The sequence below is a fragment of the Humulus lupulus genome, chromosome 2 (genome assembly GCF_963169125.1).
Source record: "Humulus lupulus chromosome 2, drHumLupu1.1, whole genome shotgun sequence".
NCBI classification, from domain to species: Eukaryota; Viridiplantae; Streptophyta; class Magnoliopsida; order Rosales; family Cannabaceae; genus Humulus; species Humulus lupulus.
In genome coordinates, this window is record NC_084794.1 from 139585683 (window position 1) to 139729861 (window position 144179).

Here is a 144179-nt window from a genome sequence, read left to right on the forward strand (position 1 = left end):
TCCATTAATTTTCAAATTAATCTATCGTGGACTAGTATTTATTTTTTGTGTGTTATTTATGTGTTGCATTCATGCATCATATTTACTATTCCAAATATAAACTGATATTTATTATATGCATCAATTCATTATATTTTATTTATTTAATTTTCAGCAATATGTCCAATCCAAACTCTGTAACTACTTTACTTGCTAATGAAAAATTGACTAGTGATAACTACATGAAATGGAAATCAAACATGAATATTGTTTTGATATTTAAAACCACATGTTTGTCCTTAAAGAGGAATGTCCTGAGGTTCCTACTCTCATTGTTGCCAAAACTGCTTGAGAGAAGTATGACAATTAGATCTTATCTAACAATAAGGTCAAATGTTATATGCTTGATAATATGAGCGATGTGCTCAGTAAGAAGTTTGAAATTGTTGAAATAGCCTATGAGATTTGAGAATCTCTACAGGGCATGTTTGACCAGCAATTTGATAAGTGCAGACAAGATGCTACTAGAAGCTTCATGAATATGAAAATGAAGAAAAATGTTTCTGCCAGAGAACATGTCCTAGACATGGTCAACATATTGTACAATGCAGAAATCCATGATACAACCATTGATGAGAGAACTCAAGTAAGTGTGATACTTGAATCTTTCACACTAGCTTTTACGGCATTCACTACCAACTGTGTTATGAACAAGTTGGAGTACAACATGACCCAACTACTGAATGAGTTGCAAACCTTTGAATCTCTAAACAAAAGTTCCACTAAAGTTGAGGAGACAAATATTGTTGAATCCAAGTCTTCCTTTTCAAATGGTAACTCAAAGAAAAGGAAGGGTGGCCAAGGAAAGGACAAGAAAAAGGACAAACAACCAGAGAAGACCAACAAGTCTTCCAAGAAGAATAATTCTGCAAAGAACTCCAAAAAGAAGGCACCGAAAGGAGCATGCTTTCATTGTGGATGTAGCGTCCCAAATTTGCTAATAAGGCTTAGGGTCTTGATTAGCATGCTGGGAGGGCAATAATTGATTTAATTATGTTAATATGTGAATTTGGTGATTATATGATTAGAAATGCATGTTTATGTGAATTAAATATGCATGTGGGCCCCAATTGGTTATTAGGGGCATATTTGTAATTTTAGCCCGTTGTGGGCATAAATGTGATATATGTGTATATTGTGATTGATACCATGAGTGAGTGGTGATATATTTGTGATGCACAATCTGAGACGGTCCTAGGGAGCAGTTTAGCTAAATAGTCACAATGAGGTCGAATACCCGTCTCGAGAGGAGCCTAGGTGTATTTTGGGAACACAGTTGGTGTTCGGGATTTACCGTGTAATGGGTAGTAATTTAGCAATTATTTGGACATGTTGAGATTTAACGGGGATTTATAGGAATACTCAAGGACTTAGTGGGATGTGGCATATGACAAAACTGCCTTTGGTGGCACTTGAGGATTAAGATAGACTTAAGGGGGTATTTTGGACTTTTTGGCTAAGGGATAGGCTTAAGCTTAGGCTGTTGAGATTCTAGGAGGGGTTAGAAGGAATAGAAGGAAGACTCTCAGCTCTTTCTCTCTCTCATTCGACTCTCTCTCCCTCCCTTAGACTTTGGGAAGCTGTGAAATTGTGGAGAATTCAAGCCAAGGAATTTGAAGCTAGAGGTTTGCTGAGCTTGGGGAGAATTAAAGTTTGTGGCAACTGGAATTTAGCTCAGGCCAAAGCTAACACAGAGGTAAGGGATTAAAGCATGTTTTTTATTTAACTTTCTCTGTTTTGTTAGAGTTTTGGGAATTGGAACTTGGGTGATTGAATTTAGGTTATGATGAGGCTTTCTGTTAGTTTTCTGGATGTTAAAACTAGTTATGTTGTTTGGATATGAATCCTAGGCGAAATTCTAGGATCAAGGCTCAGAATTAGTAAGTTTCAAGGAGGTTAGCTCGTAAAGAGGCATGGGAATTCTAGGTTTAGAGGCTCGAGCAACGACCCTATTCATCAGACGCTGTGACCCACTTGAACATTTAGGATAGGGGGCCTCGGAAAATTATCCAGGCACCGCGGCGCAAGGTGTAGCGCGTTGCGGCTCGTGCCCCTCAGCAGAGAGGCATTTTGCCTTTGACTTGAGCGCACCGCAACCCTTAAAGGGCTGGGCCACGACTCAAATGTTAAATTTTGGCTGTTTGAGGGTTTTAAGCTCGGGAATTGAATGTTGAGGCTCGGGAAGGGTTCTGCTACCTGATTTGGTAGAATCTAAGGTCCTGGAGGCTAGATTAATATTCCGAAGTTATTTATCGGTTTGGAACTTGATGGATGGTTATTATGAATGTGTTGTGACTAGGATTACAACGAGGCTCGGGTTAGAGGACTGTGCTAGGGATCACGTTATTCGGATAGCTCGGGACACAGGTTAGAAAACTGTTGTACCCATAGAGTAGGGTGTGGCCCTATTGTTTGTATTGTAGGGCGTGACCCTAATGCTTATGCTTAATATGTGTTTAGCTATCTGTGAATATTATGCTATGTGATGCATGTTTGTGAGAGAACAGCGAAGGCCGAGAACGGCAAGAAGCCAGGTATGGCAAGGGGCCAGGATCGGCGTTGAGCACGCGGAGTGCAGGCCGTTAGGGAGGGACCCTTCTATGGTGTTGGAGCCACCCTCTTGGTGAAGACCACGAACCCAGGGCCTGGTAAAGCGCTTGGGACAACGTTGGTTGTTATGTGTTTAGCCCGTTGGTTGCTTTATTGTATATTGTGGATTGTTATGCATATGTTATATGTTTTGTGTTGAGTTTTCTTGCTGGGCTTCGGCTCACGGGTGCTCTATGGTGCAGGTAAGGGCAAAGGAAAGGTCGACCAGCTATGAGTATGGAGAGCATGGAGCGATGGGTACATGTTCGGCCTACCTGGCTGCCACGACCAGGGTTATTTTGGGGAAAAGCACTGTAATGATTGTTTTGTCGCCTAGGTCGACCTTAGTTGTAACTTTGAGTTGTAAGGAATTTTATAAATAGTATTTTTGGATCCCAAATGTATAACTCTTTATGATGTCAATGAATGACCACATTTTTACACTCATGTCTTAAAACGTCTTTTATTTTAGTTTAGTCACACTTTTTACCTAAAACCTCGATTAGCGAGCTAAGGGTACATTTTTTAACCCACATGGTAACGAATCTAAGGAAGTAAGGCATTACAGTGGAGTTGATCATTGGAAAATGAATTGTCCTAAGTACCTGGCTAAACTGAAAGGCAAAAAGAAGGGTAAATTCGATTTGCTTGTTTTAGAATCTTGTTTAGTGGAAGGTGATTTTTCATCTTGTATAGTTGATTCTGGAGCCACTAATCATGTTTGTTTTTCTTCATAGAGTCTTAGTACTTCGAGGAAGCTAGCTCATAGAGAGGTGGCCATGAGAGTTGGAAGTGGACTGGAGATCTCAGCAGCTAAAGTTGGAAAAGCTCGCCTAGTTTTTTATAATAATAAATTTATTGTGTTGGACAATTTTTATTTTATCCCTGGATTTACTAGAAATTTGATTTCCTTATCAAAATTGCATGAACAAGGTTTTAATATTTCTTTTAATAATAATTCGATTGTTATTTCGAAAAATGGTTTTGACATTTGTTCTGCAAAGTTTGAAGATGGACTTTACAAGTTAGAGTCCAATGTCGAGCATGTTTATAATTTTGAATTATATAAAACTGCAAATCCCAGATTTATTAAAAGACAAAAGATAGATTTCGATAGAGAAACATATCTGTGGCATTTGAGATTGGAACATATTGGTCTAGATAGAATTAATAGACTAACAAAGGATGGTCATTTAAGAGAACTATCTATTGGTTCTCTCCCAGTTTGTGAATCCTGCCTAGAAGGCAAAATGACAAAGAGACCTTTCTCTACTAAAGGTTCAAAAGCCACAGAACCACTTCAACTTGTATATATGGATGTTTGTGGTCCACTAAATGTCCAAGCTAGAAGAGGTTATGAATATTTAGTCACTTTCATTGACGATTATTCAAGATATGGCTACCTATACTTAATGTAAAGGAAATCCGCAACCTATGATAAGTTTACAGAATTCTGAGCAGAAGCTTAAAAGTAATTAGGTAAATCACTAAAAGTACTTCGATCAGATCGAGGTTGAGAGTACTTAGTTTATGAATTTGAGGACCATTTGCGTGAGCATGGAATTCAATCCCAACTCACTACACCTAGAACGCCACAACAAAATGGTGTTTCAGAAAGGCGGAACAGAACCTTATTGGATATGGTTAGATCGATGATTATTTTCTCATCATTGCCTTTGACATTCTGGGGTTATGCAATAAAATGTGCTCTATACATACTCAATGTTGTTCCATCTAAGTATATTCAGAAAACACCATTGGAATTATGGAATGGTACTAAGCCAAGTTTACGCCATTTCCGTATATGGGGTTGTCCTGCACACGTGCTTAAAGGAAATACTGGGAAGTTGGAATCACACACTGAAGTGTGCATGTTTGTAGGATATACCAAAGAAACAAAAGGTGGTATATATTATAGTCCTAAAGATAACAAAACGTTTGTATCTACCTTTGTCTGACACAAACAAAGATGATCCATTGACTTATAGAGATGCAATGGAAGATTCTGACAAAGAAAAATTGCTAAATGCCATGGACCTTGAAATAGAATCGATGTATTGCAATTCTGTCTAGACTCTTGAAGATCCACCTAAAAATATTAAACCTATTGGTTGCAAATGGATATTCAAGAAGAAAAGAGGAGCAGGTGTGAAAGTAGAGACTTTCAAAGCAAGGCTAGTAGCAAAGGGATACACACAGAAAGAAAGAGTTGATTATGAAGAAACTTTTTCACCTGTGGCCATGCTAAAATCTATCTACATATTCTTATCCATAGATGCATGAATGGATTATGAGATTTGGCAAATGAATGTTAAAACAACTTTTCTGAATGGCTATCTTGACAAAACCATTTACATGTCTCAACCAGAAGGGTTTGAAGTTAAAGGTCAGGAGCAAAAAGTTTACAAGCTTCTTAAGTCTATTTTATGGACTTAAACAAGCTTCGAGATCTTGGAATCTTAGATTTTATGAAACAATCAAAACGTTTGGTTTTGAACAAAACGTTGATAAACCTCGTGTTTACAAACAAATCAAAGATAAGATTGTGGTATTCCTCATTCTTTATGTTGATGATATTCTACTCATTAGGAATGACAAAGAAACATTATCAAAGTAAAGAAATGGTTAGCTGAGCAATTCCAAATGAAAGATTTGGGAGAAGCCAAATATGTTTTGGGAATTCAGATCTGTAGAGATCGAAAGAACAAAATTTTGGCACTGTCTCAAGCAACTTATATTGGTAAAGTGCTAGAACACTTTGGCATGCAAAAATCCAAGAAAGACACTATGCCTACCCAGTCAGGAGTTAAATTGTCTAAAGAACAATGTCCACAAACACCTTAGGAAGAGGAGGACATGAGACATTATCCCTATGCCTCTGCAGTAGGCAGTCTAATGTATGCAATGTTATGCACCAGACCTGACATTTGTTATGCAGTAGGGATATCCAATCGTTATCAATCCAATCCTGGATTAAGTCATTGGATAGCACTAAAGAATATTCTCAAGTATCTTACACATACTAGAGATTACATGCTTGTGTATTCAGGTGGAGACCTGAACCCCACTGGATATACTGATTCTGAATTTTCAATCAGACAAAGATAGTCGAAAGTCGACATCTGAATCAGTTTTCACACTTGGAGGAGGTGTTGTAGTTTGGAGAAGTACTAAACAATCTAATATTGCAGACTCCACCATGGAAGCCGAATACATAGCAGCTTATGAAGCAGCTAAAGAGGTTGTGTTGCTCAAGAAGTTCTATATTGATCGGTAGTTGTTCTAGGCATGGATCAGCCACTTGTTCTGTACTGTGATAACAGTGGGGCAGTAGCTAATTCAAAGGAACCCATAAGTCACAAGAACACATCAAGAGGAAATATCACTTAATCCGAAAGAGAGTAAACTGAGGAGATGTTGTTGTCTTGAAGATTGCCTCTGAAGATAATCTTGCAGATCCATTCACAAAGACTTAATGAATTAAATATATTTACAGGGTTATGCAAGAAGCATGGGGTTAAGGGAAATGCCTCATTTTCTTTAGGGCAAGTGGGAGATTGTTGGGAATTGTGCCCTTAAAACAATTGTTGTTGACAATAGTTTTAATGAAATAAATACATGAATTGAATTATTGTATATATGTAGCTTATGTACTATATTATTGTCAATAATATTAAGTAAATATCATACAATTCCTAAGTTCATCTATGTGGTCTCAATCTCATATTGGTATGAGAGGATCGAGATTGAGATAATGAACTTAAATAGTTCAAAGTAAAATAAAGTTATGGAATCTTTAGATTAATTAATGCTAGTACGACCCATTGGTATTATGAATACATGTGACCTAGATCCAGGTTACTAGTGTAGTAGGACATTTTAGTGGAGGTACTTTGCATGCTGAGAGTATGTAGAATTGGACCAGATGTGATTTAATAATACTTGTTTATATATCGTTTCGTAGTATTATAAAACACATCAACTGATGATCATATACAAACTGATCGTAATCCTGAAGTTACTATGAACTCTTATATATGTCATTTGATCCTTTGATTCATGCGTTAGGATTTCTCAGAATGATCAGGCTAAGAACTATTGTTTTGGGGACTCAATGATGTATATGGTTGAGGACATAGCTTATCAGATTTGGAATCTATACATTCTTATAGATTGAATGATGATTCCTTATTGGGTTGGCTTTTGGAACTGAAAAGATTATTGACGTCAAATTCATAATCAGATTATGAATTAACCTTCACTAGTAAAGTCGATGGTACACTAGGAATCAAAATAAAATTAAAATGGTAAAATTGTAATTTTATTCCCACTTAATTATGAATCATCAATAGAGAATTAATTTGTATGTAATGATTATATCAATGGATACTTTATGGTTACAATAAAGTACTCAGTAAATATGTCTTTAATTCTCAAGAGTCCAGTCTCATATTTATAGTAGAATAATCATGAGATTAATAAATATGATTATTGAATCAAAGAGTTTTGGTTAATAATCGTTTATTTATTGAAGCTTGAAATTATTGGTCCATACGTCCCTGGGGCGACTCTATCAACACTAATCAAGGTAAGAGTTTATACAAGGGTTAAAATGTGAATGGGCTATTTAAGAGAATATTTTTTCTTCGGGATAAATGTGCAATTATGTGATAATTGAAGTCGCACAATTTATTATTGCATTTGTGCAATTTTCGAAATTGTGAAGAAATAGAAGAAATTGATTTTAATCAATTATTTTATTTAAGTGTTAATAAATAAATATGGATAGTCAAAATTGGTTTTGATTATTATATTTATTTAATTAAAAATAAGACGATAATGGAAATTCAAATTTTGAATTTTGAAATTTAAGTTGTTATCTTTTCCTTAAAAAAATGATACCTTATTTGAATTTCTAATTAAAATAAAAACACATGAAATATCAAATCTCATTTTCAGGGATAGTGCCACACGCATAGAGCTTGGATTGCTCTATGCATGTAGCACTACTGATGTGATCAATTATCGATTTTTTATTTTATTTTTAATTAATTAATAAACATTTTAAAATAGAATGTAAGACTTTGTCTTTTGTCATTATTATTATTATTATTATTTTATTCAATAATTATTATGATGATATTAATGTCTATATATTCTATATGATAGAAAATATAAACAACAAGTTTTTACAGAGAAGAAAAACTATCATATTTTTCACAAAAGAAAATATTTCTCTCTAACCTATAATCAAGAGTCTCATGTGTTGAAAATACTTTTGATTCACAAAATTGATTCTTGTTCTCTATGTACCCACCCACATCTTGAGGTGTAGAGAACGTCTTGGAAGATCTAGGTGTGAGTACTCTAGAGAGGATAGGAAGATCGAAATATATACGAAAAGATTCAAAAATTCTTAATAGGCTATAAGAGGTAATCATTTCATATTATTTTTACATATACATATTATATACTGATTAACATATTTCATATTAAAGGATTCTTATATAAAATTGTTTATATAATTTTTTTTTGTTGTATACAATACTACCATTACCACAATTTCCGTTGTGCCCTAGGAATTATTCCTAACACGCAGTTCCAGGTGGATACGTCATTTCGGGTCCAGGCGCCATAGGGCCTCCAGGAGGTCGCACTATTGGGCCACCCTCAGGGGCCTGTTCTCCCGATCCTAGAACATATCCTCCTTGAGGAGGTCTAAATTGTCCGGGTGCTCCCCAGACAAAGGGTTGTCCGGGAGCTATAGGTTCTCCTGGAGTTGGCATCCTGATCCACTGATGGAGGTGCCCCAGCTTGATTAGATTCTTGATCTCGTCCTTCAGCTGATGACATTCCTCAGTTGTATGGCCTATGTCCTTGTGATAGGCACATGTTTTGCTTGTGTCCCTTGGGTTCTTTCCCCCTTTAAACATGGGGCTTGGTTTCTGGTAGTGGACCATGTTTCCTGTTGCGAGGTAGATATTCTCTCAGGTATCCACCAAGTTCGTGTATTTTGGGTATTGGGGCTCGTACCCCCTCTTTCCCTTCTTTGTGGGCTCGGTTGGCTCTGATTCTTGCTGGAATTTTTCCCCTGGAAATTACTTAAGCTCGCTAATGCTGCTTCCATCTGGGATGGTTGAACTGCTCCGAAAGTGACACTATATTCGGTTGGTGCCACTTCGTACCAAGAAAAAGAGGTTGAAGATGTTGGAGCATATCCAGATGAAGCGGGCGCATAGATGGTCAGGGTCATGAACTGCATCCCAGGAGTTCTAGCGAGTCCAGACATTTCTGGGGTGCCGGATAAGGATTCGCCAGGTATTGTGTCCCGTACACAAGAATGGTTTGTGTTGTTAATTGCAGTGCTGGAGGTCATCCAAAAGCCTGGATTCGAGCTTCTTCCCAGTTGATGAAGCCTTTAGCTCTTCTTATAAACTCTTCTAAAATGGCCACCTTATTGCGTTGCATGTCATCCTAGAGAGGGGATCTAGTTCTGATTCTAGATTGGATGGCTACTAAATGTTGCCCATCGTCCACCTTAGTCTTTGAAGCTTCCTCTGTGAAGCATTGGATGTAAGCCCTAAGGGTCCCAGTGGGATGTTGCTTAATGTTGGCCAGCACACTGACCTCCATCTCCATTTTCTTGGCAGCTATGAATTGCTTATGGAAGGCCGACTGCAGTCCAGACCAAGATTGGATTGATCCTATCTTGAGCCTTTTCAACCATTCTTCAATGGATCTGGCTAATATGATAAAAAAAACACAGGCATTTGTTGTTGTCGCAGACATCGGCTACATTCATATGGCGATTGTAGCGGGATAGATGGTCTCTAGGGTCGGTGGTTTCGATGTAGGTGGGGATATCCGACATCTTGAACCCCTTGGGTAATGTGGCGTCCAGGATGTGTTTTGCACATGGTTCCTTTTCTTCATCTTCGGAAATGGAACCTCCACCTTCTTGTTTTTGAACCAAGCGGTCCGAGACCTTTTGAAGATTAGTTAGCTGCTCCATGAACTATCTGGCCATTCTATCATCGACATGAACTTTCTTGTTTCTCCTATTGTTAAGGTTATTCCTCCCAGAGGGCAAATATTCTTTACAGGCCGGCTCCTTTTGAGCATTGAGGCCGTCTCACTAATCTACGCGGGATGTATCATCTCCCAGACTAATGGCATCCGACTCCTCCCTGTGTTTATGTTACCCGTGATCCTTGTTCACAGATGCACAGTGGTAAAAACATCTACCTTGGGCACCATGTCCCAGAGCATTCCGGGACTTGGTGCCCTATGGGCGCTTCCCTTGCGGATTGTTCGGGTGATTCCATCCTGGGACAAGAATCACCCATTCTTTCCTGGGGTCCACCCTAGTCATTGGAGCTGGAGGAGTCATCTTTTGGGGGTTTGTTTTTTCTATGGGATCAGTCGCTTTGGCCTTCCCTTTGTCTTGAATCGGGTTAGAGGGACCAGCTCCGAGATGATCAGATCGTCCTAGAGCAAAATAAGGGTCGCATTGTTGGGAGCACCAGTCCCTGTAAGTGGGACAACTGGCTGAGTTCTTGGGGGAGGAACTGCTGTGGGATCAACTATAAAGCCCTAAGCATCAAGAAATTCTTGAAGAGCTAGGAAGGATTCTTACATCTGGCGGGTGGTCTCCTGCTGTTCTGCCACCTTTACCTCTTGATCGAGGACCCGTCGTCTTAAGCAAACAACTTCTGGGTCCTTTGGTTTAGGTTCCACATAATCCTTGCCGGGGTCGATAGGATTTTTTGCCTCCTAGTCTTCATACCCATCGCCGTCTTCTTCGTAATATTTTTCGTTGCATTCACCCCCTTCTCCAAAGTGCTGGGAGTCATCAGGCAGGGGCCCGTTATAGGGTATATCCTCCGATTGGTCTTGAGGAAGCTACTAGTTTTGCAATGGTTCTCCATTTTCTTGTTGCTTCTATTGAGCGGGGTCAAAAACGGTATATTTGGTATTCACCATCTTCGTAGATGACAAAGATTGGTTCAAGCTTTCTTCTAGCTCTCAATGAAAGCACCAAAATGTTTACCGAGTTTTTTCGTAAACTGTATGTGAATGCTCAAAATTTCATGCTTGTGAAAGACCCAAAGTACATACTCAAGTCCCCTAAACGCCTAAATACAGGCTTTGCAATGAGTATCTCATGAGGGCCTCGCGCCCAGCCGCCATGCCTTGCTAAAGGCATCTTGCGAAGGCCGCGTGCCCAGGTACTCCGGCTCGCGAGGGGCGCCTTGCAAGGCACTCGCGCCCCCCTAGCCGCGCCTCGCTGGAGGCATCTCGTGAAAGGGCGTGCCACAACTCGGCGTGCCCAGCAGCCAGTAGCCTCGCAAGGGGTGTCTCGCGAGGGCCTCGTTCCCAGTCGCCCCACCTCGCTGGAGGCGTCTCGCGAAGGATGAGCGCCCAGATGCTTCGCCTCGCGAGGGCCTCGCTGGAAGCGTCTCGCGAGAGGGCGTGCCACATCTTGGCATGCCCAGCAGCCAACAGCCTCACGAGGGGCGTCTCACGAGGGCCTCATGCCCAGCCACCACGCCTCGCTGGAGGCGTCTCACGAAAGGGCATGCCATATCTCGGCGTGCCCAGCAGCCTCGTGAGGGCCTCACGCCCCCTAGTCGCGTCTCACTGGAAGCATCTCGCGAGAGGGCGTGCCACGTCTCGGCGTGCCCAGTAGCCAGCAGCCTCGCGAGGGGCATCTTGCGAGGGCCTCATGCCCAGCCACCACGCCTCGCTGGAGGCATCTCGCGAGAGGGCGTGCCACATCTCGGCGTGCCCAGCAGCCAGCAACCTCGCGAGGGGCGTCTCGGGAGGGCCTCATGCCCAGCCACCATGCCTCGCCTGAGGCATCTCGCGAGAGGGCATGCCATATCTCGGCGTGCCCCGATGCTCCGCCTCGCGCCCCTCTAGCCACGCCTTGATGGAGGCATCTCGCAGAGGCTTGCATCGTGCCTCCTCTTGGTGCACTCGACCCTACCAGGCCTCATCCGCACCACTAGGGGTCACCTCCCCAAAATTGGCCTCACAAGAGGGGTCTTATCTCGCCCCTTAAGATTAGCGCCACCTACTGGACACCACTCTTACCGTAAGTCCAGCAAGAGGTAAAATCATGGATCTCTCCAACACACCAATAAGGGTGCATTGGAGGTGCCTCATACCGATTCACACCAAGTTAGAAGAAGTACGGACACTAAGCCCATGTCAGATAAGTAGTGGGCGTACAAGTGAAGTACTTGTTACGGTCCACACCAGACAATCTCTGACACTCGTATTCAGTAAGTAGTGGAGACATCCCCACGGATTCTGACCATGTACTGGAGCTGACACCACTACCTCTGAGACCACTCTCTTGATAGTGTACTCATGTACCATCTGGTCCCCTGGACTACCATGTATCAGGGGCCATTAGAGCCCACTATAAAAGTAATCCAGTTCCACTTGGAAGGGGGTTGGAAAAACACTGTAGCATCATACCTTCTTTTTCACCATTTTCTTTCTGCAAGTATTATCTAAGTTTCTGTTTAGATTTTTGAAATTCTTCATTGGTAAGCTCTATACTTTGATTTTTCTAATTTAACTTCGTTGACGAGTTCTCACCGTCAACAGTTTGGCGCCGTCTGTGGGAAGGATAGATTGCAAGTCACTGTTCTTCCGTCGATTCCGATAAGAAAAAATGTCGCGACGTTCGAAATGGTTGAGAGAGTTGCGTGAGGTGGAAGTCCATCTTGACGGAGATCAGTTAAAAGCCTCCATGAGGGATCCTCCTCCACCTACAAACATGGAGGCCCCAAGGGAGCCTGAGGTTCCCAGAGATGAAAGGGAGGCCTCGTCCCTGGCGGTCCCACTTGAGGAGGATCGCCCAAGGTCGGCGGCTTCCCCAGCAAGGGGTGCCGATGAGCTCCTGCCTCCAAGGCTGCCGCAGGTGCCAAACCCCGGTCGGCAGGATCCAGGCCCGTCGAAGCGCCGAGCTGACAAGCACCCTCGGGTCCACTCTGTCAACTTGAGTTCGAAGTCTCAATTCTACGAAGACGAGATACGAGAACTTCACCGCAAGAATCAGAGGCTAGAAACCACCCTGGAAAACATGCAAGAGGTGCTAAATGGGCTGTTGCAAGGGAGATCAAACGTGACACTCCCTAAGTGGAAAGAGAGAGACCAGGGGGTAGAAACCACCATCCTAGTAGATGATAGAAGGACCCTACTCTCCACTAGTAACACCCCCTGGGCGAAGCAGCACGAATGTCCCATACCACCGAAGCAACCCCAGAAGCCAGAGCCGAAGACCAACGCTGCCCTTCGTAACGATGACAAGGTCACCTCAAGGAGAACACCCTCAGATTTACGAGAAGAACTCAACAAAAAGAGGGCGGGTAAAAGGACCACACCCCCTATGGCGCCCCGAGAAGGCAAAGGAAAGGGGGATCCTAACCCATCTGCTTTGAGAGACTCCCTAAGTAAGAGGAGGCAAGACCTGGACACAGAAATGAGGAGCCTACGAAGAAAAATCATCATCGCCTCCGGAGGTCAAGCCTTTGAGGAAGAGTTCGATCATGAGTCGCCCTTCATCAAGGAGATCCAAGCCATCCGACTCCCAGCCAACTTCAAGGAGCCCCATATGACACCCTATGAAGGAAGCACAGATCTGAAATACCATCTGGATGCATTTAACGACCTGATGAAGCTGAGGGGAATTAGTAGCGGGGCCAGATGTCATTGCTTCGCTGTCACATTGAAAGGACCTGCATACAAATGGTTCAAAAGACTTAGACCGGGGTCCATCAGATCTTGGCAACAGTTTTCTGATGAATTCCTCCAGCAGCACCACGCCGTGCGGGACTACACGATGCCAGGCACCAACGTCGCCAATGTGAAGCAAGGAGAAAATGAGAGTCAAATTGCTACATTCATAGGTTCAATATGGAGGCAGCTAAAGTAGGGAGCTTGACCCGCAGAGAGCTGAAAATGGCCATCACAGCTGGAGTGTGCCCAGGAAGCAAGTTATGGGATAACATGCTCAAGAGGGAGGTCACAGACTTGGATGATTTCTACGAGCGGGCGCAAAAGTATATTTTCGTGGAAGATGATCACGAGAGCCTCAAGGCCGGAAAAGACCAGAATTCACCGAAGCCCTCAATCCGAGAGAGCCAAAGCAATGCAAAGAAAAAGAGGGTCTATGAGGGGACAAGAGATGATTGACCTCGGAAGCATCAACACTCTGATGAGCGCAGACAAGGCCCCTACACCTTTTATACTGACTCACCCATGCGAGAGAGCATATTTTTGTTACAAACGAAAACCAGGTCCCTTTCAGAAGGCCCCCGCCAATGAAAAAAGACCGGTCTAAAAGAGACCCCAACAAGTATTGCTAGTATCACAAAGATATAGGCCACACAACTGCGGAATGCAACCATTTGAAGGTGGAAATTGAGGAGCTCATCCGTAGGGGGCATTTGGGCAGATATGTGCGCAAGGAGAACCATAGGCCAGAAGAAGGAGCATCCTTGCCGCGGGCGCGAGAGGTAGCCCCAGAAGTACAAGGAGAGGTCAGGACCATCTTTGGAGGACCAGGATTTGGGGGCGAATCAAGGAAGGGATGAGACAGATATGCCAGGGAGGCCAGACGAAGTCCTCTACCTGCGTCCTAATTCTGGAGCAACGCCCCTCGAAGAGTTTTAAAGGTGAAAATGACTCAATAACCTTCATCGAAGAAGATGCCCGGGGTGTACACTTCCCCCACAATGACCCCCTAGTGTTGACTGTCCAGCTTGCTAACATGAGGGTGCATCGGGTCTTGGTGGATAACGGAAGCTCTGTGGACATCTTGTATCGCCCAGCGTAGGAGAAGATGGGACTAAGCCTCCAACACCTAAAGCCTTGTAATACTTCTTTGTATGGATTTACGGGAGATTCGATACAGCCCCTGGGGGCAATCGAGTTAGTCCTTACTATGGGAGAGCATCCCAGAAAAACCACCATAATGGCAAAATTCGTTGTGGTAGATTGCGCCTCAGTCTTCAACGCGGTTTTATGGAGACCTTCCCTAAGAGAATTGAAGGCGATAACTTCTGTAGACCATTTAGCTATGAAATTCCTAACTCCCAGGGGAATAGCATGCATGAAAGGATAGCAGAAGGAAGCGAGGGAATGCTATAACACATCCCTCCGCATGGCCACAAAGCCGACAACACCTATGGCGATGGTCGTGCATGAAGGCACGAACCCAAGCGAGTTGGACCCACGAGTCACAGAAGAGCCCAGAGCTGAACCGGTAGAGGAATTAGAGGAAGTAACGGTCATGAATGAGCCGTTGAGGAAGTTAAAGGTAGGAAAAAACCTTGCTGGTGACATGAAGGAGAAACTAGAAGAGTTCTTAAAAGCCAATCTCGACGTATTCGCCTGGAGTCACGAGGATATGGTAGGGATAGACCCAGCGGTCATGTGCCACCATCTGAACATCGACCCGAAAGCAAGGCCGGTGAGGCAGAAAAGGAGAGCACTAGACCCAGAGAGATACGCGGCCCTAAAAGAGGAGGATGACAAGCTGAAGGCGAATGGGTTCATTCGAGAGGAATTTTACCCACTATGGGTGTCGAACCCAGTGCTGGTCCCGAAGCCCAGCGGAAAATGGAGGACTTGTGTGGATTTTACCAGCCTCAACAAGGCCTTGTAAGGACAACTTCCTGCTTCCTAGGATAGACCAGTTGGTAGACGCCACAACGGGACATGAGATACTAAGCTTCATGGAAGCATATTCAGGGTATAACCAAATACCCATGAACCCTACTGACGAGGAGCACACTTCGTTCATAACAGACAGGGGGCTGTACTGCTATAAAGTGATGCCCTTTGGTTTAAAAAATGTAGGTGCCACTTATCAGAGGTTGGTGAACAAAATGTTTGCAAATCAAATAGGAAGGAACATGGAAGTGTACGTGGACGATATGCTGGTGAAAACAAAGAAAGCAGAAGAGCTCACCAACGACCTCATGGAGATGTTCAACACCCTTCGAAGGTATAGAATGAAGCTGAATCCACTCAAATGCACCTTCGGAGTTTCGTCAGGAAAATTCCTGGGTTTCATGGTGAATTCCCAAGGTATCGAGGCTAATCCTGAAAAAATCAAGGCCTTGCTGGAAATGAGCCCACCGCGAAGCAAAAAAGAGGTGCAATGCTTGACGGGGAGAGTGGCAGCCCTCAATAGATTCATCTCCAGGTGGATTGACAAATGCCTCCCTTTCTTCAACATCCTAAAAGGGAACAAAAAGTTCGCTTGAGATGATGAATGCCAGGATGCCTTCACCAAGCTCAAGGAACACCTTGGAAGGCCACCCCTTTTGGCCAAGCCAGAAAAAGGGGAGAAGTTGTACTTGTATCCCAGCTGTATCAGAGCATGACATAAGCGCCGCCTTGGTCAAGGGGGAAAAGAAGCACCAGCAACCTGTCTACTATGTGAGTAAGCGGTTGGTAGACGCAGAAACCCGGTACCCGGAAATAGAAAAGTTAGCATGTGCCTTGATAGTGGCTTCTCGAAAATTGAGGCCATATTTTCATGCTCATGCGATTGAGGTGCTCACCAACACCCCCTGCCTCAAGTCTTGCATAAGCCGAAAACTTTAGGAAGATTGTTAAAATGGTCAATTGAATTGAGTCAGTTCTGTTAACCCAAGATATGCTTCCAAGAGGAGGGGTGAATTGGAAATTTAAACTAATTTCAGAAATTTAAAACTTAATATGCCAAATTATGCAATAAATCAAATTTATCAAGTAAAAGCAAATAATATGGCAATCAAATAGATATAGGAAATAATCAAACTTGTAATGTAAAGAGTTGAAGGTTAAGAAATCGCAAACTCTCGAATTTTACAAGGTTCGGTAGAACTAAGCCACCTACGTCCTTGGTCTTCAAAGCTATGGACCTAGCTTTGAGTTCAACTATCGAGCTAAGTTAGCGGGCTTGACTAACCCTTACAACCGTGAATTTTTCACCAAGGTATTTCCAAACCTCTTACAATAGTTTTCCACCACCAAGGACTATCAACCTCTTTTTCGGATTGTTGAAGTGCCAATCTCACTCTAACCGGGTTGTTTACAAAACTGGTGCCAACCTCACCTCAATCACAATATGGGAATGCGTTTGATATTACAGGCAAAAATCACTCTAGAAGAATGATGATACAATGAGAAACCTAGAGTGATTAGCAAGCACACTTAGAATAAATAAATACAAATTTTGGCTCAAGTGTGTGAAAATGTGTTTGGATGATTTAAACTTTGAGAGCTCTTTGAAATCAATGGATTAGGTTTGATATATGTAATAAATGCTAAGCCAACCACCAATTTTAAGTGAAAAACGAGTTTATATAGAGTTTGGGAAAAAACTAGCCGTTTATAGCCGTTGGGGGTTATTTATTGAAGCTGCCAGCCGCGAACCGGAAGTCCGGTCTGGGAGCAACCGGAATTCCGGATGGCAAACAGAGAGCAAAAGTTCGAAATAGCCTATTTTCCCGTTTTTCAATTCTTTATAACTTTTAGCTCGTTTATCCGATTTCAAAAATTCCAATTGCGTTACGACCGTATCGAGATGTATTTTCTTAAAAGTGAATTTAGGATGTTTAGTTCTCATTTTGAAAAATCACCATTTTCAGTACGTGAATGAGCCAAATTTTATACTTATGACTTAAAGTAAACTTGCAATCACTTTACAAGACTAAGAAATGAAATTAAACCTTTATCTTGAGTTTCTTGAGTCTTGAAATCCATTTCGGGTCATTTCTGGAAAATTTGGTAAAGTGACCATTTTGCCCTTGGTCATAAGTTTGACTTTGAAATGCTAATTCACTTTGGTTTTTGCTACAAAATCAACAAATCATTAGTAACAAATAATAATCAAATATTTGTTAATCATCAAAACAAGGAGACTTAAGAGTTTGGGTCAACAATCTCCCCCTTTTTGATGATATCAAATATTTGATTATTTAAAAGGGAAAGGAAATATTTTTAAATATTAATATTAGATTAGCTCCCCCCTTAATGTGTGCAAGGGTTTAAAATTTTTTTTGAAACTTTACCTTTGATTTTTACCTTGCATGATTTTGTAAACTCCCCCTCAATTTATTACTCATAGTGAAATAAAACGTTAGTCCAAAAATTGAGGTTTTTGCCAAAGTTAAAATAATCTCAATTAATTTCTCCCCCTTTTGATTCATCAAAAAGGGTGGCAAAGGAATTCACAAAATAAATCATAAGCAAACATAGATTAAATTGTTTAAACATTCATACATAAGGCATAAAGACATGCAAACACATAAGTACACAAGAGAAAATAAACATAAAAGGATGCAAAAAGAGAAAACATGCAAATGCCTAAGATGGTGGAGCCCCAAAACGTTTCATGTAGGCCTTCATCTCCTCCATCTCATCATGAACATTTCGGAAGCCTTGTTCCATGTCACTCCGCAAGTTTGTAAATTGAGTTGTCATGTCGGTGTGAGACGAGCAAAAGCCTCCTCGAGGTTGAATTGAGAAGCTTGAGGCATTGGAAGGCTTGAAGGTTGAGCTTCTTCTTCTTCATTTTCTTGCTCCTCTTCTTCACTTTCACTTGCGGGTAACCCAAAGCTCGCCTCTTCCTCTTCTTCTTCTCCTACTTCAAGGTCCTCTTGCGTTCTTTGGCCTCTTTTGGGAGTAAAAACCCACTTATTGTTGATGAGAGTATACCCCAAGCTTGTAAAAGTTTTGGTACCTAGCTTATCTCCTTCAGTAGGTTCAACCTTCTTTTCATCCGAGATAGGAATTCCTAAGCGAGGTAGGAGGTAGCTAAGGAGAAAGCCATATAGGAGTGACTTGACCATGTTTGGTTTATACACATCAATGATAAAGCGAAGAATGAGATGGCCTAGGTTGATGCGTGCCTTTTTGGTTAGGATAAGGTATAAAAGGAGTATATCTATGTTGTTTACCTCATCTCTATGGCCACTTCTAGGAGCAAGGTTATTGATGATAAATAGTTGGAGAATTTTAGCTTCCAAAGTGAGATTGTGAAACTTTGGTTTTATGAAAATAGGGCCTTCTCCACAAAGAACTCTAGAACACTCATTCATGGCAAAAATTTCATCATTCTTAAAAGTTGTCTTTGGCTCTAGCAAAAGTCCTTCATTTGGTGCTCCTAGCAAGTTGTTTAGAGTTTCTACATCAAGTTCAAAGGAGACATCTCTAAGGGTGCCTTTAACTCCTAGTGGTGCATGACTAGGTTTGATGCAAGCATAGAAAGCTCTAACTAACCTAGGGTATATGGGGGTCTTAATATTGATAAAGGACTTCCAACCTAACATTTCAAAATGGTAGCTAAATTTTACACATGCTAGGCTTGGAAGGGCACAAAATTTACCTTTGATGATAGGCCTAGAGGAGAAAGCATCATGGAAACGATTAAAATCCTCTTGGTTGTAGAAGATGGTAGGCTCATTCCTTCCTTTTGTCCTCTTCTCCCTGATTTGTTCAGTAGTGGAAACTCTCTTGCTCTTCCTTGGGTTGGATGATGAAGCCATTGAAGTGGAAGCAAAAAGAGAATGAGATTTTAGGAGAAAAATGGAGGATGAAGTTTGGGTTTGAGGGAGTGATTTTAGAGAGGGAAGAGAGTGGTGGCTTGTATGTTAGGTTGTAGAATCAGAATGGGGGAATGGAACTCGTGGGTAGGGTTTTTATGGGGAAAAAATTGCTTTTGAAAAGACCAAAAAACCCCTTAAGTGGCAGCTGCCTGTGCCAACCGGAATTCCGGTTGGTGCAGCAGCCCAGCCCCTGTTTCAAAAATGCGCCAAGCTTCTTTGTTTTTAACCCAATTGACCCCAAACTTTTTCTAACACCTAAAATATGACAAAATGAATATGCTCAAACAAGAAAATCTGAAAAATGTTGAAAACCGACGATTTACGGTAAGCTTTTCGAAAAAGTTCAAGAAAGCTAAAAGCTTACCAAAAATGAAATCTATTCAACCAAATTGAAAAATTCTTTTTCCAGCAGTTCAAGAATATTAAATATGAGGTGTGTGAAGTGACGGAATCGAAAAATATTGAAAATTGAGAATTTATGGTAGATTTTTCGAAAAATGCCTTAAAAGGCCTTGAAAAGTAGAAATCTGCCAAAAATGAGTTTTATGCAACCAAATCGAAAAATTCTTTTTGCAATAGTTCAAATATGTTAAATGTGAGGTGCTCAAACTGACGGATTTGAAAAATGTTGAAAATTGAGTAAGTTTGGCGAAAAACACTCATTTAGGCAAAAACTAACAAATTGTCAATACTTAGCATACCTAAAAATTGTTCAAAGAGTAATTCAAGCATAGCAACCCTATAGGCATACTAGATAAACTTATTTAGACATGTTCAAACACATAAACACATATACTAAACACATATGCAAAAATTCACATATTCACTCAATCAAAAATGAGTTCAAAGTTCACCAAAAATTCATACCATGACCTATAATTTGTTATTTTCAAAGACATATATCTAATAGGTCAAGTATTAAAAGACTTTGCTTACTTATGCATTAGAATCATATTATAGTGAAAGTATATATGCATAAGTAAGTAAAGAGAAATATGATATTCAAGTAGCTAGTAAACCTTAAATTTCATTTATGTTGGTCATTCCTACCTCTCTTCTAATAAAACTAAATCTCTCATCACTAAGAGGCTTGGTGAAAATATCCGCTAGTTGGAAATTGGTGCTCACAAAATCTAGCATAATGTCACCTCTTTGGATATGGTCTCTAAGGAAGTGGTGCCTTATATCAATATGCTTGGCTCTAGAATGCAAGATTGGATTCTTAGAGAGGTTAATGGCACTAGTATTGTCACACTTTATGGGTGTACATTCAAAATCAACATCAAAATCCTTAAGAGTTTGTTTCATCCAAAGTATTTGAGCACAACAACTACCGGCGGCAATGTATTCGGCTTCGGTTGTGGATAGGGCTACCGAGTTTTGTTTCTTGCTAAACCATGACACTAAAGAGTTTCCTAGAAAGTGACATGTTCCACTAGTACTTTTCCTATTCGACTTACAACCGGCAAAGTCGGCATCCGAGTAACTAATGATTTCAAAGTTTAAGTTCTTGGGATACCATAGCCCTAGATTCATTGTGCCTATCAAGTATCTAAAGATTCTCTTAACGACACTTAAGTGGGATTCCTTGGGACATGATTGGTACCTAGCACATAGACCAACACTAAACAAAATATCGGGTCTACTAGCGGTTAAATATAATAATGAACCAATCATACCTCGATACTTGGTGATGTCAACATCCTTACCACTTTCATCCTTGTCCATCTTTATGGAGGTGCTCATAGGAGTTTTTATGGACTTTGCATTGGCCAAGTCAAACTTTTGAAGTAGATCCTTGATGTACTTGGATTGACTTATGAATATTCCATCCTTTTGTTGCTTTATTTGAAGTCCAAGGAAAAAGTTGAGCTCTCCCATCATGCTCATCTCGAATTCACTATGCATACACTTTGAAAATTCTTCACAAAGAACATCATTAGTAGCACCAAAAATAATATCATCAACATAGATTTGTACTATAATAATGTCTTTTGATTTTCTTTTAATAAAAAGTGTATTATCCGCTTTTCCCATTGAAAAACCATTTGAGATAAGAAAAGTGCTTAAACGATCATACCAAGCTCTAGGAGCTTGCTTTAAACCATATAAAGCTTTCTTTAATTTATAAACATGGTTAGGGTATTTGTGATCTTGAAAACCGGGGGGTTGAGAGACATAAACCTCTTCCATAATGTATCCATTTAAGAAAGCGCTTTTAACATCCATTTGATACAAGAAAAAATTCTTGTGGCATGCAAAAGCTAATAACATTCTTATGGACTCAAGTCTTGCTACCGGGGCAAAGGTCTCCTCGTAATCAATTCCTTCTTCTTGATTGTAACCTTGGGCCACTAATCTAGCCTTGTTACGCACAATGACCCCATGCTCATCTACCTTATTTCTATAGACCCATTTTGTTCCAATCACCGATTGGTGTGACAGTCTTGGAACTAACTCCCAAACATCATTTCTAATAAATTGATTTATTTCTTCTTGCATGGCTAGAAGCCAAGATTCATCGAACTCGGCCTCTTTAAAATTCTTTGGTTCAATTTGAGAAATAAAAGCAATGAAATTACACAAGTTTCTAAGGGAGTTTGTAGTTGTGACTCCTTGTGAAGGATCACCTAGAATTTGGTCTATAGGATGAGCACTTTTGAACTTCCACTCATGTGGAAGGTTAGAATCCATACCTTTGCTTTCATTTACCTTTTCCACGGGTGGTTCCTCTTTGGGAGTTTGTGATGGAGCGTTAGATGATTCTCCAATGTCAAGATTTTGAACCTCTTCTCCTAAACCTACAACATCATCATCTACACTTTTGCTTGTAGGAGGGTTAGACTCATCAAATGCAACATGAATAGATTCTTCAACAACATTAGTTCTTTTGTTATAAATTCTATAAGCTTTACTATGTGTTGAATACCCTATAAAAATTCCAACATCGGATTTTGCATCAAATTTTCCAAGATTGTCCTTGGTGTTCAAAATATAGCATTTACATCCAAAAACTCTAAAATATCCAATGTTGGGTTTTCTCCCTTTCCAAAGCTCATAAGGGGTTTTATTCATGTTAGGCCTAATGAAAACACAGTTCAAAATATAACAAGAGGTATTGACGGCCTCGGCCCAAAAATATTTAGGTAATGAGATTTCATTGAGCATTGACCTAGCCATTTCTTGAATTGTTCTATTCTTCCTTTCGACAACTCCATTTTGTTGTGGAGTTCTTGGAGCCGAAAAGTTATGGTTAAAACCATGTTCATCACAAAACAATTCTAAGGCATCATTGTCAAACTCTCCACCATGATCACTCCTAATGGAGGTGATTGAATACCCTTTTTCATTTTGCACACTCTTACAAAATTTAACTAAATTTTCCAAAACATCATTTTTGAGTTTCAAAAATATAACCCATGTAAATCTAGAAAAATCATCAACAATCACAAATGCATAGTATTTACCACCTAGACTAGCAATTCTTGAAGGACCGAATAAATCAATATGAAGCAATTGCAAAGGTCTAGAGGTTGAAATCTCTTTCTTGGAATGAAAAGATGTTTTAATTTGTTTTCCAAATTGGCATGCATCACAAAGTTTATCTTTAACAAAAGGAATAGATGGCAAACCAACAACAAGATCTTTTCTAACCAACTTTGAAATAGAATCCATACTAGCATGTCCTAATCTTCTATGCCACAACCAAGAATTATCATTCATAACGGTTAAACATTTATTTTTGCTATCAAAGGAATCAACATCAATAACATAAACATTATCCTTCCTTTCTCCAACAAAAATAACTTCATTGGTTGAAGCATTTTCAATGGAGCATTTTGAGGATTCAAAAACAACATGAAAATCTTTATCACATAATTGACTAATACTAAGTAGATTATGTTTAAGGTTATCAACAAGAAGCACATTTTTAATACATGGTGAGTATATGTTACCGATATCACCAATGCCCAAGATTTTTCCTTTTGAATTGTCTCCAAAAGTGACAAAACCACTTTCCTTGCTCTTAAAACTTGAAAATCTTGATGGGTCACCGGTCATATGCTTTGAACAACCACTATCCAAGAACCACGAGCTTTTGCTATTCCTACAAAAATAAAATCATTTGTTGGCCTTTGGTACCCAAATAACTTTGGGTCCTTTCTTGTTAGTTTTGGAACCCTTTGGTACCCATTTGGTCTTGCCTAGATATGCATATCTCTTTACATGACAATATGAAATAGTATGACCATCTTGGTTACAATATGTGCATGTAAAGTGTGGTAGGCTAGTTGGTTTTACAAAGAAGTTTCTCAAAAAAATTTATTTCCTACTAGGATCATATCCAATACCACTTTTTCCAAAACCACAAGATTGACTCCCTAGCATAAGTTCATAGCCTTCTTTACCTTTTGTAAAAGTATATATGTCATTCTTAAGGCTTTTTACATTAGCATGCAACTCAACAATTTTCTTTCTTATATGAGGAACAAGTAGCACATTGAGATTTAGCCAAAAGTTTCTTTTCATTTAATTTTAAAATCTCAATTTCCTTTAATAGCATGTTGGTCTTTTCTCTAAGGGTTTGGTTTTTAGCAAGCAATTTTCCAAAATCATCAAATAGTTCCTTAAATGAATTTGACAACTCATCATATGACATTTCTAAGTTATCATCATCATTTTCACTATCACAATCACTTTGGTTAGAAATGCTTACCCCATCATCAAGTGCCATCATGCACATGTTTGCTACTTCATTCTTTTCCTCATTGTCGGAGTCCTCCTCATCACTATTGAGCCAATCCGCCAACATTGCCCTTCCTTTGTATTTATTCTTCTTCATCATTGGGCAATCCATTTTCATGTGATCGGGCTTCTTGCATTCAAAGCAAATTGGTGGATCATCTTTGCTTTTTCTTTCTTTTTCTTTTGAGTCACTTCCTCTTTGTGGCTTCTTCCCAAAGTTCTTCTTGAATTTCATGAACTTTTTGTATTTCTTTGAGAAGAGTGCCAAGTCCTCCATGTCACTACATAGGCTATCCTCATCATCTTCACTAATGGCACGGGAGGAGGAAGACTTGAATGCAATAGTCTTCTTTTTCTTCTCAACTTCCTCTTCATCTTGTGCACTCATGAAAATTTCATGGTTCATGAGTGAACCAATTAGTTCTTCCAAGGGAAGTTGAGAGATCCTTGGCTTCTTGAATTCAAACCATTAGTGATAGTAGTGAAATGAGTATACATGTTAGCAATAGTTTCATCCACTTTCATCTTAAAGTTCTCATATTGAGTGGAATAAATTTGAATTTTAGTTTCCTTCATAACATTTTTTCCTTGATGAGTGACTTCAAGCATTTTCCACATATCATAAGCGGTAGAAGCTTGTTCAATATTTTTGAACACATCTCTATCCAAACCACATATAAGTGCATATTTAGCTCTAGCATTTTTAGAAAGCATTTTCTTGTCATTTTTATCATATGCCTCATATGTCTTAATAACTTCTACACCATTAATGACATGTTTAGGAATGTAAGGACCATTAGACACTATATGCCACAAATCACAATCAATAGATTGAAGATAAGTTTCCATCATAATTCTCCAATAAGGAAAGTCTACTCCATTGAAGAATGGTGCTCTATTTGTGCTAAAACCTTCTAACATGTTATTTTGTGAATTACTTGGAAACGCCATGCTCTAGATTGTGAAATCTAATCAAATAAATGAGCCCTTGCTCTGATACCAATTGTTAACCCAAGATATGTTTCCAAGAGGGGGGTGAATTGGAAATTTAAACTAATTTCAGAAATTTAAAACTTAATATGCCAAATTATGCAATAAATCAAATTTATCAAGTAAAAGAAAATAATATGGCAATCAAATAGATATAGGAAATAATCAAACTTGTAATGTAAAGAGTTGAAGGTTAAGAAATCGCAAACTCTCGAATTTTACAAGGTTCGGTAGAACTAAGCCACCTACGTCCTTGGTCTTCAAAGCTATGGACCTAGCTTTGAGTTCAACTATCGAGCTAAGTTAGCGGGCTTGACTAACCCTTACAACCGTGAATTTTTCACCAAGGTATTTCCAAACCTCTTACAATAGTTTTCCACCACCAAGGACTATCAACCTCTTTTTCGGATTGTTGAAGTGCCAATCTCACTCTAACCGGGTTGTTTACAAAACCGGTGCCAACCTCACCTCAATCACAATATGGGAATGTGTTTGATATTACAGGCAAAAATCACTCTAGAAGAATGATGATACAATGAGAAACCTAGAGTGATTAGCAAGCATACTTAGAATAAATAAATACAAATTTTGGCTCAAGTGTGTGAAAATGTGTTTGGATGATTTAAACTTTGAGAGCTCTTTGAAATCAATGGATTAGGTTTGATATATGTAATAAATGCTAAGCCAACCACCAATTTTAAGTGAAAAACGAGTTTATATAGAGTTTGGGAAAAAACTAGCCGTTTATAGCCGTTGGGGGTTATTTATTGAAGCTGCCAGCCGCGAACCGGAAGTCCGGTCTGGGAGCAACCGGAATTCCGGATGGCAAACAGAGAGCAAAAGTTCGAAATAGCCTATTTTCCCGTTTTTCAATTCTTTATAACTTTTAGCTCGTTTATCCGATTTCAAAAATTCCAATTGCGTTACGACCGTATCGAGATGTATTTTCTTAAAAGTGAATTTAGGATGTTTAGTTCTCATTTTGAAAAATCACCATTTTTAGTACGTGAATGAGCCAAATTTTATACTTATGACTTAAAGTAAACTTGCAATCACTTTACAAGACTAAGAAATGAAATTAAACCTTTATCTTGAGTTTCTTGAGTCTTGAAATCCATTTCGCGTCATTTCCGGAAAATTTGGTAAAATGACCATTTTGCCCTTGGTCATAAGTTTGACTTTGAAATGCTAATTCACTTTGGTTTTTGCTACAAAATCAACAAATCATTAGTAACAAATAATAATCAAATATTTGTTAATCATCAAAACAAGGAGACTTAAGAGTTTGGGTCAACAAGTTCGACATCACTTACACCCCAAGGACCTCAATCAATGGGCAGGTACTTGCAGACTTTATAGTCGAGTTTGCCTACCGACCCCAAGAGGAGGGGGAAATAGAGGAGAATGAACCAGCGCATGAAGAGGAAAGGCACTTCGAAGAATGGAGCCTCCATGTAGATGAGGCGTCTAACGAAGGGGGAGCCGGTGTTGGCATAGTGATGCCGGGACCTGAAGGGCACAAGATGTATTGTGCCTTGAGATTTGGATTCGAGGCTTCCAATAATGAGGCAGAATATGAGGCGTTGTTGGCCGGCCTGCGGCTAGCTAAGGAGTTAAAGGTATCCCACTTGCATGTCTTTAGTGACTCACAGCTGGTAGTGTTTCAAGTGAAGGGCGAATACCAAGCTAGAGGTCCAAAAATGGCTGCATACCTCACCAAGGTGAAGGAGTATTTGGATCAGTTCAAAAAATACACGATAGAACAGATCCCTAGGGAGCAGAACGCGAACGTCGATGCACTCGCGAAACTCGCCTCCACACGAGACGAAGATACACTTGAGTCTATACCGGTCGAATATCTCCCCAAGCCAAGCATAGCCGAAGAGAGAATCAGCACGGTCAAGAGCTCCGAGGAGCCATGGTTTGCACCCATTATGAGGTACTTAAATGACGGAACCTTGCCCTTGGATAAGAAAGAGGCCCGCAGACTGGCTTACAGAGCCGCCCAGTACACCCTAGTAGATGGAATCTTATATAAGAGAGGCTTCTCTACCCCACTCCTGCGGTGCGTTGATAAGGGAGAGGCGTCAAAATTTTTACAAGAGATACACGAAGGGGAATGTGGAAACCATGCTGGGGGCAGTCCACGGAAAAAAAGGCCATCCGCCAGGGGTATTATTGGCCTACCATGGAGAAGGACGCGAGTGACTTCGCGAGAGGGTGTTACAAGTGCCAGAAACATAGGACTTACCCACGACAGTCACCAAATGAGCTGGTGAGCATGACCAGCCCGTGGCCCTTCGCTGTGTGGGGGATTGACTTGATAGAGGCACTGCCAACCGGAAGAGGATGAGCTAAGTATGCGGTGGTAGCAGTCGACTATTTCACTAAGTGGGTGGAAGCGGAGCCTTTAGTCAACATAACGGCTAAGAAGATCACCACCTTTGTCAACAAATATATTGTTTGCAGGTTCGGAGTACCTTACAAGATCATCTCCGACAATGGAACGCAATTTGAAGGAGGGGTGTTCGAGGACTACTGCAAGGCAAAAGGAATCAGGAGGAGTTTCTCCACAGTAGTACACCCCCAAGCCAATGGGCAAGTAGAGACCATCAACAAGATCCTGAAAAGGAACTTGAAAACTAAGTTGAAAAAGTTGAAAGGGGCCTGGGTCGAGGAACTCCCAAATTTGCTCTGGGCCTACAGGACCACCCCTCGTTCCACCACTGGGGAGACACCTTTCGCCTTGGCCTACGGCTACGAGGTTGTCCTTCTGGTAGAAATGAAGGTTAACTCCTTCTGCACGCAAGCATACGATGACCAGGCTAACATCACAGCGTTGGTCGGGAACTTGGACCTGCTGGAAGCCAAGAGAGAAAGGGCACAACTAAGGCTGACCACATATCAGCAACGGGCAGCGAGGTATTACAATTCAAGGGTACGAGAGAGAAAGTTCAGGGTAGGAGACTTAGTATTGAGGAAGGTACTCCCCAACATGCGAGACCTAGGGGCGGGGGTACTGGGGGTGAGCTGGGAAGGACCCTACCAGGTCACTCAGTGCATACCACCAAACACCTATAAGCTCGTGCGCATGGACGACACCGTCGTGCCTCAAGCATGGAATACGGAACACCTCAAGAAGTACTACCAGTGAGACTTCCACATCCAATGCAAGTAGTATCTGTGCTTAGTTTGTTGCGTGTTATGTTAGCTTAGTAGACAAGAATCAAAGAGGTTGCCTAGTAGATGTAAACGTTTTATATATATATATCATTGTAACCTGCCTACTACGAATGAAACTGTTCACAACTTTGCATGTTATTTTTCTTCTCTATGCGAGATCAACCAAAGTGCCTACCGAAATAAATTTCACCAGACACTTGGGGGGGTAGGACAGGAGGCAAAACATACAGCAAGCAGGAGGATCCTAAAAAGGACTCCTTGTATCAGGAGGATCCTAAAAAGGACCCTCTATCAGGAGGAACCCAAACGGACCCCTTATATCAGGGCCTTAAACGAGTTCCTTAAAAGGACTTCTCGTATCCTAAAAAGGGCTCCTAAAAAGGAGGATCCTAAAAAGGACTCCTCGTATCAGGAGGAACCTAAAAAGGACCCTCTATCAGGAGGAACCCAAAAGGACCCCTTATATCAGGGCCTTAAACGAGTTCCTTAAAAAAAAAATGCATGGTAAACCCTAACAAATAGGGAGGAGACCTTGCAAGGCATCTCCTGAAGTTCACAAGGATTAGCTACCCTTATGAACATCAAGGAGGCCAATAGGTCTTACAAAAAAAAACAACAACAAACTTCCAAATAAAGGAAGATACTCTCTCAAAGGGAGAAGCCCCAGAAAGAGCACCCGCCAATAAGCCTAGAGCGGCCACCAAGCCATCTAGCCAAAAAGGGTCCTAAAAGAGACCCTTGCAAAAATAGTACTATGAATAATGACGAGAAGGACGCTTCTCGCAAGAAATAATAAGCGCGCGCAAAAATATATAAAAGGATAGCTAGAACCCAAGGGGTCAATATATCCTTATAAGAACAATCAAGAGGCACCTAAAAAGGACCCATTGAACCCTTTAACATGGGCTCCAAAGGACCTCTAGCTTGATAAATAAAAAAGGGGAACCTACCAAACCCCATCATACGGGCTCAAAAGACCTCAAACACAGAGGAATAAGAGATGAATAACTGCATATGTATATATAAAAAAAAGAGTTTTGGTAACATGACAAGATTTAAAAAAAAAATTATTACAAGCACAATAAGGCTCGAACGAACATACATCCACAGCGGACTAACTGGCAAAAATTATAAAGTGACGATCTCAAGGCCTCTTGCTATGGGCGTTCCACCCAGCCGCCCGAGCAACGACGTGCTCGCCAAAGGAGGAGAAATCAAAGTTTGGATCCTGCCTCCATACATCGTAAAGGGCGCGCTTTATGGACCTATACTTAATAGCTGCCCTGTCCACCCTAAGGAAGCGACCCTCTCCTGCGACGCGACTGCAGCAGCCTTAGCACCCTTAAGTTCGCCCTCTAAGGAAACGACCCTCTCCTGCGACGCAGCTGCGGTAGCCTTGGCACCCTAAAGTTCCGCCTCTAGGCTGGTGACCCTTTCCTGCAACATCATGGCCTTGGCAATCGCTCTCTTCTTCTTTTTCGATGAGGCAGAAATTATCGCCAAGGCCTTTTCCAGCCTAGACCTAGTTTCAACAAGCTCCCCCTCGAGCTCCTGGACCCGAACCGCAAGACGGTCCCTCTCAGCATTCGACGTGGAAAGGTTGTGAGTCGAGTAAGCAAACCGCTAAGCCACGGTATAGGCCTGCACAAGAAAAATAACAACAACAGTGATAAGTAACAAAAAAAAGGGGGAATAAAAAGATATAAGGCCGACATAAGATGCCTAAACTCACCTAGGCAGTAGAGCGCGTAAGAGTCTCCCCAAGATCCGACATAGTGAAACTCCCAAGACCACTCCAATCAGCTTTGAGGAGGCCTAAGGTGATCTGGACATACCGCCGCCCGTAAGAGGCTGCCGTGTGTGATGAGGACACCAAGACTAAAAATCCAAGTCAAGTTCCAGTTGATCCAAGTCAAGAGGGGAGGAATGATGAGGACACCAGTTTAGGAGCTTGATCAATATTTAGCTTCCTGTAATGAGTCTTTTTATTTTTAATCACGTTTTTTATTTAGTCTTTGTTTTGTGATAAGTCAAACATTTGACTTGTGTGAGTCCAATAGTCCTTTTGTCTTTAATTTTCGGTTTTTATTAGGAAGACAAAGGGTTGTCTTTAAATTTTAGTTTTCATTAGGAAGACAAAGGGTTGTCTTTATTTTTCGGTTTCATTAGGAAGACAAAAGGCTTGTCTTTAATATTTCAGTTTTTAGGAAGACAAAGGGGCTTGTATTGATGTAATTTTCGGCTATATAAGGCCTTGAAAACATTTGGAAAAATCAGATTATGTTGAATGAAATTGTGAGTTTATTTCTTCTTGAGTTCTTGAAGAAACTTTTGAACTTATCAAGGAGATTCCTTGTGGCGTTCATCCTGACTTATCAAACGGATTCCATCCCCGTTTGTGGCGTCTTCCTCATACCAAGGTTCGTGCTTGGCTAAGCATTGGGTCGCGGTTCCATTCCAATCTCGTGTGTTCTTGGTGGCTGTTCCATATTTGGTGTCGGGTTTCGTCACACTTGTTGGCGTGGTTCGTATCAGTTGGTATCAGAGCTTAGGATCATCCGGTTTGGCCTATCCTTTTTCATTTTTTTTCTATTCAGTTCGTGTTATTATATTAGGATTTCTTGAAAAAAAAAAAAAAAATCTATCTATTCGTGTTCTTGATTTTCTTAGTCTTTGTTCCTGTTTTCCTTCTAAAAATCTGAAACCATTTAATCTCTTTATTCCAGATTGTTTCTTTGTTCAAATCGTGTTCTTATTTCCTAGTTCCCATTATTTCTTTGTGAAATCCCTTGAAATCTGAAACTAGTCTACACAAAGTTTCAATTCCTTTGTAATCCCCTATTTTGTTTTCTTTTCATTTCTGAAATCATGAATTAGGGTTCTTAACATGAATTAGGGCTTTGAGTTTTATCTTGTTCTACTTGTGGAATCTGACTTTGCATTAGTTTTCTCTAGTTCTTATTGTGAAATCCGAATTTTCATTGAGTTTCTCTTGCTTTGCTTTTGAAATCCGAATTTTACCTTGGGTTTCTCTTGTTCTTATTGTAAAATCTGAAATTGGGTTTGAGATTTCTCTTGTTCTTATTGTGAAATCTGAATTGGGATTGAGTTTTTTTTCTTGTTCTTATTGTGCAATCCAAATTGAGATTGAGTTCCCTTGTTCTTATTGTGAAATCTGAATTAGGATTGAGTTTTCTCTTGTTCTTGTAGTGAAATCTGAATTGAGATTGGGTTTTATCTTGTTCTTATGGTGAAATCTGAGTTGGGATTGAGTTTCACTTATTCTTATTGTTAAATCCGAAAGTGGGTTGGGTTGTCTCTTTTCTTTTTGTGAAATCCGAATCTGCATTATTTCTCTTTTCTTTTTGAGTCTCCATTGTTTCTCTTGTGAAAAACCGATTCATTTTGTTTTTGAATTGTTCCTTGTATCTGCATTTAAAAAAAAAAAAAAAAAGGAAGAAAGGAAAGGAAAAATCAAGAGGATCCGAACCTAAAAAAAAAAAAAAAAAAAGAGTCTGGAAACCTGTCTTAAAATTTTTTGTTCTAATCTTGTTCCTTATGGTCTAGAGGCCTTTTGACCAAAACCCCACACAAGTGTTCCAAAAATCATCATTTTTTGTCATTTTCACCAGTTTTCGTCGGTGTTCGTTTGGTTTGTTTGGTTGGATTTGCTGCTTGAACCTCCATATCACCGTTTCATTAGTTTTCAAAGAGCTTAAAGAAGAAAATAGAGTGGAAAAAGGCAGAGGTGTGAGCTTATTTGAGGGCAAAAGCCATCATTGAGTGCAAACACGAGTGTACTTGAGTGACCATTTTCTTTGAGTGAAACACGTGAGGGAGTGCAGTGAGGTCCTTTCTATAATTGTCTAACCTTATTGTTTTGCAGATTCTCCATCATGTCACAAAATCCAGAGAAAGATGCAAGCAATGATAATCCGCCACCTGAGGTTCCGAATCTACAAATACAAGCATTAATTGGGGAGATGCGAAGGATGATGAGGGCGGAGTGTGAGCAGATACATGAGAGGTTGGATAGGGTAGAAGAGGGGGCACAACGGAGACCAAGGAGGGGTAGGGTACACCAAAGGGAGGATGAGAATGAAGGGGATTTGGAAGGGGTAATTTCTGAGGATGAGTTTGATAGGATGTCGGCGAGTAACCATAGGAGGTATGGCGGGGATAGAGAAGCTAGGAACCAGGTAGATAATTATTTGGGAAATATCAAGATGAGAATTCCAGCATTTCAGGGGAAGAGCGATCCTGAAGCATACCTTGAGTGGGAGAAGAAGATGGAGCTAGTTTTTGATTGTCACAACTACTCCGACATGAATAAGGTAAAACTTGCTGCCATTGAGTTTATTGATTATGCTATTGTTTGGTGGGATCAGTTGTGCATCAACAGGAGGCGGAGTGGAGATCGTCCTATTGACACATGGGAGGCAATGAAGAGGGTGATGAGGCGACGGTTTGTACCACCTCATTATTATCGAGATCTGTACCTTAAGTTGCAGGGTCTTCGTCAGGGCTATAGAAGTGTTGACGAGTATTACAAGGAGATGGAGATGGCTATGATTAGAGCCAATGTTGAAGAGGATCGGGAGGCAACCATGGCAAGGTTTTTGAATGGGTTGAACCGAGAGATTGCTAATCCAATTGAGCTACACCATTATGTGGAATTGGAAGATTTGGTGCATATGGCAATCAAAGTTGAGAGGCAGCTCAAGAGGGGTAGTACAAGTTCAAAGCCAAGACCGAGCCCACACAATTCAAGTGCAACACCTTGGCAGTCGAACTATCCAAAGAAGGAAGAAGACCAACCTACTTCATCCTTTACACCAAAACCATCCACGACCCCTCAAGGTAACGCAGCCCCTCCTTTGACCCGTTCTAGTGAGATAAAGTGTTTCAAATGTCAGGGGCGAGGACACATAGCTAGCCAATGTCCAAACAAGAGAGTTATGGTGATTCGAGAAAGTGGCGAGCTCGATTCTGAAGATGAAGATCTTGCTGACATGCCACCATTGGAAGATGCTTCTATCGATGATGAAGAGTATGGGCCAGAATCTGGTGAAATGCTTGCACTAGTCACAAGACGAGCCTTAAACTTGCAAGCAAAAGAAGAGGAAGAAGAGGTGCAGCGAGAGAACATCTTTCACACTCGTTGTCATGTGAAAGACAAGGTATGCAGTGTTATTATTGATGGTGGTAATTGCACTAACGTTGCTAGTTCTTCCATGGTTGAAAAGCTGGGGCTCCCAACGCTTAAACATCCTTGTCCATACAAGTTGCAGTGGTTGAATGATAGTGGTGAAGTGAGGGTTACAAAACAGGTGCTGGTATCATTTCGAATTGGCAAGTATGAGGATGAGGTATTGTGCGATGTGGTTCCCATGCAAGCTGGACACCTCCTTCTAGGAAGGCCTTGGCTATTTGATCGGCGAGTCCAGCATGATGGCTTCACCAACAAGTACTCATTCATGTTCCATCGACGAACAATCACTCTAGCTCCATTGACGCCAAAGCAAGTATATGAAGACCAAGTGCGGTTGCAAAAATTGAGTGATCAAAAAAAATTGAGTGAGCAAAAGAAGGAGAGTGAAAAGATGAATGAGAGTGAGAAAAAAAAGAGACAAAGAGAGAAAAGGGTCGAATCAAGTGAGAGAGAAAAGAAAGAGAAGAGTTCGATCAATGAGGGAAAATTAGAGAGAAAACAAAATAATTTTTATGCAAAAAAAAGTGAGGTTAAGGAGGCTCTTTTAAACACTAACCAACTTGATGCTAACAAGCAGGTTTTTGATCCCGGTGATTGGGTATGGTTACACATGAGGAAAGAGCGATTCCCAGCACAAAGACGTTCCAAATTGCTACCTCGAGGAGATGGGCCGTTTCAAGTGCTAGAAAGGATCAATGACAATGCCTACAGACTCAATTTACCAGGTGAGTATACTGTTAGTGCTACTTTTAATGTTTCTGATTTGAGTCCTTTTGATGCAGGTGACGATTTGAGGTCAAATCTTTCTCAAGAGGGGGGGAATGATGAGGACACCAAGACTAAAAATCCAAGTCAAGTTCCAGTTGATCCAAGTCAAGAGGGGAGGAATGATGAGGACACCAGTTTAGGAGCTTGATCAATATTTAGCTTCCTGTAATGAGTCTTTTTATTTTTAATCACGTTTTTTATTTAGTCTTTGTTTTGTGATAAGTCAAACATTTGACTTGTGTGAGTCCAATAGTCCTTTTGTCTTTAATTTTCGGTTTTTATTAGGAAGACAAAGGGTTGTCTTTAAATTTTAGTTTTCATTAGGAAGACAAAGGGTTGTCTTTGTTTTTCGGTTTCATTAGGAAGACAAAAGGCTTGTCTTTAATATTTCGGTTTTTAGGAAGACAAAGGGGCTTGTATTGATGTAATTTTCGGCTATATAAGGCCTTGAAAACATTTGGAAAAATCAGATTATGTTGAATGAAATTGTGAGTTTATTTCTTCTTGAGTTCTTGAAGAAACTTTTGAACTTATCAAGGAGATTCCTTGTGGCGTTCATCCTGACTTATCAAACGGATTCCATCCCCGTTTGTGGCGTCTTCCTCATACCAAGGTTCGTGCTTGGCTAAGCATTGGGTCGCGGTTCCATTCCAATCTCGTGTGTTCTTGGTGGCTGTTTCATATTTGGTGTCGGGTTTCGTCACACTTGTTGGCGTGGTTCGTATCAGTGTGGCCCACACAGGGTGCCCCTTCCGAGCCAAGGGTACCCGGCTGGGTAAGGACAGACGACCCGCTCACCGAAACAGGAGGGGGCGCAGGAAGATCAAAAAAATGAGCCCCGGGTAGATCAAGAGGGGGTGCAGGAAGATCGAGAAAGTAAGCCCCCGATGGACCGAAGTCGAGGGGAGCCTGAGGAAAAGCGTCAAAGTCCGCAGGATCGGGGCAAACAAAATGCCTCGACATGGCTTGTTGACCCTGGGATTGGGAAGCCATGTCAGGGTTGAACGGGGCAAAGGGAGGGCATTCCCCGGGGGGTGAAGATAGCTGGTGAGGTTGCCCGTGTCCAAGGGAGACTCCCTCCGACACACAGTCGGCCTCAGCTTCACCCGGGTGAGGCTCAGCCGAGGCATCCTTCGTCTTCTTTGACCCAGGAAGAGTCCACAGCAACCCGGGATCTGAAACCGGGGACAGCTTGTGAAAGTTGAGTTTTTCCACGGTGAAGAGGTAGGTAGCCTTTCTCACGGCGGGGTCAGCACTGAGGAATGTGTTCACAGCATCCGCCTCCGACCCAACAACTGCAGGTATGGCAAAATTCTCTGCACGATTCACACCATTGTCGACACAAACATAAATTATAAACACAATAAGTTTCAAAAAGAAAAGAAAAAAAGGGTGGCTCGAAGTACTTACTGGGAGCAGAACGAAAGTGCTCACGAACAGAAAGGGGGCCCTGCACAAAGAAAAAGTCCTGCTTCTAGGACCCCGGGTTAGACACAGCGCCATCTATCAAGGGGACTGCAATATTAGCTTTTTGCAGGAAATAAAAGCCCTTGGATTTGGGAGAGGGCATGAGATTGTACAGGAAATGCACCTCTTGGGCCATAGGAGCACGACGAACAAGTTCCATAAACGCGATGAAGAGACAGCTCAAGGTCAGCCAACTGTTGGGTGCCAGCTGAAGTGGAGCGAGGTCAAAATAGTTGAGAACCGCAATGAAGAGCGAGTGTAATGGGATTGTACTACCCGCCTTCAGAATATGCTCGCTAATGGCCACGTAGCTAGTATTAGGGCAGTCAGCCCGACACTTGTCCGAAGGAATGTATAATGCGTACTCTGGAGGAACACGGTAGTGCTCTACTATTTCCATCAATTTATTTTCAGACACGTGGGACACTAGGGAGGATTCCAATAGGGGGGCATCGTTCCGGTCATCAGCAGACACCTGTCGTCATCCTCTCTTCGGCATATCTGCAAAACCAAAAGAAAAAGGTGAGGAGGAGACAAAACACTTTACCCTCCATTTTTTCTTCTTAGCAAGAGTCTTCCACCGGGGCACCGGCTACGGAAGTGCTAAACTAGGGAAGATCGAAAATAAGGGCTGAAGAGAAGACGGGACGGCCCCATGACAGTCATCAGGAAAGAACGGGCTAGGAGGCTCAGGCGGGAGATGTCCCTCCATAAACTCCAACTCCACCTGCAAATCTAAAAGGGTCGCCCTAAGGTTCGCTACATGGTCACTAAGGTTAGGAGGGAAAGATACTCTGTCTCCCCTCAACACTGAGTCAATTTCGCTCTCTACCACCCAAATTTTACGCCTAAGTTCAGCCATGTGCTCAAGATGACGAATACGGGCTTGCCTTAAGGTTTCATGGTCACGGTAAGGGTTTTCCTTAGGGGACTTTGAGTCTGAAGACAAGTCAACAAACTCGACCCCCGGAGGAATTTCGAACGGACCTTCACTTGCCATGAGACCTCGTCCTGAAAGCAAAAAAGGTTCACGTATAAATGGGAGGATTGCTACAAAACACAAAGGAATGGGCTCAAAACCTCTAGGCACAAACGCTCTAAATGACCCACTACATGGTATGAATAAATGGGCATGCATCAAGGCTAACTCACGACGAGCTCAGGCCAAAGTACCCCATCCCAAGTGGTGCTAATTTGGACCCAATAAACATAAGGGAGAAAGAAAGTATACCTCGAGCAAGTAAAATTGGGCCCTGACGTGGTCAAAAGGAGGTCGAGGGCCAAAAGCATCGTCACGGTCAAATAGAGGCAAGTGGTTGAAAGTAAGCGTCTGCAAAAACAAAGGAAAAATGTATTTTAGTCCTCAAATACCTGCATGGATATAGACATACAAGAAATGAACTCAACAAAAGAGAGAGAGAGAGAGAGGAAAAAATAGCAAAAGTGAGGTTGTGGGGGATTGAACCCCTTACCTCTTGAAAAGAGCAAGGGTCTAAATGCCACTAAGCTAAGGAGATGAAGTGTAAATAATAAGCCTGGCATGAAGGCCTATTTATAAGAATCAAAGAGAAGAGTCTACCAGAGCACCTAAAGGTCCTTTCCTAGATTGGGGGGGCAAGGGTGGATGCTCAAAATTTCATGCTTGTGGAAGACCCAAAGTACATACTCAAGTCCCCTAAACGCTTAAATACATGCCTCACAAGGAGCATCTCGCGAGGGCCTCGCGCCCAGCCGCCATGCCTCATTGGAGGCGTCTCGCGAAGGTCGCGTGCCCAGGTACTCCGCCTCGCGAGGGCCTCGCGCCCTCTAGCCGCGCCTCGCTGGAGGCGTCTCGCGAAAGGGCGTGCCACAACTCGGCATGCCTAGCAGCCAGCAGCCTCGCGAGGGCCTCGTGCCCAGTATCCCCGCCTCGCTGGAGGCGTCTCGTGAAGGCCGCGTGCCCAGATGCTTCGCCTTGCGAGGGCCTCGCCCCCCCTAGCCGCGCCTCGCTAGAAGCGTCTCGCGAGAGGGTGTGCCACATCTCAGCGTGCCCAGCAGCCAGCAGCCTCGTGAGGGGCGTCTTGTGAGGGCCTCATGCCCAGCAACCACGCCTCGCTAGAGGCGTCTCGCAAGAGGGCGTGCCACATCTCGGCGTGCCCAGCAGCCAGTAGCCTCGCGAGGGGCGTCTCGCCGAGGGGTCTCGCGAGGGCCTCATGCCCAGCCACCACGCCTTGCCGGAGGCATCTTGCAAGAAGGCGTGCCACATCTTGGTGTGCCCCGATGCTCCGCCTTGCGAGGGGCACCTCGTGAGGGCCTCGCGCCCCTCTAGCCACGCCTCGATGGAGGCGTCTCGTGGAGGCTTGCATCATGCCTCTTCTTTGTGCACTCGACCCTACCAGGCCTCATCCGCACCACTAGGGGTCACCTCCCCAAAATTGGCCTCACAAGAGGGGTCTTATCTCGCCCCTTAAGATTAGCGCCACCTACTGGACACCACTCTTACCGTAAGTCCAGCAAGAGGTAAAATCATGGATCTCTCCAACACACCAATAAGGGTGCATTGGAGGTGCCTCATACCGATTCACACCAAGTTAGAAGAAGTACGGACACTAAGCCCATGTTAGATAAGTAGTGGCCGTACAAGTGAAGTACTTGTTACGGTCCACACCAGACAACCTCTGACACTCGTATTTAGTAAGTAGTGGAGACATCCCCACGGATTTTGACCATGTACTGGAGCCGACACCACTACCTCTGAGACCACTCTCCTAATAATGTACTCATGTACCATCTGGTCCCCTGGACCACCATGTATCAGGGGCCATTAGAGCCCACTATAAAAGTAATCCCACTTCCACTTGGAAGGGGGTTGGAAAAACATTGTAGCATCATACCATAAGAAATACAAGTTCTTTTTCACCATTTTCTTTCTGCAAGTATTATCTAAGTTTCTGTTTAGATTTTTGAAATTCTTCATTGGTAAGCTCTATACTTTGATTTTTCTAATTTAACTTTGTTGACGAGTTCTCACCGTCAACACTATAATAATATAAAGAAATAAGAGCTAGTAAGAAAGTAAAAGATATAAACAAGACCAAAGTTTTACGTGGTTGGGGCGTTAATGAGCCTTAGTCCACGAGTCGGTTGCATTGAGCTTTAGAGAGTTTAGTAATGGAGGTTTTCTGCAAGTTTAGCAGTGTTTTTGCGTGCATGAAATGCTAAATGACCCCTATTTATAGGTGGTAATGTAGCTTGGGTCAGACTAATCCGGGCCCAATAAGGATATACGCATAATTGCTCTCTAATGGAGCTATAGTACAAGTGTATAACGTAATTACAAATTATTTAGTCTAGGCCCACTGGGCCGACTTAAGCGTGGTAGAGCATTACAGCTACCCTTTGTATGTTAATACAAACTGATGCACGTGGGTTATCAGGGGGATTCTGGGGACATGATCTGTCAGAGTAGTGACAATACCGATCCTTAGGAACATTGTACGTTCCGTGTGTATCCCTTTTGCAAGTTAGTTGAGGAAACCAACTGTCAGATTTCTCGAGGACACGTCAGCCAGGTGAAGAGTTGGTCTTGTTCTACTAGGACGTATGGTCTGGATTCATTTACCAAGGTCCGGGTTCATTTACCAAGACATAAATTAGTTATCGATGACAAGTCGAAGGATGTATATTGATAGTGGGTTGAAATGCGAGGATGGACCCGGAAGCGCTATCCGGATCCCACACAACGAGATCTGGCCCTTGGACTGGGACATCCACTGCAACAATCTACTTCCTAGAGGATGGAGGTTGCAGGCACTCATGAAGTTGGTCCGGACCTTCATCTCAGGTTTAGGTTCTCGTTACACTTGGATTATTCGCCAATCATTGGACCTAGGACGGGTCTGGGCCTTCAGGGCTCTGGTTGCTTAGTGTTCGCTGGGCCTTGGCCTCTCCTGAGAATTCATGAGGCCCACTTGACAATGCCATATGTTCTTGGTGGAAAATATGGACAATAGGACCTTTTGAGATTTTTGAGAAAATCAGGGAAATAGCGTATCAGCTAGCTCTTCTGCTAGCCCTATCTCAAGTGCACGATGTGTTTCACGTGTTGTTGTTGATAAATTATGTGAATGATCAGACACATGTCCTTAGCTACGAACGACTAAGCATGGACTCTCAACTAACTTATGAGGAGAAGCTGGCAGTGATTATGGACTGGAAAGACAAAGTGTTGAGGAATAAGACGGTGCCCCTGGTTAAAGTACAATGGTGTAACTACGACATTGAAAAAGCAACTTGGGAGACATAAGCCAAGATGAAGGAGTGGTACCCTCGTCTGTTTTGAGTTTCGGGGACGAAACTTCTGTAAATTGTAGGTATTGTGACGCCCCGTGTTTCGGGCACCTACTAGTAATCGGTTCGAGCCAGTGAAAACTTATATGAATGTTATTTTGATTAATAATATAGGCTTATGAAAGCCAAAATCATGTTGTTCATGATAGCCATTAAAGTGTGATGTGTGATTGTAGCCAAATTAGAAATTTCAATCTCAGACCGACACAAAAACCCCAACCGGGTAAAATCTCGGATAAAATTATGTTGAATAATTATGAAAAAAATAATATGGATATAAAATTTATTGGAAATATATATTAAAGTCAAAAAGTTTGATTTTGTAAGAAAAAAAATCTCTAAAAATGCATTTTTGTGAAAAATACACATTTTAGCCAAAAAATGGCATTTTGGTTAATTAAATTATTTTTGAGTAACAAATATTGGAGTGTGACCACTTAAATTAAATAGCAAGATCTATTTAATTGAATTACCCTAGGTTAAAATTTCAATTAGGATAAGTAAGAAAAAATGACCACAATAGTAACTTTTTGGGGAAAATTACCATTAGACTAAGATTAATTAGCTTAAGTTAGATTAATTAAGAAATTAATGAAATGGTAAGTGGGGTTAAAATGGGTGGCAAATAGGGGAGGGTTTTATGGTCATTTTACATGTTTTTAGAGTTGGTATAAATAGTAATAAGTCAACAAGTCTTCATTTTCACATAAGTTTCTCTCTCAAGAATTCATTTTGTCTCAAATCCTCTTCCTTCTCTCTAGCTTGGCCGAGTACCCCATGTGCCCCTCTTAGAATTTTTCATCAATTCCCACATAGATATTCATACCTCATCCTCTTTCTTCATAGGTCACTTGAGTTTTGGTTTGAAGTTAGAGAAAAAGCTAGACTATCAAAGGTAAAAGTCTTAACTCTACTTTGTCAAAGTTTGGGTTTTTGCTCTTAGATAAGTTTGCATGTTGGTGTAAACCGATTTGTTGTATTTTGGGGAGTATATAAATGTAGAGAAAAGGCTAAGAAAAGGTTTGAAGAGCTAGAAGTCTCCTAGATCACAACCAAAGTCATCAAGAGGTATATGGTCACCTCCCATGAGTTTTTATTAAAAAATTTTGTTAATTCTGCTGTGTTTAATTTATTTGATGTGCTTAAATTATATACTGGGCCTGTAATAATGTTTATTCACTAGCTGATCATGCATGCAATAGTGTTTGGATAATGGTTAGGGTTGGAATCCAACATTCCATAGACAAAACTATGTTTTTGCAAGAAAAATGTTTAAGCCTTGACTACCAAGGGGTCATGCAAATTATATATTAATCTAATTCTCGATTTTCTTGTTTGTATGATTAAGTTTTAGATGTATAGATGTTAATAACGTTGAGAAACATGCAAAAAAAAAAATTAAAATGACTAAGTTATGAATTTTGCAAAATTTATGTGTAATCTGGAAAATTGTTTATAAAAAATTGGAGAAACAGTTGATTTTGAGTTACATTTTTCATGAGTAAATAATTGATTTTTTAGCTGATTTTTGGAATGAACCTTATTTTGATATTGGTAAATCAACATGAAAATTTCAAAGAAAAATAATGGAAAGGCTGAGAGTTATGGAGTTTTAAAGCTAAATAAAAAAATTTGGTAGCTCAAACAGCTTATGGGCAGCCAAGTTTGGAAATCCGTTTTATTAAGTAAAATTGGTTCAAATAACCTAATTTTTTTTGTAGGTATAACGTTCACATATCTTGGTATAGGCCTAATAAATTTCAAACCTAAATAGCAAACCAAAAGAATTTATGAACTTCCAAAGTTCACTAAAAATGTTGGTTTTTCTCTAGGCAGTTTTGTTATAGGGATTTTGAAAATAGTTTCACAAAGTAAAAATGATTAATTTTAAATGAATTTTTGCAAGCAACTTCTTGGAATAGCCAAGTTTAGTTTTACAAAATTTGAAGATCATTAGAGCTGTAGTTATTAAAATATAAATTTCTAAACTAGATTACTTACAACTTAGTTTTGCAAAGTTTTTACTTGAGAAAAATAATGAAAAATATTCTTAGTAATTGACTAAAGGAATGTGTTTTAGTAATAGTAACTATTAGTGTAAGTTTAACCTACTAAATAAATTATATCATATTGAAAAATATTTTGATTGAAATTGAGTTCAGAGTATTATTTTGATACATTTTGCAAAATACATAATCTAAATTATCATTTAATAAAATATAAAAACCGATCGAGTATTATGATAAACACATGTGTGAAACTCGTATTTTCTCATTAAAAGAAAAGATAAAAAATGTAATGATGACAAATAATTGTGTTGTTTGGTAACACTTAAAAAATAATTTTTTATTTAATTAATTAAAAATTTGACAATTAAACATAAAATGTGTTTGGTAATTATTTTTATTTATTATTATTTTTTAAATTTTAATTAAAATTTTGAAAATAGAATTTTTTCATTCTCAAATTTTTTTTAAACAGTTTTTAATTTTTTTTCTTTTTCTTCTTCAAATTAACATATCATATTGTTAAACAAAAAATAAAAATAAAAGTTATCATACACGTTTATTATTATTTTTTTTAAAAACAAAAAATAAAAATAGTTATCAAACATATTTTGATTTTTTAAAAATAAAAAAATAAAAAAAAAATTTCTAATTTTGTGTTTAAAAAATTCAAAAACAAAAATTTTACTAGGTCGAATATTTTTGTAATATATAAAACCAAAACACTATTAATAAGTGAAAAAAGCTGTGTAAAATTTTCTATTTTGTAACTCTTGTACTTTATTTGTTTCTTTTTTTTAAATTATAAGTGACTATTTTTTGTGGCTCATTTTATTCTATTATTAGGTATAAAAAGTATTTTGTGAATTTGAAATAGAACACGCTGTTTCTTCCTTGGAAAATATCCTTTTCCTTTTAAAATTGCATTTGTCCTCCTCCACGCTCCAACCCTACGCATATATAAGAGACACCTTGGCCGCCTCTCAGAGCACAGCTCATATATTTTTCATTCCTTCTCTTCATCTTTCTCTATTGCTCTATCCTTCGCCGTAGATCGAGTCGAAACCCTAATTCTCGTCTCCCGTCATTACAATTACAGGTAACCCTAGCTCTCTTTTATTTTAAATTTCAACTTCTTATAGTTTTTAACACATCTGTAATCGTTTATAAGTATCGTTTTTTTTTTGCTTTCGCTCATCTATTTTCTTAGAATTTATTTTGTTTTGAACCTTACAATGTATTATTTTTGTTCCGATTTTGTTTATTAACTCAATTTATTTAATCGCCGATGTTAGGGTTTTTGTTATTTTTTTAAGAATAAAATGTTGTATTGCGTGTTCGTCAAATGCTTACCTGAACCAAATTTTAAATTTATCTTGATATTTCTCTCTGGTTTATTTTTCTGTGATGGCGTTTCACTTTGATTTTTGAAAATATAGATGGTATGAGAGCTAAAGGAAAAACAATAGGATACCTATATTTTATTGTATGGTACCATGGACAACAGTTTTCTTGGGTTTTGTTTTTCAAATTGATAATAGTGAAGGCAGTGATGCTTTTTTTTTTTTTAAATGACTAGAGATAAAAATTTGTTCATGTACATGCATATATGATCTTATTGAGTTTTAGTATTTTGTGTTTGGCAATGGAGACTGTATATGTTTAATTTGAGTGAACTTCAATGAATCAGCTATTATTTGTCAACTGTTCTACAGTTTTATTTTTACTTTTAGCTTTGGTTTATTGTCCCAAACAATGTTTTGCAGTAGGAAAAATAGCTATTGGGATTTTTATTACTCACCGTTTTCTGTTCTTATCAAGGGCATAATTTGTTGTCTTGCATTATTGTAATGCACAATGATGTGTTTAAATTAACAAGAAACTTTTACTTATATGGAATATGTGTGTTTGTTATTTGTAGTCGTGTTCTTTCCAGAATTTAATTTGTGTGCAGTAGCTTGTAGAGTTACATAGTTGTTTAGACTACCTAGTGGTTACTAATCACTATCTTATTTCGTTGTTTTGCTAGTCATCAATTGTGATCTTTGTGTTGTTCCTAATGTAGTGCACCGCGTCCAGTGTACACTTTAATTTATTTATAGTTTTTCAGTGGATTTTTTTAACCTTAATTATAATTATCAGAAGTATTTATATATTTGCAGTTCTAATTCCTAACAATTCTCGTGTCTAACATTGCAGGTTATCTGTTATCCGCTGCTTTTCAAGGTGAAGTTGTGAACATTGTAATTTCTTTTATGTCAGAACAGGCCATATTCTTTTTGGAAACAATTGGGTTGCTGGGTGAGTATTGTCCTTCATCAAGAAAAAAGAACAGGTCCTTATTAAAAGTTGTTGGCTGTATGCATCTCGGGCCATTTGAGGAATACTCTTGGTGTGGTTGCAAGTGTATGCAACCTTTTCTGGCTGCTGAAGATCAATCCATTATCCTAGAAGAAAAGACTTTGGCTGCTTATACTCTACATTCCAGCATTTCTCTGCTGTGACACTGACATCCACTTTTACTTAAATTACAACTCTATTGTTGAAGTGAAGATGGCTTTACAGAACATAGGTGCTGCAAATAGTGATGATGCCTTCTACCGGTATAAGATGCCAAAAATGATTACGAAAATTGAGGGCAGGGGAAATGGCATCAAGACAAATGTTGTCAACATGGTTGACATTGCAAAGGCTTTGGCAAGGCCAGCATCTTACGCTACAAAGTATTTTGGTTGTGAGCTTGGAGCCCAGTCTAAATTTGATGAGAAAACTGGAACTTCTCTTGTTAACGGGGCGCATGAAACTGCTAAGCTAGCTGGACTTCTTGAGAATTTTATAAAGAAATATGTCCAGTGCTATGGTTGTGGAAACCCAGAAACTGAGATAGTGATTACAAAAACTCAGATGCTCCAACTGAAATGTGCTGCATGTGGGTTCGTGTCTGATGTGGATATGAGGGACAAGCTTACCAGTTTCATTCTTAAGAACCCACCTGAACAGAAGAAGGGATCCAAAGACAAGAAGGCAATGAGAAGAGCTGAGAAAGAACGAATGAAGGAAGGAGAGGCTGCTGATGAGGAGCAAAAGAAAGTGAAGAAGGATGTGAAGAAGAAGGGCACATCATCAAAAGATAGCACTGCCAAAAATAGCTCTTCCAGAAAGAAAGCAAGTGGATCTGATGATGATCATTCATCACCTCCGCAAAGCCATGTTGATGAGAAGGAAGAAGTTGACGACGACGACGATGTTCAATGGCAAACTGATACATCGCTCGAGGCAGCTCGCCAGAGAATTCAAGAGCAGTTGAGTGCTGTAACAGCTGATATGGTTATGCTCTCTACAAATGAGCCAGACAAAAAAACCAAGGCAGCAACCATAACAAGTGATATGGTTATGCTCTCTACAAATGAGCCAGACAAAAAGACCAAGGCAGCAACCATAACAAGTGATAGTGCTCAGAATGGAAACTCAGTTGCTCCAGTGAAACTTCTTGATGAACTGAAAGCAAGCGTAATGAAAGGTGCCTCAGCCAATCAGCTGCAGTCCCTTCTAGCGTCTTCTCCGGAATCAGCTCAGGAGAAGATGACTCTTTTGTTTGAGGCACTCTTTGACGGTGTTGAAAAAGGGTTCACAAAGGTAGTGACCAAAAATAAAAATTACATTGCTGTTGCTTCTGCTCAGGAGGGATGTCAGCTGCTATTACTTAAAGCTATCGAGGCTTTTTTCAAAAGGTTGACATCTAGTTCTATGAAAGAAGTTGCACTGGTTCTAAAAGCATTGTACGATGTCGACATCCTGGAGGAAGAGTACATAATGCAGTGGTTTGGAGAAGGATCGAAAGGAGGCAGCAAAGAGTCCCAGATTTGGAAGAATGCACAACCCTTCATTGATTGGCTTCAGAGTGCTGAGTCAGAAACCGAGGATGAATAATTATGTGTTTAGTTTTCTTTTTACGAGTCTTGAATTATTTGGTGTATTGTGATGAAATCTTAAATACCTCTGCGTGTGGTACCATTGCTATTATTGTTTTAATGTCTGTTACCATTGCTAAGCTGTTGCTGGTTCTACTTTGTATGGGAGTTCTTGAGTGGTCTACGTATGGTTTGTATGGTTTACGTATGGTTGTAGTAGTATTCTACTTTGAAGTACTTTTTCATAAGGAAAATTTACATGTCATATTGTTTTTGGCATTTTAATTCCAAAAGTGGGGTATGGATTTATTTTCTTTTTCATAAATATGGATATTTTAATTTTTTTAGGGAAATTTTAGCTACAAGTTACGCAATGAATATTTAATTTAATGATTTGAATTTTGTATATGATTTTTATTCTTTGTTTGAAAATATGAACAAGAAAAAAAGAAATTCAGAAGGAAATAGGAAAGAGAACATGATTTAACTTTGATGTAGATTTTGATATTTTTTTTTGTATTAGTTTGGAGTTTTTTCATTTGGTTTTGAACTTTGAAGAACAACTAGTCTAGTCGATGATTTGTAAACGCTTGTTACAGCTGGTCAAGTGTTGAGTAGACCTCTTATTAGTTGAGTAGACCTCTTATTAGTTGCATTGTTATTTAGTTGCCACGTATCTTAGATCCTCAGTGCGTCATCATGCTAGTTTTCTGGTAAAACATTTGCCCCTAAGTTTATTATGATGCGACTAGTATCAAATAAATTTTTTTGAACAACCATTTTATACGACCAATCACTTTTAACTTGTCATTTCGAATGTATTTTTTTTCTTGAAAAAATAAAAAAATCGTGAAAACACACTTTCTAAGAAGAAAACTGATGACTACACGAATCCCCACACTCAAAAAGGTACCTGCTAACATTACCTTTTCACTTATCTATTCCAATATATAAGGCCTCGTCACTTCCTCTCTTTTACTTTCACTCCTATTGTCTCTCTCTTCAAAATCACCCAAGTTTTCAGAACATTTTTCTTGGACCATAATTTGTCTGAAGGCGTTTCAAGCAATCCTTCACCAATCTCTTCATCAATCTTCGTTCGAAGTAAGTTCTCATGTCTGAATCCTTCATTTTTCCAGCCATTTTTCTTCAAGAAATATACATATTTTGTTGCGATTTCAGTGGTGATATAACTGTCAAGAACCATTTGGTGCTCTTGAGTTTTTCTCCAATCTTCGACAAATCTGTTGGTAAATTTGAGATTAGGAGACTACCAAACTAGTTTTTAGTCTATGTAGAGATGATAAACATATTTCGTTGATGTAGAATCGTAGATTTGGGCACAAAATTGGGGTAAAAATTTGGTTTTTATCCTTTCGGAAAAACTGAGTTTTTCCCGCCTTTTATGAAGATGAAAAGTTTTCTTGAATTTTTTTTTATTTTCACTTTTTGATCTTAATTATTGCTAGTCGTAGATTCAATCTTGTTTGTCTTACAAAGTAGCTGGATGGATAAATCATTAGGTTTATCCTCGAGCAACCTTTCATCTTCCCTTCATCTTCTAATTCTATTGGTCACTAAATTCTCACTTCCCATTCTTCTTCTCAAATATTCATGCAAGACTACTGGGGAGGTGAAAGACTGATAGACGACGATCTGCTCGCTCAGCTTTATGAAGACATCGAGCAGTCCACTCTTCCTCCTCTTACTCAAATCCCAACTCTAGAAGCCACTACAAACTCCCCTCCTCTTAAATCTCTGACCGGGATGGCCAGGGTTAAACAAGTAGCTCGTAGAAAACAGAGAAATCCTTACATTGGTGATAGGGCGACCATTGGGGACGCTTCAAGAGCTGTAGAGGAAGATGCTCGTGAGGTTTTTCTTTCTCATGCTAATGTCAAGCTCTGTACCAAGAAGGAACATATCCCTTGGTATGTTGCCCCACCCAACCAACTATTAGACAGGGTGGTTGCTAATCTCCCCAAGAAGTATGGACTTCACGGGGTTACCTTATACAAGCCTCCAGTGCGCCAATGCCCCCGGGGGTGATTTCAGCGCCTTGTCAAGATATAACATCGAGGCTGGTGCCACCCTGCCTCTTCATGATTACTTTTGAAGGGTGGCTAACTATTTCAAAATTGCCCTATTCCAAATAACACCGAACGGGTATAGAATGCTATCTGCATTGTATATCCTTTACCATCCGAGAAAGTGTCCCATTCCAACCCCTCACGAGATCAACTATTTGTTTGATCTCAAGTCCAACCCGAAGCAGAATAATACAAGTCTCTTCCACTTCTATCATCAAGACAACCCGAGGAATTTCTTGACTGATGCCACCAACAAGTCCAACGTAGGGAAGTACCAGAGGGAATACTTACTAACAACGAACTGTTGGAGAAACTTATACATGATCTTGTTTATTTTCATGTAAATCTAATATTAAACAAATTAATATAAGAAAACCTAGAACATGTTTCTATAATTGAATTCAAGCATAAATAATGATAAGAACACTTACATTATATGCAGCGGAATGTCACTACAAGAATTTCATTATTTAATTACATTAGATCATAACACATTTTAAAAAACGTTACTAAATTACATTAAAAATAATAAACATTATATTAATTATTTAGTAATAAGCTTGATATTAAAAAAAAAGTAAAAAAGATACAGTGTGACTCTATCAATATTTCTCTCCCATTTCTCCTCATCCCCGATTTTCTCTTCCATTTCTCCAATCACCCTCATAGATTTCTAGCAATCATTCTCGCGACTTCTCTAAACCATCTGAAAAGCTTTCGTATCCTCAACAAATAGGTATGTTCTTACTACTTAAAAATTGTTTCAATCCAATTGAAATAAAGCACTGGTCGACACATATATGGATGGCCGAGAAAACCAATTTCCACTTACTAATATAAGTTTTTACAGCTTTATATGAAGCTACAATGACTTAATTGAGTAAGCTTTCACTCTCTCTCTCTCTTTGTTTTTTTGTATGTGTATGGAAATGAATTTATTTGTTTGTTCTGTAAGGATATTCGTTCTCTTCTTTCTTCTCTTTGTATGTATCTGTATCTTAATGGGAATGGATTTTTGCTTATTTCTTCTCTTATATTTTTCTATTTACGATGATATTACATTTTGTTCTTTTCAAAATTTGGTGTGCATATAAACTGTTTGATTAAATTCCTCAATAATCTGTAATTCTATTTTCTTGTGTATGTATAGATGTTAACTCAAGCTTCGATGCTTGCCTAAAGTACTGCTGTAACTCCTACTTCTTTCTACAAATGCATTATAACAATTATGAAAAATAAGAGAAGATGTTTTTATTCATACTTTTGAGTGCATTACAATGTTAATCGAATGCTAGAGCTATTAAGTAAAGTGGAAGAATAACTAATGAATACGCAACTATAATATTCATGGGCATTTCATTAGTATAATACCCATAGAATGATGCTAAATACAAGCAAACAATCACTAAAGTTATGAACAATAAAGAGAAATTCATGATTTGATGATGAGTTTTATCTAGAAGGTTAAGAGATGAAGAAGTTGTGCAAGTAAATGGTTGAAGGAACAAGTATTTATAGGACAAAAACTAGTCGTTATGACCGTTGGTGAATAGTGATCCGACCGTTGGAAACAATAACCTGACCGTTGGGGATATAGTTGTATTCTATTGTGAGATTTTAACAATTCTAGGTTGTTGAATTAACTAACACATGAGAATAATGAATTTATGGATGTTATAGAAACTTTTTCAGAAAAAATTGTGAGTAAAAAATGTTGGACTAAGTAATATAAGAAGATTGGGAAATTTTCATTTTTTACTATTCACCGGGTAGTATTCATAGTGGGTCCCACAGTAGGGTCCACATGGGTCCCACAGCGGGGTCCACCCCATGGTTCCCACATGATGATGCAGTAGTGATACAATGATGACTTTAGCAAACCACATGCTTAATATTGTGAATATTTTATTATTCCACTATGCTTGATATTTTAAATATTTTATTAGCATAGTATCCCAAGTTTTTCCTATAAATAGCTCTTCCAAAACTCATTTTGAATCACAAAACCTCATTTTCTTTCTCTCACTCTACCCAAAAATCTTCTTAACACCCTTATAAAGTTCTAAACCTCGAAGATCTAGGCGAAGTTCTGTCCGTAACGCTAGCCTACGAAAACCTTTTAGGTAAGCTCTTTCCCGAGCCTTTCATTTCAGTTATTTAGTTATTATATATATACAGATTATTTTACCATGCTGTTATAATGCCAAAATTTATATATAGATTATTTTACTATGCCGTTATGTGAATGTGGGAATTCTTCCCTGGTGAATGTCGTTCAGGCATACCTCTACGCTACGAGGTCCCTTAACTAAGAGACACATGTTAGAGGGACGAAGGGGCGGGAGCCCCGATTAGCCACTTTCTACACGCATAAAGGGACAAGGGCATCACATAGCATCAGAGAGGTTTGGCTAAGAGAGCCATCCTTGCAATGTGAGGGCCCTCGGCAGGTTACCCATGCACAAGCCCGCACCTCTATGCGAGGCACCCTCGCTATGCAAGGGTACAGCCTCGCGGTGCCTTCGTGTCTCGCGCCTCATACCCACGTAGTCAGCCTCGCTATGCGAGGGTGAGGCCTCTCGTATGTGCCTTGTCTCCGCGCATGGTCCTAAGGCAACCAGGCAATCTCACAGCAATTTCATGTCTCGCGCCTCGTCCCCACGCAGCCAGCCTCGCTATGCGAGGGTGAGGCCCCTCGCATGCGCCTTGTCTCCGCGCATGGTCCTAAGGCAACCGGGCAGCCTCTCTAAGAGAGGGCGACGTCTCCCGTATACGTCCGGTCTCGCCACTAACTCCTTGTGTCTCGTTGAAGAGGCCCTAGTTCTTTTCGAGGGGTAGGAGCCACCAGCGAGACACTCATGCGCCTTGGCTTCTCAGGACGTATAAAGCTGGGGGGCTCTTCGATATACGTATGAGGAATACTTGAAGATACCGAACGGGTGTGTTAAATAATCCTTAGGTGTCTAGCATGGATTGATGGGTATGAGTAGGTACAAGGCACGTGTACCGACACAGGATGTACGGTCGTGAGGAGGATAGAGGCGTGGCCCTGCCATCTGCGTCTGAGAAGTAGTGGTAGTACGAACTTGTACGGAGAGTAGAGGCACCACTTGAACACCCCCGACCATATACCAGAGCCGATAGTACGATGTCCTGAGCCACCACTCTGGCATTGTCAGGATAGACACCACTATGCCCTGAGCCACTACTCTATTAGTGTACCCGCTTGTATCAGGGGCCAATAGAGCCCACCTATAAATAGGCATCAACCCCTCAGGTTGGGGGGTTGGAAAACTGATTGTAGGAGAGACACTTAAGAGATATATGATTTTTATTCCATGAGAGTTCTGGTTTTTCTGTGGATTCAAGTTCTTTCCATCTGGTTCTAAGCTAACCTTAGTATAAAAATCTTAGTTTTCTAACCTTTAATCGTTGACGAGTTCTTACCGTCAACAGTTTGGTGCCGTCTGTGGGAAATTAAGTACCAAGCTACTGTTCTACCAAGCTACCGTCTATGATAGGGAGGCCTCATCACCGGCCATCCCGTCTGGTGAGAATCCTCCAAGGGCAACACCGCACCAGCAGGGGATGCCAACGAGTTCCCGCTCCCAAAACCACCACAGGTGCCGAACTCCGGCCGGCAGGATCCGGGCCCCTCGACGCGTAGACATGATAAGCATCCTCGGGTCCATTCCGTGAGCTCGAGTTCTAAATCTCGGTTCTATGAAGAGGAGATATGTGAGCTGCACTGTAAGAAACAAAGGTTTGAGACCACCCTGGAGAACATGCAAGAGGTGCTGAATGGCCTGTTACAAGGGAAGTCAAGCGTGACCCTCCCCAAGAGAAAAGAGAGAGGTCAGGAGGGGGCAGAGACTACCGTTTCGGTAGACGATGGGAGGACTCGACTCTCCACCAATAATACCCCCAGGGTGAAGCCGCATGAGCATCCTGGACCATCGAGGCCACCTCAGGGGCCAGGGCAAAGTAACAATGTTGGCTCTCGCAACGATGTCGAGGTCACCTCAAAGAGGACGCCCTCAGATCTATGAGAAGAGCTCAAAAAGAGGAGGGCGGATAAGAGGACTACCCCTCCTGCTGTCCCTCGGGACGGCAAAGGAAAGGGAGATGTTAATCCGTCCATGTTGAGAGACTCCCTGAAGAAGAGGAGGCAAGACCTCGATACAGAGATGAGGAGCCTGCGGAGCAAGATCATCACCACATCTGGAGGACGAGTTCGACCATGAATCACCCTTCACCAAAGAGATCCAAGCCATCCGACTCCCAGCTAACTTCAAGGAGCCTCATATGACCCCATATGAAGGAAGCACAAACCCCAAATACCATCTGGACGCATTCAACGACTTGATGAAGTTAAGGGGGATTAGTAGCGGGGCCAGATGCCACTGTTTCACGGTCACGTTGAAAGGACCCGCGTACAAATGGTTTAAAAGACTTCGGCTGAGATCCATTAGGTCTTGGCAACAGTTTTCAGATGAATTTCTCCAACAGCATCACGCCGTGCGTGATTATACAATGTCGGGCACCAGCCTCGCCAATGTAAAACAGGGAGAAAATGAGAGTCTAAAGAGCTACATCCACAGGTTTAACATGGAGGTAGCCAAAGTGGGGAGCTTGACCCGCAGGGAGTTAAAAATGGCCATCATAGTCGGGGTGCGTCCAGGAAGCAAATTGTCGGATAATATGCTCAAAAGGGAAGTCATTGACCTAGATGACTTCTACGAGAGAGCGCAAAAGTACATTCGCGTGGAGGATGGCCATGCGAACTTAAAGGCGGGAAAGTGTGAGTCCAGTGCAAAGCCCCCAGCTAATGAAGGGTCGAATGGAGCAAAGAAGAAGAGGGCGTATGAAGGGTCGAGGGATGATCAACAGAGAAAGCCCAAACGGGGAAGCGACCATAGGCAAATGGCTTACACTTTCTATAAAAACCTGATGGATACCAGGGAGCATATCTACCTCACCAACGAAAATCGGGTTCCCTTCAAGAAGCCCCCACCAATGAGAAAGGACCGGTCCAAGAGGGATCCCAGTAGATACTGTCAATACCACAAGGATATTGGTCACACCACAGCAGAGTGTATTCATTTGAAGGAAGAAATTGAGGAGCTCATCTGCAGGGAGCACCTAGGCCGATATGTCAGGAGAGAAAGGCCGAAGTCGGAGGACGAACTAGTGATATCTTAGGCACAAAGAGGAGCTCCAGAGATTCAGGGGGAAGTGAGAACTATTTTCGGAGGTCCGGGGTTTGGGGGAGATTCCCGGAGAGGACGAGATAGGTATGCTAGAGAAGCCAGGCGAAGTCCACCACCCTGTGTCATGAGTTTGGAACAACGACCCCCGAAAAGCTTTAAGGGAGAAAATGACTTGATCACTTTCATAGAGGAGGATGCACGGGGGTGCATTTTCCCCATAACGACCCTATGCTATTGATAGTTTAGTTGGCCAATATGCGGGTGCATCGGGTCCTGGTGGACAATGGAAGCTCAGTGAATATCCTGTATCGCCCCGCCTTGGAAAAGATGGGGCTGGGCATCCGTCACTTGAAGCCCTGGAAATCTTCCTTATATGGATTCATGGGGGACTCGATACAACCCCTAGGGATGATCGAATTGGCACTCACCATGGGGGAGTAACCCCGACAGACTACAGTCATGGCAAACTTTGTCGTTGTAGATTGTGTTTAAGCTTTCAATGCGGTATTGGGGAGGCCATCCCTAAGAGAATTGAAAGCGATAACTTCCATATATCACTTGGTCGTCAAGTTCCCAACTCCCAGAGGAGTAGCTAGTATGAAATGAGAACAGTGAGAAGCGAGGGAGTGGTACAACACCTCCATCCGCGCATCCGTGAAACCACAAGAACCGATGGCCATGGTTATACACGAGGCGCTACGTGCACCCACAGGAAGCCCGCAGGAACTAGACCCCAGAACCGTGGAGGAGTCAGGGGCAGGACTTGTGGAGGAAATAGAGGAGGTTGAAGTAATGGAGGAACCGTTGAGAAAATTGAAGGTAGGAAAAAGTCTTCAGAGCGACGTGAAGGAGAAGCTGAGAAGGTTTTTGAAGGATAATCTAGATGTATTCGCGTGGAGTCACGAAGATATGGTGGGAATAGATCCTAGTGTCATGTGCCACCATTTGAATATCTCCCTTGAGGCAAGGCCCGTTAGGCAAAAAAGACGAGCGCTGGACCTAGAGAGGTACGCGGCCTTGAAGGAGGAGGTTGACAAGCTGAAGGCCAATGGGTTCATCCGCGAGTCATTTTACCCTATATGGGTATCAAATCTGGTGCTAGTCCCAAAACCGAATGGAAAATGGAGGACTTGCGTTGACTTCTCAAACCTGAATAAGGCTTGTCCTAAGGATAGTTTCCTGCTCCCAAGAATAGATCAGCTGGTGGATGTGACGGCTGGGCATGAATTACTTAGCTTCATGGATGCCTACTCCAAGTACAACCAGATTCCTTTGAACCCAGTTGACGAATAGCATACGTCATTTATAACGGATAAAGGACTCTACTATTACAAGGTGATGCCCTTTGGGTTAAAGAACGCGGGTGCTACCTACCAAAGGTTGGTCAACAAGATGTTCGCTAACCAGATAGGGAGAAACATGGAGGTATATGTTGACAATATGCTGGTGAAGTCCAAGAATGTCGCAGAGCTCAACAAAGACCTAGATGAGATGTTTGACACACTCAGGAAATATCGAATGAAGCTGAATCCAATCAAGTGCACTTTCGGTGTATCCTCGGGGAAGTTCTTGGGTTTCATGGTCAACTCCAGAGGCATCAAGGCTAATCCTAATAAGATAAAGGCCCTGATAGAAATGAGCCCACCCAAGAATATGAAGGAGGTGCAATGCCTAACGGGAAGGGTAGCGGCCCTTAATAGATTTATTTCGAGGTCAACTGACAAGTGCCTCCCCTTCTTCAACATCCTAAAAGGGAGCAAAAAGTTCGCTTGGGATGAAGAGTGTGAAGAGGCATTTATCAAGCTGAAGGAGCACTTGGGGAAGCCACCCCTGTTGGCAAAACCTGAAAAAGGAGAAAAGCTATACTTATACCTGGCAGTGTCCGAACAAGCCATAAGCGCGGCCTTGGTTAAAGGAGAGAAGAAGTGTCAACAACCCATGTACTATATCAGCAAGCGGTTGGTGGATGCAGAGAATCGATACCCTGAGATTGAAAAGTTGGCATATGCATTAGTGGTGGCTTCAAGGAAGTTGAGACCCTACTTCCATGCCCATGCAATCGAAGTTCTCACTGATAGTCCTCTGAGACAGGTCTTGCATAAACCTGATACCTCAGGAAGACTGATGAAATGGTCGATCAAGGTTAGTCAATTCGATATTGTTTATACCCTGAGAGCTTCCATCATTGGACAAGTGCTTGCAGACTTCATAGTGGAGTTCACTAGTCAGCTGAATGAAGGAAGAAGTGAAGAAGAGGGACAATCGGTCGCAGAAGGGAAGCCAAGGAGTTTTGAGGAATGGAGCCTGCACGTGGATGGAGCATCCAACAAAGGAGGATCTGGAGCAGGCATCGTGATGACTGGACCCGAAGGACACAAGATGTACTGCGCGATACGGTTTGGGTTCGAAGCCTCGAACAATGAGGTGGAATACGAAGCGCTTCTAGCAGGACTGCGGTTGGCCCAGGGGTTGAAGGTAACGCATCTACACATCTTTAGTGACTCACAGTTGGTGGTATTCCAGGTGGAAGGGGAGTACCAAGCGAGGGGTCCCAAGATGGTTGCATACTTGGAAAGGGTAAGAGGCTATTTGGAGCAGTTGGTGGAATATAGCATAGAGCAAATCCTGAGAGAGAGGAATACCCATGCTGATGCCCTCGCGAAGCTGGCTTCCACTAAAGATGGGGATACCCTCGAATCAGTGCCTGTAGAATACTTACCAAGGCCAAGCATTGTCAATCCAGATGTTCACATGGTCAGCGTCCCAAAGGAGTCACGGGCCAGCCCAATTATAGACTACCTGAAGGATGGAGTGGTACCAACAGACAAGAGGGAGGCTCGGAGGCTAGTTTATAAGGCAGCCCGATACACCTTGGTAGATGGGATCTTATACAAGAGGGGGTTTTCTGTGCCACTCTTGCGATGTGTTGATGAGGAAGAAGCTGTGAAGGTACTATATGAAATACATGAGGGTGAATGTGGCAACCATGCGAGTGGACCATCCACGGCTCAAAAAGCCACGAGGCAAGGGTACTAATGGCCTTCCATAGAGAGAGATGCAAATGATTTCGCAAGGAAATGTGACAAATGCCAAAGGCATGCGAACTACTCCCGAAAACCCCCGAATGAATTGATCAGCATGACTAGCCCTTGGCCCTTTGCTGTCTGGGGAATAGACTTGATTGGCGCCCTTCCCCCAGGAAGAGGTGGTGCGAAGTACACGGTGGTAGCCGTAGATTACTTCACCAAGTGGGTCGAAGTAGAACCTCTAGTGAAGATAACGGCCAAGCATATCACCACCTTTGTGAATTAATTCATTGTCTGCAGATATGGAGTGCCCTACAAGATTATTTCTGACAACAACACTCAGTTTGAAGGGGAAATGTTCGAGGAGTACTGTAGGGAAATTGGCATAAGGAGAAGCTTCTCGGCTGTTGTGCATCCACAGGCCAATGGGCAGGTGGAGGCCATTAACAAAGTCCTAAAGAGGAACTTAAAAACAAAGCTAGAGAAGATGAAAGGTGCTTGGGTCAAGGAGTTACCTAACGCGCTTTGGGCCTACAGAACCACTCCACGCACTAACATTGGATAGACCCCTTTCTCATTAGCATATGGCTGTGAGGCTGTCCTCCCGATTGAGATGAAGGTTAACTCGTACAGGATACAGGCATATGAGGACCAGGTCAACCATGCAGCAATGGCCGAAAGCTTGGACATGCTAGAAGAAAGAATGGAAAAGGCGCAAATGAGGGTGGCAGCATACCAGCAGCGGGCAGCAAGATATTACAACTCGAGGGTGCGAGAGAGAACGTTCAGAATAGGCGACCTGGTATTAAGAAAAGTACTCCCCAACACGCGAGACCCGGGGGCGGGGGTGCTTGGGGCGAACTGGGAAGGGCCCTACCAAGTCGCTCAGTACATACCACCAAACACCTATAAGCTGGCGCACATGGACGATACCGTCATACCTCGAGCGTGGAATGCGGAACACCTCAGGAAGTACTACCAGTAAGACTTCCACATCCAATGCAAGCAGTAGCTATGTTTAGTTTGTTGCAGGTTATGTTATCTTAGTAGACGAGAATCAAAGAGGTTACCTAGATAACCTCCCAAGTAGATGTAAGCCTTATATATATATCGTTGTAATCTGACTACTATGAATGAAACTGTTCACCACTTCGTATGTTATTGACTTCTCTATGTGAGCATCAACCAAAGTCCCTACCAAGATAAATCTCACCAAGCACTTGGGGGGTAGGACATCACGAGTATATATAAAAAAAATCTCTTATATTAAAAAAGGATTATCTACCCTTATGAATGTCAAGGGAATAGTTTAAATGGATGATCTCCAACCAAAGGCCGACACCCCAGGGGGTGAGGCTGTAAGGAGGGAATCTCCCAATAAGTCTAGAACAGCCATTAAGTCAGCTAGCCAAAAAGGGTCCTACAAGAGACCCTTGAAGAAATAGTACTATATATAATGACGAGAAGGACACTTCTCGCAAAAAGTAACAAGCGCGCGCAAAGAATGTAAAAGTACCCCAAGAGCCCAATGGGTTAACGTGTCCTTACGAGTATAATCAAAGTGCACCAGAAAGATTATCACCATCAGATTAAGGAAAAGATATGTAATCCACAAATAATAATAATAATAAGAGGGCCTTACCAAAGTCCCTTAAGTTTGATGAACACAAAAGAAAAAAAGGAGAGAGAGGAGAAATAATGTGAGGGATTACATAGCAATAACATACATAGGCCGAATACAAAGGAACCTACAAATCTCCATCCTGACCCTTCCACTCAGAAATCTTCTCGATGGCATAGTCTCCAAAGGGAGACAGGTCAACGGTGGGGTTGGTCCTCCAGACAGCATGCAATGTGCGCTCAACTATGCGATTCTCAGCATTCACAAGCTCAGCCTCGAGCGCAGTGATCCTCTCGTTTAAAGTTTGGATGGTAGCCTCCAGCTGAGTGTTGGTGTGAGAGGTTGATGCAGCCCAGGCTAAGGTGGCATCCCTCTGGCAAACCGCCTCAGTCAGTTGACTTGACAAGGCATCCTTTGCCGCCTTGGCCACCGATAGGTTCCCCAGTGCCTCCTCAAGCTCGTGTTGCAACCGTTGGGTCGATGAAGAGTTGGAGGCGATTAGCCGATGACTCAAGATGGAAGCCTAGGTAAGGGCGAGGATATGAAATAAAGCCTCGAGGGTCAGGTGATATAAATATATATATATCTGTCATAAATGAATAAACCGAGTATCTCGACAAATACCTGTAAGGAGGTTCGCATATAGGCATCTTCAAGCTCAGCCTCGGGTGTCCAAGGTCCCCCACTCACCTTTGGGAAAGTTTCCCAGATGATGGCTCATGGCTTCCCCATACTGGCTCGCCAGAGGATGATCTTTGGAAGCAGAAACATAAGCTTGGCCGGGGGAGGCGCGTGTGCTTGCCGAGGCACGCTTTGTCAGGGATGGGGACCGAGAAGGTCCTGATTCATCTGCAGTTGTGTGGGGAGTGGAAGAGCGCAGAGTCATCTCCTTGGGTAAAGAGGCACCTGAAGGCGCCCGCCTAGAATGCCTCCTCGGGGGTAGAGGAGCCCCAGCAAAAGAAGGAATGACAAAATTCCTTTTAGGCAGGGAGGGTCGAGGGACAGAGGCATCAAAGGCAAACTCACTGCCAAGCATCGACGGTGACGTCCAAGAGCTAACACCGCCATTATGACCGTCATCGGCCACGCCCCCAGCCATGCAGGAAGCAGAGTACAAGCACGAGTAGTTCTCAGAAACCATTGTCTCCTCAACGTCCATATGACCGACCGAAGGGTAGACATAGTCCCTATCGGCTACCTCGTTATAATTACCTTCATCGTGACCGTATAGCCACGGACCCGCAGGTTCAGGTGAGGGGCGGCATGGATCTGCAGGTTCAGGGGGCGCAGGGCACGGATCCACATGTTCGAGTGACGCAGGGCGTGGACCCACTGATTTAGATGAGGCGGGGCGTTGTCTCGCAGGTTTGGAGGAAACAGATCATAAAGAGATAGTCTGATTCAGGGTGAGCAGCCTGTACAAGGGAAGGTTGCTCTCTGTAAAAAGGGCGCTGGCTTGTTTACAGTCACTCGACAAGGCCAGGTTTTCATCACTCAGTCACGAGCCTTCGGCTTCAAGTGAGTGCCAGTGACCCCTAAGAGACCTGCCATCAAAAGAAATGAAATAGTTACAGTTAGAAGTAACATAGAAGAAAAGCCGAGTAAAAAGAGGAACCTCTCATGTGTAAGATCAAAGTGAGAATAGTCTTACTTGGGGTGTTGATGCTAGTATGTCGGGTGGACCCACTAAAAGTGAAGAAATAGTCCATCTTCCACGAGCCTCTGTTTGAAATGGAGCCCTCCACGAGGGAATTCCCTTTATGGGCCACGACTTTCTGGAGCTGGTAGAACCCGGGGGCAGATGCATTCGCCCTAAGGGTATAGAAGTAATGAACCTCGCTCATAAAAGGTCCTCTGGAATGCACTTGATGGTATAACACATATAGGCTACTCAGTGTCACCTAGGAGTTGGGGGACAATTGTAGAGGCGCCAGTTCAAAGTAGTTAAGCACTTTGACAAAAAAAGGATGAAGCGGAAGAGCCCCACTGGATTGGATTATAGAATCGCTGAAGGCCATGAACCATTCTGGCGGCTCAGTTGCACGCTCATTACGTTCTGGGATGACAAAATTGAGGTTTAATGGTAACTTATGAGCCTTTAGCATGTTAGACAATTTATTCATGGTGATGCTGGACCTGCCCGTCTCTTCGCAAGAGTCAGAGGTTCTCTTCGGCATCTCAGGTACCTGGGCAGAGATAGGGAGTTTATGAGCCATAGACTTTCCAAGGGTCCTGGAGGACCCCCCACGTGTCCTATATCTACCAGCACTCTTCTTGACCATAGGGCGTAAGACCGGAGGCAAGGGAGGAAGGGTGGGTGGGATCATGGAAAGGAACTCCGGTTCAACCAATTCGCGTCTACCGCCTTCAAAGGAGGGATCCCTATGACCAAGAGACTCGTCACGATGAAAGAAAAAAGGCTCAGGGGGCAAGTTTTCTTCTAGGCAAGAAATTTCAGAAAGGCAATCCTGGAGGATTGATTGTAGCTGGGAAATGTATGTGGCATGCTGGGGAGAGAAACCTAAACCCGCGTCCCTGGTGTTGGATTCTAGCTCCCTCTCTAGGTCGCATGCTTTCTGTCTGAGGTAAGACAGTCTCCGGAGGAGCGTTCGCATACCCCCACGGTTAGAGGATCTATGTACGTCGGCCTCCGAGTCGGAGGATGACAACTCAATGAATTCTACATTGGACGGACCTTCGGGACATCGCCTAGACGCCATGGACCAGCTAAGACTCGAGGGCGTATATGCGTAACGGTAACCCTATATCTACAACATGAGTGTGAGGGGTATAAGAAAAGGGCCTATGCACATGTACTGGAAAGGCCAAACGAAAAGAATGACAAACTCTGAAGAATGAGCGCTGTGCAACCATTAATCCTACCCACACATAGTAAATATAAAAAAAAATAGAAAAAAGAGGAGGGAGGCATACCTGGGGGTATATGTATGAAGCCGAAGGTGTGCAGGGACAGACTTGCGGAGGCGTAGGGTCGATTGAGCGATGAGCAAGGGCAAGACCGTAGGAGCGAAAGAATGCCTAGCGTCACCACAATGCTAGTAAAAATAGAAAAAAGAGCAAAAGAATCAAGAATAATAATAATAATAATAATAATAATAATAATAATAATAATAATAATAAAAAGGATGAATAATTGAAATGGAAGGAAAATTACCTCAATAATGCTTTTGTGGAGGATGGAACCTTTGAACTCTTGAAAGTGGTTTGGAGGGAATACCACCAGGCTAGGCAAGTTTTGGTGTGGAGAAATGGCTCCAAGCCTTGGGGTATTTATAAGGAAAGTCAAGGCCCCCTAGCCATTGGATTCAAGTCCATATGAATGGTGGAGATCAAGAGTATGAGTAGCGTTGGGATCCACGATTGGGAATGATTGGTCCTTATGCAATCTTTGGGATATTCATGGATCCCCCAAAAGTTAGATGGTCTATGTGTTTCTTTTGGCACTATAAAGAAACACAACTACAAGACCCACTTTGTGTTTCTTCAAGTGACATTGGGTAGCACTCCGAGGTTGAGTCCACCGAAGTTGGCTGTACTCATCAAACAAGAGAGAAAGAAAGAGTCTACAAACACACTTAAAAGTGTACTTATAGACTCGGGGGCAAGTGTGAATGTGGGAATTCTTCCCTGGTGAATGTCGTTCAGGCATACCTCTACGCTACGAGGCCCCTTAACTAAGAGACACATGTTAGAGGGACGAAGGGGCGGGAGCCCCGCTGAGCCACTTTCTACATGCATAAAGGGACAAGGGCATCACAGAGCATCGGAGAGGTTGGGATAAGAGAGCAATCCTCTCCATGCGAGGGCCCTCGGCAGGTTACCCACGCACAAGCCCGCACCTCTATGCGAGGCACCCTCGCTATGCAAAGGTACAGCCTCGCGGTGCCTTCGTGTCTCGCGCCTCGTACCCATGTAGCCAGCCTCGCCATGCGAGGGTGAGGTCTCTCGTATGCGCCTTGTCTCCGTGCATGGTCCTAAGGCAACCAGGCAACCTAACGACAATTTCTTGTCTCGCGCCCGTCCCCATGCAGCCAGCCTCGCTATGCGAGGGTGAGGCCCCTCACATGCGCCTTGTCTCTACGCATGGTCCTAAGGCAACCAGGCAACCTCGCGGTGCCTTCGTGTCTCGCGCCTCATCCCCACGCAGCCAGCCTCGCTATGCGAGGGTAAGTCCCCTCGCATGCGCCTTGTCTCCGCGCATGGTCCTAAGGCAACCGGGTAGCCTCGCTAAGCGAGGGAAACGTCTCCTGTATAGGCCCGGTCTCACCACTAACTCCTTGTGTCTCGTTGAAGAGGCCCTAGCTCCTTTCGAGGGGTAGGTGCCACCAGCGAGACACTCATGCACCTTGGCTTCTCAGGACGTATAAAGCTGGGGGGCTCTTCGATATACGTACGAGGAATACTTGAAGATACCGAATGGGTGTGTTAAATAATCCTTAGGTGTCTAGCATGGATTGATGGGTATGAGTAGGTACAAGGCACGTGTACCGACACAGGATGTACGGTCGTGAGGAGGACAGAGGCGTGGCCCTACTATCTGCGTCTGAGAAGTAGTGGCAGTACGAACTTGTACGGAGAGTAGAGGCACCACTTGAACACACCCGACCATATACCAAAGCCGATAGTACGATGCCCTGAGCCACCACTCTGGCATTGTTAGGATAGACACCACTATGCCCTGAGCCACTACTATATCAGTGTACCCGCGTACGTCCTTGTCTCCTGGGACTTGTTTGTATCAGGGGCCAATAGAGCCCACCTATAAATAGGCATCAACCCCTCAGGTTGGGGGGTTGGAAAACTGATTGTAGGAGAGACAATTAAGAGATATATGATTTTTATTCCATGAGAGTTCTGGTTTTTCTATGGATTCAAGTTCTTTCCATCTGGTTCTAAGCTAACCTTAGTATAAAAATCTTAGTTTTCTAACCTTTAATCATTGACGAGTTCTTACCGTCAACACGTTATAATGCCAAAATTTATATATAGATTATTTTACTATGTCGTTATAATGCCAAAATTTATATATATAGATTATGTTACCATGCCATTAAAATGCCAAAATTTATATATAGATTATTTTACCACGACGTCATAACTTACAATGCCAAAATTGAAATATAAACTATTTTTTTTATGTATCTTTATAATACTAAACTTGTATAGGCTATGGTCACACTTTGGACTATTATGGACTTTTATTATATGACCTTATTCCCTATTATTATGGACTGATACTATGACCTGGACATTTCCGTATGACCATGACCATAACCACGACTTTTAGACCGGGATCTTGCCATGGACAATTATAGTATGACCATACGCCTGGACATAAAATAAACAATAAAATAAGAAAAATAGAATAACAACAATTATAAACTAAAATTACATCATGTAGATTTTATGTAAGTTAATAGTTTGTGTTTTTATCAGGAAGCTAACAATTTCGATTGTTTTATCAAGACGCAAGGTAAGTAGAATCTTCATCTACAATACAAGTCTTTTATGTGTCTTATGTGCATTTATATGCTTTATATGTTATCCTGCCATGTTGTTATGCATAAACTATTTTTAAGAATGTTATATTTCTTATGCATAAGCACGCTTAATGTTCACAAACAAGTTATTGAAAGCGTTAAAGTAGTGGTGCTGCTTGGGAGACCTACGTCCCAAAAATGTAAGGAGGGAGATGTACTTCCCTATATAATGAATGTTTATGAGGGAGAAATCCCCTATTATCATGTTTATGTTCAGGTGGGAATGTGATTCCCTATGTAATATCGGCAACAGCATCCTCTAGGGCCCAAAAGAAAGGAAAGTGAAAGAAAGAAAATACATAACATGTTGCACATTTATTTTAATGCATATGAGGTAGCTATTATGCTTACTGAGCCTTAGCTCATCAGATAATGTTTTGTATTGTAGGTAAGAGGCCCCAAATATAAATCGTTGATGAGTATACGTGGAGCCAACATGACTGTACATATGGGGTTGACCTGAAGGGAGTGGAGTTCTGCTATGCTATTTTATAAATAAACAAGAAAATTGATTTTATATTTATATTTCATAAAAAGTATTTTGTAAACTTTATATGTATTGTCGTATTCAGGTTAAACTTTGTTTTTACACTATATATGTATGATAAGAAAGGAGGTCGTTACAGAGTGGTATCAGAGCAGATCGATTTTGAAGACAATCCCATATGTACAAGCATGATGGTAAGCGTGGTACTCATCAAGTAAGTCCTTATAAATATATATATATATTGGCGTTAAACGTAATCCCTTAGCAAAGTTATATCTACCGCTACTTGATGTGTAAATAATTGATATGGTCATTTACTTTCAAGAAAGTTTTATTCATGGTAATCATCCCAACTCATGACCTTTTAGAATTGAAGAATGGAAGGGCATGCAGCTGGAGAGCCTACTGCAGAGCAAACTGCTCCAAATGTTGCTGAGCTAATGCGGAAATTTCAAGAAGAAAGGGAGAAAAACCGACAGTTAGAAGATTTACTAGCACAATTCCTAAGGCAACAAAGAAATGAAGGATGATCACAGGGTAATGAAGAATCACCACAAGATAGCGCAGACCACCCACCAACATATGGAGCACATCAACACGCACCACCTCTGACTCCTCCAATAGAAGTCAGAAATGCAACAACCAATTACTCTCCGGAGACCTTTATAAATTCCACTCCCCATAATTCTATGGAAGCATTGATTCGAAAGTAACAGAGAATTGGATTCGCACGATGGAAATACTTTTTGATCTAGCTCGAGTCCCACAAGTAGACAAAGTGTGGCTAGCAATATACTTGTTGAGGGAGGATGCTAGCTATTGGTGGGATACTATGACGGCCATCCATGGAGTAGACACAATGACTTGGGAACAATTTCGAAACTTATTGGAAGAAAGATACCTTACAACTGCCTTGAAAGATGAAAAAGCAAGAGAATTCACTTACCTAAGGCAGAAAAAGATGCTAATGGAGGAGTTTATTCAGAAATTTAATGAACTCTCAAGATATGCACCCCACATGGTCTGTACGGATGAATTAAAAATCAAGCATTTAAAAAATGCTATTCATCCTGACATTCGTAAAGACCTCGAAGTAGCAGACTTGGAGGGAGCTTTTTTTTCCAAAGTAGCTGACAAAGACTTGAAGATCGAAAGGGCGATATTGATGCAAGAACGGGAGAAAGAAGCTGAATTCAGAAGACAGTGCGCAAGGAACTTCCGAAATCGGCAAAATAACCATTTCATGAAAGGTGGTCCAAGTTAGAAAAATAGTGACAAGAAGCGACCTAACCAGTGGAGTCCCAAGAAAAGTCAGGATTTCCTCAATGCCCGAAATGTAACAGATATCATCCTGGTGAATGTCGGGTTGGGACTAACACTTGTTACATATGTGGGAAGCCGGGGCACTTTGCAAGGGAATGTTCCAACCGTAACGAACAGTATAAAGGAGGAGAAGAAAAGAAAACAAATGGTAGAGTCTTTGCCTTGACTCGGGAAGAAGCGGAAGCAAGTCCATCCATAGTAATCTCAGGTCAAATCCTTTTCAATAACATCCCTGCATCAGTATTAGTTGATTCTGGAGCTACACATTCATTCACATCAGTGCATTTTGTTGGTAGACTAAATGGATTACCTGTTAAGATGGATACAATTTTTAGTATAGCACTGCCCTCCGGGGAAGTGCTATACTCAACTCATTGGTATAAGACTATACCAATTACAATCAATGACAGGGAACTATATGTTAACCTGATCATTATCGACTTGAAGGACTATGACGTCATTTTAGGAATGGATTTCCTAACAACGTATAACGCTAGAATCGACTGTAGTAAGAAATAAGTCATTTTTGCACCGGTAGGAGAAGACGAAGTTCATTTTCAAGGGAAAGTGAAACGAACCCCTTCACCAATGATTTTTGCAGCAAAGGCAAGGAAATTATTAGCAAACGGATGCACCAGATATCTAGCAACGATTTGTGACGTCTCAAAAGAGAAGCTTGCGAGACCTGAAGATGTTCAAATTGTACGCGAATTTATGGAAGTATTTCTAGAAGATCTTCTTGGAATTCCTCCCGATCATGAAATTGAGTTTGAGATCGAGTTGTTACTTGGTATAAATCCGATTTCAAAGGCCCCTTACCGCATGGCACCTGCCGAACTGAAGGAACTAAAGACTCAACTGAAGGAACTTTTGAAAAAGAAGTTTATAAGACCCAGTCATTCACCGTGGGGAGCCCTAGTACTATTCGTGAAGAAGAAGGATGGCACAATGAGAATGTGCATTGATTATAGGGAGCTGAACAAAGTGACAATTAAAAATAAGTACCCGCTACCCAGGATTGATGATTTATTCGACCAACTACAAGGAGCGGTAGTATTTTCAAAGATAGACCTTCGTTCGGGATACCACCAGCTCAAGATGAAGGAACAAGATATTCCTAAAACGGTGTTTTGAACTTGTTATGGACATTACGAATTCCTGGTGATGCCATTTGGACTAACTAATGCTCCTGCAGTTTTCATGGACCTCATTAATAGAGTATTTAAGGATTTCTTGGATTAATTTGTTGTTGTTTTTATCGATGATATCCTTATATACTCAAAGTCAGAAAAAGAACATGAGGAACATCTAAGATGTACGCTGGAAACTCTCAAAAAGGAACAACTGTATGCCAAATTCAAGAAGTGTGAATTTTGGCTCGATAAAATTAACTTTTTGGGACATGTTTGTTAACCCAAGATATGTTTCCAAGAGGGGGGGTGAATTGGAAATTTAAACTAATTTCGGAAATTTAAAACTTAATATGCCAAATTATGCAATAAATCAAATTTATCAAGTATAAGCAAATAATATGGCAATCAAATAGATATAGCAAATAATTAAACTTGTAATGTAAAGAGTTGAAGGCTAAGAAATCGCAAACTCTCGAATTTTACAAGGTTCGGTAGAACTGAGCCACCTACGTCCTTGGTCTTCAAAGCTAAGGACCTAGCTTTGAGTTCAACTATCGAGCCAAGTTAGCAGGCTTGACTAACCCTTACAACCGGGAATTTTTCACCAAGGTATTTCCAAACCTCTTACAATAGTTTTCCACCACCAAGGACTATCAACCTCTTTTTCGGATTGTTGAAGTGCCAATCTCACTCTAACCGGGTTGTTTACAAAACCGGTGCCAACCTCACCTCAATCTCAATATGGGAATGTGTTTGATATTACAAGCAAAAATCACTCTAGAAGTATGATAATACAATGAGAAACCTAGAGTGATTAGCAAGCACACTTAGAAGAAATAAATACAAATTTTTGCTCAAGTGTGTGAATATGTGTTTGGATGAGTTAAACTTTGAAAGCTCTTTGAAATCAATGGATTTGGTTTGGTATATGTAATAAATGCTCAGCCAACCACCAATTTGAAGTAAAAAACGAGTTTATATAGAGTTTGGGAAAAAACTAGCCGTTTATAGCCGTTAGGGATCAATTTGCGAAGCTGTCTGCCGCGAACTGGAAGTCCGGATGAGGGAACCGGAATTCCGGTTGGAAGCAACCGGAATTCCGGATGGCAAACAGAGAGCAAAACTCAGATTATGCCGATTTTTCAGTTTTTCAATTCTTTATAACTTTTAGCTCGTTTATCCGATTTCAAAAATTCCAATTGCGTTACGACCGTATCGGGATGTATTTTCTTAAAAATGAATTTATGATATTTATTTCTCATTTTAAAAAATCACCATTTTTTAGTGCGTGAGTGAGCCAAATTCTATACTTATGACTTAAAGTATACTTGCAATCACTTTACAAGACTAAGAAATTAAGTTAAACCTTTATCTTGAGTTTCTTGAGTCTTGAAGTCCATTTTGGGTCATTTCTGGAAAACTTGGTAAAATGACCATTTTGCCCTTGGTCATAATTTTGACTTTGAAGTGCTAATTCACTTTAGTTTTTGCTACAAAATCAACAAATCATTAGTAACAAATAATAATCAAATATTTGTTAATCATCAAAACAAGGAGACTTAAGAGTTTGGGTCAACAATCTCCCCCTTTTTGATGATATCAAATATTTGATTATTTTATAAGGGAAAGAAGATATTTTTAAATATGAATATTAGATTAGCTCCCCCTTAATGTGTGCAAGGATAAAAGAAATTTACCTTTTAGTTTTACTTTGCATGATTTTGTAAACTCCCCCTCAATATATCACTTCAGTTCAAATAACATTGTTAGTCTTAGATATTGAGGTTTTGCCAAATATTAAAAAATAATCCTATCACTTCTCCCCCTTTTGATTCATCAAAAAGGATGGCAAAGGAATTCACAAAATAAATGGCAAAAATCAAAGAAAACATAACTAGCCATTAATTGAAATAACCATCAAAGCCAACCAAAAATATACAAGAATATGATGCACATGCTATGATGGTGGATGACCAAATCTATTTTACCAAATGATGAAAATAGAGAGAATAAGGGTGAGTTTTGAGAGATTTGGGTAGATAATGAGTGTAAAATCATGTGTGCGGTTTTTTATTGGGAAAAAAATGCATTTTAAAAAAGGCAAAAAAAAAAATTTATGGCTGCTGTCAGGCGCCAACCGGAATTCCGGTTGGTCTGTGCACAGCCAACCGGAATTCCGGTTGGTGCACCAGCCCAGCCCTCTTTTCAAAAACGTGCCCAAAAACTTCGTTTTTAACCCAATTGACCCCAAAATTTTTCTAACACCTAAAATATGAGAAAATGAACATGCTCAAACAAGAAAATCTGAAAAATGTTGAAAAATGACAATTTACGGTAAGTTTTAAAAAAAGAATTCAAGAAAGCCAAAAACCTACCAAAAACGAAATATGTTCAACCAAATTGAAAAATTCTTTTTCCAGCAGTTCAAGAATATCAAATATGAGGTGTGTGAAGTGACGGAATCGAAAAATATTAAAAATTGAGAATTTTGGGTAGATTTTTCGAAAAATACCTTAAAAGGCCTTGAAAAGTAGAAATCTACCAAAAATGAGTTTTATGCATCCAAATCGAAAAATTATTTTTGCAACACCTCAAGAATGTTAAATGTGAGATGTGGGAAGTTACGGTTTTGAAAAATGATGAAAATTGAGCATTTTGGGTAGATTTTTCGAAAAATGCCTTAAAAAGGCCTTGAAAAGTATAAATCTACCAAAAATGAGTTTTATGCTACCAAATCGAAAAATTCTTTTTGCAATAGTTCAAATGTTTTAAATGTGAGGTTCTCAAACTGACGGATTTGAAAAATGTTGAAAATTGAGTAAGTTTGGCGAAAAACACTCATTTAGGCAAAAACTAACAAATTTTCAATACTTAGCATACCTAAAAATTGTTCAAAGAGTAATTCAAGCATAGAAACCCTATAGGCATACTAGATAGACTTATTTAGACATGTTTAAACACATAAACACATATACTAGGCACATATGCAAAAATTCACATATTTACTCAATCAAAAATGAGTTCAAAGTTCACCAAAAATTCATACCATGACCTATAATTTGATTTTTCAAGGAGTACAAAGTCATATATCATTTAGTTAATTTATTTATGCATTTGAAACATCTAAATATCATATTGAGAGTACATATGCATAAATTTATAAGTAAAGAGAGATATGATACCAATGATTTAAAGTCGCTAGTGAACCTTATATTTCATTGAGGTTGGTCATTCCTAGCTCTCTTCTAATGAAACTAAATCTCTCATCACTAAGAGGCTTGGTGAATATGTCCGCTAATTGAAATTCGGTGCTTACAAAGTCTAGTATAATTTCACCTCTTTGGATATGGTCTCTAAGGAAATGGTGCCTTATATCAATATGCTTGGCTCTAGAATGCAAGATTGGATTCTTAGAGAGGTTAATGGCACTAGTATTGTCACACTTTATGGGTGTACATTCAAAATCAACATCAAAATCCTTAAGAGTTTGTTTCATCCAAAGTATTTGAGCACAACAACTACCGGCGGCTATGTATTCGGCTTCGGTTGTGGATAGGGCTACCGAGTTTTGTTTCTTGCTAAACCATGACACTAAAGAGTTTCCTAGAAAGTGACATGTTCCACTAGTACTTTTCCTATCCGACTTACAACCGGCAAAGTCCGCATCTGAGTAACTAATGATTTCAAAGTTTGAGTTCTTGGGATACCAAAGCCCTAGATTCATTGTGCCTATCAAGTATCTAAAGATTCTCTTAACGGTACTTAAGTGGGATTCCTTGGGACATGATTGGTACCTAGCACATAGACCAACACTAAACAAAATATCGGGTCTACTAGCGGTTAAATATAATAATGAGCCAATCATACCTCGATACTTGGTGATGTCAACATCCTTACCACTTTCATCCTTGTCCATCTTTATGGAGGTGCTCATAGGGGTTTTCATGGACTTTGCATTGGCCAAGTCAAACTTTTGAAGTAGATCCTTGATATACTTGGATTGACTTATGAAGATTCCATTCTTTTGTTGCTTTATTTGAAGTCCAAGGAAAAAGTTGAGCTCTCCCATCATGCTCATCTCGAATTCACTATGCATACACTTTGAAAATTCTTCACAAAGAACATCATTAGTAGCACCAAAAATAATATCATCAACATAGATTTGTACTATAATAATGTCTTTTGATTTTCTTTTAATAAAAAGTGTATTATCCGCTTTTCCCATTGAAAAACCATTTGAGATAAGAAAAGTGCTTAAACGATCATACCAAGCTCTAGGAGCTTGCTTTAAACCATATAATGCTTTCTTTAATTTGTAAACATGGTTAGGGTGTTTGTGATCTTGAAAACCGGGGGGTTGAGAGACATAAACCTCTTCCATAATGTATCCATTTAAGAAAGCGCTTTTAACATCCATTTGATACAAGACAAAATTCTTGTGGCATGCAAAAGCTAATAACATTCTTATGGACTCAAGTCTTGCTACCGGGGCAAAGGTCTCCTCATAATCAATTCCTTCTTCTTGATTGTAACCTTGGGCCACTAATCTAGCCTTGTTACGCACAATGACCCCATGCTCATCTACCTTATTTCTATAGACCCATTTTGTTCCAATCACCGATTGGTGTGACGGTCTTGGAACTAACTCCCAAACATCATTTCTAATAAATTGATTTATTTCTTCTTGCATAGCTAGAAGCCAAGATTCATCGAACTCGGCCTCTTTAAAATTATTTGGTTCAATTTGAGAAATAAAAGCAATGAAATTACATAAGTTTCTAAGGGAGCTTCTAGTTGTGACTCCTTGTGAAGGATCACCTAGAATTTGGTCTATAGGATGAGCACTTTTGAACTTCCACTCATGAGGGAGGTTAGAATCCATACCTTTGCTTTCATTTACCTTTTCCTCGGGTAGTTCCTCTTTGGGAGTTTGTGATGGAGCGTTAGATGATTCTCCAACGTCAAGCTTTTGAACCTCTTCTCCCAAACCTACAACATCATCATCTACACTTTTGCTTGTAGGAGGGTTAGACTCATCAAATGCAACATGAATAGATTCTTCAACAACATTAGTTCTTTTGTTATAAATTCTATAAGCTTTACTATGTGTTGAATAACCTATAAAAATTCCAACATCGGATTTTGCATCAAATTTTCCAAGGTTGTCCTTGGTGTTCAAAATATAGCATTTACATCCAAAAACTCTAAAATATCCAATGTTGGGTTTTCTCCCTTTCCAAAGCTCATAAGGGGTTTTATTCATGTTAGGCCTAATGAAAACACGGTTCAAAATATAACAAGAAGTATTAACGGCCTCGGCCCAAAAATATTTAGGTAATGAGATTTCATTGAGCATTGACCTAGCCATTTCTTGAATTGTTCTATTCTTCCTTTCGACAACTCCATTTTGTTGTGGAGTTCTTGGAGCCGAAAAGTTATGGTTAAAACCATGTTCATCACAAAACAATTCTAAAGCATCATTGTCAAACTCTCCACCATGATCACTCCTAATGGAGGTGATTGAATACCCTTTTTCATTTTGCACACTCTTACAAAATTTAACTAGATTTTCCAAAACATCATTTTTGAGTTTAAAAAATATAACCCATGTAAATCTAGAAAAATCATCAACAATCACAAATGCATAGTATTTACCACCTAGACTAGCAATTCTTGAAGGACCAAATAAATCAATATGAAGCAATTGCAAAGGTCTAGAGGTTGAAATCTCTTTCTTGGAATGAAAAGATGTTTTAATTTGTTTTCTAAATTGGCATGCATCACAAAGTTTATCTTTAACAAAAGGAATAGATGGCAAACCAACAACAAGATCTTTTCTTACCAACTTTGAAATAGAATCCATACTAGCATGTCCTAATCTTCTATGCCACAACCAAGAATTATCATTCATGACGGTTAAACATTTATTTTTGCTATCAAAGGAATCGACATCAATAACATAAACATTATCCTTCCTTTCTCCAACAAAAATAACTTCATTGGTTGAAGCATTTTCAATGGAGCATTTTGAGGATTCAAAAACAACACGAAAATCTTTATCACATAGTTGACTAATACTAAGTAAATTATGTTTAAGGTTATCAACAAGAAGCACATTTTTAATACATGGAGAGTATATGTTACCGATATCACCAATGCCCAAGATTTTTCCTTTTGAATTGTCTCCAAAAGTGACAAAGCCACTTTCCTTGCTCTTAAAACTCGAAAATCTTGATGGGTCACCGGTCATATGCTTGGAACAACCACTATCCAAGAACCACAAGCTTTTGCTCTTCCTTGTTGATTCCTACAAAAATAAAATCATTTGTTGGCCTTTGGTACCCAAAAAACTTTGGGTCCTTTCTTGTTAGTTTTGGAACCCTTTGGTACCCATTTGGTCTTGCCTAGATATGCATATCTCTTTACATGACAATATGAAATAGTATGACCATCTTGGTTACAATATGTGCATGTAAAGTGTGGTAGGCTATTTGGTTTTACAAAGAAGTTTCTCAAAAATTTTTGTTTCCTACTAGGATCATATCCAATACCACTTTTTCCAAAACCACAAGATTGACTCCCTAGCATAAGTTCATAGCCTTCTTTACCTTTTGTAAAAGTATATATGTCATTCTTAAGGCTTTTTATGTTATCATGCAATTTTCCAATTTCTTTCTTATAAGAGGAGCAAGTAGTACATTGAGATTTAGTTAAGAGTTCTTTTTCATTTAATTTCAAAATCTCAATTTCTTTTAATAGCATGTTGGTCTTTTCTCTAAGAGTTTGGTTTTTAGCAAGCAATTTTCCAAAATCATTAAATAGATCCTTAAATGAACTAGACAACTCATCATATGGTATTTCTAAGTTATCATCATCATTTTCACTATCATAATCACTTTGGCTAGAAATGCTTACCCCATCATCAAGAGCCATCATGCACATGTTAGCTACTTCATTCTTCTCCTCATTGTCGGAGTCCTCCTCATCACTATTGAGCCAATCCGCCAACATTGCCCTTCCTTTGTATTTATTTTTCTTTCTCATTGGGCAATCCATCTTCATGTGACCGGGCTTCTTGCATTCGAAGCAAATTGGTGGATCATCTTTGCTCCTTCTTTCTTTTTCTTTTGAATCACTTCCTCTTTGTGGCTTCTTCCCAAAGTTCTTCTTGAATTTCATGAACTTTTTGTACTTCTTTGTGAAGAGTGCCAAATCCTCCATGTCACTACACATGCTATCCTCATCGTCCTCACTAATGGCACGGGAGGAGGAAGACTTGAATGCAATAGTCTTCTTTTTCTTCTCAACTTCCTCTTCATCTTGTGCACTCATGAAAATTTCATGGTTCATGAGTGAGCCAATTAGTTCTTCCAAAAGAAGTGTTGAGAGATCCTTGGCTTCTTGAATGGCAATCACTTTGCCTTGATAGGCTTTGGTGAGACTTCTCAAAATCTTGGTCACCATCTCCTTTTGTGAAAGTACCTTGCCAAGAGAATTCAAACCATTAGTGATAGTAGTGAAACGAGTATACATGTTAGCAATAGTTTCATCCGCTTTCATCTTAAAGTTCTCATATTGAGTAGAATAAATTTGAATTTTAGTTTCCTTCATAGCATTTGTTCCTTGATGAGTGACTTCAAGCATTTTCCACATATCATAAGCGGTAGAGGCTTGTTCAATATTTTTGAACACATCTCTATCCAATCCACATATAAGTGCATATTTAGCTTTAGCATTCTTAGAAAGCATTTTCTTATCTTCTTCGTCATATGCCTCATATGTCTTAATAACTTCTTTATCATTAATGACATGTTTAGGAATGTAAGGACCATTAGACACTATATGCCACAAATCATAATCGATAGATTGAAGATATGTTTCCATCCTAATTTTCCAATAGGGAAAGTCTACTCCATTAAAGAATGGTGCTCTAGTTATGCTTAGACCTTCTAACATGTTATTTTGTGAATTACTTGGAAACGCCATGCTCTAGATTGTAAAATCTAATCAATTAAATGAGCCCTAGCTCTGATACCAATTGTTAACCCAAGATATGTTTCCAAGAGGGGGGGTGAATTGGAAATTTAAACTAATTTCGGAAATTTAAAACTTAATATGCCAAATTATGCAATAAATCAAATTTATCAAGTATAAGCAAATAATATGGCAATCAAATAGATATAGCAAATAATTAAACTTGTAATGTAAAGAGTTGAAGGCTAAGAAATCGCAAACTCTCGAATTTTACAAGGTTCGGTAGAACTGAGCCACCTACGTCCTTGGTCTTCAAAGCTAAGGACCTAGCTTTGAGTTCAACTATCGAGCCAAGTTAGCGGGCTTGACTAACCCTTACAACCGGGAATTTTTCACCAAGGTATTTCCAAACCTCTTACAATAGTTTTCCACCACCAAGGACTATCAACCTCTTTTTCGGATTGTTGAAGTGCCAATCTCACTCTAACCGGGTTGTTTACAAAACCGGTGCCAACCTCACCTCAATCTCAATATGGGAATGTGTTTGATATTACAAGCAAAAATCACTCTAGAAGTATGATAATACAATGAGAAACCTAGAGTGATTAGCAAGCACACTTAGAAGAAATAAATACAAATTTTTGCTCAAGTGTGTGAATATGTGTTTGGATGAGTTAAACTTTGAAAGCTCTTTGAAATCAATGGATTTGGTTTGGTATATGTAATAAATGCTCAGCCAACCACCAATTTGAAGTAAAAAACGAGTTTATATAGAGTTTGGGAAAAAACTAGCCGTTTATAGCCGTTAGGGATCAATTTGCGAAGCTGTCTGCCGCGAACCGGAAGTCCGGATGAGGGAACCGGAATTCCGGTTGGAAGCAACCGGAATTCCGGTTGCCCATCCGGAATTCCGGATGGCAAACAGAGAGCAAAACTCAGATTATGCCGATTTTTCCGTTTTTCAATTCTTTATAACTTTTAGCTCGTTTATCCGATTTCAAAAATTCCAATTGCGTTACGACCGTATCGGGATGTATTTTCTTAAAAATGAATTTATGATATTTATTTCTCATTTTAAAAAATCACCATTTTTTAGTGCGTGAGTGAGCCAAATTCTATACTTATGACTTAAAGTATACTTGCAATCACTTTACAAGACTAAGAAATTAAGTTAAACCTTTATCTTGAGTCTTGAAGTCCATTTTGGGTCATTTCTGGAAAACTTGGTAAAATGACCATTTTGCCCTTGGTCATAATTTTGACTTTGAAGTGCTAATTCACTTTAGTTTTTGCTACAAAATCAACAAATCATTAGTAACAAATAATAATCAAATATTTGTTAATCATCAAAACAAGGAGACTTAAGAGTTTGGGTCAACAATGTTGTGTCAAAAAGTGGGATTTTGGTGGATCCAGCTAAGGTAGAAGCAGTAAAAGGATGGTCCCAGCCAAGGAATGCAACTGAAGTAAGAATTTTTCTGGGCTTAGCTGGATATTATTGACGATTCATAGAAGGATTTTCCAAAATTGCAACCCCACTTACGACGCTCACTAGAATGAATAGTCGATTCATATGGACGGAAGCTTGTGAGGAGAGCTTTATGGAATTAAAGAATTGACTAACTAATGCTCCAATCCTCACCATCCCAAATAGTACAGACGAGTTTGAAATTTTCTGTGACGCTTCAAAGATGAGATTAGGAGCGGTGTTGATGCAAGAAGGGAGAGTAGTAGCTTACGCCTCCAGACAATTAAAGGATTACGAGAAGAACTACCCCACACATGATTTAGAGTTAGCTGCGATAGTTTTTGCCTTGAAAATTTGGAGACATTATCTCTACGAAGTAAGATGTAAAAATTTTACTAATCACAAAAGTCTGAAGTACTTCTTTACCCAGAAGGAACTTAATATGAGACAAAGAAGGTGGTTAGAATTAGTCAAAGACTACGATTGTGAAATTTTATACCACCCTGGTAAAGCTAAAAAAGTAGCAGATGCATTAAGTCAAAAGACGTCGACAAGCTTGATGTTCCTTCAAGCCTTGCCCAAACCGCTACAACAGGAAGTAGTAAGATCGGGAATAGAAGTAGTAGTCGGAGGATTGTCCAATCTGATGTTGGAGTCGAATTTTCTGGAGGAAATAAAAGAAGGTCAAGAATCAGATCCTCACCTAATCGAGGTCAAAGCAGAAGTCAAAGAAGAAAAAGTGAAGAATTTTAATGTTTCTGACTCAGGAATATTAAAATTTAACAGAAGAATTTGCGTACCTGCAAGAGAGGACATTATGAATAAGATTATGAATGAAGCTCATAACACTCCATACACGGTACACCCAGGCTCAACAAAGATGTATAGAAGTTTGAAGGAACACTTTTGGTGGCCTGGCATGAAGAAAGATGTAGCCTAATATGTAGCTCGGTGTCTTACTTGCCAAAGGATTAAGGTAGAACATCAACGACCTGGAGAAGAACTGCAGCCTTTGGAAATACCAGAATGGAAATGGGAGCAGATTATAATGGACTTCGTTATTGGACTTCCACGAACAAGCAAAGGATATGATTCGATATGGGTCATCATCGATCGATTAACAAAGTCTGCTCATTTCCTTCCGGTAAAGGTGACGTACACAGTGGACCAGTTAGCGGAAGCTTATGTGCAAGAGATAGTACGATTGCATGGAATTCCAATTTCCATAGTGTCAGATAGAGACTCAAAATTTACTTCAAAGTTCTGGCAAAGCTTGCACAAGGCTATGGGGACAAGATTGAAATTTAGTACAGCTTTCCACCCACAAACAGATGGTCAAACAGAAAGGACTATACAGACTCTTGAAGATATGCTAAGAGCTTGTGTCCTGGACTTTGAAGGATCGTGGAGTAAATATTTACCGCTGATTGAATTTGCCTATAACAACAGTTATTAGGAAACCATAGGGATGGCACCCTATGAAGCGTTATATGGGCGGAAATTTCGATCTCTGGCATGAGGTGGGTGAAAGAAAGTACATAGAGCAACAAACTAAACCAGATATTGTGACGTCGACAACGGAAGTCATTCGAAAAATTCAACAGAGGATAGCAGCAGCCCAAAGTCGACAAAAGTGCTATGCTGACAAACGAAGAAGATCATTAGAGTTCCAAGTCGGAGAAAAAGTATTTCTATGGATAACACCAATGAAAGGTGTTATGAGATTTGGAAAAAAAGGAAAGTTGAATCCAAGGTTCATTGAACCTTTTGAAATATTAGACTGAATTAGAAAAGTGGCCTATAAATTATCACTACCACCAGAGTTTTCGGATGTGCATGATGTCTTCCATGTGTCTATGTTGAAGAAATATATTCCTGATTCCAGTCACGTGCTGCAACATGAAGTTATCCAGGTTGACAAAGACCTTACCTATGAGGAAAAACCTGTCCAAATCTTGGATCGAAAGAATAAGGTCTTAAGAAATAAAGAAGTACCTTTGGTCAAGGTATTGTGGAGAAGCCAGACAATAGAAGAGGCTATGTGGGAGCGTGAAGATGAGATGAAAGCTAAATATTCCAATTTACTCTAGATTTTCGTGGACGAAAATTTGTAATGAGGGTAGATTGTAACTCCCACTTCTTTCTACAAATGCATTATAACAATTATGAAAAATAAGAGAAGATGTTTTTATTCATACTTTTGAGTGCATTACAATGTTAATCGAATGCTAGAGCTATTAAGTAAAGTGGAATAATAACTAATGAATACGCAACTATAATATTCATGGGCATTTCATTAGTATAATACCCATAGAATGATGCTAAATACAAGCAAACAATCACTAAAGTTATGAACAATAAAGAGAAATTCATGATTTGATGATGAATTTTATCTAGAAGGTTAAGAGATGAAGAAGTTGTGCAAGTAAATGGTTGAAGGAACAAGTATTTATAGGACAAAAACTAGCCATTATGACCGTTGGTGAATAGTGATCTGACCGTTGGAAACAATAACTTGACCGTTGGGGATATAGTTGTATTGTATTGTGAGATTTTAACAATTCTAGGTTGTTGAAGTAACAAACACATGAGAATAATTAATTTATGGATGTTAGAGAAACTTTTTCAGAAAAATTTGTGAGTAGAAAATGTTGGACTAAGTAATATAAGAAGATTGGGAAATTTTCATTTTTTTACTATTCACCGGGTAGTATTCATAGTGGGTCCCACATTAGGGTCCACATGGGTCCCACAGCGGGGTCCACCCCATGGTTCCCACATGATGATGCAGTAGTGATACAATGATGACTTTAGCAAACCACCATGCTTAGTATTTTTAATATTTTATTATTCCACTATGCTTGATATTTTAAATATTTTATTAGCATAGTATCCCAAGTTTTTCCTATAAATAGCTCTTCCAAAACTCATTTTGAATCACAAAACCTCATTTTCTTTCTTTCACTCTACCCAAAAATCTTCTTAACACCCTTCTAAAGTTCTAAACCTCGAAGATCTAGGCGAAGTTCTGTCCGTAACGCTAGCCTACGAAAACCTTTTAGGTAAGCTCTTTCCCGAGCCTTTCATTTCAGTTATTTAGTTATTATATATATACAGATTATTTTACTATGCTGTTATAATGCCAAAATTTATATATAGATTATTTTACTATGCCGTTATACCAAAATTTATATATATAGATTATTTTACTATGCCGTTATAATGCCAAAATTTATATATAGATTATTTTACTATGTCGTTATAATGCCAAAATTTATATATATAGATTATGTTACCATGCCATTAAAATGCCAAAATTTATATATAGATTATTTTACCATGACGTCATAACTTACAATGCCAAAATTGAAATATAAACTATTTTTTTTATGTATCTTTATAATTCTAAACTTGTATAGGCTATGGTCACACTTTGGACTATTATGGACTTTTATTATATGACCTTATTCCCTATTATTATGGACTGATACTATGACCTGGACATTTCCGTATGACCATGACCATAACCACGACTTTTAGACCGGGATCTTGCCATGGACAATTATAGTATGACCATATGCCTGGACATACAATAAACAATAAAATAAGAAAAATAGAATAACAACAATTATAAACTAAAATTACATCATGTAGATTTTATGTAAGTTAATAGTTTGTATTTTTATCAGGAAGCTAACAATTTTGGTTGTTTTATCAAGACGCAAGGTAAGTAGAATCCTCATCTACAATACAAGTCTTTTATGTGTCTTATGTGCATTTATACGCTTTATATGTTATCCGCCCGTAATGACCCAACTACTCTAGAGTTCGGACCATTAACGACAACTATACATAGACACTAATCTTTAATAAAACGTACAAGTGAAATAATCATTACTTCATTGAAAACTTGTAAAACAAATGTTAAACTTACATAAAATTTAAAGCAGGATATGGGATCCCATTGTTTTAAAAGAAAAACATAACATAATTGTAAATAAAATGGATTACATAATAAAGTGCAGAAAATACATATAAAACCATAATTAAAGAGACTTCATCCTCGAATCGAACACTCGGTTCTTTGACTCCATTCAGCCTCAATACACATTCCCAAGCTACCCAGAACCTTTCCTGCCACCAAAGCTATTTTCCTGTACATATAAACATAAAGGAGTGAGCCTAATGCCCAGCAAGGAAAACCTAACTCGTAAACCATATACATAAAATTCATAATGCAACATAAAACATATCATAAACATATGTCACATATACTACAATGGCCATTATTACTTGGGGTCCCATAAACAAACAAGTCATATGGCCATTAGATTTGTGGGGCTTGCTAGCTAAGCAAGTCATATGCCCATAAATTTATTGGGGCTTGTTAGTTATACAGGTCATATGCCTAAGTCTACAAACATACATAACATCACATAAATCATAGGTTAATCATAACACATACATTATAAGATAACACATAACATAACATATAGAATCCTATCCTATTTTCCTTACCAAAAGTACCGGGATATGAGAACAGATTTGGGACTTTGGAACACTCCTAAAAACCATAAATGGAAGGGTGAGTATACTAAAGAGAATGAGGTAAAAAGAATGGACGAACTATACCATCAAGAATGTACTTACCAAGAACCTTATGTTCAAGATCTTAGATTTCCTATTCAAGAATAAAGAATAAAGTTAGGATGTTGAGTAGAAACTATAAGAACTTAAAGAAAATAATACCAAAATGAACTAGAGTTTGGAATACCTTGAATGCTTCTATGACCAATATAAACCTTGAACCAAAATGTGCTATAAACCTTACTTCCCAAGTGTTTGGTAAGCTTATAATGATTAAGCTTATAATTCCCAACCCAAGTGTTTACACTCTCACAATAACCTAGCAACTTGCAGCCTCTGAACTTAGCTTGATGAATGAATAAATGGCTGGGTACTAGGTCCTATTTATAGAGTTCAAGAATGAAAAGATCTTCATTTAACTTGAATAAAAATAATGGCTTTTAAGTGAAAAAAATTTGAATTATCGTCCAGCAGAGGCTGAAGACTCGTTCAGAAAGATGCTGGACTTATCAAGAGGTTAAAGATTTAAAATGAGAACGTTTTCAAAAACTTTCAAAATACACTAAGGGAGCCGATATATCGCCCCTTGTAGGCGATATATCGCCTGGGCCAGCATGCCCGAGGTGATCGTGCGAAGTTTCGTGTTTTTCGTATCCCCGTACTGCGATATATCGCCCCCTATAGCTGTGATATATCGGCATACGCTGAATATTTAAACATGAAATTGCACATTTTAAGCTTAATTTGAATTGAGTAAACAACCTTGACTAAGTCCTCTAACATTTTCAAAGCTGCTGACAGACCCTAGGATATTCAAATATTACTCTTAGTAAACTTATTCCTCAAAAATACTTAATTATCATTAAACATATACATGACAAGTGTTACTTTCTTATTGGGTCTATCTAAACATTATAATATAATAAATAACACCATTAATATTAGTCATATTAATCAAACTTTAGGTTAAAATTAATATTCTTAAACTATAGGTTAAACTTAGAAAATCTACAAGTGTTACTATGAGTGTCCAAATAAATCCCGGTCTGAACCAAAGTCCACAGTCATAAAAATACTACTACTATCACTATTATACTACTATCTATCTAGCTAAGTAAAGTTCTTGGACTCTACAATTCTCCCCTACTAAAAAGAATTTCGTCCTCGAAATTTACTTATCAAATAACTCCGGATACCGGCCTTGCATGTCCTCCTCCAACTCCCACGTTGCCTTTCGTTCAGAACTATTACTCCATAGGACTTTGACTATAGGAATGCTCTTGGACCGTAACTGTTTCACCCCTATCCAGGATGCTAACTGGTCGTTCCTCATAACTCAAGTCTTTCTGGAGTGCTATCGTATCATACTTGAGGACGTGAGATGGGTCTGACACATATTTGCGTAGCATCGAGATGTGGAACATGTTGTGACTATCTTCTAGTGCTGGCGGTAGGGCTAGTCTATATGCAACTGCTCCCACTTTGTCCAATATCTCAAAAGGACCTATAAACCGGGGACTAAGCTTGCCTTTCTTCCTAAACCGCTTTACACCTTTCATAGGAGATATCTTCAAGAAGACTTGATCTCTGACCTTGAATTCCACATCGCGTCACTTGGCATCCGCATAGCTTTTCTGACAGCTTTGAGCAGCAAGCATACGCTGTCTAATAAGCGCTACTGCTTCTTGAGCTTGTCTAACAGCTTCGGGACCTAGAAGCTGCCTTTCTCCTACCTCGTCCCAGTGCAACGGTGATCGGAACCTCCTTCCATATAACAATTCATAAGGTGCCATCCCAATCGTTGACTGGTAGCTATTGTTGTAAGAGAACTCTATTAGCGACAAGTACTTATTCCATGATCCTCCGAAATCAAATACACATGCGCGTAGCATATCTTCTAAAATATGAATTGTACGCTCGGACTGCCCGTCTGTCTGAGGATGAAAAGTTGTACTAAGACTTAACTTAGTACCCATAGCTTGCTGTAAACTTCCCCAAAATCTTGATGTAAACACCGATCCTCTATCCGAAACTATTGTCTTGGGGATACCATGCAACCGTACTATCTCTTGGATGTAGATGTCTGCATATTGGTCTGCCGTATAGGAAGTCTTAACAGGCAGGAAATGAGCCGACTTGGTTAGTCTATCTATTACTACCCAAGCAGAATCATGCTACTTATTTGTCCTTGGCAAACCTGTCACGAAGTCCATAGCTATATCATCCCACTTCCATTCTGGTACGCTAAGCGGTTGCAATAAGCCTGCAGGCCGTTGATGCTCTGCTTTCACTTGCTGGCATACAAGACACTTAGACACAAACTCTGCTATGTCCTTCTTCATCCCTGGCCACCAATAGATTACCTTAATGTCATGAGTCATCTTGGTAGACCCTGGGTGAATTGAGTATGGGGTATTGTGCGCTTCTTCTACAATCGTCTTCTTAACACTTTGATCATTTGGCACGCATACCCGATCCTTATATCTTAATAGAACTTGACTAGATATTGAGAAATCTGTGGTCTTGCCTTCTCGGACTGTATCCATATGTGCTGCTAGTGTGTTGTCATGTCCCTGACCAATCCGTATGTCTTCTAGCATATTCGACTGGATAGACAAGTTAGCTAGCTTGCCGACAATTACTTCTATTCCGGCACTAATAAGCTCCTGCTGTAACGGCTTTTCTATTCCAGCTAAAGCTGCTAAATTTCCATAACTTTTCCTACTTAGCGCATCGGCAACTACATTTACCTTCCCCGGGTGGTATAAGATTTCGCAGTCGTAATCCTTTACTAACTCTAACCACCTGCGTTGCCTCATGTTGAGCTCCTTTTGAGTAAAGATGTATTTTAAACTCTTGTGGTCCGTATAAATCTCACACTGTTCTCCGCAAAGATAATGGCGCCAGATTTTTAACGCAAAGACCACCGCTGCCAACTCCATATCATGAGTTGGATAGCGCTGCTCGTACTCCTTCAATTGTCGTGAGGCGTAGGCTATCACCTTATCATTTTGCATCAGCACGCAACCCAATCCTTGCTTCGATGCATCATAGTATACTATGAACTTATTGTTGGGTGTCGGTACACAGAGTACTGGTGCTGAGCAAAGCTTATCCTTAAGCAACTGGAAGCTTTCTTCACACTTATCATTCCAGTTGAATCTTTGTTGTTTCCGGGTCAGGTTGGTGAGCGGAGTGGCTATCTTTGAAAAGCCCTCTACGAACCTCCTATAATAACCTGCTAACCCTAGAAAGCTTCTTACTTCAGATGCGTTCTTTGGTCTGGGCCAATCCTTCACGGCCTCTACCTTTGATGGGTCTACTGCAACTCTGTCTTTTGATATGATATGCCCGAGGAATGCCACTTGCGAAAGCCAAAACTCACATTTCTTGAATTTGGTGTAGAGTTGATGCTCCTTCAGTCGCGACAAAATCAACCTCAAATGTTCCTCGTGCTCTACTTCATCCTTAGAGTATACTAAGATATCGTCGATGAACACAACGATGAATTTATTTAAGTAGTCCTTGAAGACCCTATTCATTAAGTCCATAAACGCGGCTGGTGCATTAGTAAGACCAAAGGACATAACCAAGAACTCGTAATGTCCATAACGAGTTCTAAAGGCTGTCTTAGGAATATCTTCTCCCTTTACCTTGAGTTGATGATACCTGGATCGTAAATCGATCTTTGAAAATATAGTCGCGCCTCGGAGTTGATCAAACAAGTCATCGATCCGGGGTTGCGGGTACTTGTTCTTAATCATTACCTTGTTCAGCTCGCGATAGTGTATACACATCCGCATACTTCCGTCCTTCTTCTTCACGAATAGCACCGGAGCTCCCCATGGCGAATGGCTCGGCCTAATAAAACCCAAGTCTAGGAGTTCTTGTAGCTGCGTCTTTAACTCCTTGAGTTTCGTAGGTGCCATCCGGTATGGTGCCTTAGAGATAGGATCGGTGCCCGGTACTAATTCTATTGTGAAGTCAATTTCCCGAGTTGGTGGCAATCCTGGTAAGTCATCAGGAAATACCTCTGGGAATTCTCGTACAATACGGACGTCTCCAACCTTAAGTGGTCTCTTCTTTTCCACATTTGTGATGTTGGCTAAGAATGCTTGACACCCTTTTTCCATCAATCTTTGAGCTTTGAGAGATGATACTAACGGGGTGCGTAATCCTGAAGCTTGTCCCATGAAGCATAGTTTCTGGCCATCAGGAGTCTCGAACATCACCTTCTTGCATTTGCAGTCGATGGTTGCGCCATGCCGTGCTAGCCAGTCCATGCCTAGTATTACATCGAAGTCCTTGATCACCAGTTCTATCAGGTCTCCTTCTAGTTCTGCGTCCTCAATCTTGATTGGTACGCCTTGTACTATTCGTGATGATAGAACTACTTTGCCCGAAGGCAACTCAGTTACAAACCTAGTTCTAAATCTTTCACAAGGTTTGTCTAGCTTTTCTATCATTCCTAACGAGATATATGAATGAGTGGCTCCCGAATCAAATAATACAGAGCATAAGTTATTGAGGATAGAAACCTGACCTGTGACCACCTTATTGCTAGCATCAGCCTCACCTTGGGTTAAGGCAAAAACCTTAGCAGGAACCATCTTGTCGTCCTTCTTTCCTTTTGGCTTGCGCTGAGGACGATCTCTTTTTCGGTGTCCTTCCTGACCACAATTAAAACATTCCTTGGTGTTTGCGTGACATTCTCCAGGATGTTTCTTTTGACACTTAGCACATGGCGGGTATTCCACGTAACCCGGCCTACTTCCCCCATTATTTGTCCGTGCCCTCTTATCACTGTCAGATTGCTTGTTATTAGGATGCCTTCTCTTCTGACCGTTACTATTGTTGCTGGATTGATTGTTTCTATTATGGTTGTTGTTCCGACTGGTTTGAGGTTGACTCTGCTGTCTAGGGTCAGGATTACTGGCTTCCTCTTTACTTACATTAGCCTGCAACCTCTCTACTTCTATTGCCGTCTCAAGAACGTCGACATACGTAGTATTCCCCGGGTTTGCTAACTTAACCCCCATCTCGATCTTCGGTCGAAGTCCTCTAACAAACTTGTTCACCCTTAGTAAATCGGTTGGAACCATCTCAGATGTAAACTTAGCTAAGCGGTCGAACTGACGAGCATACTTTGCCATTGATAAACTTCCTTGCTTCAAGTTGGCAAACTCCTCAACTCTTGAAGCGAGTACAGCCGAATTGTAATACTTCTTGTGGAACAACTCCACAAATCGGGTCCATGTCATGGTGGCAACATCATGCGATTGCTGGACCAAGTCCCACCATATCGTGGCGTCCTTCTTGAGTAATGATGAGACGTAGGATATACGGTCTGCATTACTGAGATTCATGTGCGTCAGAATTGGCTCTACATTCCTTAGCCACTATTCTGCCTCAAAGGGGTCTGTAGTCCCTTCGATGTTTGGAGTGTGCTGTTTGCGGAACCTCTCATACACTGGTTCCATGTGCTGTATCAGATATGGCGCGTAGTTCGCCACTGGCCATCCCCCATATGGACCAACTTGTTGGGGTGCTGAGGCCATTTGCTGTGGTTGCGGCTGCGGCTGGGGCGGAGGCTGAGTCTGGGCCTGAGCCTATTGTCGTTGTTGCTGCAAAAGTTCCTCGACTTGTTGTCTCAGTCTGGCGATCTCCGTAGTGTTGTCAGCTGGCGGTGCCGGCGCATTGCGGCTAGCAGTAGCACGCACTCCCCTTCTGCGAACTGGAGGGGCTTCATTGTTCGCTGGAACATCGTTGGAGGCGTTTCCGTTGGTGCGTGCAGATCTTCAGAGCGGCATCGCAACAGAGTTCTAACAGTTGAAAGAAACATGTTAGAACTTTACCTAATAGGCTCTAAGGCAAAACTTATTCTAAGACAAACATATCTCGGACCTATTTATTATGACTTCTTATGAAAATTATATAAGTCTTCTTTATTATTTAGAGTGGGTTTCTATACTTAGAAAAACAAGTCATCTTTATTTTCTAAGTTTTTTCTAATCATCTTATATGACTTAATTCTCAGGCTCAAAACTCATCTTTGTTCCAAAGTTAACCATATTGAGGGAGGGCTGGGATCAGTAAGATCGTTCCCACTACTATGGCCCCCTAACTCTCAATATAGAAACTTGGTTCATTGATTTGTATCCACCCTCACCGAACTTAGTCATTATTTATTTTATTTATTATTTATTATGATTGCGAAAATAAAAATCAAACTTATATATGATAACAAAATAACATGATATTAATTTGGAAAAGCGAATTTCACTTATTACAACCATAAAATAAAGAAATAAATAAAACAAACAATGAAAACTAACTATTCTAAAAATCAGGATCTTCTACATCCGATCCTTCATCTAGCATATCATCATCTAGTTCTTCATAATCTTCATTATCATGAGCCTCAAAATGTCCTCTAGGAAGGTTTGTAAAAATCCTATGTTTTTGCTCATTTGTAAACTGAAATTCTGATTTTGCAGTGAACCTAACTAAGAGAAAGTAGTATCGCATTGCTACTTGTAGTTCGTTTTCATCATCCATTGTTTCCCATATTTCCTCTAAGGCTGCTATTACAGGATGAAAATCTCTAAACAGTCTAATTACTAATACATATTGTTCCGTTGCTCTCATCATGATTTGCTTAGACTCTTGAAGGTGACCTATTTCTTTGTGGAACAAAAGCAGTCTTCGAGTGATTCTTTCTAGTGCTCCTACGGTGTTTCTTGGTTGCCTTATTCTTTTTAAAGCCTTAATGGCTCGGATATCCTCTTTGGTTAATGCTCCGTTCATACTTAACTGAAAACATAAATACTAAAATCATTAGCTATACACATAAGCAAAATAACTATAACTTAAATACTTACTTGGCGGTCAGATTCAGAGCTTTGAGTGTGTGTATCGAGGAGAACTTCATGCGAAGGAACCGTTTCTCTAATACCAACTGTAATGACCCAACTACTCTAGAGTTTGGACCATTAACGACTACTATACATAGACACTATTCTATAATGAAACGTACAAGTGAAATAATCATTACTTCATTAAAAACTTGTAAAACAAATGTTAAACTTACATAAAATTTAAAGTAGGATATGGGATCCCATTGTTTTAAAAGAAAAACATAACATAATTGTAAATAAAATGAATTACATGATAAAGTACGGAAAATACATATAAAGCCATAATTAAAGAGACTTCATCCTCGAATCGAACACTCGGTTCTTTGACTCCATTCAGCCTCAATACACATTCCCAAGCTACCCAGAACCTTTCGTGCCACCAAAGCAATTTTCCTGTACATATAAACATAAATGAGTGAGCCAATGCCCAGCAAGGAAAACCTAACGCGTAAACCATATACATAAAATTCATAATGCAACATAAAACATATCATAAAAATATGTCACATATACTATAATGGCCATTATTACATGGGGTCCCATAAACAAACAAGTCATATGGCCATTAGATTTGTGGGGCTTGCTAGCTAAGCAAGTCATATGCCCATAAATTTATTGGGGCTTGTTAGTTATACAGGTCATATGCCCAAGTCTACAAACATACATAACATCACATAAATCATAGGTTAATCATAACACATACATTATAAGATAACACATAACATAACATATAGAATCCTATCCTATTTTCCTTACCAAAAGTACCGGGATATGAGAACAGATTTAGGACTTTGGAACACTCCTAAAAACCATAAATGGAAGGGTGAGTATACTAAAGAGAATGAGATGAAAAGAATGGACGAACTATACCATCAAGAATGTACTTACCAAAAACCTTATGTTCAAGATCTTAGATTTCCGATTCAAGAATAAAGAATAAAGTTAGGATGTTGAGTAGAAACTATAAGAACTTAAAGAAAATAATACCAAAATGAACTAGAGTTTGGAATACCTTGAATGCTTCTATGACCAATCTAAACCTTGAACCAAAATGTGCTATAAACCTTACTTCCCAAGTGTTTGGTAAGCTTATAATGATTAAGCTTATAATTCCCAACCCAAGTGTTTACACTCTCACAATAACCTAGCAACTTGCAGCCTCTGAACTTAGCTTGATGAATGAATAAATGGTTGGGTACTAGGTCCTATTTATAGAGTTCAAGAATGAAACGATCTTCATTTAACTTGAATAAAAATAATGGCTTTTTAAGTGAAAAATATTTGAGTTATCGTTCAGCAGAGGCTGAAGACTCGTTCAGAAAGATGCTGGACTTATCAAGAGGTTAAAGATTTAAAATGAGAACGTTTTCAAAAACTTTCAAAATACACTAAGGGAGCCGATAAATCTCCCTTTGTAGGCGATATATCGCCTGGGCCAGCATGCCTGAGGTGATCGTGCGAAGTTTCATGTTTTTTGTATCCCCGTACTGCGATATATCGCTCCCTATAGCTGCGATATATCGGCATACGCTGAATATTTAAACACGAAATTGCACATTTTAAGCTTAATTTGAATTGAGTAAACAACCTTGACTAAGTCCTCTAATGTTTTCAAAGCTGCTGACAGACCATAGGATATTCAAATATTACTCTTAGTAAACTTATTCCTCAAAAATACTTAATTATCATTAAACATATACATGACAAGTGTTACTTTCTTATTGGGTCTATCTAAACATTATAATATAATAAATAACACCATCAATATCAGTCATATTAATCAAACCTTAGGTTAAAATTAATATTCTTAAACTATAGGTTAAACTTAGAAAATCTACAAGTGTTACTATGAGTGTCCAAATAAATCCCGGTCTGAACCAAAGTCCTCAGTCATAAAAATAATACTACTATTACTATTATACTACTATCTATCTAGCTAAGTAAAGTTCTTGGACTCTACACCGCCATGTTGTTATGCGTAAGTTATTTATAAGAATGTTATATTTCTTATGCATAAGCACGCTTAATGTTCACAAACAAGTTATTGAAAGCGTTAAAGTAGAGGTGCTGCTTGGGAGACCTACGTTCCAAAAATGTAAGGAGGGAGATGTACTTCCCTATATAATGAATGTTTATGAGGGAGAAATCCCCTATTATCATGTTTATGTTCAGGTGGGAATGTGATTCCCTATGTAATGCCGGCAGCAACATCCTCTAGGGCCCAAAAGAAAGGAAAGTGAAAGAAAGAAAATACATAACATGTTGCACATTTATTTTAATGCATATGAGGTAGCTATTGTGCTTACTGAGCCTTAGCTCATCAGATAATGTTTTGTATTGTAGGTAAGAGACCCCAAATATAAATCGTTGATGAGTATACGTGGAGCCAACATGACTGTACATATGGGGCTGACCTGAAGGGAGTGGAGTTCTGCTATGGTATTTTATAAATAAACAAGAAACTTGATTTTATATTTATATTTCATAAAAAGTATTTTGTGAACTTTATAATTTACAGCTCGCGATGTTAAGACAATTTGTTGCCTAAGGCAACTTTCCTTTTCCTTTTAATATTTTTAATTACATCCAAGCAGTATTTGCTCGTGGTGTAAATACATTTCATTGTGATATTATAATATATTCCCATTGCTATTATAACATCTACTCGTATGACTAAACTTAGCATAACACTTTATTAAGATTTTCACAAAATTAACTAAATATTTTGAAAAATACTCTAAGTGTCGTAGTATGCTTTCCATTATTTTGCTCGTGTGTTTACATATGTCTATGTTGATATGCTTTGCTCGCTTAGTATCTTATATGCCCCCCAAGTGATCAAGGAGTCTAAGGTTCTCGGTCACTTGCCATGACCAATACCTATTGGAACATTACTGCTCACGTACTTATAAATAATCAATGATAATATAGCAAAACAACACACGTAATGAGCAAATACTTGTAATAAACACAATAATTTGCAAGATTCGTTGGCTGCGCACAATTCCTTTTATTTCTCGTAATAAAATGGACAAGATTCGTGTTTGTACGAGTGATAAAAAATTGTTCTTACACTTATAAGTGACCAGCCATCTAACTAGACAATCCTAGTTCACAAACATGTAAAAAATTAAATTAATAAAAGCCAACCCTTTAAAAAGAATTGTTCATTGATAATACTTGCGCATGTGTTCTCCATTCCAATAGCGAGGAACGAGATCTCCATTTAAGCAAGCAAGTTTGTATGTGCCTGGTTGAAAAATTTCTTCAATTTGATATGGACCTTCCTAGTTCGGTCCGAGTACTCTAGCAGCCTGGTCGCGAGTGTTGAGAAAAACTCTTCTATGTACCAATTCTCCCACGTCAAACTTTCTTTTGTGTACTTTAGAGTTAAAATATGGAGCGACCTTTTGTTGGTAAGTTGCAAATCAAAATTGAGCCTGCTCGCATCTTTCGTCGACCAAGTCCAAAGAATCCATTAATAATTGGTTATTCGTGCTTTGGTCGTATGTTAGCCTTCTATGCTACGGTGGATCTAACTCAACGGGTAACATGGCTTCATATCCATAGGCCAAGGAAAATGGCGCATGGCCTGTTGCTGTTCGGTGAGATGTTCTATACGACCAGAGTACTTCTTACAATTGTTCTAGCCACGCTCCCTTTGCTTCTTCGAGCCTTTTCTTCAGTGTGTCCTTCAGAGTTTTGTTAATGGCTTCAACCTGTCCATTGGCTTATGGATGAGCAACTGACGAAAAACTCTTCGTGATACCATGTCGTTCGCAGAAATAAGTGAAAAGGCCACTGTCAAATTGTGTTTCATTATCTAAGACAATTTTTTTCGGCAACCCATATCAGCATACAATGTTTTTGACAACGAAATCCAACACTTTCTTGGTCGTGATTGTTTCGAGTGGCTCAACTTCGGCCCACTTAGTCAAGTAGTCAACAACAACTACTGCATACTTGACATTCCTTTTTCCTGCAGGCGAAGATCCGATTAGGTCAATTCCCCAGACTGTGAATGGCCATGGGCTTTGCATTTGTTTAAGCTCATTTGGGGCTGCTCGTGGTATCTTGGAAAATCGTTGGCACTTATCACACTTCTTAACGAATTCCATAGAATCTTCGATCATGGTAGGCCAGAAATATCCTTGTCGGAGAATCTTCTTTGAAAAACTTTCCCCCCCAGCGTGATCTCCATAGAAACCTTCATGTACTTCTTGCATCAATTCCTTAGCCTTTTCCTTAGAGACACATCGTAATAAAGGCATTGAGTATCCTCGTCTATACTAGACTCCATTGATCAAAATAAATTGAGTCGATTGTCTTTGAAGCGTCCTAGCCTTATTCCTATTTGCTGGTAATAATCCTTGTTCGAGATATTGTATGATGGGAGTCATCCATGTGTCAGACACTTGTATTATTAGCGAGGATTCTTCCGATTGAATGCTTGGTGCCAATAAACGTTCGACCGATACTATGCTAAAAGCGTCAACATCTTTGGCACTTGCTAACTTGGCTAAGGCATCGACGTTTGAATTCTGATCGCGAGGTACTTGCTGGAGCGTATACTTCTCAAACTGTGCTAGTAAATCCTTCCCCTTGTTCAAATAAGCAACCATCTTTAGACCCTTAGTATGATATTCTCCAATAATCTGATTAACTACTAGCTGGGAGTTACTATATATTTCTAGTGACTTTATGTTCATATCCTTGGCTAGTTTTAATCCTGCGAGCAGAGACTCGTACTCGACTTTATTGTTAGAGGCTGTAAAGTTGATTCTGATCGCACAGTGAAACTGATCTCCCTCGGGTGTGATTAAGAATAGCCCTGCTCCTGCATTGTGCTTTTTGGAGGACCCGTCTACGAATAGTTCCAGGTAGGGGTTTGATTTTGATTATTGGTCTCTATCATTGGTTCACCGGCAGGGAGTCCGATAAATTCTGCAGCAAAATCCGCTAGGACTTTTCCCTTAATAGCTGCTCATGGTGCATAGGAAATTTCAAACTGCCCCAACTCAACTGCCCATTTTAGTACTTGACCAGCGACTTCTGGTTTTTGTAAGACTTGCTGTAGTGTCTGGTCGGTATGCACTATTACGGGGTGAGCTTGAAAGTATGGTCATAGTTTTCTAGACACTAGTATCAAACAATAAGCCAATTTCTCTATAGGCAGATATCGTAGTTTTACTCCCACTAGCCTTTTGCTTACGTAGTACACTGCTTTTTGAATGCTGTCTTCCTCTATGATTAAACCAACACTAGCATCATACTCTGTTATTGCTAAGTAGATGTACAAAGTCTCTCCTTCGACCGACTTAGAAAAAATAGGCGGTTGTGACATGTGGGCTTTGAGCGCCTGAAAAGCCTGTTCGCATTCCTCTATCCATTCAAACTTTTTGTTTCCTCTGAGTAGATTAAAAAATGGGACACACTTGTCTGTAGACTTAGATATGAATCTACTTAGGGCAGCAATTCTTCTTGTCAGGCTTTGTACATCTTTAACTTTGGTAGGTGACTACATCTCAATCGGTGCTTGAATTTTTTCAGGATTAGCTTTGATGCCTCATGAGTTTACGATGAATCCCAAAAATTTTCCTGATCCAACACCAAAGGAACACTTTAGAGGATTCAGCTTCATCTGATATTTGTTCAAGATGTTGAAGCATTCCTGTAGGTCCTTAATGTGTTCATCGACCTTTCTCGACTTGACCAGCATATCATCGACATAGACTTCGATGTTATTGCCGATCAATTTTTTGAACATATGGTTGACTAGTCGCTGGTAAGTCGCACCAGCGTTTTTCAAATCGAAGGGCATTACTTTGTAGCAGTAAAGTCTCGTATCTGTTCAAAAGCTAGTGTGATATTCATCAGGTGGATGCATGCTAATTTGATTATAACTAGAGTACCGTCCATGAATGATAAAACTTCATGTCCTGATGTGGCATCGACCAGCTGGTCAATTCTTGGAAGTGGGAAACAATCCTTGGGGCAGGCTTTATTAAGGTCTATGAAATCCACGCATGTCCTCCATTTACCATTTGGCTTGGGAAATAGTACAGGATTAGAGACCCAAGATGGATAAAACACTACCCTGATGAATCCATTTTCCTTCAGCTTCTTGACTTCTTCTTTTAGGGCTCTAGATCTATCTTTGTCAAGCATGCTTCTTTTTTGTTGTACAAGTGGATGATTTTTGTCTATATTCAAGACATGGCTGATCACTGCTGGGGCTATCCCAACTGTAATGACCCAAATTTTCTAATAAGGCTTAGGGCCTTGATTAGTGTGCCTGGAGGGCAATAAGTGATTTATTGTTATAATACGTGAATTTGTGTGAATATGTGATTAGAGATGCATGTTTAGGTGAATTAAATATGCATGTGGGCCCCGTCTGGTTATTAGGGGCATGATTATAATTTTAGCCCGTTGAGGGCATAAATGTGATAATTGTGATATATCTGTGTTGCGCAATCCGAGATAGTCCTAGGGAGCGGTTAACTAGAAAGTCACAACGGGGTCGAAAATCCGACTCGGGGCGAGTCGAGGGGAGTTTCGGGTATTAGACGTTTTATTGGGTTATGGAAATAAATATTTGGAGATATATTTGAGGTTAGAATGTTTAGAAAGGAAAATGGGGGAAATTTACCATTTTGCCCTCAGGGACGTTTTTGGTACCCCGAGCCTTGAGGTAACCTTATAGACTTAAGTTAAATAAAAAAAAAAATGGGAAACCCACAGAATGCTCTAAACCGACCCTGTCTCCTTCTTTATCTCTCTTTTGTCTTCTCTCCTTTGGAAGCTTGGGGAAAACCTTAGAGAATTACTCAAAGACTAAGGAAATTCAGCTGGGATTTTGGGAGCTAGAGGCTTGGAGCTTAGAGAATTGATTTAGGGATTCACTTTAGCTTAAGGTAAGCTTTAATTTCAGCAAATTGTATTGAGTAACTGCTGGTTTTTCTTAGAGTATGCATGTGTGTTGGGTGAAGAATTGACTTTGAGTTTGATAAGGTTTTTGGCTTGAGTTCTTGTTGGGTTTTGTTGCTGAATCTATAGTATAACCTCTGTGATGATTAGTTTGGATTGTTGGCTTGATTTTGGGGGTTAATTGGACTGGTTTTTGAGGTAAAAATGGTGAGTTTTTCTGGGCTCGAGGGGTTGGACCGCAGCACTGTTCTTGCTGAGCCGCGACCCCTTAGAACACCTGGGCGCCTGAAAGTCGAGGCGCGCTGCAGCGCCCTACAGGCAGGGCCGCGGCATGTGTGGGAAAAATGGGGCAGGGCCTCTGGTTGAGCTGGGGGCCGCGGCATGGGTTCTTAGGGCCACGACGTTTAGTGCATCTTTGGGTTTTAAGGAGGTTTTAGGTTCAGGAATTCAATAGCTAAGGCTCAGGATGGATTTTATCACCCGGATTGATAGAATTTAATGTCCCAGAGACTAGAATTATGACCCAAAGCTATTCAATGGATTAGAACTTGATGGGTGGAATTTGTTAATGCGTTGTGACTAGGGTTTTAGTGAGGCTCGGACTAGGGGACTGTGCTCGGAAAGCTTGGGACACAGGTAAGAAAACTACTGTTCCCATAGAGCTTGAGTTGCAAGGCTCGGCCCTATATGATTGAGTTGCAGGGCTTGGCCCTATATGACTGTGTTGCAGGGCATGGCCCTTTGATTGAACTTATATGTGTTTAAGTATCTGTTTAGTTATATTATGTGTACATATAAATGAATGAACGACGTTGGCTGGGAACGGCGAAGGCTGGGAATGGTGAAGGCCGAGAATGTCAAAGGGCCGGGAGCAGCATTTAGCACGTGGAGTGCGAATTGCCAAGGCAAGACCCTAAAGGATACCTGGGATATCCTTACGGTATAGACCGCGAACCCAGGGCCTGGTAAAGCGCCTGGGACGACATGGCTGTATGTGTATAGCTTGATGATGGCTTGTTTATATGCTAAGTGTTTGATATGCATATATTATCTGCTTGTGAGGGTTTTCTTGCTGGGCTTCGGCTCACGGGTGCTCTGTGGTGCAGGTAAAGGCAAGGGAAAAGTCGACCAACCTTGAGTATGGTGAGCGTGATGAGCGGCGCATACATGTCTGGTCTGCCTGGCGGCCACGGCCAGTGGTACTTTTTGGAGATGATTGTACTAAACTTAAATTTTATCGTTTAGCCGACTTTGGTTATATTTTTTTATTGTAAATGTTTCTAAACAATATTTTTGGGATCCCAAATGTTAAACACTTTGTAATTTTCAACGGATGGTTTATTTCAAGTTTATGACTCTGATTATGGTTTAATTACACTTTTGTCCTAAAACCTCGATTAGCGAGTTAATTGTACATTTTAAACTCACTTAGTAACGACTCTAAGGTAGTAGGGCATTACACCAACCATATCATTATGCGACCAGGCAAAGACCTCTTGACGTCTCTTCAAAAACTCCACCAGTTTGTTTTTTGTTGTTGTCTCTATGTTTTTATCGACTTTCATAACCCTGGTCGAATCTTTCTCTTCTAGTTGGACCTCCTTGAGGTCCTCCACATGCTCAATGGTTTCTTCAAAATCCCCAAAGCAAGGATCTAAGTCCTTATCCTCCCTTTGGGCAACACCCTATTTGGTGACTTGTTCACCTGATTGGGCATGCATTTCATTTACTACTAGCAACCTTTTTTCGGCTTCACTTCTCGATCCACCTCTTCTTGCCTTTGTGATCGAGAAATTATAGCATTCTCTAGCTTCTGGCTGGTTTCCCAACACGCTCCCAACTCCTGCATCGGTTGGAAACTTCATGGCCAGATGTCAGACCAAAGTTATGGCTCGCAGATCGACGGGTATGGGTCTTTCGATCACATCATTATATGCAGAAGGACAGTCAACTACTATAAAATTAGCGAGTAATGTCCTGTTCGCAGGTGCAGTTCCTGCTGTGATTGGGAGTCTGATCAACCCTGTTAGTGCTAGCCCTTCACCAGGAAAACCATAGATGGCTTGGTTGCATGACTCTAAATCTTGCACTGACAATTTCATTCTTTCCCGTGAATACTTATACAAAATGTTGACCGAGCTTCCTGTATCCACCAACACTCATTTTACCATCATGTTGGCGATTTGAACATCTGCTACTAGAGGATCTGAGTGGGGAAATCGGACATGTTGTGCATCCAGCTCAAAGAAAGTTAGTAATTCTTCCTCTGTTCGAGCTTTTTTGGGAGTTCGCTCCTCGACGTTCATCATTTCAATGTCCTAATCGTGATGTAGGATTCTGGCATATCTCTGGCTCACCTTACCACTGTCACCTGCTATATGTGGTCCTTCGTAGATGGTAAAAAATGTACCAGCGACAGGAGCTGGTTGTAGAGGAGGTGAGCGTTGGCGTACAGGCGCTTGCTCGTTGCCTCCGTAAGTCCCTGCTGAGAACTTCCACTTGCTCGTACATGTCTTTCACTTCAACTATTGAGCACAGCTCTCAGATCTTCATCCCTATGTCTCTGCTTGCTTACGCCTAGTCAGTCAAACACATTGGGCTGTTTAGCCTATCCCCCAGCATTTTGGCTTGTCTGTTAGTTTTCCATTGGTGGAGGATTTTGCTGTTCGCATTTCTCCTCCTGCTGCCGACCATTGTTCCTCCTACCAGAGTCCGCCTCATTATAATCACGACCATCTCTGAATTGCAACCTATGAGTGTGCGACCTACTGTACGCACTGTTCCTCTTTCTTCCTTCGAGTACGTTTCGATAAATAGGGGGAGGCCTGCGTTGGTTGTTAGGTCCTCTGACATTACTATGTCGTGGGGGATCCTAGACCACAGAGCCTAAGTCCACTTGCCTTTTGCTTCCTGAGGGACATTGTCCCCTGCCAGGAGGGTTCTGTTCCCCAGCTGTCTGGCATCTAGGGCTTCTAGGACGCTGCTCAGCCCTATTCTGCCTGTGCTGCTGAACGTTATCTCGACCAGATCGAGAGGGTGGTTGCTGCTCATTGTTCCTTTCAGGATCTTGGGTTGGCCTTTCCTGTTGAGCAACAAGAGGTTGCTCTGGTCCTTGAGGACTCCTTGGGTGTGGTGGATTGTGATGATACTGGGGACGCTCTGACTGCGGATTTTGTTGAAGGTGAGAGCTTGGTGGCTGATCTGGTTAAGAGGTTGGTGCAGGTTGTCCTCGAGCCAACTGAATAACTGCTTCTAAAGCTGTTGTGGCATCTCTCTGCTGGTGATCCATGTCGGCTTGCCACTCAGTTAGTTGGCACTGCCAGTCAATCTCCCTTTGCTGCAACACCATCGTTTCAGCCACATTCTCTTGATTAGCTTTCAGAGTAGCTAATTCCTCTTGCAATACAATCAAAGTTGTTTGCAAGGTTTCAACATCCATCTCTTCCTCTTTCAATTCCACCTATGACTCTTCCTCTGCTACCTCTTGTGGAGGAGGTTGATTTGGCATACTTCCAGATGTCTGCCCTGTCTGGCCTGCTTTCCTGGAGGTTTTCGCCATTGTTTATTCCGAATGTCTTGAGCTCAGCTCTCAATGAAAGCACCAAAATGTTGGCTGAAAATTTAGCCAATGGCACAGAGTCACTAAAAACTATACGAATGTATAAGCTGAATGCAAGAACTAAATGACGCAAGGATTTTATAGTGGTTCGACCCGAGAGATTGGTAATAACCTACGTCCACTTAGTTTTTTTATTGATGTAAACTTTAAACCTGCGATCAGCCAACTAGGGTTCACTGAGTTTTGCAAGCTCCAAAAGGGGATACAAAAGTCGTGTATAAAATACACTAGTTCTCTATGAATACAAATTATTGTCCTTTTCTTTTGAATCCAATGAGTCATATTTATAGGCTCAAGGATGTACATATTGGCCGGTGGGCAGTTTTTAAACTTTGTTACAAGCATATTTCAATAATAACAGAAATCATAATAATTACATATAAAGAGGGTCAAATATCTTTGAAATATCCTACTTATAACTGTATTGGAACTCTGACTTTGTTACTACGATCAAACCTGGTCGCATATGTTAGCATATCTTTTGTCGTACTGTTCACCATTTTCTTGAATCCATCAAGCAGCTTCTATTTGGGTCGTTGGTCGACCAGACTGTCATCACTAAATAGTCACGTGTTATTCATGTGCACCCCGATCGTGCCACGTTAGCAAGCAAATAGTTTTTGGTTAAACATATATTAAACAAATAATTATGAAAATAAAACATGTAAGCAAAGTGATTGACCAAGTCAAAAATTGATTTATATTCTTTTATAGATAATAAAATAAGAATACAAAGAAATTGAGTTTTAATTAGGGCATAAAACCCCAACACGGACTTGGTCGCAGATAATTCGACCTTCATCTGGGGAGGTAATTCTTTACTATCATTGTTCACATTTGGTTGATACTTGTCTATTCGCCTATACTTAGTGCCATTCTTCTCTCTCTCTCTCTCTCTCTCTCTATTTAGGTCCATGGCACCGACCACGCCTCACCAAATCCATGATCGATTGAGATGACATCCTTGCTAGCTTGACTGCAGAGGAGAAGAGTTGCAAGTATTTAGTTACTGTGGTGAATCTCAGTTTGGTCGGTCTCTTCCAACCTCACAACGTTGAGAAGGATTCGACCACGGAAATTGCCACCAGAGAAGGCACAAATGATTAGGCTGCCTCTGAGTAGCCTTTCCCAACCTCCTAGGCCTCGTACGACTGGTGTAAACATTAGAGAGCCTAGTGAGGACCAATGAACAACCTCTATCCCTCCTGTCCACGGTAAGAGCAAGAAAAAACTATCGCAGAGGCTTGATTGCGAGGAAGTATCTTCTTTGGAAGATGAAAATGGTAATAGTTTTTCTAATGATGTACTCAAATTACTCCTCATTCCTACTGATCTGTTTGATAGGGATGGCAGATTCATTTAATCAACTAGTAGTTGTAACTTAGAGTTTCTTGAGACATATGACTCTTTAGTTAGTAGTAGAAGTAGCTTAGATAATGTAGCGACCAACACATGTAGTTCAAGTATTACTTCTAGTCATTTTACATCTTTATTCTTTGTTGTAGTATTTATCATTTATTAACTTGTTGTTTCCATGCATATATGTCTGAGGCCTTTGACATATATGCCTTTGGGGGAGCCACTGCTGGGTCCAAGCTACCAGCAAGGAAATATGCGGGGGGCTCGAGCAAGGTTCCCCGTGCTAAAAAACAAAGGCCCTAGGAGACTACCCCCCGACCAAAGAGACAACTCCTCCACCGTCTCCTCCTCCTCAAGGCTCAACCTCCAAGCCAGTGGGTATGTCCGCAATGACAGAACTCCTCAACAATGCCTCTAGCTTAACCGTCGACAAGGTCACAAAGGTGGCTCGGCACAGGCTGAGCAAGCAGGCCTTTGCTGCCTTGCCTGGCCTTGGTACCAACAAGGTCCTTGGCTGAAGATTTAACGAGTTTATAAGTGTAAGTATATTTCTTCTTTTCAATGTGTATTCTTCAAATACCTTTACTAATACATGCTTGGTGTTTTTTGATTGTAGGCTCTCTTCACTTTAAACCATGGATGGAGGTACGTTGAGAGCTTCATTGAAGAAGGCAGAAGGCTATTGGAGGAGAATGTCAAGTTGGTCGAGGAAAATAAGATGCTAGCCAGGGAGAAGGATACGTTTGTGACCGAGAAGAAGTTGTCCGATGACCTTAAAGTAGTAAATGAATTGGTGGAAAAATACAAGAACCTCGCCAAAACAAACATGGATGAGGCCTTGAAGCTGAAGAATGACCTTTCAAAGAGTCACCAAGAGGCGAACAACCAGGAGAAAAAGGTCACTTAGCTGGAAGAGAAGGTGTCCACCCTTGAGCAGGATAATGTGAGCAACTTAGAGCGGTTCAAAGGAGTTGTCTTCAATTGATTTTATATGTTTTGGAAGAGAAATCAAAATTCCAATTTTTATTATCTCCCAAAACATGTGAAACATGCAGAGATAAACAAGTGCCTTGCTCGACTTGACGAGGAGAACAACCCCCCCTTTCCTATTGAAGAGGTTTCCCTTGCTAATGGTCTTCAACCTGAGGACAATGCTGATACCATCGTCGAACAACCTCCTTCAACAACTTGGTTTTCCTTCTTGGTGCTTGTTTAATTTTTCTTTTAATTTGTAACCTATTTTTTTGTAACATCCGAGCAATTCTGTTTGTAATGTTGAGACAATATGCTGCTTTTAAGCAGTTTTCTTTTTATTTTTCACATACATCCGAGCAATTATGCTCGTGGTGTACAGGAAATCATGTTAGTATTTTAATATTTTCATACCTGCTCGTATGATCGAACCTAACATAAAACTCTATATTATCAAAAAAAGTTTTGAAAATATTCTAAGTGTTTTTACGTGATTTCACTTATTTTGCTCATGTGTTTACATATTTTCATATGCATTTCTTATGCTTTATATTCTGTATGCCCCCCGAGTGATCGAGGAGCTAAAGGTGCTTGGTTACTTGCCATAGACCGGACCCATTCGAACATTTCTGTTCGTGAAACTAGTAACTAGTATTAAATATTATAATAAAGCAAAACAACACACTAAAGAGAAAACACTTGTAAAAAATATAATAATTTGCAAGAATAACTGTTTGTGCACAGTTCCTTTTACTAACTCGTAAAAAATGGACTAAACATGTCTGTACGAGTGACCATAACTAGTCTTACACTTATAAGCGACCATTAATAAATATCAACTAGCCCTTGTTCGAAACTTGTAAATAAAAGGAAATTAAATACAAGCTACCCCTTCAAAAAGCGGTGTTCATTGATAATACTTGCGTGGGTGCTTCCCATTCCAATATTGTGGAAATAGATCGCCATTCATCTGAGAAAGTTTGTATGTTCCTGGTTGGAGAATTTCTTCAACTTGATAAGTGCCCTCCCAGTTTGGTTTGAGTACTCCAGTAGCCTGGTAGCGAGTGTTTAGAAAAACTCTTATGAGTAATAAATTGCCAACATCAAACTTCATCTCGTGTACTGTAGAGTTAAAATATCGAGCGACCTTTTGTTGTTAAGCTGTTACTCGTAATTGGGCTAGTTCTCGTCATTCCTCAATCAAGTCTAGTGATTTTGCCAACCGTTGGTGGTTATGATTCTGGTCGTATGCGATCCTTCGATGAGATGGTGGATCTAATTCAACTAGTAACATAGCTTCATACCCACATGCTAAGGAAAATGGAGGATGGCTAGTTGTTGTTTGATGAGTTGTTCTATACGACCAGTGTACTTTGAGTAGTTCTTCTAGCCATGCCCCTTTCACTGTTCAAGCCTTTTCTTAAGAGTGTCTTTCAGGGTCTTGTTAACAACTTCGAATTCTCCATTGTCTTGCACATGAACAACAGAAGAGAAGCTTTTAGTAATACCATGATGCTCACAAAATTCTGTAACACATGTCACTGACAAATTGAGTTCTATTATCTGACACTATCTTCTTTGGCAGGCCATAACGATAGATTATATTTTTGACCATAAAGTCAATGAACTTTTTCAATGTGATGGTTGCGAGTGGCTCAGCTTTTGTCCATTTGATAAAGTAGTCAACATCCACAACCGCGTACTTGATTCCTCCCTTTCCTGTTGGTAAGGCCTCGATTAGATCTATCCCCCAAATTACCAATGGCTAAGGGATTTGCATTTGTTTTAACTCATTTGGGCTATTCGAGGAGCTTTGGAGAATCTTTGACATTTGTTGCATTTTCTCACGTAGTCCATTGCATCTTTGTTCATGGTTGGCCAGAAATACCCTTGTCTTAGTACTTTTTTTAGCCAGACTCTGCCCCCCAACATGGTCACCACAAAACTCTTCATATACTTATCACAACAATTCTTTGGCTTTTTCTTTGGTGACACAGTGTAGAAATGGTAGTGAATGCCCTCATCGATATGGGATTTCATCTAGTAATATGTACCGAGCATATTGCCTCATTAATTTTCTTGACTCGTTTCAACCACTAGGCAATAAACCATGCTCGAGATATTGTATGATATGGGTCATCCATGAATCGATGACATGAATAACCATTATAGAGTCTGTTATCTGTATACTTGGAGCTTCTAGATGCTCAACTAGAACAATATTTAGCGTATTTTCATCCTTTGCACTTGCCAGTTTTGCCAAAGCATCTGCATTTGAGTTTTGGTCGTGAGGTACCTGTTGTATAATTGTGGATCCCAAAAATCCACTAAGGAAAAAATCTCTGATCCCTGGTTGAAATACATGACTAAGTGACCCTTAGCCATGTATTTCAACCAGGGATCATATTTTTTCCTTGGTGGATTTTTGGAATCCACACTTGCCCCCAGTCTATAAGGAGGTCTTTAGGCGTCCTTGTAGACTCGTTATAATGCTACACTTACTATGCTCTGGTGGTACGACTGTGTGATTTCTTGTAAACCAAGTTGTTGACGGTGAGAATTTGTCAACGAAGTTTGTGATGCTAGTGACAACGGTGGCACACTCTGGGCTGTCATGCTCGCATGAGTGGAAAGACAACTAATCGGTATCCAATCATGCATTACCTCCATGGGGGAGTTGTCGAGCATCATGGCACATTGTTATTATTTCGTGAGATCTCTCGGGATGACACTCGAGAACAGGCTTTGGAGGGTACACTACACCAAATACCCATTTCCATAACACATGAATATAATACTATTAAAAAAGTATTATGGTATGTGTTAAAATTTTAAGCGGTTCACAAAAAAATACGCGCCTAATTAAAATTTTAAGCGGGGATCTCTTTTCTGCTTTCCACTATTCAACCTGTTCACACATGACCTAATTGCTATTTTCTCCCATCACACCCACCACCTTTCTCCTCTCTACGCCTCTCTCCTCCGTCTACGCCTACGCCTCTCTCCTCCGTCTGCGCCTCTCTACACCTCTCTACGCCTCTCTCCTCCGTCTATGCCTCTCTATGCCTCTCTACGCCTGTTGAGTGAAATGACAAAGAAAAATCACTCATTGGGGGGAATTGATGAAGGGCGAGAATGATGATGATGTAGTGGGCGCAGAGCATGGGGCTGGTGCTGGTGCCGGTGTCACAGCGATGGATGGGAAGAGAATGCCAGTTCTATCGTTGGGCACAGGATCAGCCAAGCGTGAAGAAAAGTACAATGCAGCCAAGGCATCCGAATGGGGCCTCCTCAGTTGGATTTTCGACAATGGCAGCACACCCATCATCGACATTTTTGGTGATGCTAGTTCTGATATTGTAGATCTTCTTGTCTCCTCTCTCCTTCTCTCTCATCATTTCTTTCTTTTTTTCTTCTTTTTCTTGTAGGTTTCTTAACTGATTGTTTTCTTTTTTAATTTTCAAAGTCTCATTGCATTCAGATTATGGTTGGAAAAATTCCTTTAGGGCTTGATTTGACCTTGCAAAGAACGGAAAACATCTCTAGGGAAGGTATTTTATTTTTTGTAAGATACAGTTCATGTTTTATTTCAAATATTTTTCTTTATAGGCATGTATATGTTATAAATGTTCATAAATTTACCTATTAATTTTCTAGTGGGTTTGAGGTGTTAATTGCAGCAGCAAGGTTTGAGCTTTTGGACTGCAGTGGATGGATTTGTACGTTAGGTCTTGGTTCAATAAACTAGCACCATTTTATAAATCTACTCTTATTTATATTTCCTTGCTCTATCCTTATTCCATTTCAGGTACACCTCTTCTCTTTTCCATTTTGTTTTTGGCTCAAATCTCGTGTTTATAGTAGAGACTTTATTTAAGATTTGCTCCCATTTCTAATTCTTGCAAAACACTGGATCATTTTTATATATAATGATATCAATTTTTAGATTACGTGTATATATACTAAAATTTCTTTTGCTGCATTTTCACATGATTATGATTTGGGTTTTGATTTTTTTTTCAATCTATGTATAGATAGAATGTATTCCCTTTCAGTCTATTGACTTTATATTTGAATGCAAATTGGTTTGTTATCTGTTTCAATTTCTTTTACAAGGTTTGAGTTCCCTGTGGTTGATATGTGTTGCTCACTAACTTCATTCTTGAGAATCTTAGGAAATCAAATTGATAAATTTCAATCTTGATTTTGGGATTTAGGGACTTTCTGCTAGTGTTCCATTAAAATAAATCTTTTTTTGGGTAGGTTTTTTTATTTAAATGCTATGTATTGCATGTTTACTTTTATAATTATAAAAGTCTCTGTTCTCATATATGTATATAATATATTTATTTATTATAGAAGTGAGAGAATGAAATGGCAAGCTATCTCCATGTTTTCTGCCTTATATTCATCTTGAACCCATATATGCATATTTCTTACAGCATATGCAAGTATCATTTTTTTGCAATACAAGGTCTTCAAACTTTAATTCATATATGTAGGTTTCTTTTGACATATGCATGAACATAATATGGTCCAAATATTTTTACTTATCAATTCTATTTTTGTTTTTTAACTTATGTTCCAACTTTACTTTTGTTCATAATCTATCTTTTGCTAAAGATGTCTCCATCTACATGAATTAATTATTGTACCCAATATGTATTCCATTTAGGACATTATATATATATATATTGAGTAAACATGTCTCTTATCTATCATGTCTAGTACTAAAGTAATGAGAAAATTACTCTGAGAAACTCACATAGTTGGAACTACCGAAAATGACACTTTTTAAAAGAATTCACTATGCCAAATTTGTAGACCCTTATGTATTTAATGCAATGTTTTGTAACAAAACTGACCAGAGAATTTACTTTTCTTGGTCAAAGTCCAACTCCATCAAGACAAACCATATAGATATTGTGTCTTGATCATAATTGAAAGTCATTCTTATATCACTGCTGTTTGTGGTCGACGTCACTTAAGTTTTTAAGTGTTATAATTAAAAATTGTTTTGCTTGTAGTGGCTGCATGCGTTGGCTTCTTGGGCTCTCTCATCTAGGTCCTTTGGTATCTTGAATTTTTGGAGGTGATCCCTTATGTGTTGGTTTTTTGGAACTTCAATGTATTTTCTTCTTTCTTGAGAAAAATTAGGTTGGGTTTTTTTATTGACATGTACTATATTGAATGGGTATGATTATTAGAAAGTGTGCTTAACATGCTGGAAGTGTTAATAGATATAATTATTAGAAAGTGTTAGTGGATCGTATTTGATGTTTTATTTTAATGAAAAGTGAGGAAGTCTATTGTGAACATACTTGCATCCATATCTAGCTACTTTAAAGTATGTTAATATATTTTTTTTTTTAAAAAAATAGTATTTTTCCCCATAGGCCACTAATTCTCTCTCCTACCTACCCTAATATATTTACTATGTTTGAAAAATAGCATGTCCAAATATATTATTAATTGGGTTGTAGTTGATCAACTTGATTACAAAAATAATATGAATATAATTTTCTTTGCTTAAAGAGTTTTTGGAATCCTTGCTAATGGAAATTAAATGATATTGTGATATGATAGATGAAGGGGATGTGAATGAGTACAACTTGAAACAAATGGGAAGGAGTCCAATTGGTACAATACGAATTTTTTTAAATAGTCATTGGAATTACTCTGATGCAAAAGTATTCCACACCTTGTCTATGATATGTGATGTGCAATATTCTCATTTCAATTATGTTTTTATCATACAATCAGGATTGGTTTGTATTTTTCTTTATTATTTGTTTCTCTAGATGGAACAAACTAATATGCATTGGAGGGCATGCTTTTGGTGATCAGTACATAGCTATCGATGCCATTTTAATGGACTTGGAAAACTAAAATTGTTTGCACTCATTTAATTTTCACTGCCGTTGAACTTGCAGACTTGTGACAAAAAAAGATAAAATAATGCTATTTAATATATATTTGTCAATTTATATCTATATTAATTAATGTCATTAATTTTGTTCTAAAAATTGATAATATGTGAAGTGTTTTAGTTTTATAGTTTCATAATTTTTGTTGGTAGTTTTTGTTTTAGAAAGTATATTGGACAAGTTTTGTTGATGTTTTTGTATCAGAAAATTCAAATGTGATATTGTAGAATATAAGCTAAAATGTTACATTTTTCTTAACTTTTCCTATGTTTTTCTTTTATTTTGATGCAGGAAGTGACGTGTTTGATAGTATAAAAATTAGATTTCTTCTCATATTTCTATGTTGAAACAACTACCAACATTTCTTAATTCTTTGTTGATCTGCAGTGTTCTTAAACAACTACTGTTAATTTTAGAAATCTTAACTATATCACTTGATCTGCAATGTTCTTGCTAGTAGAGAAATAACTGCTTTTAATCTTAGAAAATCTTAACTATATTACTTGATCTGCAATGTTTTTGCTTCTAGAGGGGAAAAAAAAATCAAATACTGTCTTTAAAAAACTCTTACCCGCAATTCGATTTATTTAATAATTTTTTGTTGATTAAGGACTGATTAGAACATTAATGATCAGCCATTCGATTATATAGTGGAACATATATTTCATAAAGTGTTCGTAGATTCCCTTAGTCTATCTTCATTGTCTTCATTCACACTTGTTTTGCATATAATTTGGCAGGGAAATGAGCTTCATAGCCAGGGAAAGTACAATGATGCCTTGCAGAAGTACTGTCTTGTGAGTATATTTACTGTTACTTTGGCCTACTTGAAGAGAACTTTCTCTACTTTCAGTGTGAACTTTTGGTTTTTGAGTATGATTAGTACTTTTCATCTTTGAGGCAAAAAAGAACCTAAAAGGCATTCCATCATCGAAAGGTCAAGCACTAGAGTTGGCATGCTCACTAAACTTGATGTCATGTTACTTGAAAACAAAGCAGTTTGATGAATGCATAAAAGAAGGTTCTGAGGTATTGAGTTGTCTTCCTTTTGCTTTCTATTATACTATATATCAGTCAACTGTGATTAATAATCAAGACATTTATAATAATAGCACCAAAGCTAGAGGACTGTTTGTTATCTAATATTGCTTTTGTATTTTCTCATTTTCAATCTATCAGTTCTGATCTTATAATAAAAAAATTGTTTCAGAAAATAATGCTTTTATGTTCAGAAGGTCTATATAGATATTAACAATTCATTAATGCTCTTTTTCTTTTTTAACTTGCTCATCAGCTTAGAAATGTTTTTCATTGTTACAGGTATTGGGATATGATGTGAAGAATGTGAAAGCACTTTACTGGAGAGGTCAAGCATATAAAGAACTAGGTCAACTACAAGTGAGTTTCTTTTAAATGTCTTCTGAAGGATGTTTATGCAATTGCCCTGCTAACCATTGGGGGACATTCTTGTTGTTAGGATGCTATCTCTGATCTTATCAAGGCTCATGAAGTTTCTCCTGATGATGAAACAAATGCAGAGGTCTTGAGGTGTAATTTCTTGTGAATGATCTTCTTGGACTTTGTTATAGCAGATTAACATCAATTGTTCCTTCTTTTTCTTTTTTTAACTAGCATATATTGTTTTATCAGGGATGCTGAGGAAAGATTACTGAAGGAGGGAGGTGCACGTGCACCAAGAGGTTTGTTAATTTTGTACTTATTTTATTTTCAGTTGATGTTAGTTCATTACTTTGCACGTGCATGTTAGTTCTTTTTAAAAAATGTACCATTCTCATCGTTTATTTGTTGCAATTTTTCTAGTCTATTTTTTTTTTCAAAACAACTTTGCAACCCAAGTAATTTATTTTTGTGCATGTGTGTCTACATTAATAGATCATTCCAGAAATTCATTGCAAATGCTGATCCTGAAACTCTTGCTGCTTTGAATGCTGGTAATTCTGGAGAGGTAAATGCTCACATGGTAAAGTCTGCATCAAACATGATTGGCAAAATGTCAGCTGAGGAACTTCAAAGAATGTTTGAATTGGCTTCCTCATTTCAGGAGGATAACCCAAGTATTATGGGAGGCCTTGGTACTAATGACAGTTTCAAACCTGGGCCAGTTCCTCCAAATCTGACACCTGACATGCTGAAAACAGCCTCTGATATGATGAATAAAATGCCACCAGAGGAACTTCAGAAGATGTTCGAAATGGCATCACAATTGAGGGGAAATAACTCATTTCCAATGCCAACAACTCTAAATGCGGCCGGACCCAGTTCAGATGGTGGTTTAAGAGCAGGACCCAGTTCTATTATAGATGAAACTAATGTTTGAGGCAAAAGTAGTTCACACGGTACATCTTTAAATTCAAGAAGTTTTCCAGCTCAATCGAGCTTCCCCGCCCCCACTAGTGATCTGGAAGAACAGGTGAGAAACCAAATGAAAGATCCAGCAATGCGGCAGGTTTGCCTTTTTTACTTTATGAGACATTTTCATAATTTTTTGAAGCCTTTTGTTATTGCTATTTTATTTTTAAATATTTTACCAACAGAATTGCTATGTGCATTGAATTATTTTCGTTTTAGACTCGAGAGGAGAGCATCTTATGACCAAGCAATTGCTGCATTATAGTATTTTTTTTTCAAGACTAACTTTACAAAAGTGGGATCAGTTTTCTACTCACTAATAGTAACATTGGATTCCAAGAAATTATTGATTTTTTAGATTTTTTGTTATCTCTTGGGCCAATTTATATGGGTTGTTCACTAGAGTAAGATCTGTGCTTTAAAAATATTTCTCTCCACTTGATCATTATTTTTTGGCAATTACTAGGGCCTTAAGCGCAAATGAACTGTCAGGGGAGGTACCAAAGGAATTGGGACTACTTACTGACCTATCTTTTTGGTAAGTTATAGGCATTTTTTCATTTTAATGGTAACTATATTGTTTTTTCTCCTTTCTTTATGAATTTTCCATTACACATTTCAATCATATCATTGAAGACTATTTCATAGTTTATGATATTAATGACATTTATTCTTGGAAATAATTTTGTCTATAGGTACTTACCAATGAACAATTTCTCTGGTCAGCTACCGCCAGAACTAGGGAATTTAAACAAATTAAAAATACTGTACGCTTGTATTATTACGGGTCTTTCGTTTCATTTCTTTTTCTATTTATGATTGGGTGCATTTATTTATAGTCCATACAGGTATCATGAAACCCATTGAGAATTACTATTCAACTTAATGATTGCAGTAGTACATTGGTCCCATCCTGATTCCTTTGTTTTTCATTGTTTATATTTGATAGTAGTCTTTTCAATTCTGGAGTTAGTGGCGAGATTTCTTCAACATTTGAAAATCTCCGAAGCTTGGAACAATTGTAAACTGTTTCTTTTACCTCTCATGATATAATAGGCATACTATTATATAAGAAATAAAAAAAGTTATAGGTTTTTCTTGTCTAATAACATCTTCAACTTGTAGGTGGGCATCAGATAATGAGCTTACAGGCAAGATTCCATATTTCATAGGAAGTTGGTCAAATCTTACTAACATGTAAGACAAGTTGAATAGATGGGTGTATTTTGATAACATTGCAACATCTATATCTGTATATTAACATAAAGTTAGCCATTTGCTTATGTTATTGCAGGGTATTACAAGGAAATTATTTTCAAGGTCCTATACCATCAACGTTTGTGAATCTGACTTCTTTAGTACAATTGTGAGTAACATGCTCAATACAAATCTATCTACAAATTTTTAAAGCTAATAATCTTAAGTGTGAACTATATACATATGTTGGCGGTTGAGTGATATATCTAATGCAAGTTCTTCTGTTTTTATAAGTATTTTGTCTTTGTAACAAAAGCTATCTTTGAGTTGGTAACAAAAGCTGTCTTTGAGTTGGTATCAACTGAAACATATAAGTGTAAAGATTTAATTACAATGGTAATTAAGTAAGTAACATTCTGAGTGCATAATCAATTGCTGATTTTATGTCTATTACTTTTCAGCTTTTTCATGTAGCTCTTTCTTCTTCTTTTTTATTATTATTATTCATCTCTATCTACCCTCAATTAACTAGCTTGCTTAGTTTAATAATCAAAAGTAAACAAAGGCTAGTTGTTTTTTTTCTTATTTACTATTTTTATCATTTAATTTTCTTGTATCTTTTTTCTTCTTATTTACTATTTTGTTTTAGCAAGGATATATAATGGAATTTGGATTGGAAAATCTATAGGGATCATGACGAGGCGACCTTTGGTCTTGCAGCTTGACAAGACAAACGAGGGAGCTTAGAAATACGCTGAGTTTCTTCACCTTTGCAAGAGGAGATTCACAGATTTTGGTATGTGGTGTATAACTTAAAAATAAATTTGATTCGTATCTGTTTGTACATGATCAACTTGTTGCTCATTTGTTCTCGTGTTGATTTTTAGCTTGATAACTTGTGTTTACATGAAACAGCAATTGATGTTCAGTTTTTAAGTCACATAATTATTTTTGCCAAAACTTGAGAAGAGAGTTGGCAATTAGGAGTCAGAAAATCTGAGGTCAAATTTAGGTAAAGTTCTCGAAACTTCTGATTTTTATGAATTTGATCCCAGAAACTTGGCCTTTGTTTTTGGGGAAATTTCTCATGCATAGTTCAAAGTACCGATCAATAATAAAAGAGTTCTGTGATTTTCTATGTGAATGCAAGGATGTGTTGGATGAAGCAACTACAATGAAACTTTTAGAGAGGTAACTATCTACATGATCCTATGTAAGTTAATCACATTTTTCATAAAAGTATGAAAGCAATAGCTAATTCTTTTCTATTTTAGTTTAGAGCGGTAATTAACTTCTTTTCTATTTTTCCTCTCTGATTTTCTCATTCACTTTCATTTATGAATTTAACTGTTTGTTTTGTGGGAAATTCATATGCTTAGATTTTTCTTTCTTAATAGGCTGATATGACCATGTTAGAAGACGAACTAGCAACAAAAAGATGACTTTCATCAGCCCTTGTCAAGGTATAAAGAAGAAAGTCTTCTGTTGTGCTTTAGAATTATGCTGCTGAATGTTTCTTTCATTTTCATTAAGTTTTAGGTATTGATAGAGTACTCTGTTTGGCAGTGGAATTTTTTCTTCGTTCATCTCTTAGCTTATTGTTTTAAGTTGCATGTTTTGTTGCTTCAGTCGTTTTGCATGGTAGTACATCTTGCTATACCCTGCTGTTTCGTCAAGTTTTGGAGTTATTACAAATTTAATTTAAACTTTATATTCTTACAGGTGGAAACTAGCTTAAGTCTTATGTTCTTAATAATAAAAGGACTTTTTTTTACAATGTGCAGGTATATTGAGATGATTTCTTTGGAGCAATTCTTGACAACATTTGTAGTTTAGGCCTTTCGAATGGAAGAATGTATTTCACTAATTTTTGTATACATTTCTTGTTTTGTATTTAGTGATAAAGGAATCTGAATTGGGCATAAACTATGTTGTGATATGATTTCTTAAGCCTAGACTAGTAGACTAAATATTGTAATTACATTTGAGTAATTAATAAAAATCTATTTATGTTACCTTATTTGGCTTCAACTTTCATATTTGTTTTCCTAGTTTTGTGTAAGTAAAAAAAGATTATGTTTCTCTAAGCTAATATAACACATGTGTTATACTAAAGTGTAGTATAACACAAATAATGTGTTGTACTAAAGTATAGTATACCACAAAAAAAGTGTTATACTAAAGTGTAGTATAACACAAAAAAAGTGTTATATAATCGACTATAAATAACATAATTCAACACTTATCTATATATTAAAATAACACAGAAATTGTGTTATCGTTGACAGTACAATAACACATCTGTATAACACTGATAAAGTGTTATGTAAAGTACCCTAACCTACGATAACATAGTCTGTCTTAACACATCAGAAAGTGTTATCGTATGTTTTGATAACACATTTTCAGTGTTATTAAAAGCATTTTTTCTAGTAGTGGTATGATCAAGTGTTGGATGAAAAGGACTAAGCATTGACATGCGAGGCCACAAACCAAGTTATCCGAGGGCATCGGGCCAAGGTTGACCTTCCTTCTCGCCTCTGAGTCTTCAACCTTCATCTGTCAACACGTGAAGGCCTTTGTTTGTCATCTTTTTCATGACTACGATACTTGCATTATACTTGGAGGCATATAAGGCATCAAAAGGTGTCATTCAACACTATTGGTTGATGAAGACCTTGCTATGCAAGATGGTCTCGCACAGCGAAACCCTCTCACATGGTGAGGCTCGCCTCCTTCTCTCATTGGTGTGAGACTTTAAGAAGCCCATTCTTTTCTTTAGTACGGGAACTTGAGAAGCCTTGTTTTTATTATTTTGAGACTTTGAGAAGCCATTTTTTTTTCACATGAGGAGCTTTTGCAAGTCCTCATGGTCAATAGCTTTATGTTGAAAGGGTTCCCTTTGGGACCCCTCTACTGCGTGTGATTCATGTCTGTTGGTGCACCTTGATTTCTTGTAAGGACATGTAATCAATCCAATGTTCTTTCATCACTTCTAGCAAGGAAAAATGCCAAGGCATTCAAAATGCTTACGACAACTACAAGATGTTGAGGCTCACCTGGACGGAGAACAACAGAAGGCTTCCAGGAAAGACCCTCCTTCGCCTAAGCATGGAGATATGCCGAAGGAATGTCCTCCCCCAAGGGAGGAGAAGGAAGCATCATCCCCGGCTGTCCGGCCCGGCGGAGGTCATTCGAAGCCGCCAGTGCACCCACATCCTCGGCCCCCGATGGCACCATACTCAAGTCACCAAGACTCGGGTCCCTCGACAAACAGGCTAGGCAAGAGTCCCCGAGTACACTAAGTGAATTACAGCTCAAGGACTTGCTTCTATGAGGATGAGATTCGTGAGTTACATGAAAAGAATCGAAGGCTGGAAACCAGTCTAGAGAACATGCAGGAGGTTTTAAATGACCTTTTGCAAGGAAAGTTGAGCCTACCCCTTCCGAAGCATAAAAATACATAGCGTGAAAGAGGGGAAACCCCTGTCCTCGTAGATGATGGGATAACCCAAATTTCCACCAGCAACACTCCCCAGACAAAGTACCATGAGGGACCTATGCCGGTGAAGTACCCCCGGGAGCAAAGGTGGAGGGACGGCGATGGTCGTAAGAAAGAAGCTAAAGTCACCTCAAAAGAGGCGCCCCTTGGCCTAGGAGAAAAGCTCAATAGGGAGAGGTCAGAAGTAAGGATGACACCTCCTATAACCCCCTCGAGGGGCAAAGAGAAGAGAAAGGCAAACCCTACTGAGCTGAGAGACTCCTTGAATAGGAGGCAACATGAGCTGGACACCGAGATGAAGAGTCTTCAAAAGAGCGAGATCGTCACATCATCTGGGGGGCACATTATTGATGAAGAGTTTAACTATGAGTCACCCTTCACAAGGGAGATCCAGGTTGAACAACTCCCCGCCAGCTTCAAAGAGCCTTGCATGACTCCGTACGATGGTACTACGGACCCAAAGTATCACCTGGACTCCTTCAATAACTTGATGAGGTTAAGGGGGGTCAACAGCAGAGCAAAGTTCCATTGCTTTGTCATTACACTTAAAAGAGTTGCGTACAAGTGGTTCAAGAGGTTAAGGCTGGGAACAATCAAGTCACGGCAGCAATTCTCTGGCGAATTTCTTCGACAACACCATCCAGTCCGTGATTATGTTATGCCAATTACCAGCCTCGCTCACATAAAATAAGATGAGAGTGAAAGCCTAAAGAGCTATATCCACAGATTCAATATGGAAGCAACTAAGATGGTGACTGTGACTAGAGCAGAGCTCAAGATGGCAATCACAGCTGGGGTTCGTTCTGGAAGCAAGTTATGGGATAACATGCTCAAGAGGGAGATTACAAGCTTAGAGGAGTTCTTCGAAAGAGCCCAAAAATATATACGTGTGGAAGAGGGCCATAGGAACTTGCATGTTGAGGAAAGCATGCATTCCTTCGATCATCTTTCTACCAATAAGTCTGAAGATTCCGCATAGAAGAGATCGTTATGATAGAGGAGTCACTAATCAAGTTGAAGATTGGAAGAGGTTTACAAGAATGCTTCAAGGAAGAGGCAAGCGGGATTCAACAAGGATAACCTCTGATAAGACTCCCTTTATATGAGTCGCTTAGGAACCAAATAAGTCATCGCAATTGGCCTCCATAAAGATCCAAAGAGGTCACCAAGCTAATTCCAGAGATCTGAAATTGTCAGAGCATAAAAAAAAAACAAAATAAGACAAAGTGCTTGGAAAGATAGACCCCATCAACCACTTGGGAGGTGTTCAACCTCGCAAGCCTCAACAGGCACCCAGTCTTGTGCAAAATAAGTGTCTAACCTCGCGAGCCTCAACAGGCACCTAGCCATGTGCAAAATAGGTGCCTAGCCTCGCAAGCCTCAATAGGTTCCTAGAGAAGTTCGAAACGAGTGTCTAGCCTCGTAAAGTATATATGTAAGTACTTATAATACTTGTATGTATGAGTGGTGAACCTTGTAAGACAACATTTGAATCTATAAGGACTAGCTACCCTTATAGAATCTAAGAAAGTCAAAAGGTCCCTCAAAAGTTACCTCTCCACAAACACATGCACCCTATAAAAGGATCGCGTCGCAGAAGACCAAAGGGGAGCCTAAAAAGATCCCTAAGTCTAGATCGACTGAGTCACCTTACCGAGGGAAAAAAGGCCTTGAAAATAAGCGCTTGCAAGGTTTCACAAATACCATCTCCCTATAAAGGGTCCCAACCCAATGATAGATCACATCAAAGACCAAAAAAGGTCCTCATAACACTCCTAGGTCAGCCAAGGTCACCTGGCCCAAAAAGGGCCTCAAAGAAGGCGCTTGTGAAAAGGGTCTCAAGGAAGACACTTGTGAAAAAGGCCTCAAAGAAGGCACCTGTGAAAAGGGTCTCAAAGAAGACGCTTGTGAAAAGGGTCACAAAGAAGACTCTTACAAAAAGGGTCTCAAAGAAGACACTTGCAAAAATAGTACTATGCATAATGACGAGAAGGACGCTTCTCGCACAAAATAAAACGTGCGCTAAAAAATATATAAAAGGATAGCAAGAACCCAAAGGGTCAACATATCCTTACAAGAAATCAAGGTGCACCAATAGACACGAATCACACGCAGTAGAGGGGTCCCAAAGGGAACCCTTCCAACATAAAGCTATTGACCATGAGGACTTGCAAAAGCTCCTCATGCGAAAAAAAAGAAAAAAAATGGCTTCTCAAAGTCCCAGAACAATAAATACAAGGCTTCTCAAGGCCCCGTACTAAAGAAAAGAGTGGACCTCTCAAAGTCTCACACCAATGAGAGAAGGAGTCGAGCCTCACCATGTGAGAGGGTCTCGCTATGCGAGACCATCTTGCATAGCGAGGTCTTCATCAACCAATAGTGCTGAATGACACCTTTTGATACCTTATATTCCTCCAAGTATAATGCAAGTATCGTAGTCATGAAAAATATGACAAACAAAGGCCTTCACGTGTTGACAGATGAACGTTGAAGACTCAAAGGAAAGAAGGAAGGTCACCCTTGCCTCGATGCCCCCGGATAACTTGGTTTGTGGCCTCGCATGTCAATGTTTAGTCCTTTTCATCCAGCACTTGATCATACCCACCAAAGCCTGTTCTCGAGTACCATACGATTTCATCTATACTTAGTCATCCTGAGAGATCTCACGAAATAATAACAATGTGCCATGATGCTCGCAACTCCCCCGTGGAGGTAATGCATGACTGGATACCGATTAGCTGTCTTTCCACTCATGCGACCATGGCAGCCCAAAATGTGCCACCGTTGTCACTAGCATCACAAAATTCGTTGACAACCATCAACAACTTGGTTTACAAGAAATCACATAGCTGTACCAATAGAGTATAGTAAGTGTAGCATTATAACGAGTCTACAAGGACACCTAAAGACCTCCTTATAGGCTGGGGGGCAAGTGTAGATTCCGAAAATCCACCATGGAAAAAATCTCTGATCCCTGGTTGAAATACATGGCTAAGGGTCACTTAGTCTATAATGACCCAACTAATTCTAGACTTTGGACCATTAAAACTACGTATACATAAACACTATTCTTAAGAAAACATACATACGAAATAGTCATAACTTTATTAAAAATTGTAAAGCAAAGGTTAAAATACATAAAAATTTGGGGTATGATATGGGATCCCATTGTTTGACAATAAAACATATCTTAAATCTTAAATAAATTCGTTACAAAATCAGTTGCGAAAAATACATAGAAAACATAATTGAAATGACTAAAAACAACTTCGTCCTCGAATCGTTCACGTAGTCCACCGAATCCATTCTCCATCAATACACAATCCCAAGCTGCCAAGAATCTTCCCGCTGCCATAATTATTTTCCTGCACATATAAAAATAAAGGAATGAGCCTAATGCCCAACAAGGAAAATCTATTAAAAGCATGATACATAAACATAAACTATAAACTATAAACTATAAACTATAAACATATAACATATACTATAACATACATCACAATTCTAACCCATGTACATGGTAAACATTGGGGTTTGCTAACTAAGCAACTATAAGCCTCAAAATACAATGAGGTTTGCTAGCTAAGCAACTATAAGCCCCAAGAACATAAAAGTGTTGGGGTTTGCTATTTAAGCAACTATAAGCCCCAAAACATATATATATCATAACATATAAAAACATATTATAGCATAATCATATAAGCATATAATAACTATCCTATTTTCCTTACCAATACCGGGATGTGAGAACAAGGACGGGATTTTGGAACACTCCTAAAACCAACAATAGAAAGGTGAGTATTTATAAAAGAAAGAGATGAAAAGGAATGAACTAAACCACTGAGAAGATACTTACCGACAAGAAACCTCAAGTTCAAAGAACTTAGATGCCTAACCAAGAATGGAAAACCGTGAGTTAGGATTTGAGTAGAGAAAAACTACTACAACTGATGAAACATACAGAAATGAACTACGAATAGGAATAGGAATACCTTTGAATGCACTATAACTGAACTACACCTCGATATCGGAATACCCAAGTGTTTAATAAGCTTAAGATGATAAAGCTTATAACCCCAACCCAAGTGTTTACCACTCTAAAGTAAACCTAGCAGCTTGAAGGCTCTGAACTCAGCTTGAAGAATGAAAGAAATGGCTGGGTACTAGGTCCTATTTATAGAGTTCAAGAATGAAAATATCTTCTTTTAGCTTGAATAAAAATAATGACTTTTAATTGAAAAACATTTGAATATTCATTCAGCAGAGACTTAAGACTCGGTCAAAAGATTCTAAGGCTAGCTAAGAGGTTATGGGTTGAATTGAGCTCGGTTTCAAAATTATTAAAAAATATTACCCTAGAGCCGATATATCGCCCATGGTAGGCAATATATCGCTTGGGTTTATATTCCCGAGGCTTGTCAAAGTGTTCGTGCGAAGTTACATATTTTTCGTATTCCCCGAGTGGCAATATATCGCCCCCTAGAGCTGCGATATATCAGCATACACTGAAATATTATACACGTAATTGCACTTTTTCAGCCTAATTTTAATTAAGTAAATAGCTTTGGCTGAGTCCTATAACGATCTTAAAGCTGTTGGCAGATTCTGGGGTTTTCAAATATTACTCTTAATAAACTATTCCTCAAAAATACTTAATTTCTCAATAAACATGCACATGAAAAAGTGTCATGATCTTATTAGTTCTATCTAAACCTTATAGTATAATAAATATCATCTTTATAATCAGCTATATTAATCAAACCTTATGTTATAATTAATATTCTTAAACTATAGGTTACACTTATAAAATCTATAAGTGTTGCTACGAGTGTTCAACTAAGTCCCGGCTTGAACCAAAATCCACAGTAATAAACATACTACAACTATTACTAGCTATTACTAATACTACTACTATCTAACTAGCTAGGTAAAGTTCTTGGACTCTACATAGTCCCACTATCGAGTTCAGGCCAATAGGTATCACGAGACCACGTTCTAGCCAACACTCCCAAGTGCCCACGAGGCCTCCGCCTCGCTGAAGACCAAATAGCCTTGCGCCCAGGTGTCACACACCCTTGCGCCTCTCTGAACACCAAAGGCCTCGCACCATGGTCTTGTGCCAAGGGCCCTGCACCACGACCTCATGCGCGGAGCCGCGCCTCACTCCATGCATCTCGCATCAGGTGGATGTCTCGCACAAGGAAGGCACCTCGCAACTGGAGGGTGTCTCGCATCAGGAAGGCCTCAGAGACCCCCACGCCTCGCGCGCTACCACCATGTCGCACCTTGCGCGCTGCCTCCACGCCGCATGCCCAGCGAGACCACCATGCCTCGCGCGCTGCCACCACACTGCTTGCCCAGCGAGACCCCCATGCCTCGCATGCTGCCACCACGCCATGCCTCATGCGCTGCCTCCACATTACATGCCCAGCGAGACCACCACGTTGCGTGCCCAACGAGACCCCCACGCCTCGCTCACTGCCACCTTGCTGCGCCTCGCGTGCTGCCACAAAGCTGCGTGCCCAGTGTGACCCCCACGCCTCACGCACTGCCACCACGTCGTGCCTCATGCTTTGCCTCCACGCTGCATGCCCAGACCACCACGCCTCACGCGCTGCCACCACGTCGCAAGCCTAGCAAGACCCCCACACCTTGCGCACTACCACCACGCCGCGTGCCCAACAAGATCCCCACCTCTCATGTGAAACCATCTTGTCAGATCCCCATGAACCTCTTGAGGAATGTAGCTCGCTGAAGAGGCCCTATCCCATTTTGGGGGAGGTGCCACCAGTAAGATGCACCTCACACGCAGGTTCCAAAGGAATTCCCAAGTATGCTTACTTAGCCAAAAATTGAGGAGCTCAAGACATAAATTGTTAGGAGTATGTCCTAAAAGCTTGTAAAATACATTTATTATTTCGATGAATAAATAAATACAATGGTTTATTATTGTTATATTTATAGTATTAAATTATTGTTTGAATAATTTTGTATATATCAGAAAAATTCCATATTCATTATTGAAGATGTGATCTTGTATTAGTATGAGAGAATTAAGATCACATGAATGAATAAAAATAGTCAACAACAACAAATTGAAGTTATGGAATTCTTTAATTGGGGTTGTAAGTACGGTTTGCCGAGTATCATGTTGATACAAATAATCTAGATTCAGATTGTTGATGTGGTAAGACATCTCGGTAAATGTGCTTGACATAATATGATTATATATGATATGGATCGATATGAATAAAAGTCTTTAGCCAAAAAATTGTAATTCATATCATAACTGATGATCATTTATAGATCAACCTTAATCCTGAGTGTTCATGAACTCCTGTTCATGTTTATTAAATCTTTTGATTCATTCGTTAAGGTCTCTTCAAATAATGAGGCTAATGACTTTTGTTTTGGAGATTTAATATCATGGATGGCTGGGAACATGTATCAACAATATAGAATCTAATCTTTCCTAACGGATCGTATATTAGTTCCCTTAAGGGTTAATTCTAGAACTGAATGATTTTGAGCTCAAATCTATAATTAGATTATAGATTAATTATTCACTAGTGAATTAATGGTACTTAAGGAATAAGAAGTAAATTAGAAAGGTGAAATGGTAATTATTCCATTCTAATTTATGAACTAATTAATTAGAGGGTTGAACTATTGCAAAATGGTTATATCAATGGACAGCTTAAAATAATATTTCTGTAAAAGTATATCTATAACATAAAGAGTTCACTTCTGAATTTATAGTGGAGAAATATCAGAATTAATAATTTAATTATTATAATTAAAGAGTTTAATTATTTAGTTTCAATTTATTGGAGCTTAATGTTATAGGTCCATGGTCCCCGAAATGGCTCAAACAAACACTGACAAAGATAAATACAAAAATGGGCAAAAGGACTTATTTGATAAGTAAAATATTTTTTTATGCACTAAACATAATTATTGTATAATTATGTGTAATTAATTAATTATTTACTTTAACAAAAATATAATTAATTTTGAATTAATTTATTTTTGGGATTTTGGTATTTAAATAATAAGAAAAATTGGGAAAAATCACATGCCTTCCTTGGCATGTGGTACACGTGTAGCACAGTGCACAATCACTATGCTACACACACAAGAAGCTTCTAGAAGTCTCTTTTTTCACAATTTTAGTTATTTAAATATTAAAGAAATAATGATATATTGTAATATGATTAAAATATTATTATTTAAACAAAATCTGATAACTGATTAGTTATTTTCAAACTGTTTAAAATAACAATTATTTTATTTTTAATATATTGCATATATTAAATATAGGAGATCAGTTTTTCAGAACGATACTTTTTAGTGATAGAAAATATATCGTGAAATCTCCCTGAGAGAAATAGAACAGTGATACAAGCATAGGTCACTGTTCTTCAAAAACTTAGGTCCAAACTTTATCAGATCTCATGTGTTGAGAACATCTGATAAATAGATTTTGCCGATTATTTTGTATAGCGAGTCCACACTCGTTCGTTGAGTGTTGAGAACATTTCGGAAGATCCTGGTGTGAGATCTCAAGGATTTTTTTCGTACAAGAAGATAGAAGCAAGGAAGGACTTGAGATAATTTTCTATTCATATCTTTGATTCAATATATATATGTATGTGAAGAAGTACATCTAGAAATCTTGTGGGGTTAAATTAACAATTTTGATTGTTGTTCCGTTGTGTATAATCTCTGATTTGATCTATAAAAACCAACAAATGGTACCAGAGCCATCTTCACATATATATATATTGAATTTGTGTGGGTTTAGTTTTATGCATTTATTTATTTTTAATGAATGAATGGATGGTTTAATATGATTGAATGCATGGGAATGTTGAATCGTTAATTGTATGGTGTTTTTGGGTTAGGATTTGTTTTAGATCACTGTGTAAGCCATTAAAGGGCATAGGATTTATGAAATTTTATTTGGTTTTTGACACCATAAAATTGTAATTCTGATCACACAAAGTCAAAACAGAGCCCGGGATTCAGAATTCAGCCACCGTTCCTCTAAGCCGCTACTGGGGATGTCGTACGGACGTCCATACAGACCGTACGGACGGGTCCGTACAAATGGGTCTCGGCAGCATTTTTTGATGCCACGTGTCCTCGTCTTACTGGTCCATAATTTTTTTTATTTTATGAAATTAATCTGTTATTTTTTAAAAAAAATTTAAAATGTTAAATATCATATTTATTAGAAATTTGATATTTTAATAATGAGATAATTTTGTTATCCTAACAAACTTTTTTGAATATATTATTTAAAAATTTATTTTTCTAAATAATAGATTTTAATTAAATTTATTTCAGTTTTTAATTAAAAAGGAAAATAAAATAATGATTATTTAAAAGTTTTGTTTTATTTAATCAAGATAATTAGAAAATTGTTTTCTTATTATTATTCTGGACCAACGACACATATCCTACCGAAAGTAAAGTAAAGAAGCCCGATGGAGATCAAGGCAGTTTTATTTTATTTTTATAAAGAGGTTATAAAATTAGAAATACCCAAAAGCACCCAGTTCAACATTTATTGTTTATTTATTTATTTAAATAATTGTTTTCATGTGATTGATAACTGTTCATGCATTTTGTGCCATACATAAAAAACCCACACAGTCATTATCATGCATCTCATTGGTAGAAACATGATTATTAGGATTGTCCTATATGTTTAGATGAGTTTTTTTGCGAAACCAATTGCATATAAATTACTTAGTTTTATTCTTTGAAAACTTGGTAAAATATCACACATTTTTAAGTCTTTATGACTTAATTTCTTTAAACCAACTTTATTTTAAAATTGTTTTTTTAGTAAAGTTTAGATGAACATAATTGGTAATTTAAAATTGGATATGGACCTAGAAACTTGCTTTCTTTCCAATTTTAATTATGTTCATAAAGTTTAAAGAATCTATAATTAATTTGGAATTAATTAGGTTAAAAACACTTATTTCAAAATAGTGAGTGGGAGAGGGTTGATATCTCAAACATAACTCATGGTCTCCGTTATTAATATAACACCGTGAGATGTGAATAGCGCCTCGCGACGACTTTGTTTTCGTCCCCCTAAGGAAGGTGTCTAGACATGTCAATAGCAAGGTTATATTTCTTACAAAGATAGGAACTAATGATGTATTTTACGTTTGACCGACCCTAAGGTGGCATGTCCTAAGTTAAGTCATGAACTCTGAAATAATGGGTTACACTCACAAAGTTATGATTAAGCTTTTGCAGTGGATAATCATAACTTGACCAAACTAAGTGGTAATTTAATGTTTAAAAGAGAAAATAATGAGTTATTTTAAGCTTTAAACAATAAAGATAAGAATGTCTTATAAATTCTCTAAGATTAATTTGACCGACCCTAAGGCGGCACTTTAATTGTTAGAAAGTTTTATCGTGGAAATTACACTTTATTTTATGTATTTTAATTGTGCTCATGCATCACGTTTAATTTTCGAAACTTTGATATTTATTTTTCTAAATATATAATAATATTTGTATTTTTTTATTTAGAATATGTCTATCTCTGGTAATCCAATCATTGCTTTAATTGCACAAGAAAAATTAACTGGTGATAACTTCATAAAATGGAAATTAAATATGAATCTGTTGTTGGTTAGCGAAAACCACAAGTTTGTCCTAAATGAGGAATGTCCTGAAGAACTTGGCGCCAATGCCCCGAAACATTTTCGGGACAAATTTGATGCATGGATTCAATCCAATAACAAAGCTAAGTGCTATATGCTCATGAGCATGAGTGATGTCTTACGAACAAAGCATGAATCCATGGAAACTGCTTTTGAGATACTAGAATCTCTTAAGGAAATGTTTGGGCGCCCATCTGATCAAAGTCGTCATGAGGCTACTAGAACCTACATGAATGCTAAGATGAAGAAAGGTCAATATGTGCATAAGCATGTCTTGAACATGATCAGTGTACTCCATGAAGCTGAGACGCACAGAGCAGTCATGGATGAAAAGACACAAGTAAGCATCATACCCGAGTCTTTAACTCCTGTTTTTTCTACATTCACAACAAATTATGTCATGAAAAAATTAGAATTTAACATGACACAATTGCTTAATGAATTACAAAATTTTGAGTCTTTGAACAAGATGATCTCAAGTCATGCTGAAGCAAAACCATCTTCTTCTAAGAAGAAAAGGAAAATCAACAACAATGACTGCAAACCTAAAAAGGACAATCCGAAAAAGGCAAAGAAGTCATCCAAGGCACCCAAGAACAAAAAGAACAATGACCCCAAACAAAAGGCACCCAAAGGAAAGTGTTTCCATTGTAATGTCGATGGTCATTGGAAGAGAAACTGTCCAAAGTATCTCACCGAGCTGAAAGAGAACAAGAAAGGTAAATTAGATTTACTTGTACTCGAAGCTTGTATGGTGGAACAAGTTAAATTATCATGGATAATTGATTCTGGTTCCACTAAACATGTTTGTTCTTGTTTGCAGATGCTTGAGTCTGCAAAGGAGTTGGAGCAAGGAGAGATGACTATGAGAGTGGGAAGTGGAGCGCTTGTTTCAACTAAAGCATGTGGAACAGTCCATTTAAATTTTAAGAACAATTTTCTAGTTTTGAATAAGGTTCTATTTATTCCTGAAATTACTAGAAACATTATTTCTTTATATTTGTTACATGAACAAAATTTTGGCATTTCTTTTAATAATAATATGATTTTTATTTCAAGGAATGGGAACAATATTTGTCATGCAAAACAAAATGACGGACTGTACATGCCTAATCCAATTGAAAAATCGCTCAATAATTCTAAATTATTTAAAGTAGCTATTCCACAAAGTAACAAAAGAGAAAAGGTTTCTAAAGAAAATGACACGTATCTTTGGCACTTAAGATTAGGTCATATTAGTCTAGACAGGATAAACCGGTTAACTAAAGATGGACCTTTGAGGGAACTAACAGTTGGAACCCTACCGATTTGTGAATCTTGTTTAGAAGGAAAACTGACTAAATGACCTTTCACGTCGAAGGGAAATAGAGCCAAAGAACCACTAGAGCTTATACATAGTGATGTATGTGGTCCAATTAACATTCAAGCGCGAGGTGGTTATGAATATTTTTGTAAAACGCCCTAGACTAGTACTTAATAAAACATTCACATTTTCATTGGTCTATAAAATAAAGCCACTTATTATAAAGGTTTCAGTGGGGTTTTGCTTAAAAACATGCAAGTTGGGTCCAATGGTTTTAAAAGAAAATATTAGTTTTTATACATAACATTGTTAAAAATGGCGTTTTTAATTGATCATTTTTCATCCATAGGATGCCCCCAAGCCATACACACCAGGACAATAGAACTCCCCACGTCACCACGCGTGCCACAGAGAAAACCTATTTGCGACCTGGAAGAGAAAGTAAGGGGGTGAGCTAAAAGCCCAGTAAGGAAGTACAAACAACAAGCAAGTAAGATACAAAAATTTACAAACACTATCATTCACCTTTATACATCATAGCATCATCATAAAATTGGCATCAATATCATAAACATAAACATAATGCCACCGTCATATCATAAACATCATAACAAAATCATAAACATCACCAAACATAATAACATAATCATAAAACATCACCAGACATCATAACACATTCATAAACAATTCCTTGTGAACATGGCCCCGCTAACTTGTCCATGCCACCCTTTGAGGTAAACAAGAGTCTCTGGTCCTTGAATAACCTTGGCACGTCCACCCATGGAGTTACGTCTTCATATCCTTAGTAACTCGGGTTATGTCTTCTTTATCCTTAGCAACCCATTTTGATGTGTCGCATTCATCACGCTAACATCCTTTCATATCATACAATAATCATACAAGCCAACATATCATCACATTATGGCATTCATAATTCATAAAATTTCATTCACACAACAGTCTTACCATTCATAATATAACATTCATAAATTCTATCTAACTTCCTTATCTCAGGTCCAAGCTAAGTAAAACCACAACTTCTCAACGAGCCTATACCATAATCAAACGACATTTCTTAGCTTCATATAATTACTATTTTGCCCTCTCATATAACTCATGTGTGCATGGGCCATGCACACATGGTAGGAGTTACACACAACATACACATATGCTTAATTACACATAAGGTCATAAAAAGAATAATGCTCATTCTACCTATATTGCATGCATGATCTTTCTATAAAAACTACATGGTTGCATAATAGACATTATATTGGACGTAAAAGTGAATTTGCATGTAACATGCATACGTGGGAATGTTTCGTAAATGTGGCGTTAAAAACGATAATTTCATGCGTCTACTTCTATCGTTTTATAATAATAGACTTGTAGCATGTTTTGTTTACCATTGTTTATTTTCTTAAAATTACTAGGTTGATTAAATCTCCCAAGACATTCTTTTTATTTCATAAAAACAATTTTATTTAGCCATTAAGAATATATAAAAGACCCATTTATTATTTTTAAATTACAATGAAAAGCAAAGGCATTGGAAGTTATTTTAAAATGAAAAAAAATACCTATGATTATCATGTCTCCTTAGAAAAAAATAATTTAGTTTAAGTTAATAGAATTTCATAATTTGACGTGAGAAAAATAATAGTTTTAAGTATGGGAAAAATATATTTTGTTTGAATTATTTTAAATACTTAATTTTGTCTAACACAAATTCATATGTGAAAATTAAATAACTATTTAAAACTTTTTAAACAAAACTTTCAGTCATTATTTAAAAATCACAAGTGAATTAAATCCAACATTTTTCTTAATCCAATTAAAGAAAATCATAACTTGTAAAATAACCATTCATGTTAAATTAAAAATATCACTTTCAAGTTTTACCATTGTTTAAGTTATTTATTTATTTCAAAATACCAATCAAATTCCTTTTATTGAAACACACTTTATATTTTTAAACAAAAATTCCAGCAATCAAATTTTATCATTAAAATCACTATCCTTATTTTTAAAAACTCATATTTTCTCAAAAAAAATATATAAAAAAAATCTGTAGGTATTTATTTACACAAAATATCATTTCAAGGCATAATTAAATTTCCCATTAAATTTCTTAAAACATCAAAACACTTGCAAGGTTTATTTAAGCACTCAAAACATTATTCTCATCATAAACAACATTATTTTTGCACAAAAATCAGCAAGCACATTAAATCATAAAATTCATTCTTTTCATTATATTCACAAAATTCATGCTTATTTATGTACAATATTCCAACACAAACTCTAGCATGCTTCTAACCTCTTTAACCATTTTAATCACATCATGAGCATACAATAATTCATCAATCACCTTGAAACTTATTCACAAGTCATGAACAAATAACCACCCTTGATCTCGTGTTAAATATACTCTCAATATATTATTACCATGCAATTATTCCAAAGAACAAAACCATCATAACTTCATACAAGATCACAACCTATCATGATTTCTAAGATTAAATTGACATTAAAAAAAATAACCATCATACTTGAGCATTACCCTAGGCCGAAACACATTTAATAAAAAATTAACCCATTCTTTTCATGTATTTTTAATATTCATCATCACTTTTCATAGATCACAAATTTAAACCCTTGTACAATTTCACATAAATTCTTTAGGCCAAAACATAACTATCATTTAACCATATAAAAGCTTTGAACAACATATCACTATCACCATATTTCAACAATAATCTCACTACACATATTTTAATACACAACCATAAAAATCAAACCCAAACAACATCAACCCATGCCCGCGCGTAGGTCTATCTTCCCTTGCATCAAAATATAAGAAAAATATACATCAATCCATGAACATCATAACATTAGGGTTAGAGATTTGATACCTCTCTTGATTGTAAAATCAAGAACACAAATTGATCAACACCCAAACTTTACCACCCCTTGTTCAAGCCTAGGGTTTTTATGAAATCCACCATGAGAAGAAGAAGAGATCCAACAACACACAATAAAGAAACCATAGTCAATATTACTAGAAAAGAAGAGAAAAATAACAAGCATAACACAAAGAAGGCATACCCTAGACTTGGTCTTCTCTTCTCCTTCTTCTTCCTTTCTTCCTTCTTCTCCTTCTCTCTCTAACTCACGTCCCACTCTCTCTTTCTCTCTCTAATTTCGGCAGCCACAAGAGCAAATGGCTCTTCTCCTCTTTCATTTCCCCTTTATCCTTATTCTCTCATAATGGCTTAATAAAAAGAAAAGGTAAGTTTCCTATTCTCTCCATATTTTCTCTTAATTTTTGTATATTTGTTTTTATCTTTAAATGGCATGGAATAAAAAGATGATCACATCCTTACTTAAAATAACCATGGTCTTCAAATTTTTAATTTATTTGAATCAAGAAAATAAATGGAATAAACCATTCCTTTCCCACTACACATACATGTCCACCACATGGTTTCCCAGTCCCTTTTTATTATTATTATTTTTTGTAATTAAATCTAATAAATGGAAACTATATAATGTGTAGGAAATTCTACCCATGTGCATTATGCTACCATGCACTAGCACACACTAAATCACTAAGGTACATCACTATCTACCATGCACCTTAGTGCATTCAACCAAATCTCACATAATCACGTTTTTAAAATAAAAAAAAATAAATAAATATCATTTAACAAATAATTTCACAAAAAAAATTTTCTACAACCAATTCTAACAATTAAATAAAACAAACAACAACTAAATAAAATAAACAACATTTAAATAAAACAATTCACCACACTTAACACTTAAATAAAATAAAACACCAAAAATTTTAATAACTAAAAAAAAAAATTTTGGTGCACTACAATATACCCTCCTTAAAAGGAATTTTGTCCCGAAATTCTTTCTTTCCAAATAATTCAGTGTATTTTGCTTTCATGTCCTCCTCCAACTCCCATGTTGCTTCTTGTTCCATACTATTCGTCCACAGGACCTAAACTAGTGGAATCGTTTTGGATCTTAATTCCTTGATTCCCTTTTCTATAATGCGCTCAGGCTGTTCATCATAACCCAGTACCTGCTTCAGCTGTAACAGCTCGTATCTCAAAACATGAGAGGGGTTTGACACATACTTACGCAACATCGAGATATGAAAGACGTTATGCGTTTCAGCTAATACTGGGGGCAGTGCCAAACGGTACGCAACTTGCCTTACTCTGTCCAAAATCTCAAATGGACCAATATATCTAGGGCTTAACTTCCCTTTCTTTCCAAAACGCATCACACCTTTCATCGGCGAGACTTTAAAAAAACAAACTTGCCCACTGAAAACTCGATGTCCCTTCTCTTGAGGTCAGCGTAGCTCTTTTGCCTACTCTGCGCGGTAAGCATCCTTTGGCGAATCTTCTCAATTGCCTCACTGGCTTCCCAAACTGCTTCAGGGCCTAAAATATTTTTCTCCCCAACTTTATCCCACTGCAAAGGAGGTCTACACTTACGCCCATATAGCATCTCATAGGAGCCATCCCGATAGTAGATTGGTAACTGTTATTATACGAGACTCCATTAGGGGTAGATATTGGTTCCAAGACTCTGAAAAGTCCAAAGCACAACACCTCAACATGTCTTCTAAAATCTGAATGGTCCTCTTAGACTGGCCATTGGTCTGAGGATGAAATGCAGTGCTAAACTTTAGTCTTGATCCCATAGCTCTCTGTAGCCCTTTCCAAAAGTTCAAAGTGAAAATTGACCCTCGATCAGAAATTATCGACTTTGGCACCCCGTGAAGTCTCACTATCTCACTAACATACAAGTCAGCATATTGATTTGCCGAGTATGTGGTCTTGACTGGCAGAAAATGGGCAGACTTAGTGAGTCTATCTACTATCACCCACACTGAGTCGTGATGCTTGGTGGTTCTAGGCAACCCTACCACAAAATCCATTACAATGTCCTCACATTTCCTTTCAGGAATGTAGAGTGGTTAAAGCAACCTTACTGGCCTCTGGTGTTCCGCTTTGACTTGCTGGCATGTCAAACATCTAGCAACAAACTCAACAATGTCCCTCTTCAGTCCATGCCACCAATATAATGCCTTAAGATCTTGGTACATTTTCGTGGACCCTAGGTGCAAGTAATAAGGCGTTGTGTGCGCTTCCTTCATAATAATTTCCTTAATTTCAACATTGTCAGGCACGCAAATCCTATCCTTGTATCTCAGCAATCCACCATTAGACATTGCGAACTCACTGCTGCCACCTTCTTGTACCAAAGCCTCTTGTTTCACTAAGGCTTCATCCAATTTTTATCCTTCTCGAATTTGTTCTAATAGGGAGGATTGCAATGTGAGGTTCGCCAAGCTTCCCATCACAATTTCGATGTCGGCATTTATGATCTCTTTCTGAAGAGGCATCTCTAATGTATGTAGTGCTGAGACACTCCCATGTCCCCGCCTGCTCAAAGCATCTGCAACCACGTTGGCCTTGCCTGGGTGGTATAGAATCTCACAGTCGTAGTCCTTTACTAATTCCAACCACCTTCATTGCCTCATGTTCAGTTCCTTTTGTGTGAAAAAGTATTTTAGACTTTTGTGGTCGGTGTATATCTCACACTTGTCTCCGTACATGTGATGTCTCCATATCTTTAGTGCGAACACTACTGCTGCCAATTCAAGGTCATGAGTGGGATACCGTTGCTCATAATCCTTGAGTTGTCTAGAAGCATAAGCTACCACCTTCCCTTCTTGCATCAACATGCATCCCAAGCCGTTCTTTGGTGCATCAAAGTACACCACAAATTTCCCGCCCTCAGTGGGAACACAAAGGATAGGTGCAGAAATCAGCTTATCCTTCATGGTCTGAAAGCTCTCTTCACATTTTTCTGTCTATGCAAACTTTTGATGTTTCTGGGTTAAGTTGGTCAATGGGGTAGCGATCTTCGAGAAACCCTCGACAAACTTCCTATAATAACCCGCCAACCCTAAGAAACTCCAAACTTCTGAGGTATTCTTTGGCTGGGGCCAGTCTCTAATGGCCTCGATCTTCGATGGGTCTACTGCTATCCCATTCTTAGAAACTATGTGCCCTAAGAAAGTTACTTGTTCCAGCCAAAACTCGCATTTAGAGAACTTGGCGTACAATTGATGTTCCCGTAATCTCTTTAGAGTCAATCTCAAATGCTCCTCGTGCTCCTCCTTAGTCTTCGAGTAAATGAGGATATCATCAATGAACACTACTACAAACTTGTCCAAGAAATCCTTAAATACCCTATTCATCATGTCCATAAAGGCTGCTGGGGCGTTGGTGAGTCCAAAAGACATCACTAAGAATTCATAGTGCCCATAGCGAGTTCTGAAGGCCGTTTTTGGAATGTCTCCCTCTATCACTTTCAACTGATGGTACCCGGATCGCAGATCAATCTTCGAGAATACCACTGCCCCTTGCAGTTGATCAAAAAGGTCGTCTATCCTAGGCAAAGGATATTTATTCTTAATGGTGACCTTATTGAGTTCTCGGTAATCAATGCACATTCTCATACTCCCACCCTTCTTCTTCACAAATAGGACTGGTGCTCCCCATGGCGAATGGCTAGGTCTTATGAACCATTTATCCAACAACTCTTGTAGCTGGTCCTTAAGTTCCTTTAACTCTGCCGGCGCCATTCGATAGGGTGCTTTAGAGATCGGTGCAGTTTCAAGTGCAAGTTCGATTACAAACTCGATTTCTCTGTCCGGAGGTAGTCCTGGTAATTCCTCGGGAAACACCTTCGGGAACTCACAAACAATATGTACATTTTCTGGCCTTAGTTCTAACTCGGACTTATCCACCACACTGGCAAGGAACGCCGAAGATCCATGTTGCATCATATTCTATGCTTCCAGTGCAGATATTATGGGTGTTCGAAGGTGTAACGACCCAACTATTCTAGACCTTGGACCATTAATAACTATTATACTAATCTTAAGAAAACGTACATATGAAAACACCATAACTTTATTTAAAACTGTAAAGTAAAGGTTTAAATACATAAATATTTCACTTAGGATATGGGATCTCATTGTTTTGAAAATAAAACAAAACATAATTTAAATAAATTGGTTACAACATTAAGTGCGGAAAAATAATACATAGAAATCATAACTAAAAGACTTAAAAACTTCATCCTCGAATCGTACACGCAATCCACCGATTCCATCCTGCCTCAATACACATCCCCAAGCTGCCAAGAACCTTCCCGCCGCCAAAACTATTTTCTTGCACATATAAAACACAAAGGAATGAGCCTAATGCCCAGCAAGGAAAATCTACTACAAGCATGAAACATATACATATGCATAAAATATAAACTATAAATTGTAAACTATAATCATATAACTATATAAATACAACATCTATTATAATGGCCATCATACTTCTTGGGACTTGCTAGCTAAGCAATCATATGGCCATAAATTTACGGGGCTAGTTATCTAAACAAGTCATATAAATTTATGGTGCTGTTATCTAAACAATCATATGCCCAAGGAATCTACTATTGGGACTTGTTATCTAAACAAGTTATAGATTTGTTATCTAAACAAAATATGTGATTGTTATCTAAACAATTCATATACTAGAAACATATCATACTTATAACATAAACATATATCAATAACATAAAAGCATCCAAATCTACCCTATTTTCCTTACCAAAAACCGAGATGCGAGAACAAGATCGGGACTTTGGAACACTCCTAAAAACCATAATAGAAAGGTGAGTATACTAAAGAAAAGAGATGAAAAGAACGAACTACACCATCGAAAAGATACTTACCAAAAAAAATCTTACATTCAAGATCTTAGATGCATATCCAAGAATAGAGAATACGAGTTAGGATTTGAGTAGAAAAACTATAAGAATCAATACAGAAAGGAACTAGAATAAGGAATACCTTGAATGCTTCTATGACCGAACTACACCTTGAAACTGAAATATACTATGAACCTTACTTCCCAAGTGTTTGATAAGCTTATAATGATTAAGCTTATAACCCCAACCTAAGTGTTTAACACTCTAAAGTAATCTTAGCAGCTTGTAGGCTCTGAACTCAGCTAGGCGATATATCACCTGTACTGATGCTCCCGAGGTTCTTTGAGGTGGTCGTGCGAAGCTACGTGTTTTTCGTATCCCCGTATGGCGATATATCGCCCCCTAGAGCTGCGATATATCGGCATAGGCTGAAATATTATACACGTAATTACACTTTTTCAGCCTAATTTGAATTGAGTAAACAGCCTTGACTAAGTCCTTTAATGATTTCAAAGCTGCTGGCAAACCCTAGGATGTTCAAATATTACTCATAATAAACTTATTCCTAAAAAATTCTTAATTTCTTATTAAACACACACATGACAAGTGTTAATATCTTATTGGGTCTATCTAAACCTTATAGTATAATAATTATCATCTCCATAATCAGTCATATTAATCAAACCTTAGGTTATAATTAATATTCTTAAACTATAGGTTAAACTTATAAAATCTACAAGTGTTACTACGAGTGTCCAACTAAGTCCTGGTTTGAACCAAAATCCACAGTCATAAAAATACTACAACTATTACTAGCTATTACTATTACTACTACTATCTAACTAGCTAAGTAAAGTTCTTGGACTCTACAGAAGGCCCGCTACTTCACCTCTAAAGGAAAAGACCTCTCCTTCCTTTGGCCTGAACTTTACGGTCTTCTTTCGACATTCTATCGTAGCCCCATGTTTGGATAACCAATCCATGCCGAGTATGACATCATAATCTGGTATACTCAGTTCTATGAGATCTGCTAGGCACTCCCTGCCCTCTACCGTTACAGGTGTTGATGGTAACCACTTATTTGACAACATCATATTTCCCGATGGCAACAATGTACTAAAGTTATGTTCAAACATCTTATAAGGCATATTCAGTCTATCAATCACATTCATGGAAACATAAGAATGAGTCGCTCCAGAATCAATTAATACTCTACACATTGTACCAGATATAGGGAGCTGACCTGTAACCACGGTGTTGCTATTGGCTGCTTCATTCTGGGTTAAGGCGAAAACTCTTGCTGGCACCAGATTGTATTGTTATTTTGTCCCGCCTTCCATTGTGGACAATTCTTTCTCAAGTGTCCTGCTTGGCCACACTTGAAGCATTTGTTGGTACCGGCCTGGCGCTCTCCTAGGTGTCTCTTCGAGCAATTAGGACAGATAAGATGGTCGACTCGGTTGCCTTGTTGGTTCCCACGGTGTCGGTCATTGAAGCGGTTGCTATGGTTTTGAGAGTTGTGAATGTTGCTATTCGTGGCCGGAGGTCTAGGTCTTTTATCAACCCCACTATTCTGCCCTTCGTTAGCCTTTCTCTTGCTACTCTCATGGAAGCTCTTGTTGCGGTTGTTCTCTCTTCTAGCGGCATTATTCTTCCATATCCGTTCTTCCAAATATTCAGCTTCAAGAGCTCTATCCATTACCTCTGCATAACTAACCACTCCTGCAATGGTCATCCTAACATCCCTCGCAATCATTGGTTTGAGTCCCCTTACAAACCTCTGGACTCGCAATGCATCAGTTGGCACCACTTCAGGGGCAAATTTGGCCAATCGATCGAACTTCTGTGGATAGTTAGTGATCGAAAGATTCCTTTGTACCAGTGTTATAAATTCGTCAACCTTAGTTGCTAGCACAGCTGGACTGTAATACTTCTTACTGAATTCCTGGACAAACTCCGCCTAAGTCATGGTATTTGGATCACGGGTCTGTTTGGTCACATCCCACCAAATCCGTGCATCCATCTTAAGTAGATAAACTGTGCAGGAAACCCTTTGGCGGTCATCTAACTCCATATGATAAAAAATAGCCTCAACCGACCTTAACCAATCTTCTGCCACCATTGGATCAGCTTTCCCCTCAAAAATTGGTGGGGCTTGTTTCCTAAAGCGTTCATATACTGGTTCGAACCCATAGATTACTGGTAGTAGTGTAGGTGGTGGTACTAGCGGTTTTGCGCCACTGGTACTTGAGGTATCTGGTGTGTTTAGGATGTTTGCGGTGCTAGTCTAGCTTGTGCTAGTTCCTCATCTCTTAGTCGCAACTGTTCTCTTAACCTTGCTACCTTTGCGACCAGGTCCACAGATGGTGCTGCAGGTTGAACAGATGGCATTTCGACGTCAGGGTGGCTGTAGTTTCAGACCTTGTGGAGGCACCCTTTCCTCTGCCTCTTCCTCTTCCCTTTCCTCCTCTTCCTCTGGTCGACATGATGAAGTTATAAGGCAATCAACGGAAAAATCATAAGGGAGGAATATTGCATATTGGTTTGATAGATATTTGCAAAATCATACATTCAAACTACATCATTCAGAGTTTGCAACAAAATATCCAATATCGTTCAAAATGTTTAAATTATTCCAAAATTAAACAATCCCAAAAGTGTTTACTTAATCAAAACATTAACCCCTTAAGGTCTTAGAAAATTATTATTATTCCATCTTACTACCAGCACCCCATGCGACGATTAGGAATTGGACTCTAGTCCTCAACGGTGGACTCGTCCCCTGAACTATAATAAAAAACATTCTCCAGAATGTGGAAATAGCCGGGAGTGCTTTCCATAATCTCCATCCTCGCGGTCAGACGCGGTATAGCTCGCAATACTTCCTCAACTGCCAATTCTCCTTCCATGTCATGCACCGTCTCTAAATGCTCTTCTATTCTGCCATCATAAGTCTTTACTAACACCAGCTCCAGACAATACAGGAGGCATCTTACTACTGCAGTTATGAACTACAAAAATTAAATAAAATGAAAACAAGTAATAGCACATAAACAAATACTTACGACGCGGTGAGGTGAGATTTTCCCGTCTTTAGCGTGTATGGGGAGGATCCTTGGAAGCATGGACGACCTGGCTCTGATACCATTGTAAAATGCCCTAGACTAGTACTTAATAAAACATTCACATTTTCATTGGTCTATAAAAGAAAGCCACTTATTATAAAGGTTTCAGTGGGGTCTTGCTTAAAAACATGCAAGTTGGGCCCAATAGTTTTAAAAGAAAATATTAGTTTTTATGCAAAGTTCTAAAACAACCATTAATTCAAGTCCCACTAATAAGTTTAAAAAAAAAATCTCATAAAACATAACATTATTAAAAATGGCATTTTTAATTGATCATTTTTCGTCCATAGGATGCCCCCACGCCATACACACCAGGACGATAGAACTCCCCACGTCACCACACGTGCCACAGAGAAAACCTATTTGCTACCTGGAAGGGAAAGTAAGGGGGTGAGCTAAAAGCCCAGTAAGGAAGTACAAACAACAAGCAAGTAAGATACAAAAATTTACAAACACTATCATTCATCTTTATACATCATAGCATCATCATAAAATTGGCATCAATATCATAAACATAAACATAATGCCACCGTTATATCATAAACATCATAACATCATAACAAAATCATAAACATCATAACACATTCATAAAACAATTCCTTGTGAACATGGCCTCGCTAACTTGTCCATGCCACCCTTTGAGGTAAACAAGAGTCTCTGGTCCTTGAACAACCTCGACACGTCCGCCCATGGAGTTACGTCTTCATATCCTTAGTAACTCGGGTTATGTCTTCTTTATCCTTAGCAACCCATTTTGATGTGTCGCGTTCATCACGCTAACACCCATTCATATCATACAATATTCATACAAACCAACATATCATCACATTATGGCATTCATAATTCATAACATTTCATTCACACAACAGTCTTACCATTCATAATATAACATTCATATATTCTATCTAACTTCCTTACGTCAGGTTCAAGCTAAGTAAAACCACAACTTCTCAACGAGCCTATACCATAATCAAACGACATTTCTTAGCTTCATATAATTACTATTTTGCCCTCTTATATAACTCTTGTGTGCATGGGCCATGCACACATGGTAGGAGTTACACACAACATACACATATGCTTAATTACACATAAGGTCATAAAAAGAATAATGCTCATTCTACCTATATTGCATGCATGATCTTTCTATAAAAACTACATGGTTGCATAATAGACATTATATTGGAAGTAAAAGTGAATTTGCGTGTAACATGCATTTGTGGGAATGTTGCGTAAATGTGGCGTTAAAAACGATAATTTCATGCGTCTACTTCTATCGTTTTATAATAATAGACTTGTAGCATGTTTTGTTTACCATTGTTTATTTTCTTAAAATTACTAGGTTGATTAAATCTCCCAAAACATTCTTTTTATTTCATAAAAACAATTTTATTTAGCCATTAAGAATATATAAAAGACCCATTTATTATTTTTAAATTACAAAGAAAAGCAAAGGCATTGGAAGTTATTTTAAAAAGAAAAAAAATACCTATGATTATCATGTCTCCTTAGAAAAAAATAATTTAGTTTAAGTTAATAGAATTTCATAATTTGACGTGAGAAAAATAATAATTTTAAGTGTGGGAAAAATATATTTTGTTTGAATTATTTTAAATACCTAATTTTATGTAACACAAATTCATATGTGAAAATTAAATAACTATTTAAAACTTTTTAAACTAAACTTTCAGCCATTATTTAAAAATCACAAGTGAATTAAATCCAACATTTTTCTTAATCCAATTAAAGAAAATCATAACTTGTAAAATAACCATTCATATTATATTAAAAATATCACTTTTAAGTTTTACCATTGTTTAGGTTATTTATTTATTTCAAAATACCAATCAAATTTCTTTTATGGAAACACACTTTACATTTTTAAACAAAAATTCCAACAATCAAATTTTATCATTAAAATCACTATCCTTATTTTTAAAAACTCATATTTTCTCAAAAAAAAAATATATAAAAAAAGCTGTAGGTATTTATTTACACAAAATATCATTTCAAGACATAATTAAATTTCCCATTAAATTTCTTAAAACATCAAAACACTTGCAAGGTTTATTTAAGCACTCAAAACATTATTCTCATCATAAACAACATTATTTTTGCACAAAAATCAGCAAGCACATTAAATCATAAAATTCATTCTTTTCATTATATTTACAAAATTCATGCTTATTTATGTACAATATTCCAACACAAACCCAGCATGCTTCTAACCTCTTTAACCATTTTAATCACATCATGAGCATACAATAATTCATCAATCACCTTGAAACTTATTCACAAGTCATGAACAAATAACCACCCTTGATCTCGTGTTAAATATACTCTCAATATATTATTACCATGCATTTATTCCAAAGAACAAAACCATCATAACTTCATACAAGATCACAACCTATCATGATTTCTAAGATTAAATTGACATTAAAAAAAAATAACCATCATACTTGAGCATTACCCTAGGCCGAAACACATTTAATAAAAAATTAACCCATTCTTTTCATGTATTTTTAATATTTATCATCACTTTTCATAGATCACAAATTTAAACCCTTGTACAATTTCACATAAATTCTTTAAGCCAAAACATACCTATTATTTAACCATATAAAAGCTTTGAACAACATATCACTATCACCATATTTCAACAATCATCTCACTACACATATTTTAATACACAACCATAAAAATCAAACCCAAACAACATCAACCCATGCCCACGCATAGGTCTATCTTCCCTTGCATCAAAATATAAGAAAAATATACATCAATCCATGAACATCATAACATTAGGGTTAGATATTTGATACCTCTCTTGATTGTAAAATCAAGAACACAAATTGATCAACACCCAAACTTTACCACCCCTTGTTCAAGCCTAGGGTTTTTATGAAATCCACCATGAGAAGAAGAAGAGATCCAACAACACACAATAAAGAAACCATAGTCAATATTACTAGAAAAGAAGAGAAAAATAACAAGCATAATACAAAGAAGGCATACCCTAGACTTGGTCTTCTCTTCTCCTTCTTCTTCCTTTCTTCCTTCTTCTCCTTCTCTCTCTAACTCACGTCCCACTCTCTCTTTCTCTCTCTAATTTCGGCAGCCACAAGAGCAAATGGCTCTTCTCCTCTTTCCTTTCCCCTTCATCCTTATTCTCTCATAATGGCTTAATAAAATGAAAAGGTAAGTTTCCTATTCTCTCCATATTTTCTCTTAATTTTTGTATATTTGTTTTTATCTTTAAATGGCATGGAATAAAAAGATGATCACATCATTACTTAAAATAATCATGGTCTTCAAAATTTTAATTTATTTGAATCAAGAAAATAAATGGAATAAACCATTCCTTTCCCACTACACATACACGTCCACCACATGGTTTCCCATTCCTTTTTTTTTTGTAAATAAATCAATTAAATCTAATATATGGAAACTATATAATGTGTAGGAAATTCTACCCATGTGCATCATGCTACCATGCCCTAGCACACACTAAATCACTAGGGTACATCACTATCTACCATGCACCTTAGTGCATTCAACCAAATCTCACATAATCACGTTTTTAAAATAAAAAAAAAGAAATAAATATCATTTAACAAATAATTTCACAAAAAAATATTCTACAACCAATTCTAACAATTAAATAAAATAACAAACAATTAAATAAAACAAACAACAACTAAATAAAATAAACAACATTTAAATAAAACAATTCACCACACTTAACACTTAAATAAAATAAAACACCAAAAATTTTAATAACTAAAAAAAAAATTTGGTGCACTACAATTTTGTCACAAAACCTCGGAGCAAAGTAGTTTTAGAGGAACTAATGACAGATAAAATTTCATCTCCATCTTCTTCATCAGTTAATGATAAAACAACCAAAGAAACCACCATTCCTGAAAAGGAAAAACTAGTGCAACGTTGTAGTGGGAGGATTGTGAGACAACCTATTCGCTACGAATATGAGGCACACGTTCTTGTATCAGATACTGAAAATGACGATCCATTGACTTTTAAAGAAGCAATGGAAGACCCTGATGTTGATAAGTGGAAAGATGCCATTAATCAAGAAATGGATTTAATGTATTCCAATTCAGTCTGGGAACTTGTAGATCTGCCTGACAATGTTAATGCCATTGGAAATGGATCTACAAGAAGAAAAGGGGTGCAGATGGAAAGGTAGAGACTTATAAAGCAAATCTTGTGGCCAAAGGCTACACACAGAGAGAAGGTGTAGACTATGAAGAAACATTTTCTCCCGTGGTCATGCTTAAGTCCATTCGCATACTTTTATCCATAGCTGTCATCTATGATTACGAGATTTGGCAAATGGACATCAAGACAGCCTTTCTGAATGGGCAACTTAATGAAACCATATATATGGAACAACCAGAAGGGTTTATTAAGAAGGATCAAGATCAAATGGTATGCAAGTTGTTGAAATCCATTTATGGATTGAAACAAGCATCAAGATCTTGGAACTTAACATTTGATGAAACTATCAAAACATATGGCTTCGAACAAAATGTTGACGAATCATGTGTTTATAAATACATCAAAGGGAAAGTTGTAGTTTTCTTAGTTCTTTACGTTGATGATATCCTACTCACTGGGAATGATGTAGAGACATTATCAAATGCAAAGAAATGGTTGGCTGACAAATTCCAAATGAAAGATTTGGGAGAAGCAAGCTATGTTCTAGGCATTAAAATTCTAAGAGATAGAAAGTACAAGCTCTCGGCACTTTCATGAGCAAATTATATTGATAAAGTGCTTGAAAGATTCTCTATGGAAAATTCCAAAAAGGTTCAATTACCGACCAGACATGGAATTACTCTATGCAAAGATCAGTGTCCAAAGACACCACAAGAGCAAGAGAACATGAGAAAGTATCCCTATGCAGCAGCTGTAGGGAGCCTAATGTATGCAATGTTATGTACTAGACCTGACATATGTTATGCAGTAGGGATTGTCAGCCGTTATCAGTCTAATCCAAGTTTGGAACACTGGATTGCGGTGAAACATATTCTCAAGTATCTCAGGAGAACGAGGAACTATATGCTAGTATATTCGGGTAGTGACCTTGAACATACTGGATACACTGACTCAGATTTTCAATCTGACAAGGATAGTAGAAAGTCTACTTCTTGGTCAGTATTCACTCTTGGTGGTGGAGCAGTTGTCTGGAGAAGCATCACGCAATCCAATATAACTGATTCAACCATGGAAGTTAAATACATAGCAGCTTGTGAAGCAGCTAAAGAAGCAATTTGGCTGAAAAAGTTCTACACGGATCTGGAAGTGGTTCTAGAAGTGGAGAAACCACTTGTTCTTTACTGTGACAATAGTGGAGCAGTGGTTAATTCTAAAGAACCAAGAAGCCATAAGAGGGGAAAGCATATAGAGCGCAAATACCACTTAGTCAGAGAAATCAAACATAGAGGAGATGTGTCCGTTATGAAAATCACATCAGAACACAACCTGGTAGACTCGTTTACGAAGCGCTTCCTACAAAGTAATTCGAGGGTCATGTACGTAATATGGGATTGAGAGAAATGCCCTACTTGCTTTAAGTATAAGTGGGAGATTGTTAGGAGTATGTCCTAAAAGCATGTAAAAGACATTTATTATTTCGATGAATAAATAAATACAATGGTTTATTATTGTTATATTTAGATTATTAAATTATTGTTTGAATAATTTTGTAAATATCAGAAAAATTCCATATTCATTATTGAAGATGTGATCTTGTATTAGTACGAGAAAATTAAGATCACATGAATGAATAAAAATAGTCAACAACAACAAATTGAAGTTATGGAATTCTTTAATTGGGGTTGTAAGTACGGTTTGTTGAGTATCATGTTGATACAAATAATCTAGATTCAGATTGTTGATGTGGTAAGACATCTCGGTAAAGGTGCTTTATATAATATGATTATATATGACATAGATCGATATGAATAAAAGTCTTTATCCAAAAACCATTTAATAATAAAGACTTGTAATTCATATCATAATTGATGATCATTTATAGATCAACCTTAATCCTGAGTGTTCATGAACTCCTGTTCATGTTTATTAAATCTTTTGATTTATTCGTTAAGGTCTCTTCAAATAAGGAGGCTAATGACTTTTGTTTTGGAGATTTAATATCATGGATGGCTGGGAACATGTATCAACAATATAGAATCTAATCTTTCCTAACGATTCGTATATTAGTTCCCTTAAGGGTTAATTATAGAACTGAATGATTTTGAGCTCAAATCTATAATTAGATTATAGATTAATTATTCACTAGTGAATTAATGGTACTTAAGGAATAAGAAGTAAATTAGAAAGGTAAAATGGTAATTATTCCATTCTAATTTACGAACTAATTAATTAGAGGGTTGAACTATTGTAAAATGGTTATATCAATGGACAGCTTAAAATAAGATTTCTGTAAAAGTATATCTATAACATAAAGAGTTCACTTCTGAATTTATAGTGGAGAAATATCAGAATTAATAAATTAACTATTATAATTAAAGAGTTTAATTATTTAGTTTCAATTTATTGGAGCTTAATGTTATAGGTCCATGGTCCCCGAAATGGCTCAAACAAACACTAACAAAGATAAATACAAAAACGGGCAAAATGACTTATTTGATAAGTAAAATATTTTTCTATGCACTAAATATAATTATTGTATAATTATGTGTAATTAATTAATTATTTGCTTTAACAAAAATATAATTAATTTTGAATTAATTTATTTTTGGGATTTTTGGTATTTAAATAATAAGAAAAATTGGGAAAAATCACATGCCTTCCTTGGCATGTGGTACACGTGTAGCACAGTGCACAGTCACTATGCTACACACACAAGAAGCTTCTAGAAGTTTCTTTTTTCCACAATTTTAGTTATTTAAATATTAAATAAATAATGAGATATTGTAATATGATTACAATATTATTATTTAAACAAAATCTGATAACTGATTAGTTATTTTCAAACTGTTTAAAATAACAATTATTTTATTTTTAATATATTGCATATTTAAATATAGGAGATCAGTTTTTCAGAACGATACTTTTTAGTGATAGAAAATATATCGTGAAATCTCCCTGAGAGAAATAGAACAGTGATACAAGCATAGGTCACTGTTCTTCAAAAACTTAGGTCCAAACTTTATCAGATCTCATGTGTTGAGAACATCTGATAAATAGATTTTGCCGATTATTTTGTATAGCGAGCCCACACTCGTTCTTTGAGTGTTGAGAACATTTTGGAAGATCCTGGTGTGAGATCTCAAGGATTTTTGCCGTAGAAAAAGATAGCAGCAATGACGGACTTGAGGTAATTTTCTACTCGTATCTTTGATTCTATATATATATGTATGTGAAGAAGTAGATCTAGAAATCTTGTGGGGTTAAATTAAAAATTTTGATTGTTGTTCCACTGCGTATAATCTCTGATTTGATCTATAAAAACCAACATAAATTCACCCCATTAAAGTGGTGGAGTGGATGGGATTCACGTACAAGTACAGAAGGTACAAACAAGACAAAAGGAACCAAGGTAGTGTACAACACCCATACCCTTCAAGTAGTGGCTGTATAAGAATGGTGGATGGCAAGCACCCTTTTAGCATGCCTATGAGGTTCGTACCCGACAAGTAGTGGATATACGACATGGTACCATGGCAAGAGTACTTTGGTAGACCCCTGACACATACTGGAGCCGACCACCACTCCTTCGACAACACTACAACCTACAGCCTGGATATGCAGCTCCTTGTCTCTTCGGGACCACAATGTACCAAGATCCATTAGAGCTCACCTATATATAGAGCCTCACTTCATCATTGATGGGGGGTTGGAAAATTCATTGTATACTCAGGCTATTAAGCAATATAAGAATGTTTACTCCATTTTTTATCTGCATGTAATTTTTCCTTAAGTCAATTCTAAGTCCCTATCTAGCTATCTTCTTACTAACCTTTGAGTTTTCCGACCTAACATCGTTGACGAGATCTCACCGTCAACAATAGTGTACTTGTCAAATTGTGCCAACAGTACTTTGGATTTTTTTCAAGTAAGAAGCTATTTCAAATCCTTGTGCTTGATAATGTCTTGGTATTTGATTCACCACCAATTGTTAATCACTGCAGATTTTGAACGACTGTGCATTGACATCTTTCGCTAACCGTAGACCAACGAGCAACACTTCATATATCTACTTCGTTGTTTGAGGCAGAAAACCCGAATCTAAGTGCACAATGAAAGCAATGTCCTTCTGGAGTGACCAAAATTAATCATGCTTCGAAGTTGTGCTCGTTAGACGAGCCATCTACGAACAACTTCCAAATAGGTGCTTCTTCTTCTGGTTCTTCCACTATAGGGGTCTGCTCGTTGATAGGAAATCCCATGTACTCAGTAATAAAATCTGCAAGTTCCTGTCATTTTATTGCTACTCATGGCTGGTAGGTGATTTCATATTGACTTGTCCATAGTCCATTTTAGTAGGCGACCAGCTGCTTCAGGCTTTTGAAAAACTTGTCTGAGTGGCTGGTCGGTAAATACTGTAATGGGATGAGCTTGGAAGTACGGTCTAAGATTTCTTGATGCAAGTAGTAGGAAATATGCTAGTTTCTCAATTGCCGGATATCTTGATTCTGCTCTTATCAGCCTCTTGCTAATGTAGTACATCAGATGTTGCACTTTATTTTCTTCCCTAATCAATACAACACTAGTTGCATACCCAGTGACTACTAGATAAACGGATATAGTCTTTTCATCGATTGGTTTGGTTAGAATGGGAGGTTGCGCCATGTGCTTTTTGATGGCTTGAAATGCCTGCTTGCATTCTTCCTTCAAGTCAAACTTCTTGCTACCCCTTAACAGATTAAAGAATGGGATGCATTTGTCCATTGACTTTGAAATGAATCTGCTAAGAGCAACTAATCTTCCTGTTAGACTCTGAACGTCTTTGATTCTAGTTGGTGACTTCAAATTGATCAGTGCTTGGATTTTTTCCAGATTCACCTCAATTCCTCGTGCATTGACTATGAACCCGATGAGTTTTCCAGAACCATCTCCAAAGGAACACTTG

General features: G+C 38.9%; 3 protein-coding genes, 1 long non-coding RNA gene and 1 pseudogene across 8 annotated transcripts; all 5 read left to right on the forward strand.

Moving 5' to 3' along the window:
- The first annotated feature begins 40707 nt into the window (after positions 1-40707).
- On the forward strand, positions 40708-46149 carry LOC133818568 (eukaryotic translation initiation factor 5-like). 2 transcript variants are annotated; one of them, XM_062251515.1, is made up of 2 exons: positions 40708-41007; positions 44145-46149. In XM_062251515.1, the coding sequence occupies exon 2, from the start codon at positions 44499-44501 to the stop codon at positions 45873-45875; it is 1377 nt and encodes a 458-aa protein (XP_062107499.1). In that variant the 5' UTR covers positions 40708-41007; positions 44145-44498; the 3' UTR covers positions 45876-46149. The 2 variants fall into 2 exon arrangements, with proteins under 2 accessions (XP_062107499.1, XP_062107498.1); XM_062251514.1 differs by lacking the exon at positions 40708-41007 and adding an exon at positions 42878-43044.
- A 31090-nt stretch (positions 46150-77239) lies between these two features.
- Positions 77240-77839, forward strand: LOC133814790 (uncharacterized). Its single transcript, XM_062247706.1, has 2 exons — positions 77240-77502; positions 77635-77839. The coding sequence occupies exons 1-2, from the start codon at positions 77240-77242 to the stop codon at positions 77837-77839; spliced, it is 468 nt and encodes a 155-aa protein (XP_062103690.1).
- A 25297-nt stretch (positions 77840-103136) lies between these two features.
- On the forward strand, positions 103137-104162 carry LOC133818569 (uncharacterized). Of its 2 annotated transcripts, none has more exons than XM_062251516.1 (2): positions 103137-103492; positions 103600-104162. In XM_062251516.1, the coding sequence occupies exons 1-2, from the start codon at positions 103256-103258 to the stop codon at positions 103780-103782; spliced, it is 420 nt and encodes a 139-aa protein (XP_062107500.1). In that variant the 5' UTR covers positions 103137-103255; the 3' UTR covers positions 103783-104162. The 2 variants fall into 2 exon arrangements, with proteins under 2 accessions (XP_062107500.1, XP_062107501.1); XM_062251517.1 differs by having other exon boundaries at positions 103615-104162.
- Positions 104163-105712: 1550 nt separating this feature from the next.
- Positions 105713-109445, forward strand: LOC133814791 (outer envelope protein 61-like; annotated as a pseudogene).
- An 84-nt stretch (positions 109446-109529) lies between these two features.
- LOC133818570 (uncharacterized) lies at positions 109530-111596 on the forward strand. 3 transcript variants are annotated; one of them, XR_009885951.1, is made up of 6 exons: positions 109530-109627; positions 109725-109796; positions 110316-110639; positions 110778-110818; positions 111025-111090; positions 111412-111596. It is a non-coding gene; the product is annotated as an uncharacterized LOC133818570 (long non-coding RNA). The 3 variants fall into 3 exon arrangements; XR_009885952.1 differs by having other exon boundaries at positions 110316-110423; positions 110543-110818; XR_009885950.1 differs by having other exon boundaries at positions 110316-110818.
- The last annotated feature ends 32583 nt before the right edge of the window (positions 111597-144179 follow it).

Excerpts from the sequence above, each read along its gene's own strand:
- LOC133814790 (XM_062247706.1), top strand. The coding sequence starts at position 77,240 with ATGGGCGGAAATTTCGATCTCTGGCATGAGGTGGGTGAAAGAAAGTAC. Across the intron at positions 77,503-77,634 it reads AAAGGAAAGTTGAATCCAAG|TCACGTGCTGCAACATGAAG; the intron begins GTTCATTGAACC and ends TCCTGATTCCAG.
- LOC133818568 (XM_062251515.1), top strand. The coding sequence starts at position 44,499 with ATGGCTTTACAGAACATAGGTGCTGCAAATAGTGATGATGCCTTCTAC.
- LOC133818569 (XM_062251516.1), top strand. The coding sequence starts at position 103,256 with ATGAAGGGCGAGAATGATGATGATGTAGTGGGCGCAGAGCATGGGGCT. Across the intron at positions 103,493-103,599 it reads GTGATGCTAGTTCTGATATT|TCTCATTGCATTCAGATTAT; the intron begins GTAGATCTTCTT and ends TAATTTTCAAAG.